Source organism: Ostrinia furnacalis, unplaced genomic scaffold (assembly GCF_004193835.3).
Source record: "Ostrinia furnacalis isolate ACB-3 unplaced genomic scaffold, ASM419383v2 OfSCF1132, whole genome shotgun sequence".
Taxonomy (NCBI): Eukaryota; Metazoa; Arthropoda; class Insecta; order Lepidoptera; family Crambidae; genus Ostrinia; species Ostrinia furnacalis.
This window is the reverse complement of record NW_021131371.1, coordinates 206,093-319,602: the sequence shown is the minus strand read 5'-3', so window position 1 is coordinate 319,602 and position 113,510 is coordinate 206,093. Positions and strand designations below refer to the sequence as shown.

General features: G+C 38.1%; 5 protein-coding genes across 5 annotated transcripts; 1 reads left to right on the top strand and 4 right to left on the bottom strand.

Moving 5' to 3' along the window:
• Positions 1 to 715: 715 nt before the first annotated feature.
• Positions 716 to 18,203, bottom strand: LOC114351364 (uncharacterized). Its single transcript, XM_028302547.1, has 6 exons — positions 18,143 to 18,203; positions 15,699 to 15,893; positions 7,760 to 7,920; positions 4,246 to 4,315; positions 2,913 to 2,939; positions 716 to 891 (listed from the first exon to the last, which is right to left on the bottom strand). The coding sequence occupies exons 1-6, from the start codon at positions 18,201 to 18,203 to the stop codon at positions 716 to 718; spliced, it is 690 nt and encodes a 229-aa protein (XP_028158348.1).
• A 15,625-nt stretch (positions 18,204 to 33,828) lies between these two features.
• LOC114351429 (angiotensin-converting enzyme) lies at positions 33,829 to 61,643 on the bottom strand. The gene is made up of 16 exons (XM_028302643.1): positions 61,271 to 61,643; positions 53,227 to 53,303; positions 52,628 to 52,847; positions 51,893 to 52,256; positions 51,275 to 51,357; positions 50,844 to 50,952; positions 50,068 to 50,182; positions 49,086 to 49,238; positions 47,926 to 48,050; positions 44,156 to 44,240; positions 43,103 to 43,196; positions 42,247 to 42,321; positions 41,320 to 41,394; positions 37,924 to 38,057; positions 37,119 to 37,217; positions 33,829 to 34,020 (listed from the first exon to the last, which is right to left on the bottom strand). Exons 1-16 carry the CDS (start codon positions 61,400 to 61,402, stop codon positions 33,843 to 33,845), a joined length of 2,118 nt encoding a protein of 705 aa, XP_028158444.1. The 5' UTR covers positions 61,403 to 61,643; the 3' UTR covers positions 33,829 to 33,842.
• A 4,624-nt stretch (positions 61,644 to 66,267) lies between these two features.
• On the bottom strand, positions 66,268 to 68,227 carry LOC114351414 (gastrula zinc finger protein XlCGF26.1). Its single transcript, XM_028302626.1, has one exon. The coding sequence runs from the start codon at positions 68,117 to 68,119 to the stop codon at positions 66,542 to 66,544; it is 1,578 nt and encodes a 525-aa protein (XP_028158427.1). The 5' UTR covers positions 68,120 to 68,227; the 3' UTR covers positions 66,268 to 66,541.
• A 5,485-nt stretch (positions 68,228 to 73,712) lies between these two features.
• On the top strand, positions 73,713 to 77,784 carry LOC114351408 (uncharacterized). Its single transcript, XM_028302619.1, has 5 exons — positions 73,713 to 73,806; positions 74,664 to 74,788; positions 75,821 to 75,906; positions 76,557 to 76,704; positions 77,236 to 77,784. Exons 2-5 carry the CDS (start codon positions 74,681 to 74,683, stop codon positions 77,725 to 77,727), a joined length of 834 nt encoding a protein of 277 aa, XP_028158420.1. The 5' UTR covers positions 73,713 to 73,806; positions 74,664 to 74,680; the 3' UTR covers positions 77,728 to 77,784.
• Positions 77,785 to 83,866: 6,082 nt separating this feature from the next.
• LOC114351423 (uncharacterized) lies at positions 83,867 to 101,682 on the bottom strand. Its single transcript, XM_028302636.1, has 6 exons — positions 101,558 to 101,682; positions 93,146 to 93,274; positions 88,945 to 89,047; positions 88,168 to 88,411; positions 85,750 to 85,835; positions 83,867 to 85,118 (listed from the first exon to the last, which is right to left on the bottom strand). The coding sequence occupies exons 2-6, from the start codon at positions 93,197 to 93,199 to the stop codon at positions 85,024 to 85,026; spliced, it is 582 nt and encodes a 193-aa protein (XP_028158437.1). The 5' UTR covers positions 93,200 to 93,274; positions 101,558 to 101,682; the 3' UTR covers positions 83,867 to 85,023.
• Positions 101,683 to 113,510: the final 11,828 nt, after the last annotated feature.

Below are 113,510 nucleotides of genomic sequence, written 5' to 3'. Positions count from 1 at the left end.
ATCTATTTCTAAGTANGCTCTTAACACTGATCTCTAATAAACATTGGATAGGCTGTCTCATACAAATGACAGCTTTGTGTGCCAATTTGAAGCGCCACTACGATTGTCCTTAGAACTAATTTTGACGTAGGTACATTGTATGGATGGAGTAACCATAGGAGTAAGTAAGGCCCAAAACAGACGGTGAAACGCAATTGCACCGAAACTGCAACTGCTAGTTACTTTTGAGTTGCATCTAAGTTTCTGCCATAGCGTCCGTGGAGAGACCACACATGACACGATCAGTTTGAATCTTTAAGTTTCAGTTTCATTCATAAGAATCATCAGAAAGTTGCAGTTGCGTTTCACCGTCTGTTCTGGGCCTAAGCGAAAAAAAAAACAGTAATTTTAGATTCATGGACAATCTTATCTGCCTACAGTGTATAGTTCCAAAATACTGAACTGTCCTATGCATGACATTGACAATGGGGCGCCACACCGTCCATACCGGATCGCTGGTTGCGATTTTTGCCATGTTGGAAACCATAATATACTTAGTTGAACGATGGTAGCGCCCCCCTGTCATTGAGTTTGGTGGGACAGTTCAGTGTGGGTCATCTATAGCCTACAATGCCAAAATGGCGGAACTCAAATAGGCACAAAAATATTATGAAAGCAGCCAATCCAGTGTACAGTCAGTAAGTTTTAGCTTTCGTTTCCCAGATTTCATAGACAATTAATTCTTTCCATAGACCTTTTCGACCTTTTTGCTCTCTGCGTACTCAGTATATGGATCGGCGGCGTGTTTGTATGAAGCTATGGTCTTATGGGGCTCCGATGGTGTCCATTGAGGCGTGTATGAGCTCCAGTCGTCATGGGATGTTGGGTGTTCCACGTAGGTGGGGATGTGTTCTGGAAAAAGAGGTATTTTTAAAAAAGGGATCATGGTTGTTTCCCTGGTTTTGAGCTGATCCCTTTGTATCCCCTTTGATCCCCTCTGATACCAGGTGTGATCCCCTTGGATCCCCGGGGATCGGGTGTCAGGTGGTAAAAAAAATAAGCGACTAAAGATGTTATCCCCTATAAACCCCTGTTTGATCCCCAGGGATCAGGTATCAGGCGGACAAATAAAAATACAACTACATTTCTACGTTCTTAACTACACTCAGCGGCACGGAATTTGGCCCAAGCCTAAACAACCAGATTTGAGACCAAATTGGTGTTGTATACCTAAGTTTTGTGTGACATGTTAAAAAAACATTTGTTTTTGTCAATTTAAGAGGCTAGATTAATAAAAAAAAATGCGTCTGTTTAACTTTTTTGACTCTAAAAACGCATTTCGTTGTTGGAGCGTAAAGAGTACGGGTAAGTTTAAATTCGATATTAAATGTTGTAAGGGTTTGGCGTTTGGTTTTTTGTTTTTAAATTAATCTTAGGGTTATTCTCGTTTCCATAATTTGAGAATAATGCCCATTACTCCAACTCAAGTTGCTTAAATAGTGTTGCTTAGAAGTCAAGGGCGTATGCAGCGGGAGATGGCTGAAACTTTCAATTTATGGCGTACAAACTTAAGATACACGTTAAAAAGGCATGACCAGACCGCCTTTAACACAAGAAGATCAAGAAGTCAGGAATTAAGGTGTAAATCAGCGCGCGATGACCCGATTATCGTGCTTGCAATATCAAGAAATCGGGTTCTCACTACGTTTGAGATACGCCAGCGTTTACAAACAGCAAGCCCAGTGAATATCAGTGAGCACACAATAAGAAGAAGAATGGAGAATCATAACCTGCATACTCGAAGACCAGCTCGAGGACCAGAACTTCTCCGATACCTTCGCGAAGTGCGACTTACGTTTTCTAGAGAACATGCAAATTGGACGTTAGACTAATGGAGTAAACTCTTTATGAAAACTGTCTGTTTGCGTAGTAACTCTTCTCTGCACCTTCTCTATACACGTCCACGGCCGTCTGGAGCTCTTAAGGTGACTCTGCAATCATCGATCCATAGAACTTTACTCCATTAGCCTTGCGTGCGTCCAATTTGCATGTTCTCTAGAAAACGTAAGTCACACTTCGCGAAAGTATCGGAGAATTTCTGGTCCTCGAGCTGGTCTTCGAGTATGCAGGTTATGATCCTCCATCCTTCTTCTTATTGTGTGCTCACTGATATTCACTGGGCTTGCTGTTTGTAAACGCTGGCGTATCTCAAACGTAGTGAGAACCCGATTTCTTGATATTGCAAGCACGATAATCGGGTCATCGCGCGCCGATTTACACCTTAATTCCTGACTTCTTGATCTTCTTGTGTAAAAGGCAGTCTGGTCATGCCTTTTTAAAGTGTATCTTAAGTTTGTACGCCATAAATTGAAAGTTTCAGCCATCTCCCGCTGCATACGCCCTTGACTTCTAAGCAACACTATTTGAGCAACTTGAGCTGGAGTAATGGGCATTATTCTCAAATTATGGAAACGAGAATAACCCTAAGATTAATTTAAAAACAAAAAATCAAACGCCAAACCCTTACAACATTTAATATCGAATTTAAACTTACCCGTACTCTTTACGCTCCAACAACGAAATGCGTTTCTAGAGTCAAAAAAGTTAAACAGACGCATTTTTTTTATTAATCTAGCCTCTTAAATTAACAAAAACAAATGTTTTGTTAACATGTCACATGAAACTTAGGTATACAACACCTATTTGGCCTCATATCTGGGTGTTTAGGCTTGGGCCAAATTCCGTGCCGCTGAGTGTACATTTCTATGTCTGGTCTGTGAGCGATAAGGATGGGTAGCTTGGGGTCATTGGACAAAATTCTACGCGCTCACAGACCGGGCTTTAGAGTAAAACTACTCAATTCTAAACTACTATACTTCTAATGTTTACTAACAAAATCTCATAATAATATTTAATAAAATCTAATTCCTTACCTAAATCACTTAGGCTTCTTTTATGACCTGTAAACAGAAACAGATCGTTATAATTTATCTATTTACATTAAAACAAGATTTTGTTAGCATTTTTTTTTTGTTAAAAAGTCTAGCTACTTAAAAAACATGCGTTTGAGGAAACCTGTACCTTTTGGAGTGCAAAAAAGAAAGAGTAATGAGAAAATTTTTCAGAGAATTTCGACTATACAACGAGTATAAAAAAACAAATATTAAAGCGCTCTAAACGAATAAAAACCACACCATTACATAAAAAAATAGTATCTAATAAAATAACTATCTACTACTAATCAACTACCTACAGTAAAACCAGGAAAAGCAAACTAAAATACATGAAGCTTGATAAAATTGTACAATGTACAGGTACACCAGTTGTGTTGTGGTATTCAGTTCAAATCTCGCTGAAGTTAGTGTAATATTATTTGGTGTCATAGCATAGCAATATAAATTCATTAAAATCATCAAGCACGTGACTTGTTTAATTCAAATTCGTTAAGCCAATCTTAAAATTACCTAATTATAGACAAACAATCCTATAAGGGAAATGGCGGAAATTAAGAAACAAAAAGTCACATTAACACACAAAAGGGCGCGAAATCAGACAAACGACAAGAACTAACTTTTTAAAAACCCTATTAGAAACGCACTTTCGTTTTTTTGGTTGATTGCTAAATACTTTTTGGTTTTCTGACCACAACAATTGCAGTTGTTTATGAAAGGGAAAGGGCAAACCACATAGACACAAAGCCTTCTAAATGTAATCACAAGTTTAGAATAAAAATGTGTTAAAGAAGAGATAGCTAGTGAACGCCAGACCTACGTTATTTTATAAAAGATGAAAGTTTTTTATTTTTGCAAGTATGCTTTTTCACGTCCCAGTATTAACCCTACCTGACTGCTTCGGGACAAGAAATGAAGAACGAACCCTTTTATAAAATAACGTAGGTATGGCGTTCACTAGCTCTTAGTCTATTTTTAAGACTCCCCGCAGACAATTATCGGCCGATATAGCTAGTCAGCTTCTAATTTTTCTGTGGAATCGGCCGATACTAAATAAGTACAATGTGCGAACTTTCATACTTGTTCATACTGATTAACAGTCCGAACAAGCTATCGTAACAAAAAGTCTTTAGTCTAAGGCTGGGTTACACAATATTAATTCTTTAACTTTAACAAACGTCAAAAGTCTGTCAAACCCCATACAAAAAACACCAGTTAAGGTTATACCTACTCACGATTATCAAAGGTAGTGCAACTCTTGTTTGTTTCATGGGTGGTCTTAATAGGCCATGATGCCCAGTTCTGGGCTACGTACCGTGATGCTCATAATGTGGAGTCCACTCGTGGTGATGCTTGGCTTTCAGTAGAGTGAAGAATGATGCGACCTGAAACAAAAAAACATAAATAAATGATTCCGTGGTAGATTCTTGTTTAGAGTCATAATCATCAGGTCATTTAGTCTCCACTGCAGGAGCACGACCCTCTCTAATTTGGAGTCAAATGGAGGATTTGTCCAACACTCCCCACGCTGGCCAGACGGGCTGGGGAGGCCTGATGTTCGCATATTTGATACTTAGTCGCCTTTTATGATATCTAAGTCAAAGTCAAAGTTTTTATTCAGGTACTTAGGCCTTTTCCAGGGCGCTTATACTGTATAAGTTATACACGTCCCATATAGCTTACCCTACCACCACTTCGGGACAACATATGGGCTGGTGCTGAGAAGAAGTGGCGGAAGAAACTCAGTCACCTTTGTCACTCTTTTTCAAAAAACAAAAAACTCATTTATTTATGCAAATAGGTTTTTAAAAAGCACTTTTACACGTCTCAGTATTAACCCTACCACTGCTTCAGGACAATAAATGGGCCAGTGCTGAGAAGAAGCGGCGCAAGAAATCAGTCACTATTCTACTGGTCAAATAAAAAATCCTATGATATGGCGGGTCAACTCGCTTGCCGTCTTTACGTTTAAACTTTTTATTTCGCTTTAGTAAGTACAGGAAGAAACTATTACACAGATCGCTAGAGCCATCAAGCGCTTGATTTTTCAAACATCAGTAAGAGAAAGTAAAAATTTTTTTATGCACTTCAAAATAAGAGGATATGTCAATAGTAATGTGAGAGGTAACGAGACTGGACCAGTGGGCAGTGGTTTTCAGTGAGAGTTCTGTATACAAAAAACATTTTTTTATCCACAACGAGGAAGCTCTTAGCCTGTATCTCACCTGATGGTAAGTGATGATCAGGCCAAAGGTGGAAGCGAGCTTCACCCGGAATCCTCAACCACGGAGGAACTGGCTATCTTACCTCTAACAGCCGGAACACAATAATGCTGTTAACATTGTGTTATGGCGACAGACTTAGGCGGACTTAGAACAAGCCCAACCTCAACCAACCAAACCAAACATACATTTTTAATTATACCACTTGATAAAATCGAACTGCAAGGCGGAATTGAACCCACGATACATAGAAAAAAATACAAGCATACAGTGGACGGACACAGAAAAATAAATAAACGTCTACTCTATACATATACATTAATTGGTCAATTTTAATTTATATTTCTTGAACAAGGTCAAGCCTAAAAAATAAGATTTATTTTTAATGAAATCAATAATAAATAAACATAATGTTGGCAAAGATTGTTTTATGATAATGTTCACTGCCTATTAAGAATGTAGAGACGCACGTTTGTAGAAATCTAGATCTTTATTGATTGAATTATTAAATATTTAATAACATGTTATAATAATTTATAAGCTTTTCTAACGGCATGAATAGGCTAAATGACTGGTTCCTAAAGCTATTAAGGTTATTTAGTGTCTCTAAAAAGCATGCCTAAAAAGTTTATTTTAAAATCTTTTTGTATTTATTACTAAAAACTATAACTGATAATGTAAATGGACTTTTAAAAATGCAGCTTTTTAGGATACTTACCTAATAAAAAGTAATATAATTGTCTCCAAAGTAAAATTAAATTAATTTATCAACAAAAAATCTTGGAAGAAAATTATGTAAACGGGTAGATGATAAATCAGTAAAGAATTCGTCTATTTTTTATTAGTTAGTATAGTTATTTATTTTTTTCAAGAAAATATTTCAATTTAGAAGCTTTTTATATAAAAAATCCCTAATCTGACCAATTTATTATTAACGTTGCTACTTTAAATACTGTAAACTTGAAAAAGAGGCTGACAATAGACTGACTGACTGAGTTTCTTGCGCTGCTTCTCATCACTGGCCCATTTATTGTCCCGAAGCAGTGGTAGGGTTAATACTGGGACGGGTAAAAGTGCTTTTAAAAGCCTACATGCGAAAATAAAACCAGTCATATGACTTTACGGAACTCTAAAAAGATATTCAAAAAAGCTGTCAGATTAACTACCAACCACTTTCAGTTTTGAAGTAGCCGGTCTAGTTTTTATAATAAATGATCGTTAGTGCGAGAAATATTCTTCATATGTAATTACACCAGATTATGTCCAGCCGCAGACAGAGTTAGTTTAGTTTTTTTTACAATTAGTTAATTGCAAGCATTCTAATTTCACTTTTACCTGTCGGTTCTTATAAAGACACTTTTTAATTTTGAATTTATGTATTAAATATGAATAAGTTTCATAACATTGTATCGTGTGTTTTCGAATTTTATGTAAATTTCACAATTGCAAGAATACTAAAACTAGGCACTGTTTTAAACTGAGAATTTAAAGAGTTAGGCATGTCATAGTTCAAAAGAAAAAGCCCGTGACTTCAAGGAGTGCTCAAAAGTGTAGCACTTAGTGACATCACGCGGAACTTTAACGTATCTTAACTTCGATAAAAAAATACGTGTCCAATATTTTTTGATAATAATTATAATAGACTGACTAAAAGTTTTTTTTAGGAAGTAGGTACCATCCTAGACTGCAGTGCGATTGCGGACAAATACCTGCCTTTTTTGCATAAAAAAAACTAGCCTCCTATCAAGTAAACACTTCTTATTAATATGTACTTAGCTGTAATATAAAATATATTATAGATAATACTGGTTGATGAGTTGTCGTCTACTATTCCGACTACCGCTAAAGCTGTAATTCGTGAGTGAGCAGTTACATCTGTAATTATATGGATGGATCATTTAGAATGATGTACTAGTTGTGCCTACAGCCACCTACAGATTTGACCATGAAAAGTTAATTGGCTAGTTGAGCAAAACCTCTTCAACGTCGAGTAGAGAAGTCAAGCTACAGCAGCTTAATTGGTTTCCTTAAAAATGTTTGGCTGCGATCAGTAGATGTCACCACTTATCGCTTTAGTATTAGTACCTACACAAAATCATTATTATCAGCTCATTCCAATGCAGGAGAATCATCGTCTCTAAATCTACTAGAAGAAAAGGATTTGGCCTACAGGCCTGACTATTCCCACCTCTCGTTCCCACCGCTGCAACTCCTGTGGAGCCAGGATCTACAGCTTGACCGCCGACAACCCAACCAGTGAAGGTCAAGTTTGTCCCGGGGGAAAGTTAAACTGTCATTGGACCCGAAACGAAATTAATCAGAAGAACAGGAGTTCGATGTTAAGGTTCGACTTCCCTCCATTGCAAAGCGGATGACTGGATGATCAGCTCATGTACGCCCGTATTCACAAACGATGCTTGCTTAAGTGAAGCAGCAATCAAACTTACAACGTTGTATAGAGCTCTGTGATTGTTCGTGTGTCACCCTGTGCGTCCACGCGCACTGTGAGACCTCATAGTAATCTTTTTGAATACGGGCGTAGTCTCCGCTGCAGCATAGTGTCTATAAGTACCAACAGATGTCGCCACTCGTCACTTTAGCTCTCACCTTTGCTGAGCTGACCGCGATCTTGAAGACGAGCAACGCCAAGCCAATGGCGACGGACTTGGCTGCTAGGAGGGTGGTAATGAGCATCCAAGTTGAGGTGGCTCCCACGTGGAAGATGACTGGTAAGAGTGCCATGGACAGCTTCTTCATGCCTCGTCCCTCTGTAAGTTAATATACATGTTTAATACTACGGGACTATTCCCACCTCTCGTTCCCACCTGCAACTCCTGTGTAGCCAGGATCTACAGCTTGACCGCCATAAAAACCCAACCAATGAAGGTCAAGTTTGTCCCGGGGGAAAGTTAAACTGTCATTGCACCCGCAACGAAATTAATCAGAAGAACAGGAGGAGTTCGAAATTAAGGTTCGACTTCCCTCCATTGCATAGCGGATGACAGGTGACAAACAAAGGTTTAAAACCTTTAAGAAAAGATTTGCACCACGGACAATAAATATCAATTAAGGGGGCCTATCTTATGAGCAATTAGCAACTACCTGCCAGTAATATTTTTCACAAAATCGCTTAAAAGCACGGAAGTGTTTAATACTAGCTGGCCTGGTGAACTTTGAACCGCCCAGTCAATTTATTTGTGACTAGAAGCCGCCCGCGACTTCGTACGCGTGGATCCCGATTTACCCCCGTTGATTTCTTAAGATACATCATAAAATATCTAGTCTAGAGAGCGTACATTTTAAATCAACTCTCTTCAATAACAAAGGACTTTCATGCAAATTTCCAACTCCCCTTTTACCCCCTTAGGCGATTATCACACTGCGCCGCGCTCCGCCGCGGTCCGCGTGATTTCGGTTCTATATTGGCTCACATAAAATTCTAAATCCTATTCTTTGTCTTACTACCGATTTGTGTTCATAATAATCTCTCTTCATAATTTTATTTTTCATACTTTTTTTATTCATACATTTTTATTACTACCATCGGAGCTCATAACAGTTAGTAATCATAATTTTTTTATCAATACTGTTACTACCAAGAACCATTTAAAATACATAATTTTTATTTTCAGATCTTTTTTCTTCATAACATTCATTGATCATATTGTTTTAATTAATAATGTTGTTACTAAGAACATACTTCAACTCATAATGTTGTTGTTCAGAATAATTTACTTTATAACAGACATACTCGTATCTTTAAAAAAATCATATATAATTTAATAGAGTAGATAAGCATGCAGAGCATGCAGCATGAAAGCAAGCATGCAGCATGCATTGGTATCTCCTCGTCTCCGGCGCTGCGGGATGTGCAGCCCTTCCGCCCTTGCGTAACGAGGCTCAGGCACCCACGCTTGCTTCCGCAGCTTCGGCTTTTTGGATCGCCATCGGCGCCTTCGGCGCCTCGGCGACCAGCCTCAGCCGCTCCAGCTCACCCGGGCGCCTGAGCCTCGTTACAGCGGGCGAGGGCTGCCCTCCCTCCGCGCCTCCGGCTTTTAAATTACACTCTAGGGGTAGGGCAGACAAGACTACGTGGAGTCGGTTTTGCAGCGATTCGTTTCTGTCACGTTAGTTTTGTGGCACAAAATATTGCCTGTTTTGGACCATTTCAAATTAATTTAATGTTAAAATACGATTTAATACGAATATAGACATCATGATTTTCAATAATATGGATAAATACACTTATGAGTAATAAATTTATGAAAACAAATATTAGGATACATCACATTTATGAATGTTATAGTTATTTATTCGAATGATTATAAGTTTCGATCATTAGTATAGAAAAATATATGAAAACAAATATTAGTAAAAACTAAGTGTATGATTAGTGATATTATGAATATCAATGATTATGTTTTTAAATATGTAGGTTTTAAATTTTTTATGAAGAATGATCATTATGGTATCAAATTGTATGAGAAATATTTTCGGACCTCCAATGATAGGAATTGAAAATTTATGTAAGAAAATGCGCTACCCGTGATCTATATATATAAAAATGAAACCCGTTTTCCGTTGTCACGACATAACATGAAAACGGCTTGACCGATTCGGCAGATTTTTTTTTTGTAGTTTTCTAATACTCTGTACAAGGTTTTTACGAAAAAAAATATAAAGATAATCTCTACGCTAAGGCGGTACGAAGTTCGCCGGGTCAGCTAGTTTCATATAAAAAAACCCGCGCGCAGACGCGTTGTCAGTGTGTTGTGCCGCGCGTGTTTTCTATACAAACTGAGGTACTTGCATACAATGATTAAATCTGTCGTCTCGCGTACCGCGGCGGAGCGCGGCGCAGTGTGATATTCGCCTTAGGGGGATTGATTTCTTAAGATACATATCTATAGAGCGTACATTTTAAATTTTAAGTCTCTTACTTCAAAGACATAGGACTTTCATATAAACTTCTAAGTTCTCACCCCACTTTTACCCCCTTTAAATTTCTAATGTTATTCATTAGTGTAGATGTATAGTATATTTGTATATTTCTCGTAGTTATACAGGGTGTCACCCTCGTCACTCTCGTAACTATAGGTAAATGGGAGTGATTTGGATAGCCCTAGTGATGCTCTACTTCTGGGCTTCAGCTTGACACTACTTTTTGGGACACCCTGTATAAGTACCAACATATTAAAGTTTTATTATTTTTATAAATCAATAATGCTCTAACAAACAAATTAATATTATTTGACCGTTGACATCTCAATTAACATTAACAAGTAACTTATGATTACTTTATTTGTCAATTAAAAAGCTATTCGAATGTAACAAGATGTTGTTGTTAAAATAATTATTAAGGCATAAAAAGGTAGGCCCATTAGAAACAGAATCCAATATGGTAGTCGTAATTTCACTTTCAATTTGGCGGGTTTTTTTGTTTATTTTTTTATGCGTACACGCATATGGTTGTCTTATTTCGTTACTGTAAAATTGAATGGTGAATGTAGGTGGCCCTACTTCTAAGGTTGCTCTGGTAATTCATTATCTTTTGAACAAGTTATGGCTGATAATTTAAAATTAAAATTAAAAAGGGATTGTGTTTGGCGTGAGAATTAATTCATTTGTGCGCCGGGTATTGTAAAGTTACATTTATTTACTAACTTAGTGGTACTCTAAAATCTCTATTACTTTTATTAATTATTGAAAAAGAGGCTGACAATAGTGACTGTGTTTCTTGCGCTGCTTCTTCTCCGCACTGGCCCCTTTATTGTCCCGAAGCAGTGGTAGGGTGAATACTGGGACGTGTAAAAGTGCTTTTTAAAAGCCTACTTGTAAAAATAAATGAGTTTTATGAGTTTACTTTTTTATCTTAAGTTACAAATAGTGTAATAAACCTGATTTCTCATTCTAAGATGACGTGAAAAGAATGCAATTAAGGAAGTCTTAATTAAACCTTTTTTGATTACGATCTACATTTGTTTATGTTAAACTCCTTTTTAGATAGTGAAAACTAGTTTATAATGTTTGCAAGTGTTGTTGAACAACTTTTACTAAGTGTCAATCAAAATCTTGAAAAGATCTTATGTTATAGTGTAGGTACGTGATTTTAATTCATTGAGTTTAGGGTATTTCTGTTAACCTTTTAGACGAATGTTACGAGTAATTAAAACAACAAATAGGGATGATGACTGGGTAATGAAATCGAATTTTGGACACATATTTTTGAAATTTTTTCATAATTGAATAATTACAGTATTATATTGAGTTGAAATGTCGCGTGACGTCACTTTTGAGTAAAAAAGCGTGACGTAACGCGCCATTTCAACTCGATGTAGCACTGTTATTATTTAATTATGAAAGAAAATAAAAAATGTGAGTCTAATATTTTCTAATTATCTGTCTGACGGACAAATAATTGAAATTTTGTCATCTAGCCTGTTATTCGGCCACATTTATCTACAGTGGTAGATAATACAGAAGTTGCCTTCCAAAGTTTTTAGTTTTCAGGCACTATTTTTCACGCTTTTCATCTCCTTCCGTTTTCTTTCAGAGAGCGTAAAAGTTAATCCCATCAAAAACAATACTTGTCAAAAAAACCAAGTCTCGCAACTCAGTTGTTCTACGGTAAAAAGTTGTGAGATCCATGTAATACCAAGTCCAGGCCAGGAAATCTTTAACGTTTTACATAAATATATTGACTTGGCCATCGCATGAAAACACGTGTAAATTAAATTATTTAGTGCGATGGCCAAGTCAATATATTTATGTAAAACGTTAAAGATTTCCTGGCCTGGACTTGGTATTACATGGATCTCACAACTTTTTACCGTAGAACAACTGAGTTGCGAGACTTGGTTTTTTTGACAAGTATTGTTTTTGATGGGATCTCATTTCTTTTTGTATTTTGTAGACAGCAGTTATGTATCTAGAAAACTGGACCGAAATTGAAAAATTTTACTCGACTTGGCGGTTGCACCACCGTGCCCCCAAATATTTTAGTTTTTCCTTGATTCATACACCAAACACTACTTATATTCCAAATTTAAAGCTTCTAGGTCTGCTAGAAGTGCCTTAGAGTTTTGATGATCGGTGAGTCAGTGAGTGACAAAATTAAGTAACTTTGACCCGTTATAATTCTTAAACTACTGGTTCAAATTGAATGAAATTTTAAATATACCGTGTCTTTACAATGCCTGCATAGCTAATGAAAATTCAGCCTTCTAGTTTTATCCACAACGAAGTTACAGGCAGTCGAAAATGGCCTGAATTGCTTCGATAAAAGTTCTAGAGGCGCTTAGAGCTTAGTAAGTTAATGATGTTGATTTCTTCTTGAAAGTGATGGCAGAATCAATTTGTCCATCAAGGTGCCCTGTATGGCGATGATTATACTCGTACAAAGTATGTAGATCATTTGACTTGTCTTTACCCATTAGCCGGCGAAAGTCGTTCCCTTCACGGTGCAAGTGATAGCTGTCAAAAATATCGGTTTTGTATGACATTGCATTGCCCATTTGTTTCACTTTGGCTGGTCTGTGGTTTAGAGTTACGAGGGGTAGTCACGGTAGTTATTTAGTTAACTGGGTTTTATCGTTTAAAATGTGTTAAATTTGTGTAAACTTGACAGCACAAAAGGGTATCGTTGCGGGTCCAATGACAGTTAACATTCCCCCGGGACGAACTTGACCTTCACTGGTTGGGTTTTTATTGGCGGTCAAGTTGTAGATTCTGGCTACACAGGAGTTGCAGCGGTGGGAACGAGAATAGTCCCGTAACTGCCTCTACCTTATAAAGGGATGCGTTAAGCTTCAAAATCAAAATCATAGTTATCTTTATTCGTATAGACTACCTAATTAAATTAGTACTTACAAATCGTCAAATGCTCTTAAGGAGCCAACAGTATACATGTCTCATTATTTTTTTGCCCTAAGTCATGTAGCACAAAATTGTAGAATCCACTATTCTACAACTTTGACACCGCATGTTCTCCACGTGCTTGACAAAAGCCTTCTATTGTTAGGCCAGTTTTGTGAAGCATAATGTTCAATAGCTCGTGGCATAGCAATGGCATGCCAAAGCGCACGTGTAATTCATAAAAAATAACTCGGGCTTGCCTTCTATTTCAGCTGATTAAGAGTTTTATCCGTTTTAAATCCTTGGGGGAGGCCTTTGTCCAGCAGTAGATATCATTCGGATGAAACGATCGAACGAATAGGGATCATCAGATCGCCAACTCAATGCATTATGGAAGCAATAAACAATGAGGGCTATCGTTTTTATACTTAACAGTTGGCACCCCTGGCGATTGACAGGACCTTACTCTACAGTGGCGTCATCTTGATGAGTGCAAATGCGATAGTCCTCCTACCACTTTAGCGCTCACCAGTTGGTGCCACTGTCTTCGCTACCAGCAAGTGACAGGACCTTACTCTACAGTGGCGCTAACTGGTGAGCGCTAAAACGATAGCCCTCATTGAGTATTGAGTACCTATTGACAATTTATTGATTTCAAAGCTACACTTTTCTTACTAAAAATCGAAAACTAACTTGATTCTCATTGAATATTCGACATTCAGGCTCTCTCTGAATATCTAGAATATTATAAATGCAAAAGTAACTATGTCTGTCTGTCTCTCTTTCACGCCTAAACCACTGAACCGATTTTGATGAAATTTGGCAGGGACACAGTTTGAGTCCCGGGAAAGGACATATGATAGTTTTTATCCCAGTTTTTGAAACAGGGACGCGCGCGATAAAGCTTTTCTGTGACAGACAAAATTCCACGCGGGCGAAGCCGCGGGCGGAAAGCTAGTAAAAAATACGAAGCTGTGCCTTGGAGTTATTAGTGTCAACTACTTGTCCAATTGACAGTCATGTCATCCGATATTATATCAATGTCGGTTTTTAACAAAGAAAGTGTTAAGATAAAGCTTAATCAAAGCTCTTAGGCTGGGTTGCACCATTCTAATTTAACTTTGACAAACGTCAAAAATCTGTCAAACTCCATACAAAAAACGCCAGTTATCGTTATAGTTACGGTTAAAGTTAGATGGTGCAACTAAGCTTAATGTAGCAGGTGGTTAATCTTGAATATCGAATACACTTATTGAAAATAAAAGTGTCAAGTGCGAGCGAGAGTAGAGGGTTCTGTATGTAGTCTTTAATATTTTGTATAACAAAACCTTTCGATTTTGGATATAGCTTCTAGGTAGATTATTTTTTCCATGGTAGAGTTAGTTATAGATTTCAAAATAGTATTATTACTTTATGTAACTATTTGTATGTCTACTCGTTTCACGCTTCTTAAAAAGCTGAACCAATTCTGATAAATTTTATTTAAAACCTCATGAGCTAATGTTGTACCTATGTAGATAAATAAATTGTCTTTTACCTCATGGAAAATTTTTTTTTTTATCCACAACGAAAAAGCTCTTGGCTTGCATCTCACCTTGGATTCATAGCATACTGAATTTTTTACCCGAAAAATTACTAGATATCCCCGTAAATCTAAAAAAAGTCATTAGTTCCATACAACCTACTGAACCCCAAACAGCCTACTAGTGGTAAAATTATAACCACATTGAAAATGTTCACTTTTTTTGTTCGCCGCTGTTTTCTAGCGGACAAAAAAGTCGGCCATTTGCATTTTTTGTACGGACCTACCACACGAGTGTTTTATTATTTATTTCGCTTTATATTTGAAGTTATTGATTTTCACTATCTTTTTATAATATCGTTAACTATTTGGGGCTATTGTAGAATCAATTTGAGAACAAGCGGCCATTTTGGGTTTTTGTATGCAAAACATGGGAAAAGCTTTTCTATGGAGATGTAATTTAAAACAAATCATTTTTTTTCTTTTATGTAAAGTCAATTGATAGGTCTTTGAATACATTTTTTTTTATAAAAAACATAATCATAGTTTTTTTTAACGATAGAGTTGTTATAACCGCCTCTGTGGTCTATTGGTAAGACTACCGAAGTACGGTCTCTGGGTAGGTCCTGGCTTTGATTCTTAGTGGGGGGAAAAATTTCGTTGTTGTAGTGAAACTTGAAAGAGATTAATATTAGTTTGCGTGTGTACTTTTTGGCTTTTATATTTAAATAATTACCACACCTTTGGTTCCTAAATATGTAGTTTCCTAAATTGACCCGATCGGAAATCGTACTTGAAACCGTAGTGACAGTGATTCTGCGTCGTAAAATATAAAGACCGTAGTGTGCCTAGTGGCTTGCGTCTCAGATTACGCCAGAGGTCGCGGGTTCGATTACCGAAAATTAAAAAACTGTTCAAGTACGAAGTACTCGTATAGGTATCCGTTATCTACTCGACTAGATGTCGTTTTGTAAAATGTTATTTATTATTTTTGACATTAGGCCTAGTGGTTCGTAAATCGGACTGTGGTCGCGGATTCAATCCCCGATCTGATAATATTATGATAATTCTGATTGTATTGATTTGGATTTCAATTCAAATTATTTATATCTAAGACTATAGTACCTACTTAAAAACTTAGCTTAAAAATAAAATATAAAAAAAACTTACGCATGCCAGTCTCCTCGATTTTGGGCTTGATCTCGTTGTAGTGCAAGTATCTCCCCAACTCACTGTTCCCCAAATGTTCATCGTTGAATTTCCCCAGCCACCCCGAAAGTACGTTCGCGTATTCCCCCAATTTTGACTCCAATTTGTCTTCTAACGCGGTAAAAAAACCATCCTCTTTTCTACTTTCAATTTTATCTGTGCCAAAGACAGCAGAAATTAAAAACAAAAAAGTCAAAATTACCGCGCGCGAATTCATTTTTCAAAAATTCAAATGCGTTCGAAGTGTTTCGTTTCGGAAATGTGACTGTTTAAATTTGTTGAGTGCCAGCAACGAAAGTACATTTCGCGGGCAATTTTGTGGTGAACGTGGCGAGATTTGGAACTAAACATTTTCATACTACTTTTGTATTCTCGCGTAGATAGTGGCGCCCTCGGTACATGTGATTAACTAGCGACGTAAAAATCCAGTATAAGTTGAGCTCTAAAGTTTGGCATTAGAACATCATTTTCAAACATTTTGTCAAAGTATCAAAGGGTAACCCAGGTCTTTTTTAAATTGGCACATTAAATGCAAAATTTTGATTTTACCTCAGGGAGAGGGGTAATCAAGTTTTGGATATTTTAATTTTTTATGTGCTTTTTTATGTAATGGGTGGTGATTACATAAAGAATTAATTAGAAAATGCCGCCGGATTTTATTAGAATAACTCTTTTTCACAATTATGTGGTGTAGCGAAGGAATTTATAGATTCATCCTAAAAGATCAATCAATGAAGAAAATATTTTTTATTTCTATGATTGCAATATTAAAGAAGAAAGAAAAGATAATTTCTTTTTCTTCTTCTTCATTTCTTCTTTCTATGATTGCAATATTTGATTATTGGTCGCTATTTATTATAAGTCTAAATAAAAATATTATTCATTAATTTACCGGATTCACTATTTATTATAAGTCTAAATAAAAATATTATTCATTAATTTACCGGATTCAAACTTATATCATTGATCATCATTACATCTAACAAGTAAACCGCATTCATAAATTATGCGTTAATTAAAATAGATTATCTCATTAAAATTCGTTTAAAATATTAATTTCGCTTCTTCATTTTACTTTTCAAATAAATTACTTGAATGAAATCAAAAGTAAAAGCAGAAAAACGAAACGCATTAAAAAGTGAAGTGTATAAGCGACCGCAACTCAACCTGCCGGAAATTCTCAAATTCCTTCGATTTTCAGCTTTATTTCATAAGATTAAAGTTCAATATGCAATTAGAGAAAGGTCTTTCTGTGATGAGCTTTGTTGAAAACTGTACATTTATAGGCAATAGTAAAATTAATATTATAAAGAGTGATAATATATTATAGTAATTGTATAAATTGTATGTTTGTTTAAATATTTAACGTTTCCGTGGTCCAGTGGTTAAGTTCCCTTAACTCAGAAGTTCTGGGTTCGATGCTCAGATAGAACACAGTCATTATTAAAATTACTTGCTCAAGTGAAGCTGAAAATCGTACGCACAGCGTTGGATTCTCTGTGATTGGTTCGTGTGTCACCCTGTACGTCCACGCGCACTGTGAGACCTCATAGTAATGTGAATACGAGCGTTAGTACTCTATGTGTAACTTTGCGTTTTCAGTTTCGGAAGAATATGGTTTCCGTGCTTTTCATAGGGTAGGTTAATAATATCTCTATCTGAGACTTGACTTACTTGACTTATGGTCCTATGTCCCCAAGATGGGGCAGAGGGCGTCCACAACAGTCCTCCATCTCGTTCGGTCTTGAGCTTCTCGCTTGATCTCGCTCCAGGTCTTGCCGATCTTCTTCGCCTCGTCCGCTACAGTGCGCCGCCAAGTTTGCCTGGGTCGACCACGTTTGCGTTTTCCTTGGGGATTCCAATCCAGAGCCTGCTTAGGGATGTGATCGGGGTCCCTTCGGAGAGTGTGGCCAATCCAGTTCCACTTGCGGCGCTTGATCTGAGACTTAACGAGCATTATAAAGTCAAGGGTTAGATACATAGAGGTTAGCCAAGAACTTTTATTTCCTAGATAGCGTTAAACGACAGATAAACATCTGAAAGCTACAATCACAGATTTAATCTCTTTAATTCTAAAAAAAAACATTCAAAAGCAAGCATTAGGCGGTAAACGAAACCGCATAAAAAACTAATGCTCCGCTATAAAATAATTATTATGTTAATATTTGTGAACGCATTAAATTATCAGTGTTTTATTTAAATGGCCGCGTTAATGTGAACAGAGGATGTAAGTAGTCTAATGCCCGTTTTCACCATTAATCCCTAATTTTTAAGTGACTCCTATGGTAACATTTTACAGGCATTATATTTTCATAGGGGTCACTTAAAAATTAGGGATTGATGGTGAAAATGGGCATAAGACGCAGATTCGCGTTTCTATTCCCAAGAGTTAAATTACCGTTTACCGAGGTGAAGTAAATGAAGCGATTCTATTGGTTCTTTACAAACACATTCTTCGCTACGCATTCTCGCACATCACTGGTGGAAACGCAGCCTGATTCGAATTTTGACAGCTCCGCTACACATCCTCGTACGACACATTTTCCTCGCACAGCTTAGGTGGAAACGCAGCCTTACGCCCGTATTCACAAACATTACTATAAGGTCTTACAGTGCGCGTGGACGCACAGGGTGACACACGAACCAATCACAGAGCTCTATTCAACGCTGTGCGTTCGATTTGCTGCTTCACTTAAGCAAGCATCGTTTGTGAATACGGGCGTTAGACGCATTTATAACTTTAGTTTTTACCCGACTGTACCAAAAAGAGGGTTATTTGCCAAGCCAAAAAGAGAGCAACTTGTAATCATATTATAATAAATGACACGAAAAGTTTCAGAATGAATGGTTGTTTGTTATTCCTTCAAGCATAGGATTACTGAACAGATTTTGATAGATTATGAATAAAGTTCATTAATGAGATGACTCTATAACATTTTATTACTTAGTAACCTTAGCTCCTAGCCTACATCATATCCTACATTATAAATACGTATTATTGCGTCATCTTAATACATATCTATTCCTTGGCAAATGCTAGCTTTTTTATTCGTTCGTTTCAGCCGAAAGACGTCCACAGCTGGACAAAGGCCTCCCCCAAGGACTTCCACAAAGGCCGGTCCTGCGATTTTTTTATTTAACAAAAAGCTATAAAAGAACATACGATTAGATCTGGATTGGAGTGGAGTGCAAGGTGTTCTGGAGTGGAGGCTACGTACCGGAAAGCGCAGCGTAGGACGTCCACCCACAAGGTAGACCGACGACCTCATAAAGGTAGCAGGAAGGCGCTGGATGCAGGCCGCCACCAATCGGCCATTGTGGAAATCATTGGGGGAGGCCTATGTTCAGCAGTGGACGTCCTATGGCTGAAATAATGATGATAATGACGATTAGATCTTAATTTTCTGTCCATAGCCAATGTGAGGAAAATACAAGTTGTGTTACGAGTGGATTAACTACAATAATACAGCAGCAGGGGTTCGAACCCGCGTTCCTCGGATCTCTAGTCAGTCAGTCCAACACCGACACCACTGGACTATTGTCGCTTTATTCTGAAATCAATTCGCTTCTGTTTTTTTGTACTTCGATCGAAACGATAGCGAAATTTAACATACATCACTCATGTTACTTGTTATAGTTAAGGCTGTACTTTTATATCGACTTACAGATTTACGCCCGTATTTACAAACATTACTATGAGGTCTCACAGTGCGCGTGGACGCACAGGGTGACACACGAACCAATCACAGAGCTCTATTCAACGCTGTGCGTTCGATTTGTTGCTTCACTTAAGCAAGCATCGTTTGTGTGCAATGTCGATGTAAAATCATTGTCTACTAATGTGAAACTATAAAGCACTCAGAATCAATTAATCAGCTACCAGTTTAGAGAGCTTAAGGATGTACACCGATTTCAAGTTTTATCAAGTGTCATTAATCGATAATTAGTAATTAAGAATGCCTAACTGGTTTGATTATTTAGTTCAGGTGTAAGTATAGTCGTATGTGAGAAAAAAATGTTGATCGAATAAATTATGTGGGTGTTCCTGTTCGTGTTGCACAATGCACATTTTTGGGGGAATGTAGCACGTAAAATTTCACAGTGTTTTGCTTGATGTGGTGTGGTGATAAATCCAGGGATGTTATGAATATGAAGTTTCGGTTATGGAGACGGATATGAAATAATTTCGGATTATCCGAAAGTTTCGGATAATTTCGGTTACGAATATTAGAATTTTAAAAATGTAAAATTCAAATAGCAAGATGCTGCGCGAGTACTATGACGGCATCTATGATAAAGCTAAAACAGGCGGGGATATCAGATAGTGCCAGGGAATGCCAGACAAGTAGCAAATTATTAAAAAATATTAAGATTTTTTAAACTCTGCCTATATTCGAAACTATCCGAAACTTTTGAATCGGTTTCGGTTACGGTTACGGATATTTTGGATATCCGACAGTTTCGGTTACGGTTACGGATATCCATAACGATGGAACCGAACCGTAAATTCCCTGGTTAAATTCGAAAATTTTAGGGTGTAGATGTAGAATTTGAAAATTAATAGAAGTCGATTTAACGGTTTATTAAAACTTTACTAAAACCATGCGTTAATGAGTAGAGTCCAGAAAGAAAAGCAACCAAGGGACAAACATGCGATCATCAGGCCTTTTTTTTGCGTCGGGAAATGCTTTGCATGCCCACTGGCTGAAGGGGACAGTCAGTCAGTGGGTTATGTGGGACTCTCCCCGCCGCGGGAGGGCGGGCCTACCCACTAAAACCCGACGGTGTCCTCCGGGGCCATTTGATACGAAGCCGCGAGTTATCATCAGGCCTCCCCAGGCCCTGGCCAGCGTGGGGAGTGTAGGCCAAATCCTCCATTTGCCTCTGGTAAATTAGAGAGGGTCGTGCTACTGCAGTGGATACTAAATGACTTGATGATGATGAATCATTTATACACTCCGCATCAAATAAATCGCACCTCCCGCGACAAGCACTTATCAAACGTATGCATCCCCACTTCCCACCAACATTGGTACCATTTGAAAGCCTAGTTCTAAACTTCATTTCATTAAAGGAAAGGTTTTTACCCCAAAAATGTGTCTTTACAAGGATCCAGAGTCACTTCTGCAAAAAATAGGTAGTTACGCTATAGCCATTTTTTATGACTATATAACTGTTAAGTTGGGATTAATCGCTATCCATCTGTTAAAGAGGACACGTGAGATCTTTATTTGGTTTTATAACCATAAAAATTGGTCTAATTGATCCCAGAGGTGAGCCCAAAGTGAGGTCTATTTTCAAGTCACATTTATGGTATATGTTAATCATTTATTTAGAAATGAAATGTATTTTTCTTTAAGGATATTTATTGGGCTTTCAAATAACACCAATATTGTTGGGGTACCATGATTGTGTCAGAAGAAAATCTTTAAAGTTCGCGTCGCGGAAGGTGCGGTTTATTTGATGTTGAGTGTAGTTTAGACTGTACTCTAATCAGACGCAATCATTAGGCAGTATTATTTGCATACTAGCTGTGCTCGCAACTTTGTACGCGTAAAAATAGTTTGAGTAATATTTCCCGTTTTTTCAACATTTTTCTTGACAGTTCTGTCCCTATTAATTGTAGGGTGATAATAAACAAAAGCCTTCCTCAATAAATGGGCTATCCAACACAAACATTATTTTTAAGTGGTTCTTGAGGTTCAAGTAAAAAACAAAGTTTTCATCTTCTCTAGATTCTTCTTCTTTTCGTGTCGACAACAAAACAAACCTACACAGTGTCAGCCCGAAACTCCCACGAGAGTGGCGTTGTCAGCAGCACTCATCAAATCCTCCTGCGTGCAGTTGCTCGGGCACTCAGGGCACGACATCAGATGCTTCATCAACTGGGGAATAAAACCGCACCTGCACTCCATGTTCAAGCAATCCAAGACCTGACCAGATTGTCCTTACTACGGAAGTCTATTAAAGACTTCCAGGTAAGCCAGGGGAGCTCATGACCAAAATCAAAATCAAAAAATCAAAATCAAAAAGAGAGGGTCATGCTCCTGCATTGGAGATTAAATGATCTGAGGTGCGCACGCGATGCGTGGACGCGTGGAGGCCCACTGTGGTTTAGCCATCCTTTTCTAATTGGTCACTCAAACACCGTGGTTTCGAACAGCATACTAATTACCATAGTGGCAATAAACGCATTATTTAGAAAGGTGGTAACTAATGCCGTAAGTTTAATAAATAAATAAATGCGTAAGCAGTGTGTTGCTAGGTTCATTGTATTACGGGACAAAAAGTAATTAAGTAAGGTTTCAAATCGTGGTTGATTTTTTGGGGAATAACTTTAAAAACGATGAATGATACTACATGATTATCGAAAAGCATCTTTCGATTCAGTTTGTGAGAAATCGGGACATCTAGCTTCCGAAGTTCCGTCCTTAACTAGGTCCCTCCACCAGGCAGTAAAAATAAATATTATTTTTATAAAACTTTGTTTATACAAGTAGGTTTTTTAAAAAGCACTTTTACACGTCCCAGTATTAACCCTACCACTGCTTCGGAACAATAATAGGATCAGTGCTGAGAAGAAGAATTATGAAATAAAGAAAAATAAAAGAAAGATAAAATACATATAAGATTCCGAACTAAACATATTTTATTACGTCGCCACGCATACTTAGTGTGGTGTAGCATTATTTCATATTCCACATTTCAACCATCTCTTATTAATATTAAACTGAAATAAAAACAAAGTACCCTTTTAACACTTCTTTTATGTAAATGAATGGGTGATTTTCGCATCTTTTGCCTAATTAATTATCCATTAAAACTGAATGAGAGTATAACTTGTCTTTCATACAAAAAATATACTGAACTTTTTTAACTCGGGTTAAAATAAAGCAAATGCTGCATAAAATTGTTGAACTACATATTTGAGAGTGTGTGAGCTTCAATAAAGCTTTTGTAACTCTGAAAAACGAACTAAAGTCGCTGACATGGCCCAACGGATTAGCAAGCTGAAGTGGCAATGGGCAGGGTACATAGTACGCAGAACTGACGGCCGATGGGGCAGCAAGGTTCTGAAGTAGAGGCCGCGTATCGGAAATCGCAGCGTGGGATGTCCACCCACAAGGTGGACCGACGACATCGTAAGCAGGAAGGCGCTGGATGCAGGCCGCTACCAACCAGTCATTATGGAAATCATTGAGGGAGGCCTATGTTCAGCAGTGAACGTCCTATGGCTGAAATTATGATGATGATGAAATAAAATCAGATTGAGTACCTAATTTAAGACACTTAAAATATATCTATTAAAAGATAACAGAAAGATATTATTATGTATAATAATTGATTTTATTTTATCGCAAAACATGGTAAGAAACATAATTTTTACAACTTACAATTTTCAAAGCGTTAGCGCATTCTGTAATCTTCAATCTAACAAAAAATACCACACTTAATTTAAACACTACATATTTAACATGTTAAAAGCGATTTTTGATACTAAATGCCATTCACAAGTCAATTCTGAATTAATTTACGATTAGCTTACTTTAAACCTGTTTAAAATAAGTGTTTTATATAACCACTTAAAATTCTGTAGGCGGTGTAGGAACACTATTTTACGATTCACTAGTTATATCGTTTCTAGATAAATTTCATTTTATGGCCTCTCATTATAGGAACAGGGTTGTCAAAATTATTTTTTAATATCACAAATCAAACTTGACCGGGACAAACTTGACCTTCACTGGTTGGGTTATCGGCGGTCAAGCTGTAGATCCTGGCTACACAGGAGTTGCAGCGGTGGGATAGAGAGGTGTGATTTCTTTTCTCTTACAAATAAAATCTAATTTATTTTCAAAGTTTTTATATAAAAACAAAGGCTCATTTTTGTGTAAGTTAATCTTGCTCTATCACAACTTCACAAGAGTTATTCATTATTACTTTATGTTTATACGTAGAGAACAATTTATTCACTATTTAAACCAAAGTATTTCTATGTTAGTCTCTTTAACATCTATTTTCTAGCTGATCAAATATTTTTGAAATCAGACAAAAATCATTCAATGCAAGGCTTTAAAAGTGCACTTTTATATGTCCCAATATATTTTTTGTAAATAACTTGAAAAAATCGAACTGCCTAAGGCGGGAATCGAACCCACGACCTTTTGCTTGCCGGGCGACTGCTATTCCATCCTCTTCCATTTGTATAGGGCTATTTATGCTCGTTTTCACCATAAATGCCTGTTTTATGTGTTACCTACCTTACCATAGGGGTCACATAAAACTTAGGAATTGATAGGACAATTCGTGGGTTCGATTCCTGCCTTAGGCAGTTATTTTGAGAAGCGACTCTACATGCAATTTTTTTGTATTAACCCTATCATAATAATGTAGGCTTGTGCTGAGAAGAAGCAATGTAACTTTCAAGACACAAACAGACAACTCATTTTCTTGCGTATGTTAGTTTGGTGTTTATTGAAGTAGTTAAAATGATAATGAAAACATAAACAATACAAAACACAACGAAACTAAAGTTATGATATAATTATTTGCATCTTTCATTGCTTGCATTATATGCACAGTGAATTTAATATACTTACTTGACTTGAAATTAACGCCCGTATTCACAAACATTAACTATGAGATCTCACTGAGACCTTTAGGTAAGTATTTACTGTATTTCTAAAAAAGAAAAGGACAGAATAATTTGTTAATGCCAATGCTAAAGATATGTGGGAAATAATAATTTTAAGTAGACATTTGCTAAAAAAATTCACATTTCTACATTTAAATACATTTAACGTCTAAAATAACGAACGCGAGTCTATTGTCATTAACGCATTCATAAGCAATTAAGAGGAATATTTTAATTGAATTATGGTTTATGACACTATAATTTATTTTATTGACCTACCCATCCCGTCTGGCCAGCGTGGGGAGTGTAGACCAAATCCTCCATTTGCCTCTGGTAAATTGGATAGCAATTACTTCTGCAGTAGAAGATAATAAATTGCCTGATGATAAGATTATATTTTAGTCTCTATCTTCCTTTTATTTCGTTTTGGTTAGATTTTTGTTCTTATTATAAAACTCAAAGGTGACTGACTGACTGACTGACTGACTGACTGACATAGTAATCTATCAACGCACGGCCCAAACCACTGGACGGATCGGGCTGAAATTTGGCATGCAGGTAGATGTTATGACGTAGGCATCCGCTAAATCCGGATTTTACGAAACTCCACCCCTAAAGGGGTAAAACGTGATCCACGCGTACGAAGTCGCGGGCGGCCGCTAGTGTACCTATAAGCTAGAACTAAAAGACACCTAAACAAAAGTCAATGAGTTTGTGTATTTTATCATAATTGGCTTGTGTCTCACCTGATGGTAAGTGATGATCAGGCCGAAGGTGGAAGCGAGCTTCACCCGGAATCCTCAACCACGGAGGAACTGGCTATCTTACCTCTAACTGTCGGAACACAACAATGCTGTTAACATTGTTGTTATTTAATAAGACATTGAACTTAGCACGCATACCTACTTATTTATAATCAAATTACCAATATGTATCTTCAAACGAGGCTACTGTGTCAACAAAAAGAGTTTATTATACAGGGTGTTAGGTAAATGGGTATATGAACCGACACTAGCCCATGTTAACATGGGCATATAAATGGTATGGTGTTATCAAAAATTTGATATCATCATTTTATTTTTCATACAAAATAAATTTTATAAAATCCGATTTTTATGAAAATTAAAATAATTGAAATGAAGATACCTATCAATTTTCTGACTTCACCATACCATTTATATGCCCATGTTAACATGGGCTAGTGTCGGCTCATATACCCATTTACCTAACACCCTGTATATTTTTATAGTTCACATATTTATTTTACCATAATCGGTTTCTGATTACGCCATTATAGTTCACGAACTTATGAAGTTTTGACGTTTATAAATGCAAACAGTCTTTAGAAAACCATGATTGATTGTCCTAGATGTGACTGGATCCCATGGGAATTAGGCTAAAGGTAAAAATAGTTTTTACCTACATTCTTAGATTAATCTATGCCTATATTTAATGATTTATGTCACATAACAAAGGTTCCTAACGTCCGATGCTTGCATAAGTGAAGCAGCAAATCGAACGCACAGCGTTGAATAGAGCTCTGTGATTGGTTCGTGTGTCACCCTGTCCGTGCGCACTGTGAGACCTCATAGTAATGGTTCGTGAATACGGGCGTAAGTTTCTTCCACCACCAGCACCAGCCGATTTTTACCGAAGTGGTGGTAGAGCAAGCTATATTAGTAGGTAAGTACTCTTTAAAAGGTACATTAGTAGCTGCCCCGGCGAACTTTGTACCGCCTATGTTCATCAGAAATAATGTAGGATTCGAATTATAGATTTTTTCAAATCGGTTCAGTAGTTTCGGAGCACATTCAATACTAACAAACAATCAAATATTTCTTCTTTATAATTAGTATAGACAACCTACAACGTTCTATCTAGTAAAATCCTAGGTCCGCAATGACAGGTATTATTCCCCCGGGACAAACTTGACCTTCACTGGTTGGGTTGTTGGCGGTCAAGCTGTAGATCCTGGCTACACAGGAGTTGCAGCGTTTGGAACGAGAGGTGGGAATAGTCCCGTAACCAAGTAAAATACTGCTGACGAACCGACAATAAACCGACAAAACTTTTCCTCCGAGAATGTCGTATGTTTGCCTTTATTTATTCATAGCAATTTTATGGTACTACATACTTAATGATTAGGCCTTCAAATTACTACTGTTAAACATTCAATTATTTGTGCTATAACTTTTGCCCGTAGCGTTACTTGTCGAATTTTGCTCTGCCTGAGAAAAAATCAAGCGTATGAGCTTTTTAGGGTACCGTAGTCCTGACAAAGAACCCTTATAGTTTCGTTATGTCCGTCTGTCTGTCCGAGGTTTTGCTTGGAAACTATTAGCACTAGAGAGCTGTAATTTTGTGGAGGTATGTACCTATATTAATCACGCCGACATATTTTTATCTACAAAAAGGAAGCTCTTGGCTTGCATCTCACCTGATGGTAAGTGATGATCAGGCCGAAGGTGGAAGCGAATCAACCTAGAATCCTCAATCACAGAGGAACTGGTTGGGTACTTCTCATTTACACTCAAATTTGATGGTCACACAATAATAGTTCATAAACGGTATAAGTTACAACAATAACTTTGAAATCAGATGATAAAATATCTATTTAGCTACATACAAAATAAATTTTATCGTAATAGAAGCAAAAATAATACGAAAAAATCACATGAAACGATAAAAAACGGGGTCATTTTTCGCGTTCTCATCGTGTCACACCTTCGGTTGCAATGAAACATTTGGTTACTGCATTCACAATTTTCATTCAATTTGTGTGTAGCATATACTAAAATCATCGTAATTAAATATACTTTCCACACAATAGTCTCACCCTTAAAACCAATTGCGTAGAATCTTGTAACTTGGTAGGTGACGTAATCGGTAAAATTTTATCTTGTATTTAAGTAGGTACCTATTTATATTATGTTATTGCTATTTATCTATGAAAATAAGACAAAATATATGTTTTATAAACACTTAAGAGTCATTTACAGTAGTAAAGTTTGAAAAAATTATTGCTGTGAAGTACAGAATCACTTTCGTGGCATCAAAAAATTCAAAACACTAAAGCTTCCAAACGAGACTCACTATTTGACTGATTTACTGAGAATACAATCTTCACATCAAGCGCTACAATTTTTGTTTACAAAAAGTTTAAATTAGTTAGAAATAAAATTCGCCATGAAGGTGACGATGAGAACCGTGGCGATGAGAAATAGCCGGTTATCTTACCTCCAACTGCCGGAACACAACAACGCTGTTAACATTGTTGTTATGGTGACAAACTTAGGTAAGATGGTGGTAGCTAGCGGACTTAGAACAAGCCCTACCACCAACCAAATCGAACAGAAAAATCTGCCCCCACTGGAAATCAAATCTGGAAACCCTGGGGCGGCTAATCTATCTCTGTACCAAAAATCTTCAGCTTGGATAGGTCTTTTAAAATGGCTTAGGGGTTTCTAAGATCTGTTTTTCGGTTTAAGGATCCATTTGCAAAATGTTAAAGTTTAAAGTGTCAATTTTTGTTCGAGTAGGGCGTCCTCTAAAAACTAAACTGTTGTCTTGAAAAATCTGGAAAAATTCGTAATGATACTGCTTTTCATGAACTTTCAAAGAAAACTATAGCGGTTAAGATACATCAGTTAGTTTAAGGGTAATAGTAATTTAACTCATATATATCTATATTATACAATTTCTTAACTAGTGAAAATTCGTTAGAAGAAAGTATTAAAAGTGACTTTAGATGAAGTAGGTAATTGCTTGCTTCTGAAATATATTGTGTTAACGACGGACAACTACGGAACCCTACACTGCGCGTGGCACGACACGCACTTGGCTAATTTTTATTTCTTGAAAATATTACAAACAAACAGACAAAGTATACCTAATACATATATTCAATTGATCTACTTTCTCAATCGATAACTACGTTCATTATTTCCACCTAAATGCTGTTAATCTTGTTGCGTTGATCCATTTTAATGGGATTCCAGTTTGTATGGAACCGGTATTTTTTATGGCCATGGTAATTGAATTTAACGGCCTTAGTGTGTATGAAATGAGCGTGTAAAAGTATTATATTGATGATTAAAAAGCAATACATAAAGTATGGACAAGAGCATGTCAAGTTAAACACAGTGTAGTTTGTAATAGGTACCTATGTTATTGCAATAAAAATAAATATAGCTTGAAGTGCTATAATTGTACTTTGAGCTTGCATATCAATATTGATGTATTGACAGTTACATGGGACTATTCCCACCTCTCGTTCCCACCGCTGCAACTCCTGTGTAGCCAGGATCTACAGTGTGACCGCCAACAACCCAACCAGTGAAGGTCAAGTTTGTCCCGGGGGAAAGTTAAACTGTCATTGGACCTGCAACGAAATTAATCAGAAGAACATAGGAGGAGTTTGAAGTTAAGGTCATCGGGCCTCCCCAACCCGTCTGGCCAGCGTGGGGAGTGTAGACCAAATGACGTATGACACAATGAGTGTAAAGCATGACCCTCTAATTTACAAGCAAATGGAGGCATTTGCTTGTAAATTAGAGGGTCATGCTTCCTATTGTGGAGACTAACTCCCGTATTCTATGAGGTCTCACAGTGAGCGTGGATGCACAAGGTGACACACGAACCAATCACAGAGCTCTATTCAACGCTGTGCGTTCGATTTGCTGCTTCACTTACGCAAGCATCGTTTGTGAATACGGGCGTTAACTTGACATGATGATGATAATTTGAATCACTTATCTATTGATGCTAATACGGTTTTTAAACTAAAGATATGAATTATATAATTTCTAGAGTCTAGATTAAAAGATTGTATAATAAATATCTAACAATTAGGTAACTCTGTTTCTAAATATTTTTGAATACACTTGTAGTTTCGAAAGAGAAAGTTAAAAAATGCAATAAAGTTTATTATGCATTTCTAGTCTTAAATTTTGCAAACTGCTCACGTAAAAAGATATAATGGATATTTCGAAGCGTTTATATCGAATTTGAAAGCAATTTGAATAGTTTAAACTATTAAAAATCGCATAAATATAGGGTAAGTACTCAACATCTCTCACGATGTTAATTAAGATGGAAAGTGCTAAAGGTTAATTAATGGGCTTACTAAAAAATGCTTGCTCTGAATTTAGAAATAAACCAGTGTTACTTCGATAGTGAGTGTAGTAGAAGTTAATAAATGAAAAGAGTGGACTGTATAAAATTAATTGTCTATTCTGTATAAATTTACAATAATATCGAGACCGTTTAGTGCAAAGTCGTTGAAGAGAGTGCGTCAGGATCGTCTTCTTAGATGTTCGCTCGCGAACCGAACATTGCTCGTTCGTTCGCCGAACGCTCGCCGCTCCCTCCGGTCACGCCGCCCGCGGGCAATGTCCGTGAGTAGACAACCAGTTTTGTTGTAAAAATACCTACTTTTGCTTTTTTTAGAAAACAGTGGGCTTAGTGTGAGTTTATATCAAACGTCCTCACTAGCACGGTAATGTATGACGAATTGTACAGCGCCTCTAGCGGAAACGTTCAAGAACTAAAATACGCGCTAATTTCAGGAACTACGGGTCCGATTTGAAAGAAACATTTTTATTAGATAGCCCATTTATTGGGGAAGGCATAGGCAATAATATCACGCTACGACCAATAAGAGCGTCAATGAAAAATGTTTCAAAAAACCTTAAAAATATATCCAAACTATTTTCACGCGTACGAAGTTGCGGGCACGATTAGACAATTATCATATACCTAGGTAATATAAAACTTATTGTCTACTTTCTGTTTCGTCCAGTTTGCAAGATGGCTAATTCAACTTCAGAAGTAAAGGCGTAGTCGTACCGCAAATTGCAAAAACACAAATTGGGGACACAATAAAACTAAAAACAGTAGGAATTCTCCGCTAAGACCTTGACAAAATTACATTTGTGATTGTGACAGGTTTTTCGCAATTGTTTTGCAGAGCGAAGTAAGGCTGAGTTGCACCGTCTTGCTTTAACTTTAACAAACGTCAAAAATCTGTCAAGCTCCATACAAACAAAACCGGTTATTATAATAGTTACGGTTACAGTAAGTTGGTTTAAAAAAAAAAAAAAAAAAAAAAAAAAAAAAAAAAAAAAAAAAAACTCAGCCGTAGTTAGGTAATTAATTAAGTCTTGTNATCCTTCAGAAGGAGGCAGCGGAGCGCGAGCGAGAGAACGATCCTCTCGCCCCATCGCTCCGCAGGCGGAGAAGGGGCCGGAGAAGGCAGTTGTACGACCGTTCTACTCTGCCCCCAGGTGGCGGCCAGCAGGCCGGGGGTGCGGGGGCACCCTTGTCACCTTCGTCTGACGGGAACGGCTTGGTGTTTCGGGCATTCCCGTCGGACAAGGGGGGCGTGTAGGGTCCGCCGTGTAGGCGAGCTGTCGCTGTAGCGTGGTGTCGCGGAAGTCTAAGGCTACGGCCGGATACTCGCGACACCCCCACTCGGGCTACGACGAAACGCCGCGGAGGTTTTAGTGGGTATACCCCGTCCTTTTCCCTTTTTAGGGCGCCGGGAGTCCCACACACCACCCTGTCCCCCTGCAGTGGTGATAGTGCGCAAAGCATTTCCTCCGCGACAAAAAAAAGGGGGGCCCAAAACGAGCTGTGCCTAGAGGCCCCGAGATGGTTAATCCGGCCCTGCTTGTCAGGACTACGGAACCCTAAAAAAGCTGGCGTGAAGCTGTAATTGACTTTAACTTCTGTCACCTGTACCTGTTAAAACAAGACTCTAACATAGATTTTACACTTTTTCGCCATCTCATCTAACTCTGTTGATTATTTTAATGATTTTAAAGACAGTTAAATTTGAACTAATTGAGTTTTCAGGGCCTGAATTTAGATTTTTTGAGGTTTTGTACACATACATTTTTGTATAACGGCGTCAAGTACCTACAAAATAGCAAAAAACTATATTGATCAACTGCAGTATAGGTAACAATATTTTAAAGGTACATCACGCATACACATGAACATAACTAAATTGTAATTGATCTGGGGGCACGGCAGTGCCCCCACCAAGTCGAGCAAAAAAGCGGCACGGCCGTACCATCCTTTTCTCGAAGCAATTCAGGCCATTTTCGACCGCCTGTAACTTCGTTGTGGATAAAACTAGAAGGCTGAATTTTCATTAGCTATGCAGGCATTGTAAAGACACGGTATATTTAAAACTAGCTTTCCGCCCGCGGCTTCGCCCGCGTGGAATTTTGTCTGTCACAGAAAAACTTTATCGCGCGCGTCCCTGTTTCAAAAACCGGGATAAAAACTATCCTATGTTCTTTCCCGGGACTCAAACTATCTCTATGCCAAATTTCATCAAAATCGGTTGCGAGGTTTAAGCGGGAAAGCGTAACAGACAGACAGACAGACAGACAGACAGACAGACTTACTTTCGCATTTATAATATTATAGTTGGGATTTCATTCAATTTGAACCAGTAGTTTAAGAATTATAACGGGTCAAAGTTACTTAATTTTGTCACTCACTGACTGACTCACTGACTCACTGACTCACTCACTGACTCACCGATCATCAAAACTCTAAGGCACTTCTAGCAGACCTAGAAGCTTCAAATTTGGAATATAAGTAGTGTTTGGTGTATGAATCAAGGAAAAACTAAAATATTTGGGGGCACGGTAGTGCAACCGCCAAGTCGAGTAAAATTTTTCAATTTCGGTCCAGTTTTCTAGATACATAACTGCTGTCTACAAAATACAAAAAGAAATGAGATTTGGGGGCACGGTAGTGCAACCGCCAAGTCGAGTAAAATTTTTCAATTTCGGTCCAGTTTTCTAGATACATAACTGCTGTCTACAAAATACAAAAAGAAATGAGATCCCATCAAAAACAATACTTGTCAAAAAAACCAAGTCTCGCAACTCAGTTGTTCTACGGTAAAAAGTTGTGAGATCCATGTAATACCAAGTCCAGGCCAGGAAATCTTTAACGTTTTACATAAATATATTGACTTGGCCATCGCATGAAAACACGTGTAAATTAAATTATTTAGTGCGATGGCCAAGTCAATAATTTATGTAAAACGTTAAAGATTTCCTGGCCTGGACTTGGTATTACATGGATCTCACAACTTTTTACCGTAGAACAACTGAGTTGCGAGACTTGGTGACAAGTATTGTTTTTGATGGGATCTAATTTATTTATTTATTTTATTTTATTCAAAACAACAAACAATTACATAATATAATTATAATTATTCTAATTATACAACAGAAAACAGGTTCAAACATTTTTTTCACTTTCTAGCCAAACAGTGCGAACCTACCGTATCATAAACGATGTTATGTTAGGCTTAACCGCATCTGGAGCGTCGGAAGATCAAGCTAGACTCATTAAATAATAATTAGATATAAACCTAACAAGTTCTATTCTAAAAGCAGTCGAAATTAATTTTAATAAAAAAATAAAACCGACTCTAGGCTTTTCAAAAAGCGCTTTTACACGTTCCAGTATTAACCCTACCACTGCTTGGGAGCAATAAATGGACCAGTGCTGAGAAGAAGAAGCGCTAGAAACTGTCACAATTATCAGCCTATTTTTCAATCAATAGAGTTTTGACCTTTGTTATGAACTAAGCACCTTTTCAAAATCAAAGTAACAATTCTTTATTTGTATAGACTATTTAAATAGTAGTTAGTTAGTAATAGTACAAATCGTCAAGGCCATGGGGCCGGCCTGGCTTTGCTCTTAAGGAGCCTCTACATGTCTCATATCTTTTTACAGCGCTTTGAGACAAACATTTGGCAATTTTCGTAAATTATATACCTTTTTGTCTTCTTAGCTCCATAACCGTTCGACATTTTCATCGGTGTACCTACTTTCTATGTATACGATAATCGGCCCCCATCGAGAGCGTACACTGAAAGTACAGCAATAGTATAATGTGACGTACGTACGACACTTTCACCATAACAACTTTTTGAGTTTTGAGAATGAAACACATTTTGCGCCAAACTGGTCTTATTTTTTGGACCAAATGTAACTAACTTTTATTTTAGAGATAAGTATGTAGGCTGGTATGCATTATAATAAATCAAGTTTAATAATACACCTCAATCTGAATTCATTTTATAGTCTTAAAAATGTAGATTTTTCGTTCAGAATTTATTACCATTATTGAGTTTCTTGCCCTGCTTCTTCTCAGCACTGGCCCATTTATTGTCCCGAAGCAGTGGTAGGGTTAATACTGGGACGTGTAAAACCGCTTTTTAAAAGTCTATTAATTAGCAGAACATGTTTATTTTCTGCTAATTAATAGACTTTTAAACACATTTGTGTTTTATGATTTATGTTACATACAAAATCAAGAAGGTAGGCGCTGGATGCGGCCCAATGGAAATCATTGGGGAGGCCTATGTTCAGCAGCGGATGTCCTGTTGCTGAAATGGTGAACAAAATCAATCACAACACATTAAAAACAAACTTTATTAATACAACAAACAGGCCACAAAACAAACAAACACAGTAACAACTGACACAAGTGGGGTCCCGCTGGACCCCCGCTGGGCTGCGAAAAGGGCCACGTCGTGGTAGTTGGAACTCCATCCAATGAGGGGTTCATCCCGGTTCTGGACGCGGAGCCACAGTTCTAGAGGCCTGAAGTATCTGGAAAAGAAAGGGCAGATTGTAGGATATTTTTCACCCGGGCTAGGACGAGACAGGAAGCAAAGTGCACGTTCGAAATAATACAAAAACTAGCGGCCGCCCGCGACTTCGTACGCGTGGATCCCGTTTTACCCCCTTAGGGGTGGAGTTTCGTAAAATCCTTTCTTAGCGGATGCCTACGTCATAACACCTACCTGCATGCCTTTCAGCCCGATCCGTCCAGTGGTTTGGGCTGTGCGTTGATAGATCACTATGTCAGTCAGTCAGTCAGTCACCTTTGAGTTATATTATAAGATAGCACTTAACCTATTATATAAGCATGTATAATATTGTCTAAAATGGTGTATGTCTTGTTGGTGTTAATAAATAAATAAATATTATTTAGATTGCCATCACCAACCCGCCTGTCTAGCGTATCACGTAAAGGACGAAGCACACTTATCAATCCGAAAACGGACGGTCAGTATTATTTGTATGAAACTCTATACTGCACACTTAAATCAGCACCGCAACATAACCTCGCCTCGCGGTTGACAGCGCGGTATAAGGACTATATTTCACCGGGACACCATGGCGGCGCAACCAGTCGCCGCTACCAACAAAATGTACACAGCTCTAACATTGTTGGTAGCGGCGACTGGTTGCGCCGCCATGGTGTCCCGGTGAAATATAGCCCTAAGGCGATACAGTGTTGATCCCTTTACGAGTTGATAAGTGTACTTTGACCTTGTAAAACCCTCTCTTGGGATATATATCTTGGCTGAACGTATCCGGGCTTGGATTCGCGCCACGATAAAATCTTATCGTGGTATTACGAGTAAATCGATTTTAGGCAACAGGTGTATGGGCTTACTGTCTAAAACTGATAAAATGACTCGATAAGAATATTATCGTGACGTGAATCTCAGGCCTGCAGGTGTGACTGACTATGTACAGTCAGAATCAAATATGTAGTTCGTGAAACCCAAAGTGGTCAAAAAGTTGACGACAAATATTCCAATTGTAATAAAGACGCCCACGCTACGTCTTCCAGCCCGTGGTCGCCACTCGAGAACTTTTCTGCCCCTTGATTTTAGCAATTCTGCGAGCTATGTCGGTCACTTTGGTTCTCCTGCGGATCTCCTCATTTCTGATTCGATCACGCAGGGAAACTCCGAGCATAGCCCGCTCCATCGCCCTTTGGGTGACCTTGAGCCTTCTTATGAGGCCCATAGTAAGAGACCACGTTTCAGATCTGGAAGACGTAGCGTGGGCGGGCCTCCTACTAGGTGGACCGACGATCTGGTAAAGGTCGCGGGAAGAGCCTGGATGCGGGCAGCGCAGGACCGTGCATTGTGGAAAACCTTGGAGGAGGCCTTAGTCCAGCAGTGGACGTCATTTGGCTGAAACGAACGAACGAACGAACGAATAAAGACGCGTTGCAAACTTTTTGGCTACTTTGGTTGTCACGAACTATTTGTCGCTGACTGTACAATAAACCGGCTTGATTTAAATTATTTTCACACATAAGTACCTACTCGTATATGGCTGTAATGTTCACAGGAGTGTGCACATATAATAATGAATCTATACTAATATTATAAATGCGAAAGGAACTCTGTCTGTCTGTCACGCTTTCACGCCTAAACCACTGAAAGGATTTTGATGAAATTTGGCATAGAGATAGTTTGAGTCCCGAGAAAGGACATAGAATAGTTTTTATCCCGGTTTTTGAAACAGGGACGCGCGCGATAAGGTTTTTCTGTGACAGACAAAATTCCACGCGTGCGAAGCCACGGGCGGAAAGCTAAATAAATTATAATACAATATCCATATTAGTCAGTATGTATCAAAGAGTCAATCAATATTATTCACATCATGAGTTCATGACTGACAGTTTATAAATCATATATAAGTAAATAATCGTAAAGATAATAAATGATGCTCTACTCGTATAATCGAGCACTTTCAGTTAAAATAAATTAAGGAATACCTCTACTTCAGACCATGACCCATGCTGAGCGGTGACTAATTTTGGTTCTAACTACTTGTACTTACTATTATTATGTGTTATATTTTTTTAAGTTGGAACCAAAATAAATGTTTTTCTTTCTTTCTTTCTAGCTTTGCCCGTGTGTATGCTTAAGGTCATAGCAGACTTATCAACTCGGAAAGGGATCAACATCGTATAGGCTTTCGCGAGCTGTCAACTACCGTGAGTTTTACGTTACGGTGCGGATAAGTGTGCGTTGCAGTATGGAGTTTCATACAAAGAATACTGACCGCCTCGAGTTGATACGGTTACCCTTTATTTATTTATTTATTTATTTATTTATTATCAGAAAATGTATGTTTACAGACAGGTCCAAAACACATACATATAATATAATTAATTTACATTTAGTTGCATGTCATAAATTAGGATTACCATGTCAAATCAAATACAAAAATAAAATACATTATCATTAATATGGTCATTAAATACAAGTCATAGCTCCAGAGACAGGCGTCCAAGGAAGAACATAATGTAAAACAGTCAAGTCGACACAAATCATTGCAGTCAGAAATAAACATTAAAACAAGTCACACAATGTTAATTAAGTACAAATGTCATTAATAAACGAAAAGGCTTTGCAACACAACTGCCCAAGACTGTCAGCAAATAGGTCGGTATCATAATCGTGAGCGAGCATATCCCCAATTAGGCGCTTAGGCTTTCCGGGTTGATAAATGTGCGATGTCCTTAAGTTAGGAGAGGGTACACTAAAATGGTGCAGCGGTTGACGGGCATTAATCTAGTATCCTTTCAAATGGTTAGTTTGTTGAAACCGGGTAAAGCCTGGTCCGTGAGCACGTAGTATTTTGTCCAATGACCCCAAGCTACCCATCCTTATCGCTCGCGCGTAATTATGTTGCTGTCGCACTCGCACACTCACTGCGGGCGCCCGTCACACAGTCTTACTCACTTGTCCACGCACAAGGTGGACAGACGACCTCATAAAGGTAGCAGCAAGGCGCTGCTGGATGCAGGCCGCTACCAACCGGCCGGTAGAAATCATTGGGGGAGGCCTGTGTTCAGCAGTGGACGTCCTGTGGCTGAAATGATGATGATGACTCACTTGACAAGAGATTCAGGGGAGATCCGGTTAGTCTTTCCCTTGGTCATAGTCCTGATGATTTCTGATGCTGGTTTTGAGGACCCTGGCTGCATAATCTCACTGTGGACAGAAGGTTGAAGACAACGTCATTTTTGAAAGAAGGAAAAATGCAATTTTAGATTATTTTTTGTAACTAGCTCCAGTCTACTAAAGCCCGGTCTGTGAGCACGTAGAATTTTGTCCAATGACCCCAAGCTACCCATCCTTATCGCTCGCGCGTAATTAATTATATTGCTGTTACGCTCGCACACTTACTGCGGGCGCCCGTCGCACAGTCGCGACAGCAATATAATTACGCGCGAGCGATAAGGATGGGTAGCTTGGGGTCATTGGACAAAATTCTACGTGCTCGGAGACCAGACTATAGTCGTAGTGTTAGGGCTTGTAGAGTTGTTGAGCTTGACTCTACATGAGACTTGAATTCTTTTTTACAGTGCGAGCCACAAATTGTCTTGTTTTGGCCACACTTTAGGGCTCGTTTCAATGGCATGGGATCCCGAAAAACTGGACAGCTGTGTGAACACGTAGTTATATTACTAATCGGAATTTTGCAAAATATAGTTCCTGTAAAAAACGGGATGTCTCTGTAGGAACAACCCCTTATTTTTGGTGGGTTAATTATGCCTGTTTTCACCATCAATCCCTAATTTTTAAGTGACCCCTATGGCCCATTATCAATTACAGGAATTTTGTTTACATAGGGAGTCACTTAAAATTAGGGATTGATGGTGAAAACGGGCATTAGTCTTCTAGAAGAGTTACCTACCTCAAGACTCGTCCAGCCTCGCGGCTTCTGTAGAAGTCACACTCGTGCAGGTGTCCCGTATGACCTGATGCTATGCACAGCTGCTCGAATATCTGGAACTCCAGGATCGTGGCCAGGAAGTATTTTATGTACTCCTGGAAACATAAGGTAGATTGAGGGCTAGTTATAGTGATGTTTTAGCAAGCTTAAACTGATTAAATAACTTGAAGCAAATAGGGATGTTTCCTGGGTAAAAAAGCAAGAGTTTTAATTAGTCCGTCAGTTAGCTTATCAAAAACTACTCGACACGTATTTTTCACTTTTTAAAACTAATGAAAATGTAAAGAGATAAACCGTGCCAAAGTTCTAAAGAAAAGGCCCGTGACGTCAGTTAGTGCGTAAAATGCAGCACTTTGTGACGTCGCGCGAAACTTTAACTACGCACTATAACTTTGTAATTATTTGTTTGATTGACAATTAAAAATATACGTGTCCAATATTTTTTTATATTAATTGACGGTCTTAAATAAATTTTTTTAGGAAACTAGCCTATTGCCAAGAAATAATTCATTCATCCTTTGTAAGTTCTGGTTCTGGATCACTCAAAAGGGTTATTTAATCTCTCTTATGTGTTGGAATCTCTCTTGGGTATTGGGATATCTCTTGGATCTTACGCCTAGGGTTGCCAACATTTCATCAGCGAAATATAGTATTTTCCAAAATAAGGTGTAAAAATATAGTACATTTAAAAAAAATATAGTATTTTATGAGAAAAACCTAACAATAGACAAATATACATTTTTTAATTATTTACTTTTATAAAAACTATATTTTTTTGCAGTTCTTGAGCTGTGTAACAGTTTTATGTTTAAAATAAACGTGTCATATGCTTTGTCACATTCAATTTTTAAATTAATATAAATCAAAAGCTCATTTTTTATTAATGATACACTACTTCTGTTTCTTTCTTCTCGCCACTTCGAATTCATAACCGAAAATATCCTTTCTGTAAATGCCGAAGTGGCGGGAATAGAGAGCAGGAATGAAATTACTTCAAATAATTTGGTAAGTCATTTTCAGTATTTTTTAAAATATGCTGCCATTTTTGGCCTGTAGTTTTGTCAGTAAAGTCACTACAGTCTTTTAATTTAGCAAAGATTTCATTCAATATCGTTATTTCAGTGTATAGATCGTCCATTTTGATACTCAATTTTTCTTGTAAATTTAGAACTTCTAATATTGTCTCACAGTCATTAAATGAAACCTCCTTTTTAAAATTTAATCTATTAAGATTTATCTATTATTAAGATAGTCTACACATTTATCAAGAAATAGCAAAAAAATCTTTTGAATTCCATAACTTTCTGTGGGGGGGATTTTGCTTTTAATGATTGCAACATTTTTTTTGTTTTGTAACCAAAAAAAATATCTTTTTGACGTTGTTCTAGCGCCGATTTTAAAATTGACATAATATGTTGTGATAAGGATAGAGACATGCAATTTTTAGTTTTACAAAAGTAATACGATAGTGAATAATACAAAGCAATAAAAACCACCTGTTATAGGGGCAATTTTTGGAGAAATTGATCAAATAAAAAAAAAACACGAATTTAAATGCAGATTTTTTTTCAAAACGTATATTTTTTTATTATTTGTTGGCATTTTCTGGGTATTTTATTAGTATCGCCTGTTATTTAGCATTATTATTGATTTTATTTAACCCATTAACGCCCATAGTGAAACCACGATATATTTTCATAATATTTTTTATTATTGCTACTGAATGCATTACAAGTAATCTATAAACACAAAAAAATATTGAAAAAAAATTAAAAACCTTGAAAAAAAACCCTGTACACAGGTGTGTACAATGGGCGGATCAGGTGACAAATTTCCCGAAGCAAGGTCGCTCTACGCAAAGCGTTTTCAGGCATTTAGAGCAACACCAACGCCCCTACTATGGCAAATAACACACCTAAGAGGGTTCCCCCCCATACGGTTATGCCCTCCNAGTTTAAAAAAGTGTACACACGTGTGTACAGAGGGCGTTAATGGGTTAATCAGGATATACCTCTTAGTTTAAAAGTTATTACGTTTTCTTTACGAGAAGTAATTGGAAGAAAAAAAATTCTATAATTTTTTTAAAAAAAATCTCAAAAAATTTTTGACCTCTTTTTTCTCGAAAAAAATAGGTCTAGTTTCACATTAACAACATCTAGTTGAAAACGATTCTGCCGATAAATAAAGCAGACCAAAATATCGTTTGACGACGATACATTTTACGTTGTCAATTTGACATTGACCAGTTCGTTACGTGCGATGGGGCGGAAAGGTTCTGGAATGGAGGCCGTGTACCGGAAAACGCAGCGTGTGACGTCCACCTACAAGGTGGACCGACGACATCGTAAAGGTAGCAGGGAAGGCGCTGGACGCAGGCCGCTACCAATCGATAAACATGGAAAGCATTGGGGGAGGCCTATGTTCAGCAGTGGACGTCCTATGGCTGAAATGATGAAGTTCGTTACGCAAGCGTTCGGATACACGCTATCGCCAATCGGGTATGTTCACGGACCTTATCAAAGGAAATGGTACGTGCGCAATTTAGCCATCTTAACAGTTAAAAGTTACTTTAAAGGCGCGTTCTTATTTTTTTAAATGAAGGATTTGTTTGTTAGATTTGTCGGTGTTGAAAATATAGTATTTTTGCGTACTATATATTTTTTCAACAGTATATAGTACGCAGACCCGAAATATAGTACAATACTATATATTATAGTACGGTTGGCAACCCTACTTACGCCCGTATTCACAAACATTACTATGAGGTCTCACAGTGCACGTCGACGCACAGGGTCACACACGAACCAATCACAGAGCTCAATTTAACGCTGTGCGTTCGATTTGCTGCTTCACTTAAGCAAGCATTGTTTGTAATGGCGTTAGGATGTCTTTTGTGTGATTTCTTATGTGTTGGGATTTATCATATTATGTTAGAATCTCTCCTGCATTTTTGGATTTTTCTAATGCAACGTGCTCTTTTTGATTTCCTGGAACTCTAGGGTATTAATAAGACCACTTCAAAGAATGGAATGGCATTACATTTTTTGTTAAATTCAACAAATTTCACTGAAATAATTCATAATTTACATACACTTATCAATAAAAAGTCTGCACAAAAAGACTAGGTGACAATTTTGAAATCCACAATATCTTAAAAAATATGCTTTTAGAAACACATACCTATTCCTAAGACTCTAACTAGTTTTTATTTATAGAATATACCCCTAAAATTTCCGGAAAACAAAAGGAGCACGTTGTATATTGCGATCTCCCTTGCTCACTTCTAATGTGTTGGAATCTAGTTTGTGTTGGGATCTCTCTTGGGATTGGGATGTTGTGTGTTGGAATCTTTCTTACCTGATCAGAAACGACGTGGTATTTGGAGCCGGGGTCAAAGTCATTCTCAGTCCTTGGCATTGGTGGTATCACACCCTGAGGGAAATAGGAAAGATAAAAATTTAAATAATCTATACTAATATTATAAAGCTGAAGAGTTTGTTTGTTTGTTTGGTTGAACGCGCTAATCTCAGGAACTACTGGACCGATTTGAATAATTCTTTTTGTGTTGGATAGCCCGTTAGTTCCTGAAGGCTTTAGGCTTTTACTGTTTGTATTATTATTATAAAGAGCTGTGGTTTTCTGAATAAAGAAAAATAAAATAAAATAAAATAAAATAATACTGCGGTACGTGTAGTTTTCGATTTCGTTGTAAAAAAATAATACCACCGAGTAACTTTCACCGGATCAAAGGCCGAGCTGCATATTCATAAAATATAAGAAAAAAATATTTTCATGTTTATTTAACCTGATTTTTATATTTTAAAAGTATTCAGACATTTAGATAATAACGTTAAAACATTTAAAAATAATCGTATGAGAACGTTTTCGACTTCTCCACGGACGAAGTCGCGGGCAAAAGCTATTTGTAAAATAATTAGACTAAATTATTAAAAGTGCCTACCCAAAGTCATTATTCCACGCTGACGAAGTCGCGGGCACAGCTAGTAACTAATATGTCAAAAGGCATGGTCCCTTTTTACTTCTCGCTCCCTATCAAGTAAGCAAGTCCTTGCAGGCAAAGACTGCCGCTAGATGTTTTGATTCATGATTCATAAGTGAGCGATTCATAAATTCACAAAAGACAGAAGAAGAGTTAAAAATACTACAAAAAGTCAGTATAAATAAACCAATCCCAATTAGTCATAGGGGAAGGTTTAACTGTCATAGAATCCACATTAAAATTAAACTGTGTATCAAACACAAACGAACGGTGACTGGTGGTACCTGGTATCGCAGTTTCATCTGCCACCATCGGCTGTTCATGTTGTGTACTCCATCTTCGAATACTGACCAGCGCCACTGAAAAAAACAAATTGCAATACAGGTATACTCGTAAAAGTCGTACATACCTACTAGCTTTATTTCGTGTCCTAATCCAATAAATATTAAACCCAATAAATTAGTCAGGTCTGATAGTAAATAATATAAAATGCCTAAGTAGGTATTCTTCTTCAGTAAGATATTGACTTTTCATCATCATTATATTGTGGGATATGATGCTCAACCACAATAAGGAAGCTAAGGTGTTAGTGCTTCCTTCCGAGCGGGTGTTGTGCTCGGGGACCAAGGTCCAATTTACACCATCTCGGTTTGTCTATATGTACTTGGTAGGATATAAAACTCCGTCACCGCGATGCAGGTTTGTATGAGCGGCGGAGTGTGCCATAGTGAAGTAGTAACAGCGCCATCTGTTGGTAACTAGTTTGTAGTGGCGTCGCCACAATTTAAAGAAAACAAATGATGATTCTGGTTCTGATCATCAGATCATTTCGCTTCACTCTAATTTCGTTCGTTCGTTTCCTCCACAAAGGCCTCCCCCAAAGATTTCCACAAAGACCGGTTCTCCCGCGACCTTCACCAGATCGTCGGTCCATCTTGTGGGAGGCCTGCCCACGCTACCTCTTCCTGCTCGTGGTCGCCACTCAAGAACTTTCCTGCCCCAGCGGCCATCAGCTAAACGACCCACTATAATTTACCAGTGGCAAATGGAGGATTTGGCACACACACTTACACACACATACTTACACACCCATACTCCCCACGCTGGCCAGACAGGTTGGCTGCCTATTATTATTCTTACCTGGTCCACCATGAAAGCAAATGGCAGATAAGCCACTTTTTCCAAAGCCATTGTCATGAGGAAGTTCATGCTCACTTCGTACGGGTCGTGGGTCCTGAAAACAGTACTTGATTGATTACTTCTATTCAAGCAAAGTTCTGCATGAAATGACAATGTTTTTACCCGGCTGCGCCAGAAGGAGGTTTATGTTTTTCGAGTGTATGTATGTATGTATGTATATTTCTTTGGCACGGCCTACAGCCTAAACGGCTTGACCGATTTTAGCGCGAGAGGTGTCCTTAGGTTCGTCTTAATAGTGAGAATGACACTGGCTATATTAAAATTGTAAAAATTCAAAATGGCGGATTTTAGACGCCATAATGTCTTAAAAATAATATTGTCTATATTATTAATAATGTCTTGTTTTTATCTTTTTAGTTCATTTTATTTTTTTCAATAATAATTGAACTTGTCTAGAGCATAAAAATAAGTCAGTGCCTGAGGTATGTGAGCGGCACGGGAGGGTGTTTTGAGACGTCAAATCTCAGCGAGACTTCAGAACTTCAGAGCCCCGATTACGGTAACTTTTATAACGTCTACAATCCAGACGCGTTTCTGATTCTGCGATACGATTGGTCAAAACAGCTGACGTACGCTGTTGAACGACCAATCGAAACGCAGAATCGAGAAGCGTGTCTGGATTGTTGACGTTAATAATTACCGTAATCGGGGCTCTGATTTATGTTCTGTGACGTTTATATGATACTAGCGGCCGCCCGCGACTTCGTACGCGTGGATCCCGTATTACCCCCTTAGGGGTAGAGTTTCGTAAAATCCTTTCTTAGCGGATGCCTACGTCATAACATCTACCTGCATGCCAAATTTCAGCCCGATCCGTCCAGTGGTTTGGGCTGTGCGTTGATAGATCTCTATGTCAGTCAGTCAGTCAGACAGTCACCTTTTTAATTAGATGTAAATGTCACTCCTCCCGTGTCGCTCCCTTACCTCAGGCATTGACTCAGTTAAGCGCTAGGCAAAATAAAAAACATGATCATTTCATAACAATATTCTTACTTGTTTTGGTAAAGTCCCACTCTTTGCAAATGAGGCAAGTTGTATACTGAAAGAGAGGCTGCATTGGCAACTGCTTCATGGAACGCTGCAACAACAAACAAGAATTTTGGATATAGTTAGTTACAAAATACTGAACTGTCCTATCCATGACATTGACAGTGGGGCGCCACCGTCACTACCGGATCGCTGGTTCCGATTTTTGCCATGTTGGAAACCATATAGTTGAACGATGGTAGCGCCCCCCTGTCATTGAGTTTGGTGGGACAGTTCAGCGTGGGTCATCTATAACAGATAGTTTCAGTAGCATAGTCATAGAGATAGAGATATGCCAACTAATGCACTGAGTTCGAAACTCAGTGTCGCATTAGAAATTCACACACAAAGTAATCAAAATATGTGCTCATTATCCACTGCGGTATCAGTACTCAACGTTCGAATAATCTTTAGTACTACGCAAGCAATGTAAACTGTTTACATTATGACGTCGCTGCTGTCATCATTGCTGTCGCGAGCAATGCGTTCTGTTTTTGGGCATATTGCTGCGACACCGGCCCCGCCCCCTTGTCTCATCTCCCTTCAGTTTCTGTGATCTGTGAATGTAGTAAAGTGAGCAAGTTTCCCACTATGTGAACCGACGATTTGGTGAAGGTCGCGGGAAGCACCTGGATGCGGTCGTTGTAGAAATCTTTGGGGAAGGCCTTTGTCTATAGGAATGGACGTCATAAGGACGATTCTTATTATTTTGCCTCCCGAACTATTAACTTGATTGCATTGTATTTATATTAGACTAAGAGCTAGTGAACGCCAGACCTACGTCATTTTATAAAAGCTGAAAGTTTGTCAGCGTATGCTCTAAATATATAATATAATGTTGGTAAATTATGGAGTTTGGGTCGTGGTGGCTTTGGGAGCTATCCTAAAAAAACTGTCTGGCAAGAAGTTGGAACTGTCAAAACTGTCTGGCTTTTGGGGAAAATACTTGTAGTAATTGCCCGAGTATTATACATAAAAATCAGATTTTATAGTGTAACATAAATCTAACTTTTACGGTGGCTTTTTCTGTATATTCAATAGACTGTAATTCTACCAATGTTATACCATTAAATCTGATTTTTATGTATAATATTTGGGCAATAATTATAAGTATTTTCCCCAACAGCCAGACAGTTTTGACAGTTCCAACTCCTTGCCAGATAGTTTTTTTAGGGTAACTCTCAAAGCCACCACGACCCAAACTTCATAATTCACCAACATTATATCCTATATTGGAAGCATACGCTGACAAACTTTCAGCTTTTATAAAATGACGTAAGTCTGGCGTTCACTAGCTCTTAGTCTATATTCAAAACTTGGTAAATCTATGTATAAACCTAATATTCTAAAATCAAATCTTTTATTGTTCGTCTAAATTCCCTGAACACGCGGCGCGCTTCGGAGCGTGTCGGAGCGCACTTACTGGCCGTAAAGAAAATAGTCAAAGGCCGTAAAGAAAGTAGTGGAAGTTATTGGGGGAGGCCTATGTTCAGCAGTGGACGTCCTGTGGCTGAAATGATGATGATGATGATGAAAGAAAATAGTATTTTATTAACAGTTCTTAAGAGTCGTAGTTGCTTACGTAAATTGCAATTCAATTCGCGCAAAAAAACTAGTTTTATAAGTCTAGTAATAGTACTCAGTCAGTACCCGATTTATGGAAGCAGCACGGGAGGGCGATTTTGTGACGAAACGTCATTCAGCGAGACTTCAGATTTGTATGCCCTGTCACGAGTATGTCAATGTCACCCGTGCCCGCTTCCATACAGGCACTGGCCGTCGGCCGTTTGGTGTAGTGGTTCAGAGCGGACTACTATGCCGAGAGGTCCCGGGTTCGATTCCCGGCCGGGCAGAAATTGAAATGATGAATTTTAATTTCTGTGACGGGTCTGGGTGTGACTATGTATAATAATTATGTATTTAAAAAAAAAGTATATAAGTAGTATATCCGTTAAGCTAGCACCCATATCACAAGCATTAAGTTGCTTACTTTGGGGCTAGCTAGCGCTGTGTGAAATTGTCCAAAGATTTATTATTATTATTATTACTGACTGAGTTACACACGGATCTACATTCGTACGGAGAAATCAAGCTTAATGCGACTACTGATTAATAGCTTAGGTATCTACTGTCCCAAAAGCTACTCCAAAAAAAGCACTTCAACTTTCGTATTTAATCACTCTATAAAAACTCATCCGGTTCTTTAGTAGATAGGTGTTAGCATTGCGTTCGAGATTTCGAAATCTTCGTCAAGTGGATTTTTTGCTTCAAATGTGTTTAGAAAAATATACAATGTAGAGACATCATTAAGCGTTTTTTCTACTTACAATAACATCCTATTTAAGTGATGATGACACTAAAGCAATAATTTCAAAACAAATCTTCTTTACCTACCCTTGAAATCGAGTTAGTTTATAATTTGCTATATAAATCAACTAGCGGCCGCCCGCGACTTTGTGCGCGTGGATCCCGTTTTACCCCCTTAGGGGTGGAGTTTCGTAAAATCTTTTCTTAGCGGATGCCTACGTCATCATAACATCTATCTGCATGTCGAATTTTGACAGCCTGATCCGTCCAGTGGTTTGGGCTGTGCGTTGATATATCACTATGTCAGTCAGTCAGTCAGTCACCTTTGAATTATGTATTTAGATGATGACACTAAATAATTTCAAAACAAAACTTCTTTAAAACACTAGAACCCCTCGGGTTAGTTTATAATTTGCTATACGAGTATCATCATCATCATTTCAGCCACAGGACGTCCACTTCTGAACAAAGGCCTCCCCTAATGCTTTCCACGTTGATCGATTGGTAGCAGCCTGCATCCAGCGCTTCCCTTCTACCTTTACGATGTCGTCAGTCCACCTTGTAGGTGGACGTCCCACGCTGCGTTTTCCGGTACGCGGCCTCCATTCCAGAACCTTGCTGCCCCATCGGCACCAAATTGATTTAGGTATAAGAGTATACCTAAATCAATTTTCAGTAGATTGAAAACCAATAATTGTTCAATTGATATCGAAAACTTGACGGGCGACGTGTAGTCATGGGTTCCTTTAAACTTATTGCACTCAAACAATGTATAGTGGCAGACTTAATGCCGAGTGGCATTCTCTGTCAACAGTCACCAGTCAACCACAGGTGAAGCAGAGACGATAAGGCAGTGCAAAATAGTGCAGCCGAAACGTCAAGCCGTGAGTAGGCATAATGTAACTCATTAATAAACGTCACGTTAAGACCCGTGTCTTACTATTTTCAACCGACTTCAAAAAAGGAGGAGGTTCTCAATTCGACCCGTATTTTTTTTTCTATGTTTGTTACACGATAACTCCGCCAATTATGAACCGATTTGAACAAATCTTTTTTCGGCGTATAGGTAACACCTCAAGGGTGGTCCCATTTAAATTTAATAATAGAAAAAACAACCCCCAAGGGTGGAAAATTGGGGATGTACTTTTTTATACGCAATATCTCCGCCGATTATAAATCAATTTGAACGATTATTTTTTTGTTTAATAGGTATTATCAAAAGGGTGGTTTCATGCGAATTTGAAGAAAATATTTCACCCCCAAGGGTGGAAAATTGGGGATGAACTTTTTTATACGCAATATTTTTAATTTTTAGTTTTTTTTGTGTTCACGCATTTGAAGTCGGTTTTATTTTTTATTGAAATGGAATGCGAAAGTTTAAAATCTTGTAGTGCAAAAATACGTTATTATGTAAAGTATAATGTCCTCACCCGGGTTCGCTCCGTCCCTAAACAGCTGCGGTTGCTCCGCGTACTGTAGGTAGTACTGGATGTGCGCCATCTCGTGGTGGGTGGAGATTAAATCTTGCATCGTCACCTCTGTGCACTGCTTTATTCTGGAACAAAGTTAACAATATATTAAATTGATGCCTTAGCACTCTACAATCTAACCTGATATGATCCGTGTGTAAACTACATACGGGACTATTCCCACCTCTCGTTCCCACCGCTGCAACTCCTGTGTAGCCAGGATCTACAGCTTGACCGCCAATAAAAACCCAACCAGTGAAGGTCAAGTTTGTCCCGGGCCGGGGGAAAGTTAAACTGTCATTGTCAAAGATTATTCAGCTAGATTTTTAATTAATGTAATTATTTCATGTTTGCATTTAATATACTTTATTACATGTATTCAGAAATCTGTAGCAATACCTACCACGTTAAGTTAAAAAAATGTGTCTTAACAAAGTCGTTATAAAAACAGCAAATTATGCTTTGCGGGAATTGTTGCTTAGTAAACTTTAAAAGGAGTTTTATTTTTTTTATTTCAGAGCTAAGCAGAATAAATTATATCAACTCTACTCTCTGCAGTGGAGACTAAGTGGCTGATGATGAATAGAATCGAAGAGAATCAAATGTAGCACAGGTGGAATTGATAGGTAATCGCCAACTGTCACTTGATTTTAGCAATTCTGCGGGCTATATCGGTCATTTTGGTTTTCCTGCGGATTGCCTAATTTCTGATTCAATCATGCAAGGTAACTCCGAGTAGGTACTCCTATCACGGGCCGGAAAAAGTAGTGCGGGCAGGCCTCCCGCTAGGTGGACCAACGATCTGGTGAAGGTCGCTGGACTGGTCGTTATGGAAATCCTTGGGGGAGGTCTTTGTCCAGCAGTGGGCGTCATTTGGAGTCAACAAACCTGTAATCGATCCTATTGCAGAAGTTCCACGCGCTAGCCGTGCACTACGAGCTATCTTAGAATCAAATGGCATCGATTAAAATTCAATGGAAAACCTAAAATCGATAGGAGTTGCAGTGGTGGAAAGAGGTGGGATTAGCCTCGATTTCCTAAAGTGAACCGATTAGAATCGAATGCAATACCTATACTCGATACACTATTGACTTGGTATCGATTAAAACCAAAACGATTACCTATAATCGATCCTATTACAGAAGTCCCACGCGCTAGCCGTGCATTGCACGCTGCGCTGCGGCGGGCGCGCCAGCATCGAGGATCGCCAGAACTCAGGCGGCGCGGGCTTGAGTCCCAGGGAGGTGTAGAAGTCCTCAGCCATTTGGAACATCCTGTAGGATAGAAAGAGAGAGAGATGTTAATTAATACAGAATACTTTGAGATGAATACAAAAAAAAACGGCTTATTCCACTATTTCCCGTTGACAATCCCCGTCAACGGGAATAAGTGAACTTTTTGTTCCTTATTCCCCGTTAACGTTAAATTGGAATTTATAAAAAATCCTAATATAACGGGGATTAATGAACTTTTTAGTTCGTTATTCCCCATTATAAGCTCCCATTGGCGTTAACGGGGATTAGTGAACAAAAAGTTCACTTTTCCCATAGGAATAAGTCCAAAAAACGATGACCAGTAGTCGAGCGGCGGGGTTCGAACACGAGTTCCTTGGATCTCAAGTCGGTCTATCCGACCCCTTCACTGTTATCGTGGCTTAACTAGAACAATTTTATTAATATACGGACTAACTATTTTAACATGTCTCTCTAATGTTGTACGGCAACTATGACGTCATTATTAGGTTATTTATTATAATACACGCGGGCGGACTGCGAATCCAGTGCGAAGGCTAATACTCGTAGTTCTAAATTATAGTGGTACCTTCGTTTGTTCGTTTCAGCCTTCTTCTTTTCGTGTCGACAACAAACCTACACAGTGTCAGCCCAAAACTCCGCCACAAGAGTGGCGTTGTCAGCAGCATTCATTAAATCCTCCTGAGTGCAGTTGCTTGGGCACTCAGGGCACGACATCAGGTGCTTCATCGACTGGGGAACAAAACCGCACCTGCACTCCTGGTCCTGTTCTGCCCGCATCCAGACTCTTCCCGCGACCTTCACCAGATCGTCGGTCCACCTAGTGAGAGGCCTGCCCATAGGTACATACCTAAGAGGTGTGAATCCCTGTCGCAGCATCTCGGCTGTGACGTCAACGTTGGGCGATTGAGGGAACGGCATCACCAGATCCATGATGGACTTCCAGTTTTGGGCCCACATGTTCCCTGGAAGGAAACAAATTTATTTGTAGATTTTATGCCTTTTTGTGGACGGACTCTCCACGCAAAAAACATTCAACATAGGAATCTTTGCTTCTGGTTTTGAGAGAGTTGTTCTTATGATGGGAATCAGAGTCATATCGTAGGTATTGTCGTTTTGCCATTGATACCGAGGAAATTAACGTCTTTTCAATGTCCACAATGATTCAATGTTTTCAAATCAAATCAAATCAAATCAAATCATTTATTTACTTTCAGAAGATAAAAAAAAAATAGATCAACATGTGTCGCCATGAAATGGCATGTAAAATGAATAAGTTACTGCAGCAAGTATTTTCTTGTTTGTTTTCTTTTCCTTGTTTTGATTGTGGTGATGTCCACAATTATTAAAATTAAATGTTTTCTTCCTTTTTGTAAGAACTTATCCAACAAATAGCCGCCCATTAGCCCTTTAGAGCGTACTGCGGTACCACCATATTTACCATAAATAACGTCATATTTTTCTATATTTTTTCTTTTTTTTTCGTGGAAGTATCTATCTTATCTTTTTTGTAATGTCCGAAATAATAGTGCTGTTTTTACGTGTGAGTACTTAGGTACCTATATTTTTTTTGTGATGTCCAAAATAAAATTGCTGTATTCTCTCTCTTTCGATGTAAGAACTTACCCAACAAATGCGCGGGTATAGGCCCATCACTCCGCACTGTGGTCTCTCCATAGCGCTGCACCAGGCGCCTGCGCACGTAAGTAAATAGCTGCTTGTACAGAGGCGCCACCTGATGGATAGATCAAATTAGAAAGAAAGAAAGATACATTTATTACAATGGACATCACACAAATACAGGCAATTACATTGACATGACAGTGGCACATAATAATAGAAGAAAATAAAAACAAGAGTAAACTGAGCAGTGCCACCCATTCACCAACAAGATGCCCACTGCAACGGGACCCCACTCAGCATCACATTGACACAATAAGCAAGAAAAAAAGTGAAACAAACAAAATTAGTGGAAAGAAAGTAGTGACTAGAAAAATAACCTGCGCTAAAGTGCAAAAAGCAATAAGTTAAGTACAAACACTGTTCTAAATAGAGACCTGGTTATACATCTCTTCTGTGCTTGCCCTGAATGATGTGTCTTCGTATGCTGCTCGCATTTGGTCGCCGGCGTCCCTGAAACCTAGAAAGATTCTAACATAGGGTGTTGAAAGAAAATGAAACAAAATGAAACAAAATGCTGTGTGTGAAATGGGGTGAACTCTCTCGACTCGGAAGTTCCGGGTTGATGAAACACACAGTGTTACTTACACCTTTTCTTTTGTTCCTAGTGTGGTAAAGACAGGATTGAATCAACCTTATCATTGGTAAAGGCAATATGATTTCGTGTTTCGGAGGACTTTAAGAATAAGAAAAACTTTATTTGACACAAAAGGAAAATAAAAAACAGAACAAAAGAACTTAAAACTATTCATGCATATTTTTGTGCCGAAAAGACTTTCGTTACACTACCTATTTTCATAAAGTGTATAGTGTATGTAGCCCTTAACGATACTTCAGTTTCGTTGATTAAAATAAATAAAACAGACGACCTTCTGGGGACAAAACCTGAAGTCAAAATCGTATCCAAGATTTCAACACAACTTTCACTGGCACAGCATAGAGGAAATAATTTTGGCTACTTCTATTCCAGTAAAATAAATTATTATCCAACTTACCAGTTTCCACAGCAGCTTGGTTAGCAAGCTGGACGTATCTCATGAACCTATTCTTCAGTTTAGGCCCAGTTTGGTCTCTAAAACTCTTCCACACATACAGCAGTTCGCTCTCTATCCTAGAATGTGCTAGGATCCTTGATATCTCAGGATCCAGCTGCATATCACAGTAGTTGGGGTACTCCTGGCCGTCTGTACCCTGGTAGTGTTGATAGGGCTGGAAGGGCTGGTTCGCAGGGTACTGGTTGGTAGAGAAATCTTGGTTGTAAGTGACCCTGGATGCGTGAGGGTCATAAGGCTTCTGGCCGTATGGACATATTTTCGCTGAGTTGTAGATCTCTTTCATTTCTGTTATTAGCTGTTGGATCTGAAATCAAGGTATGATAATCATCAGGTCATTTAGTCTACATTGCAAGAGCACAATCTCCCCAAATTAACCACAGGGGAATGGAGGATTTGGCTTGCACTCGCCACGCTGGCTGGTTGAGGAGATCAGATGTACATATATTTAATTTTGTTCTTAGTCCCTTTTTACGACATCCACGGGAAGAGTGGGTATTTATCATCATAATTAAGGTATGTTTCTGAAATTACAATATTTAGTTTGGTAATGGTTTGGAGAAGAGTTGCGCTAAATATCTTTAGAATTTGATTTTTCTGTTGCGATGGTCAGATCATGAGTGCTAACTGTACCTATTGTATTGTTTATTTTGTACTATTTCTTTCTTTGTTACATACCTCAGAAAACTTATCATCAGGCAGCGCCGCTCGGCTGGCCTGCACCAATCTGGTCAGCTGCCTCCTGCTCTGAGAGTCAGGGAGTCTGGAGGCGTCATACGCCGCTGCCTTCCTCCAGGAGAGCCTCTCGAACTTGGAGCTGAGGGTCAGCTCCTCTAACATTCGACGGCGGTTGTATTCCGTGATGTTGGTCACGAAGCGCCACTGGGATATTGTTACCCTGGAAGTTATTTAAAGTACAAAGTTATTCAATGGGTAGAAATTTTTGGTGTCAATATTATGTAAGGCGGCGATCCATATGTCATTACTTAACTGGTACACTTGCATACCAGTTCCTTAGACCCCGTTTCCATCAAGGCGGAGCAAAGCGGAGAAGTGTTTTGTGTCAGATTTTATTATTATTATTTACGGGCCTTACTCGTACCACCATTTTTTTTATCCAAAACTAGTTCACCTGATGATAGGGTGATGATCAGCTATGCTGTATCAAGCGAGTAGATAGCACACTTCATTAATTTTTTTTTGTTGGAAGTACGGGTACGTTTGGACGCAAATTATGCAAGTGTATACCTACATAAATGTACATGTATATCTAATACCTGTAGCACATTCCAGATGCTTCTCTATCATACTCCCGAAGGAACTGCATGGCTTCTGCTGAGTTTGTGTTGACTCCCTGGAACAAATAGAAACAGTTTATACAGGGTGGAAACGATAAGTGTTCTCACTCCATTATTTCTAAACTATACAAGATATCGAAAAACTGGTTAATGATCATAGAAGGCCTTTACATTTTTGAAATCTGTAATTTTGTTAAAACAAATGCTCGTTTATTTTATAGGGCTGGTGATATATATCCTCGGAATAAAAGGAACCCTGATAGACTTGTTTTAAAATCTGTTCCTAGAACCGCACTGTATGTAAAAAGTTGCTTAAATATGTGTATAAAGATATATAACAAGATACCTGCAAATATAAAAGAATTGCCATTGAAATTATTTAAAAAGAAGTTGTATGCGTGGCTTCTAGATAACAATTTTTATGACATTAAAGAAATAATTGTGTAAAAATAAATGTTTAAATTAACTATATTGGACTGTAATATTACCTACTTTGTTTAACTACTCTATTATTATGTGTGACTTATATTATTATGACTGGATTAATTGTTACACGCCATAATTTGGCGAGACATGTTGAACTGTATCATCAATTTTGTGTTCCATCCTATGTACCGTGTTTCATGTAATAAACAATTTGAATTTGAATTTGAATTTGAAGTTAAGATTAACAGGTTACGGAATAAACTGGAACCATCTGAAAATTCTATGTTTCCAGTAACCTTTTAATGATTGATAGAGCTCGTGAAGCACTTTCAGTATAGTCCCGTTCCCTCGACCAAACATTGGTGGCGCGCGTCTTCGTGAATGAAACGATCTATATTCGTAAGATAATTCCTGTATTTTTTATGAAAACAAAAAAGAACGTTCAATGAATAAGCACTAGTTATTGAAAAAATAAATAATTGGTAAAAAATGTGTTTAAAAGTTACGTAAGGCAATAAAGATTTCTCCTTCGAACATGCAACGACTTATTTTCACGAAAACGATGTTTACGATACAGTTGACGAATCATACTAATATTATAAAGCTGAAGAGTTTGTTTGTTTGTCTGTTTACTTGAACGCACTAATCTTAGGAACTATCGGTTCGATTTGAAAAATTATTTCAGTGTCAGATAGTCCATTTATCGAGGAAGGCTATAGGCTATATACCATCACGCTACGAGTAATAAGTGCAGAGCAAAAATGAAAAATGTTGCGAAAACGGGTTTTCACGCGTACGAAGTCGCGGGCACAGCTAGTTCTGTATAAAAATACAAACAGTGACTGATATTTTACGAGCATTCGAATTTCTAATCACAAAAGAATTACGACTCAGTCCAGTCAATGAATGCGTTAACGACGGTGTAGAGAGAAATCCCTGGAACACAATTTCTGACCTCGGGACTTTATTAAGACTAGTTAGGAGGTGAACATAGTAAAAGTCCCCGCCCTTAGCCCTTCAGCCGGCGGGGAGAGGGGGGGTTAAGGTTCGGCCAAACCAACGCGATCAACCGGCGTGCAGCGATGGCGATCAATGCATTAAGGTCTGGTCGCCATCGCTGCACGCCGGCTGATCGCGGTGTGATCGCGTTGGTTTGTCCGAACCCTTAAAGGTGCCACTTTTCGGTTTTTCGCTTAATCCTCGGAAACTATGCGTCCTAGTAACATGGCTACTATGAACCAAAAAAAGCTTATTTAATTTGCTACAGGTGAGACAGTCAAGTTTTTCTATATCTTGTATAGTTTTCGCGGCATCTGCTATAGAAGGTCTGTAATATTGGAAATTTTAATTTTGTCTTACATGTTCGCATCAGAAGAAAATCGACTAAATAAACAATATGCAAACATTATAGACATGCGGGAGCATGTTAAGCCTAGTTCCAGGGAGGGGACTGCATCGTGCGTATATTTAGACGAACTAATTGGAGCCACTTTTGACTCCTCATCACTCAAAAAGCACTATGCATTAACACTTCAAATTAGGCTCATGTGTTGAGACTTGCAAGATAAACATCAGCTTCAAATTTCATAAATATACCTGAAGCGGTTATTTAGGTATTGACGTTCAAAAATCGACATTTAGGGCACTAAAATCTATATATCACCTGTGAAATATTAAAATTTACTGGTTTTTTATTTGTTCCTTTGTATTTATATAACTACCTATCTGGATGCCAAATTTGAACCTTAAAGGTCATCTGGAAGTGGTTGGAATTTGGTGTTATAGGTCAGCCATGTAGATTTTTAGACGTCAATACCTAAAGAACCGTTTGAGGTATATTTATGAAATTTGAAGCTGATGTTTATCTTGCAAGTTTTAACACATGAGCCAAATTTTAAGTGTTAATGCACAGTACTTTTTGAGTGATGAGGAGTCAAAAGTGGCTCCAATTGGTTCGTCTAAATATACTTACGGTGCAGTCCCCTCACTGGAACTAGGCTTAACATGCTCCCGCATGTCTAGAATATTAGCTCAATGTTGATTTAGTCGATTTTCTCCTGATGGAAACATGTAAGACAAAAATAAAATTTCCAATATTACAGACCTTCTAGAGCAGATGCCGCGAAAACTATACAAGATATAGAAAAACTTGACTATCTCACCTGTAACAAATTGAATAAGCTTTTTTTGGTTCATTATAGTCATGCCACTAGGACGCATAGTTTCCGAGGATTAAGCGAAAAACCGAAAATTGGTACCTTTAAACCCCCCTCGCCCCGCCGGCTCAAGGGCTAAGGACGGGGACTTTTGCTATGTTCACCTCCTAACTAGTCTAAATAAAGTCCCGAAGTCAAAAATTGTGTTCCACGGATTTCCATCTATAATGCTTTATTTACTGGACTATCTAGGAAGTGTACAAATCGTTTATCATTTTTTACAAACAAAATTCTAGGAAACTTTCCAGTAAGAAATTTTTAGTGTTTGAAAATCAATTACATTCATTTAGACTGGCATTTCATTTCTGAAAATACTTAGTCCAAGCACCCAAAGAACTAAAATTTAAAGTACATAGGTATTTCACTTTTTTGGGCTATGAATGAAGAATGTATGGAAGTGCCTATTACTACTTATAGTACTTTGTACCTATGATAATGACGAATAAATTTCATTTTCATTTTCATTTTCATTTTGCGTACGTTACACCGATTTGGGATTCTTTATAGTACAAATTAGATGCCCACCAAACTATCGGTCGACTGAAAGTCTGGCGGGGTGTCTTAGACCCAGGGTATCTTTAGTAAGTACCTACCTAACATCTGGGGGAGTTAAAGGTAAGTACCTAAAACCCGGCACCACCACCCGCACCAAAGACAGGGTTACCACAAGGTGGACCGACGACCTCATAAAGGCAGCGGAAAGGCGCTGGATGCAGGCCGCCACCAACCGGCCATTGTGGAAATCATTAGGGGAGGCTTATGTTCAGCAGTGGACGTCCTATGGCCGAAGTGATGATGATGAAAGGCAAGTACTTAAGGCATCTTTACCAAACCTTGTCGTACAATTCAGCCATGCAAGCAGTACCGTATCGTATGACAAGTCCCTCTAGCGTCACATTTGGTAATTTGTGTGACGATGTAGGTCGTATTTGTTTTCTAAATCTGGCTCGTTACGAACAATTACTTCTGGTAAGCGAAGGGCTTTAGCCGCTACCTTAATGACAAAAGTCAACAGTTTGACCGAGTTTTGAGGGCTAGACAAGTTTTGGGAACTGAGGGCTTAGTGTGAGTTTACATTAAACGTCATCACTAGTGAGCGTGTAAAACAATGAGGGTTTTCACAATTGAAAAATCCGCCAGATGGCGGGACGTGGATGTAGGGTCTGACTGCTGCGTGATTGGTGGATTTTGACATATCTGTCAATGTCATGTCAAAAATAACCAATCATGCAGCATTTGGACCTCGCGTCTACGTATTGACATCTGGCGGATTTTTTAATCGCGAAAACCCTCATTACTTTCAATGTATGACGGATTGTACAACGCCCCTAGCGGAAACTTTCAAGAATACGGGACCAATTTTTCCAGTCACTGCAACTCCTGTATAGCCAGAATCTACTGTGTCTCCAATGAAACCAAACCAGTGAAGGTTGAATAGTTCCTGAGATAGCTTTCTGTATTGGAAGTATTGGAACTCGCAACGAATATAGGAGTTCGAACGAAATACATAAGGAGTAACTAGCTAGGTGGACCTGGTGAAGGTCGCGGAAGGTGCCAGGATGCGGGCGGCGCAGGACCGGTCTTTGTGGAAATCTTTGGGGGAGGCCTTTGTCCAGCAGTGGACGTCATTCGGCTGAAACGAACGAAGGAGTAGCTACAAATTAACGATCCACAAATCTTCCGTATCCTGAAGGAAAAGTTACTAGATTTTAAAGGTTTTGTTCTTGGTAGATTGTCAGCAAAGAAAAAGGTTTTTTTCTCTCCAAAGATGTCCACGCTAGTGTTTCTACAACAACCGGACAGGCGCTGTGCATCCTGGTGCTTGCCCTTGAAAGGTACATACCTACTCGTACCTACAACATACATACCTACCTAGCATTGCACTGTCAACGGCTGAAATGATGATCCGTTATGTAAACGTATTATCTTTGCTTATTTTGGGCTAGGTAATTAATAAGATACCTAGAACTAATTAATTGACATAAATTAATCTACCTTACTTCATTTCACCGAAGTTGCATGGAACCGACAACCGACAACGAAAGTTTAGAATAGCTATTGTCTTTAAATATTAGGTAACAGGTAGAGAACAATGCGTTACAAATACAAAAGGCGCCAGTTCGAATCCTACCTAGGTCAGAAATCAAGTTAGGTATGCCTGACATCAACCTAAAATGACACACAAAGAGGACCGACGACATCATAAAGGTAGCAGGAAAGCGCTGGACGCAGGCCGCTACCAAACGGTCAACAAGGAAAATCATTGGGGGCCTATTTTCAGCGTCCTATGGCTGAAATGATGATGATGATGATCCATTATGTTATATCAATAGCTCGTGATGTCTGACTAGATAACCAGTTTTATTTTATTTTATTTTATTTGTTTAACAATGTTTCTCTGTGATGGTTCCGTCCGGTGATACCACCTGCTTCACATCCAAGGGTACAAATCTGTTCCGTCCGAAATGGAATGCAGGGCCTCGTACTCGCCGTCGAACACGGTGAAACGAGCTACTATGTTGTGGAGTAGTTGCGTCCTGTCTGTGTTCAGAAATTCGGTAATAGGATCGTCTATAGGACACGCCTAGGTCATCGGTAGAGCGTATCATTCTCGCTTAGGTAATGTCAAAACAGTAGAGCACCATTGTCCTTACTTTTTGCCAAGAAGTCGTGACTGTGCCTAATTACTGTACGCCAATTACGAATATTTATATCGAAACAACAGGAAGCCGAGATTATCCGAGTCACAACCGTCACACGTTCGTGACGACTTCGCCTCATGTCACAGGTGACCTTCGTGCAAGATGGCTTCTTATTATGTAGTTATATGAATCAGAACATGCTCAAGGATGAGGAGCATCCTGTATTTTGTGACCTTAGGGTCTATTTTTAAGATTACCTATGTGCTTAGTTTTTGCCGTTGTTTCGCTTGCCTGGTTTTATCCTATCTTGCATTTTTTCACAATTATGATGATAAACTAGTTTCTGGTGGGTTTTACTTGCGTGGATTTCATTCTATCCGTTCGTCATAACACGATTCAACATTGTCAACAGGATTGTATTTTATTCTAAAATAAAAGGAGTCTGATCTGGTGATGGTGGCGGGAGGTGTCTGGATGCGGGCGGTGCAGGACCGGTCGTTGTAGAAATCCTTGGGGGAGGCCTTTGTCCAGCAGTGGACGTCATTTGGCTGAATCGAAGAAGAACGAAGAAAAGTTGTCTATAAGCTCTCAGCAAACGTCCTGATAATACGGTCCAGCTGGTTTCGAGATAAGAAGGAATAAACAAACATAGAGACATAGTTTATCGCATAGATCCGTTGTTTCATCGTAATAAACATACGGCTAGCGCCCAGTGGTACTGGCAGGGGAATGAGACTTTTGACTTGGAAGTCCTGGGTTCGATTACCAGGCGTACCTATGAGACCGTGACGGTAAGATTTCACCTTAATTGTCAAAACCTACATGACAGGGGATCAATTATTTAAGAGAATATAACCGGATATTATACTACATAAGTAGAACTAATTTGCAAACCCAGCATCCACTGAAATTGTAACATAATCGCTCGACACGGGCTCTGAATCCGCTCCGTTGAAGCCACCAAAGTGTGACTGTTTCACCAAACTATGACAGTTTTGCGTCACCTTCGCGGTTTCCGTCAGATCTCTTTTGAGTTGAGGTCATTTTGATCTTCTTCTTTTAGACTAGGCGCAGACCACCGACTTTTAGTTGGCCGATAGTTGTGCCCGATTTTAATTTCTATGAAGAATCGGCCGATACAAAATCGGTGTAATGTGCGCACTTTCATACAACTCCATACTGATCAATAGCCCGACCCAACTATCGACCAACTAATTCGGTGGTCTGCGCCTAGGCTTACAAAGTATTCTAAACTATAAGGGCTACCTTTTCTTTTTTATTTTTTACTACATTTTCACGTTCATAAGTGCCACTTGTGGTCTAAACTGAATAAATATTTTTGATTTGTTTTGATAGATAGGTACTAACCTATGTCCGCGGCTTTATCCGCGCGAAACCTTCAGCTTTTTATCTGCAGAGGAGCACAACCGGGATGAAGGATGATTTTAAGTCGGAATTCAAGCTAACTTAACCGCCTCTGTGGTCTAGTAAGACCGCCTGCTTCAGACCCAGTGGTAACAGATTCGATTCCCAATGGGAGAAAAATTTTCTGCTCGCTAGCTATTGCTTTTATAAGTTATGCGAGTAGGACTGTAAGATTTATAAGTTATGCGAATAGGACTGTAAGACTGATGTAAAAATTGTTAAATGTTACCAAACGCGAACATCATCAATCATCTAGCACTGTGAAAAAATATCACATCTCATGAAGAGCCAAGCTTCTAACTCTACACGTCCTAACTAATCAAATCAAACTTACACTTTACAGATTTGTGATTCTTATAAACTGGGCCTTAGTCAAAATATGTGTTTTTTTCAATGATCGCCTCAAATGGGAATTGAACCTCTGGGTCTATCGCTTTTTGACTTTTCTACAAGATCGCATGCATCGGTTACCAAAAGCGAGGGACGTCCACCTACAAGGTGGGTAGGTGGACCGATGACATCGTAATGGTAGCAGGGAAGCGCTGGACGCAGGCCGCTACCAATCGATCAACATGGAAAACATTGGGGGAGGCCTATGTTCAGCAGTGGACGTCCTATGGCTGAAATGATGATGATGATGATGGTTACCAAAATGTAGTAGTAGTCACCAAAAATGTTTTCCCCAATAGAGGCACAATAAAAAACTCATAAAACTAGATAATGTTTCTTCTTATTATCTTCTACCTTTCGTTGTTTTTTCATCAACATTCTGCGACAGGAGTTGAACGCATGATATTTCAGTAGCTGTAAATGCTCGAACAATGATCTACCATGCTCTAGATCAGTGGTTCCTAACCTTTAAGTCATGAGGGACCATTTTACCAAACTGTCTTGTCAGGGACCACCTCAATCGGTCAAAACCAGTTTGACTGCAAAAATCAGTTAAAATTGGTTTTGACCAAGGTGTGCAAATGCACTTCGTGGACCACTTGGAATGCCTCCAGGGACCACCAGTGGTCCGCGGACCACCGGTTAAGAACCACTGCTCTAGATATAGTATGTCATGTAAATAATCCAATATCCCGTTAGGTATGTTAAACTAGGTTTGTTACGGACCATTAGACTTGTTATGATTGTTAAATTAAATGTACCTATGTCTCCAACTATCGACAGTGGTAACACGGTAGAACTTCAAAACGGCCGCTAACAACCTAATATTTTCACAAAATGTCTGATCAAAGATCTGTTACTTCTAAAACATGTAGTAATTAGCACAGATAAAGTCTCGTAGTTGCTAATTGATAGAAAACTTACCATTCGAAAATAATCTTGAGTGCTCACATGCCGTGTGAAGAAAGCAAGGAGTAATATTCTTAACGCCATAGCACATCTCCCGACATCCATTTTGAAAAAAACAACTGTCAATATATCAAACACGACACTCATTATTCATTTAATTATTCAAGCCGACTTTCCACTCACTGTAACATCTGCAATATCATTATTTCAATTACTTATGCAACTATTTTAATGCGTGCATTTTAATTTGGAATAAATTTTTGTGTTGCGTAATAAAGTAGTGTGATTGACTAATTTTTGGCGGGAATTTTTGACAGCGTGGTTTTTTAATTTTTCCGCGCCTAAATTTGGGTCACGGTGGTTTGAGTTTTCGCACTTTTTGGTGGAAATATGTTTTAGTGTCCCAATCTGTGTGGTTTGCTTTCTTGTGGACGACTGAGCTACGTTTCCTTCGCCTTTGTTTTGTGCATGGTTTGATGAGCACGAATGCCTGAGTCACAAGAGAGCGGCACGCGCCAGAATAAATGTGTCTTGAGATATATCTTGTGGTTTTCCTTTTATTATTATAGTTTATAGCTTGATAAATAAAAATAATGTTGAATTTTACTTCGACATTATTTTTATTTATCAAGCTATTAGCGACTTCACAAAAGGTATATTTTTCACAAGAGGTTACCATGAGCTTGTACACAATTTGTGGTATAATTTAGATTAGAAACCCATTGTAACACTCGTAATATCATAGCCATTGATCGTAGCTGTTGAGGCAGAAAAAAAGTTCTCGAGTGGCGAACACAGGCAGAGAGAACACAGGCATAATGTGACTAGGTATCCCACTTGGTGGACCGACGATTTGGTTGTAGGAAGCACCTGGAAGCGGGCAGCACAGGACCGGTCGTTGTGGAATCTTAGAGCGAGGTCTTTGTCCAGTAGTGGACGTCATTTGGATGAAACGAAATACTTTTTACCCATCTTCAAAAAGGAGGTACAATTCGGTTGTATTTTTTAAAATCTTTATTTAAGGAGCTTGATCAACATTAGGCGAACATATCGCTCCGTATAGCCACATTTTAGTTTTAAATGACTGAGTTTGAGCAGAGTTACCTCCGCTTCAAATCCACTCTGACCAATTTGTATAGTGCTCTGGCTTCCCCAAAATTTCACAAGAGAACTGTAAATATTACTTTTCTATCTCTTGTGTATCGGTTGGTCTCGCGCTACGATCGCGTGTGACAATATTACCGTAGATCAAACAAAATGCAAAAGCGACACGCTATAGAGTTACATGGATGTGAATTAGATTGTGCCTAGTTGAAAGATATCGTTTCTCTATGATAAATATTTTCTAAAGGGCATAATGAGGCGATGCTGTACCTCATACCATTGCCCTACATTTACAACTGCTATCGACTACTTTACTACTTTTCATTAAAGGTAATACGGTAGTAATTTCTACATACAGAGTTTGATAGGAATAAAAATAAGGCGATTATCACACTGCACCGCGCTGCAGTGTGATAATCGCATAACACTATTAGCGTAGCTGCTATCTAAACAACTTCAAAATATCCAAGGAATCATAATAACCCTACTAATGCTTTTGTATAAAATTATACTAACTAAAAGTCTTGTGTTAAGGTAGGTACTGCGAATGTTACCAAATTACACATTAAAAGTTTTTGTATTTTGGGGCCACTTAAATTTTTTCAAACTTAGGCACAAAACTTTCGTTAACTAGAATATTTTATGTAGTGCACCTTCTGCGACTGAATGTTATTCCTTCTTTAATCTATGCCCAATCTTGCTTTGCTCGTAATGATCACATTTTCTATTTGCGATATATGACTCGTAGCATTTCCAATTCCAAGTAACGTCTATCTCATCAAAAGTACAAAATCATAGCCAGAATAATTAATTAATTACATGTAATTTATTTTATTAATTTAATTTGAATTCGTACAGCGATTCGCGGACATTAAAGTAATTTAATGAATAAATAATACAATTATCTAATGAATTACATACAATTTCTATCAATAATTTGTACCGCCTAATATTCTCAGTTTGGCCCTAAGGTTGACTGGAGGAGAATGCCGAATGGCATTAAGTTCACCTAATGTACCGTGGTTTATGCGCATAAAAATTTTAAAGTTCAACTCGTAAAAAAGTTTGTAAGGGCTTGTTCCCGTTTAATAGTCTATGGCTGGGTTGCACCATCTTACTTTAACGTTAACAAACTCCAATCAAAAACACCGGTTATTGTTATAGTCATGGTTAAAGTAAGATGGTGCATCTCAACCAGTGGCGTAGCTAGGTAGTTAATCAAGGGCCCTGGGGCAAACAATAAAATGGGGCTCCACTGCTACAACCCATAGAAAGAATTTAGGTGAATTCCCTAGTTATAACTTTCGAATTTCTCTCTATTCATTTTGAAAATGGGAGAAATTTTCCAAGTTCAGTACAATTGAGATTTTCTGGTAAGGATTCGGGGGCCCCTTGAGCTTGGGGGCCCCGGGGCACCGCCCTAGCCCCTTAGTAGCTACGCCCCTGATCTCAACCTACGTCTTTTAATATAACGTTCATAGGAATATCCCGTTTGCAGTGTCCCGTAAAATGACCCCAGTTTAAGTAATACAGGATATCCCGCAAAACTGGACTGTCATTAAATATAATATCAGGACTCATGCCCTAAACTAACTATAAATAACTCAAAGGTGACTGACTGACTGACATCGTGATCTATCAAAGTACAGCCCAAACCAATGGATGGATCGGACTGAAAGGCATGCAGGTAGATGTTATGACGTAGGCATCCGCTAAGAAAGGATTTTACGAAACTCCACCCCTAAGGGGGGTAAAACGGGATCCACGAGTATGAAGTCGCGGGCGGCAGCTAGTAAAATATAATATCAGGAGTCAGGCAGGACCAAACCTTTTCAATAGTCCAGGACAACGTGACCACCAGACCAGCGAGCCTATGTAAATTAACGCCATTTTCTTTAGGGCACCGCCTAGTACAATGTGTAACCGAAGACGCGACACGCTCTGAAAACCCCATTGTTGGGGAGGGAAGGAGACGGATGTATGCGCGGGAGTGGGATAGTTAGTTAGGGTGGGGTACAGTGGGTGCAGTGATATAGCTAAGCTATGGTCTAATATTTAGTGCTAAGTACGAACAGTATCTACAGCAGCAAACACTTTATCTCGTACAATCGATAGCAAATCAAATTACGGCCATTTTGTTGCAAAATTTTTTTTATCCACAACGAGGAAGCTCTTGGCCTGTATTTCACCTGATGGTAAGTGATGATCAGGCCGAAGATGGAAGCGAGCTTCATCCGGAATCCTCAACCACAGACAAACTGGCTATCTTACCTCTAACTGCCGGAACACAACAATGCTGTTAACATTGTTGTTATGGCGACATACTTACGAGTAGGTAAGAAGGTGGTAGCTAGCCAGGCGGACTTGGAACAAGCCGAACACACTAACCAAACCGAACAGAAAATTCTGCCCCCACTGGGAATCGAACCCGGGACCCATTACAGAATGAAGGTCAAAACTTATTTCAATTTTTCACAAGAAATTACTAAATTAAAATTCTTTAAAAACTTAGATAATTGTTCCTTTCAGCCAAAAATGAGGTCCACTGCTGGACAAATACTTCCCCCAAGGATTTCCACGACCAGTCTTGCGCTGCTCGCATCCTGGTACTTCCGCGCCCTATATTAGATCATCGGTCCACCTTGTGGGAGGCCTGTCATTAGAGTGACGACGAAGGACTGGAAGACTGTCATTACCTAAGTATCTAACACCCGTATTCACAAACATTACTATATGAGGTCTCACAGTGCGCGTGGACACACAGGATGACACACGAACCAATCACAGAGCTTTATTTAACGCTGTGCGTTCGATTTTCTGCTTCACGGTGTAAGTATAGCAATAGCATAGCATTTAAGTGTGAACTAACCTTAGTGTTTTACTGGATGCTCCTACACGACTATGGTAGCCTGGTACCTACTTTTATGAGTCAGAATGAAATCAAATACTCATAGATTATTTTGATGTGTGTTTTATAATTTATGCATACCTATTGTTCATTAATGATCTCTCAAAGGCGCTAGAAATTAAAGCCCGTATTCACAAACGATGCTTGCTTAAATTAAGCAGAAAATCGAACGCACAGCGTTGAATGGAGCTCTGTGATTGGTTCGTGTGTCACCCTGTGCGTCCACGCGCACTGTGAGACCTCATAGTAATGTTTGTGAATACGGGCGTAAGTTACTGACATTACATACATCCAAATAGAGTAAAAATTGTTAAACCAACTGGAAATCGAACCCGAGACGAGTCTTAGACAGGTTGTGTTACCACTAGATCACGGAGGCGATTCGTGACAGACAAGATTCGTTTTGGAATAAGTAAAAAACAACAAATTAATGTTACTTTGTCTAGAAGTCCTTACTTTTAAGTTTGTTTTTGTTCGTTTTGTATTTAAATAAAAAGATGATTAGTAACAAAAATAGAAGTTGTTTAAAACTTTAAAGTACAGTTTTACTAATAATAAAAATAGCAGTTACTTCATAAAAATATAGGCATTTATTTGTGATATTAGGTAATTACAAATCTAATCAAATCACCTATTTACACTAAATAAAAATTAAACTGTATCCTTTACTAATTATAAATAAAATATACAAATATTATGGTAAGGGGAAGGCATGAAAATGTATCAGTCTAATTTATACAATGCCAGCATTAATAATCCATTGCATTATACAGGTGTCCTAAAATTAACACGTCACACTGACACTGGAGGTAGGGCGTGACACTGGGCCTAAGAGTTAAGACGCATTGAACAAGCCTATTCTATGTCCATAGAAAAGTTTTATAAGTTGAACATTAACCAATTTAACTAAAATTAAAATTTTGATGAGTTTTGAAATATGACTGATATTAGTTATTTTTAAAAATGGACTTAGGCGATTATCACACTGCGCCGCGCTCCGCCGCGGTACGCGGGACGACAGATTTAATCATTGTATGCAAGTACCTCAGTTTGTATAGAAAACACGCGCGGCACAACACACTGACAACGAGTCTGTGCGCCGAGCCAACGGGATTTTTTATATGAAATCACGCGGACCGCGGCGCAGTGTGATAATCGCCATAATGTTCAATGCGTCTTCGGTTCATCTACCTCTGGTGTGAGTGACATGCAAAATTTGGGACACCCTGTATAAATAATTTTACATTAATCTATTTTGTATTAAAATCAATATTTCATGATTGTGTGCTGATGTCAATTGCACCTTCTAAGGGTTGCTCTATTACAGTGTTAAATTTCTTTTTAGTCGTATCAATATTGTGTCTACGTTTCATATGTTTTTTGAAGTTCGAACCGTTGGTGAATTCTCTCCGACAGTATATACAGTGGTACGGTTTAGCCCCAGTGTGCTGTCTCAAATGTAAGTTGAGTCGGGTTTTGAAACGGAATGTCTTATGACAGTATTCGCAGACGTATGGCATCAAGTCTGTATGGACTATCGAGTGCGATTTCAAATGGCGTTTCACTCTGAAGCTTTTTCCACACTGCTCACAGACAAATGGTTTCGCTCCAGAGTGCAGACTGACGTGGGATTGGAGATTGCCTCGTGCCCGAAATGCCATTGGGCAGAATTCACATTTGAAAGGCTTGGTGTCATCGTGTGTTGCCATATGAGTGCTTAGTGTACCTTTTGTGAAGAACATTTTGCCGCAAATGTGACACGAGAAGTCTCTGCTACGATTCGAATGCACTAACATGTGCTGCTGCAAATTGCTTCTCGATTTAAACTCTTTATTGCAACTAGAGCATTTTAAATCAGACTCAATATTCTCCGTTTTCACTTTGCGTTTCTTGATTCCCTTAGAATACAATAGGATGTGGTCTTTTAAAAGCTCGTGTGTTTCAAAGCCCGTACCGCAGTTTCCACACATAAGTAAAAAGGCATCTCGGTGGACCATATTGCAATGTTTCTTCATATGAGACGATCTGGTGAACCGTTTATTGCAAAACTCGCAGCAATATCTGAGCAGTTTGTTGTGAATTCTTACGTGGTTTATGAATGTCCTAAAGTTGGCGATGACTTTGTTACAGTCCGAGCATTTGAACGAACAGCAGCAAGAATGTATTTGTAGCGAGTGCAGACGTAGTGATGCGATATTCTTGCACTGGGCATCGCAGTGAGCACACCTGCACATGTAATCATCCCATGTTAACGGTCGTACATCTAAGCCATTCATTTCTATTTCTACAACCGAACGCCTCTTCTTTTTTGACTTTTTCTTTTTAACGGCTAACCTCAGAGGCAGGTCGCTGTCTGAGGAGTCGATAGGTTCATCATTTGCTCCCATATCACTTTCGTTTTCAGTTTTTATCAACGAAAAGTCTACGTCTAGCAAAGAGTTAGGATCTACAGTGATAATTTGCAAGTCGTCTATAGGAAGTTCGTCTTTCACCTCCTGTTTCGTGTCTTTAAACTCTTCCCAATCAGTATTAACCGGTTTTCCGGCCTCTACAGGGCTCCCAGGCTTCACATCGTTGGAATCGTCCGACTCAGTTTTCTTCAAGAATATATTGTTTAATTTCTCTTGAGCAGTCCTTACGTTGTGTAAAAACGACCACGTACGCTCTAATAAGTCGAAGCATGAGAAGCAGATTGTCGTCGGTAGTGCATTTGAAGAAATATCGACGTTAATCCATTGCATTTTCGCTGATATTTTGGAGTTGAGACCGACATCTTCATCGGGCGATAACAGCTGTGCTACCGGCGTAGGCTCGGCGCACAGACGGCAGTACCCATCTTCTTGTTCAGACATTGCTATTTACATACTCACTTTCCAAGCATTTGAGCGAATTATATTAATAAATTGGTTTGTAATTTGTAAAAAAGTGAAAGATGCAATCAATGATAAACAAATTTTGACGTTTCCCTGACGCAATGATGTAATTATGTTGCCAGTAAAAAGGAAAACTACCATCGTTTAAAATAACGTTATACCGTTATTTACCGATAACGTTTTTTTTTAATCAGTATTCTTCACAATGTTTATTCAAAGTATTAGATATTTATCGAATCTCTATTATCATATAGGTACACATCAGCTTGTATAAATGATAAAAAAATATATACATACTGTACTATTTACTCTTTATAGACAGGTTTTTAAGTCAGCGATTTGGAGTGAACTCTCCTGTGGGTCTAGACAAAGTGTAAATTATAATCGCAAACCAGTCGAAAAGTGGTCGAAAAGCCCCTTTTTTGTATGGAGTTTTGACGGATTCGATTTTCGATTCAATCAAAAAGTGCGTTTTGTCTAGGGGGGCTGATGAAAATTTAAAGCATAAAGTAGTCCACATCGACTATTAAACATGCAGGCCAGGAACTAAAGCAAATTGGTAACATAGCAGCAATTACAAATAAGTACTTATACTGGATTATCTATCTAGAATTAAAATTAAAATTATTTATTGCATATCACTTGGGTGGGTAAGGGTTGGTAGGTAGAACATCTTAGAAAACTATTAGTCGACTGAAATGAAGCTGAAAAAGGTCACGATCATGAGTTTCTTCTGCCACTTCTTCTTGCAAGGTATCAAATATTATATTTCTTGAAAAGAAAAATCCACAATCACTCTGTATTCACAAAGAATATTCAGGAACTAGGAGGAGTGGATATAATTGGCGATGACTAACAAAGAACAAAAGGCCACCGAACCATTTCTTTGCAATAAATTTGCTTCACGTTCGCACATAATTCCTATGGCGATGCTAATAAATTTCCTAGTATCAGTGTATTTTTGAAATGCCTGAGTCCAGATGTTTTTCTAAAGCTCACACAGTTCGTGACTAGATTTTAAATAATTTCCATTGTCCAATCAGTTTCCATTGTGTTGGTGTCATTTTGGTAATTTTAATTCGTAAAACTTATCACGGTATTCTGGTTAGTGGTCTTCGAGATAAACATCTTTGATGTTATCTACGTGAGGGAAACATAAATAATATATTAAACGATTTGTTTTATTATTTTGATTTAATTGTTATTTATTTAACGAGTTTTGTATGGATTGAAAGAATTTTTTTTTACCGTACCTAATATCTTATTTAAACAGTTTAGATTCTGATGTAAAATAAATATAACAAATCACAATCTTGTTTGTACATAATGTTTGTGAAAGTAGTAATTAAAATTGCTTGTTATTGTAAACAAAATTTTTTCCTTATGTTTTTGTCACAAAACCCTAAGGAAAAAAAGCTTGTGCTCTTCGTTACGAAAATTTTGAGTTGTTCGTGTTGCCATATCCAAAAAAGTTTATGAATGGGTAGAAATTAATAAAAAGCTGCACATAACGTGAAAAAGCAGCAATAATGGAAACAGTGCTACAAAACTACAACTTTATGTAAAATCTCGTTTTGCCTAGGTCATTGGCATCGTAGTGCCACATTCAGGTATTCTAGCCGCGTCCTAGTTAGTAATTCCTACGTGAAAGCTCAGAATCTAAATATATTATTTGATACTATGTCTGAAGAAGCTGTAGGAATAGTTATTTTTTATTAATTTCTACAAATGAAACTTTAATGATAACAAAAACTACTGCCTAGGTACTTAAATCTTGCTAATTAATTAGGTCGTCTTGTTATCGAATAAAATACTGTTTAGCCCAAAGGTTGACTGGAAGATAGTGCCATATTTCTTAAAAACATAAGACCATACCATTATTTGTATTGTATTGCTGTTGGTTTTCCGAATAAAATAAAATAAAATAAAAATAAAATAGCCCATAGCATTAATGGCATTAAGTTCATAAGTAGGTAACTGATGTAAAATGAATTAAAGTATGATACCATTTTAGGCCAGAAATGAACTCACAGCGCAAACTGGTGACTGAGTTTGATGCGGCGCGTTTTCTTAGCACTTTTTTGGTCTCAAAAAATATTCAAACTAATTTCACGCGTACAAAGTCGCGGGCACAGCTTGTCTTATTGATAAATTCGACAGCTTTAGCCAAGTGATCTATGTCACATAGTTGATTGCACTCGTGCGAAAGAACTCGGCGACTTTGGGACGTGTGGAGAATAAAATTTGGCAAAATATTCGGAATATTTGGCGACACGCCTTAGAACTATCGAAAATAAGGTCGTATAAGGCGTTTAGTATGGCATAATTATTTAGCGAGGACTTCTGCTGAATGCTTATTAAAATTATAGCGAAGCGATGAATCAACAAGGACAGTGTCGAATCTCGGTCAGTATAAAAACCAAAACCGCTAGTGCAAGTGGGAAAACCACAATTTTTTTTTATTAACCACACCGGGGAATCTCTTGCTGATGGAAAGAGATGATCAGGCCGAATGCGGAAGCGAGCTTTACCCGGAATCCTCAACCACAGAGTTTACAAAAAAAACGCAAAGTACGAGTCGGAAAAAGCAATTTCTTGTATTTTTATTCGTCTCGGAGCCAGAGGTCCCAGGTTCTATTCCCAGCTGGGAAAACATTTTCTACTCAGTTTGATTTTTGATAGGGCTTGTCTAATAAAATTCTGTCTGGCTATCTACCACCAGCTTACATAAGTCTGTCACCATAACAATAATGTTAACAGCATTGTTGTGTTCCGGCAGTAGCAGGTAAGATAGCCAGTTCCTCTGTAGTTGAGGATTCAGGTAGCTCGCTACCACCTTCAGCCTGATCATCACTTTCCATCAGGTGACTACAGCCCAAGAGCTTCCGTTCATCACGTTTATTAAAATTAAGTTTAGTGGTACACTAATGACCACTGCTGGACAAAGGCCTCCCCCAATGCTTTCCACAACGACCGGTCCAGCGCCGCCCGCATCCGTGGTCACCATTCGAGAACTTTTCTGCCCCAGCGGCCATCAGCTCTACGAGCTATGTGCCCCGCCCACTGCCACTTGATTTTAGCAATTCCGCGGACTAATGTCAGTCACTCTGGTTCTCCTGCGGATCTCCTCATTCCTGATTCGATCACGCAGGGAAACTCCGAGCATAGCCCGCTCCATCGCCCTTTGGGTGACCTTGAGCCTTCATAGGAGGCCCATGTAAGCGACCACTGATGACCACAATGACTTTTTTCGCCAAAAACGGTTACTTAATCCCATTTGTTTTAAACATAAATCACTATAACAGTACAATGTCGGTAACTGTACCGACCGTGACCCCGAAATTGGGCGCGACTTTACTCGCGGTGAATATTTAAAATAATTTGGCGGTGTTTTTTGCAAAGCTTACTGAGTGTACATATAAATTTTGGGAGGATATTTATTGAGTAAGGTAGATGGAAGAGTGATAAAATACAAAATGCATATTCTGGCAAATAAATGCTTCTTATCTTATCTTATCTTATCTAATGATCTGTCTGTCTTCCTAAAATTATAGCAAAACCGAATCGATTAAGAAATGGTTCGATAAGTAGTGGGACTGTATTTTGACGAAGGCGTCTAAAGGCTGATTACTTCCCCCTTAAAATTAACTGCTTAATTAATCCCCGAGCTTTCAAGTTTAAACTACTAATCCGATTTAGTTGATGCTATAGATATATGTAGTTTGAGGTAGTACTTATTATTATTCTGTGGTTTGAGACCCAAAAAAACATAGGATAGTTTTTATCCCGGTTTTTGGAAGACTTTCTTTCGGCAGGCTGAAATTCATGAGGGACAAATCGTAGGCAAAAGCTCCTACTAGGGAGTCCTTAGTAAAAATTAATAGCAAAACTTCAGCTCAACGTCACTTATTATTCAGCTATTGTCTTGTAATGTTGTAATGCTTATTGCGATCATAAAGTTTTTCTATTCTATTCTATGTTCACCCACAAGATGGACCGACGACCTCAAAAAGGTAGCGTGAAGGCACTGGATGCAGGCCGCTACCAACCGGCCATTGTGAAAATCATTGGGGGAGGCCTATGTTCAGCAGTGGACGTCCTATGGCTGAAATGATGATTCTATTCTATTCTATTCATTTTTCTTATCAATAAAAAATAATAAAAAATAATAATTTAAAACATAAGAGTTGTCCTTCTAAGTAATAAGCCTAGTTTTGACCACATAATATAATACATTAACTGGGTTTGACTGTTTGAAAGGATACCTAAGTATAAAACTAAAATAAAGTAAAAGTTTTTCTACTATAGTGTTTTTTTGTGAAAATTCAGGTCAAAAATATTCGCAATTTCAAAGATAAAGCCAAGATAACTGGGTAGGTAATTTAAAAAACCACAGGTAGAGATGTGTTAAAGATACGTTACTTGTTGATTATCAAGATGTGATAGAATTTCAAGCTCATTGGTTTTCGAGTCACATCCCGGGCCGGCCAAAGCGCCAAAGCTTTGTAGCGTCAGCAAAAAAATGGATAAAGTTCTCCAAAATAAAAATTAAAATAATGTAATTTGTCTTTACATTAGTTATCCGAATCTTTGGTTCAAAATGAAAGCCATTTTTCTATGTGTAATTTTGGCTTCAGACTTTAAATCTTGAGTAAGTACGTAGGTCAATAATCACTTTTTAGGTACTTCACATAGGTAGTTCTGTTATAATATTTTGGTGTAATTTCAATGAAATAATAGTCTAAGGATGTTTGGACTAAATAAAAATATTTTTCTTTCTTTCTTTCAAATAAGGTCATTAATAAAATTGTTTAGGCCCGTATTACAGAGCAAATAATTCAATTTCAAGTGTAGATTGATGTTCTGTCTGATTGGTTGAACTTAAATATTTCGAATCTATAATAACTGAGGTTGAATCGAATTTAGAGCGTAGTTTTTACAATCATGATCATCAGGTCATTATTTTAGTGTCCACTACAGGAGCACGACCCTCTTCAATTACCAAAGGCAATTTTGTTAATAAATAAATCATTATTGAGCATTCACACATGTTTAAATAGGCTAGTTGCCTAAAAAAATTTTTTTAGTCCGTAATGTTTAATATCATAAAATATTGGACACATATAATTTTATTTGTCAATCTAACAAATAATTACATAGTTATGGTGCGTTGAAGTTGCGCACGACGTCACAACGTGCGGCATTTTTAAGCAAGCGGTGACGTCACGGGCCTCTTCTTATGAACTTTGGGGCGCTATATCTCTTTAAATTTTTATTAGTTTGAAAAAGTGAAAAATACGTGTAAAGTATTTTTTGATAAGTTAACTGACGGACTAATTAAAACTCTTGCTTTTTGACCCAGGCAACATCCCCATTACTTGGATACGGGCAGCGCTGGACCGGTCATTGTAGAAATCCTTGGGGAGGCCTTTGTATAAAACACCAGAGGGCAGGGTGAAAACAAAAAAAATATTTTTTTTGCCTTTTTTGCTGACGCTACCTAATCCTGCATTGGCGATTCAGCAAACTTTACCCGCGTTTATAAAAGGGAGTATGCTGCGCGGCCCGGCATTCCCGTGGATTTGCCAAAACTACGAGTACTGTGTTGTGTGATTACTTTTTTGCTGACTGTGCGTGATTTGGATTTAGTTTTTTAAATATTTTTGGTAAGTTGCAAACATATTTTTATAACAATTAAGAAATATATTTTAATTATTGATGTTAATCTAACTTAAGTTTAAAGTCTTTTTTTTACTTTTTGGTAACTTTAAGATAGCAATTTTAGACGATTTATACAAATTAAGTCGATTGGATCTATAAACTTTTGATTTGATTTAAAAGATATCGATTTGCCATCGCTTTTAAAGCATTTTTGATATAACATCACAGAATAACATGTAGCTATATTTGATAAGCCACACCATTGAATGCAGGACCAATCGAAGTAACAAGTTCATAAAATCTGAAACTTTAAATCAAATCAAATCATATAGGCCAGGGTCAACTATTCTAAGTTATCAGTTTTGTTTTCAGAGGAGATCAATATTTTTATATTACATTTAATAAGCACTCATTTTACTGGTGACTTTTCCAAAATTAAAAAAAAATGTGATAATGGTCATAGTTTGACCAAAAACTTCAGATGTTTTCGGCTTCGAATCATGAACCATTTACACCCTGTATTTAAAAATTTCCATAAAATAATTATACAAGTTTTGATATGACTCTTTATTATGCTACTAGCTTTTGCCCGCGGCTTCACCCGCGTGAAATTTAGTTTGTCACAGATCGTCATAAATTATAGCCTATGTTATCGGTTATAAAGAATAATAATGTGAAGTTTCATCAAAATCCGTTCAGTAGTTTTTGCGTGAAAGAGTAACAAACATCCATCCAGACATCCAGACATGAAAACTTTGGCATTTATAATATTAGTAGGATAGCAACTCGAACTGTATAAAATGCACGTCCATAATTTTCTCATAAATATTGTGTCTCTATCTAGAATGTTATTTCTTTACAGGTCAGTCAGACATCAAAATGAGGCTCTCTCCAGAACACCTGCTTCTAATATTCTGCCTGTCATTTGTGGCAGCTGATGAAATTGACATCGAGGTTTCCAGTGGGACTATCTTGAAGTTTTTGAGGGTAAGTAATAGTTTAAAGGTCATAGCAGACTTATCAAGTCGGAAAGGGATCTCGCGAGCTGTCAACCGCGAGGTGAGGCGCGTAGGCGTATAGTTCCAAAATACTGAACTGTCCTATCCATGACATTGACAGCGGGGCGCCACCGTCAATACCGGATCGCTGGTTCCGATTTTTGCCATGTTGGAAACCATATAGTTGAACGATGGTAGCGCCCCCCTGTCATTGAGTTTGGTGGGACAGTTCAGCGTGGGTCATCTATACTTACACGATACGGTGTGAACAAGTGTGCTTTGCAGTACGAAGTTTTGTACAAAGAATACTGACCGCTTAGAAATTATACGGTTACGATCCTTTTTCGGGTTGATAAGTGTGCTACGTCCTTTATGCTTAGCTAGTATACCTACTCGTAGTAGTAGCTTCGTTTCAGTTTCAATCCAAGCAAGAAATCTCTTTAAAGTTAAAATCACCAGTGCTTTCTACATTTTTTAACTTTATCCCTAAATATATACCTATGTATTTAATTGTGGTTCAAAATAAGTAATTATTCTGAGACCAACTCTACCTTCATCAGTTGTGTTTTGTGTTCATCTATTGCCCGTCTAGTTGTGTAGTTCCTAGCTACACAAGAGTTACAGCAGTGGGAACGAAAGATTTCAATTAATAGTCTCGTAAACCTTGTGATACCGTGTCACGTATTTTAATCTTTAGAATCAGTATAAAAAAATTAAAATGATACCTTAAAATCTCACGAAGTTCCAAAATTTATTTGTTGTCCCATTATCCGCACGCGAGTGTAGACATCGTACAGCGCATGGCACTTTCGTTGTTGACAACGCAATGTTTGTTAAGCTTTGACAACATTTTTTAGTAAGGTGTCCGTAAATTATGGATTTGTAAATATTATTTAGTCAAAATGTAACATGATATAAAAAATATTGCGATGGATTCTATTACTGATTCTGAACAAATAGTTTTAAGGTTTCGTATATACTAAAAATAACCTTGTATACATAGCTCTTCTTCTACTTTTAGGAAATGTCAAATCAAACCAAAGGAGACACATTGAACCTGCCCGCCAACGCGACGTCCATCAGAGAGAACATCACTGACACGTTTAGGTAAACTCATCTTGTATTAACGACAATTAAAAGGCGTACAGCGCCATCTTGTAGTATAGAGGCTGTAAGAATTGAGTTCTGTTGTGAACTGATACCTGAATATTCTTAATTGTACTTATTATTACCGTATTCACAAACGATGCTTGCTTAAGTGAAGCAGAAAATCGAACGCACAGCGTTAATTAAAGCTCTGTGATTGGTTCGTGTTACCCTGTGCGTCCACGCGCACTGTGAGACCTCATAGTAATGTTTGTGAATACGGGCGTTAGTATCGCGATGAGCCTAAAAATCTGCTCAATTATTTATCGGTACGAAAGTATCTATCACTTTCAAAGGCTTTTCTTGTTGGGAAAATTTCTGTGATTGACTTGAACTCACCTTATTTTTATTCCTCCTTGACAGAAATGGTACTGGCTATTTTTACAATTGCTGAATTATGTACAACTGCTACAAAACTAAATCTAGCCAATATTTTTGCCCCCATTAGTGATTAGTGCCCCGATTGCGCTAAATATTTTCATCTGTAATGCGACTGAACGACAAACAAACTTCAGCCGTTTTGACAAATCCGTATGGAGACATTACAAATTAGCGCAATCGGGGCCAAGGAGTGGCATTCTCCATCCATCTAACAGCTGAATCTCTTCCAGCTGCGAGAACCGCACATACGGCTACTATGCCGACGTGGACAACGAGTGCCAGCTGTTCCACGTATGCTTGCCCTCGCAGACGCCCAGTGGACGCAACGTGACTTACAAGTGGAGCTTCATATGCCCTGCCGAGACTGTGTTCAACCAGGTACGATTTGCAGTAGCAATTGGTTCACTTTTAAGATAATATCCTATCATACTTCATATCCTTTTTTAATCGTCTGGAAAATTCATAAAATTATTTTACTCATTCGATGTAGAGATCATTGGGGGAGGCCTATGTCCAGCAGTGGACGTCCTGTGGCTGAAATGATGATGATGATATTTCCCATTAGCCGGTGGGAGCAGCCCAGAGAGAAGGGCAGGGTCTGACGGTGCCCTTAGAAAGCATTGCCTACATTCACCACCTATCTTTCTTATCCTAGTATTTACAAATGTCAAAGTTGCTAAGGATAGATGGATGCATGTTTGAAAACAAAACCTATAAGTGAAACCAAACCAGGGGATTTCCATAATAAACTTAAATAACATTCAACTTATTTCATAACTTCAGGATATATTTCTGTTGTGAAATAGCATTTATTATAACTGATTAAAACGCTCTAGTGTTTACGTTGATGTGCCGCGCATGCTATCTGAATCGGTATCTAAATTCTAAACATATTATGTTCTATTCCAGGAAGTCCTAGTCTGCACCAGACCACGCGACGCCATCCCCTGCGAAGACTCCCCAATGTACTACGATATCAACATGGAGTTTGGTCGAGTCATTGACGACAAAAACGAAGAAGACCCTAAGAAAGAAACCACCAACATCCAACCTGTAAAAGTTAACAATAACAAGAAAACTCAAATAAAGAAACATCCGAACAGAAAACAGAACATTATCGTTGAAACTTTACTAAATGACGTCATAAATGAAAAGGTAGATAAGGAGTTAAATGAAATGGGTTACAAAGATGAAGATGAAATGGCGCCTGAAGAGATATTCCCCATTGTGGTCGATCCAGTCGATTCTGAACCTAAAATCGAAGAAGTTGGGGATGGAATTGAAATGAACACTGATGAGGAAAGCATTGCTGATGAAGGAAGACTAGCAGAAGAAAGAAGTATGATCTGGAGGGGGAGGAAGTTAGAACGAGGATTGTTTAGGTTTAAAGCTGATGTGTAAATAAGGTCTAGATTTTAAGTAAGTTCTGTAAATATGAGGTTAAGATGCAATAAATGATATGGCTTTTATGTAGTTTTTTTTATTTCTCTTCTCAAGTTAAACCAATTTTGCATTTTTTTTAAAATAAGCAGTATTATTAAGATGTAGGCAAGTCTGAGTATAAAACGTACTAGCTTGTGTCCTGCTAGATTCGAATCTGCAAGCATAACTTGTAGTCAGCTACACAAACCACCATGCTATTATTACAAGATGTATTATTATTATTATATTCCAAAATATAATAGGTTTTAAGGCTTTCTACCTTAAACAGATTTTTTGTGACGACAAATCAATAAAACCCTCAAAAGACAATACGTGACGTAATATTCTGAACATAAATTGAAATCAATTCGAGGAGCGAATTACATTTTGCCTTATCTCAGTAATTAATTTTACGCATTTTTGCATAATCAAATACTAAAATTGACTTTATTTTTTATTAGTTTGCGTACTGGAGAGACATGTTTATGAAAACATGACTTAATTTTGTTAAAATGTATTTATTTTTTTTGATATTTTTTACTTGTGGCAACATTGTTAATGCTGAAGACAGCAGTAGTGATGAAGGGAAATTCATAGATTTGTTGCCAGAAGAAGAAAAAGAGGCGTTTCTAGAGACAGTTGCTAGAAGGTTGATTACTGGAGTCAAAACTAAGGATTCAAGGTATAAATCTAGCGAAGAAGTTTCTGACGAAGAATTAAATCAACACAGCGAGTACGTTCGTAAGGTTCTAAAAGAGGAATCTGGTAATTTAAGACGACATACTAAAGATAAGACACCTGACGACTCATTAAAAGTACAGGGTATCGATAAAAAAAATAAACCGATCGTGGTTGAAGATGATGAGGACAAAAATCACATTGATTTAACTTTGAGACAGGGTATTAGAAGAAAGAGGAATGAAAAGGAAGAGTTTATACCTGTTCAAACTGTATACGATGATCCTGACAAATCTGATTTAAATACAACAAGTAATAGAGATGATTATACCAAATCAAAGGAACGCAAAGATGAAAATTCGGCTGCTGAAGATATACAAGTTCGAGGACATAGGCCCCATTCGAGGGGATCAAGGCAAGCTATAACTGAAGATCCTAATATAGAATATTCTGACAAAAGAACTGAAATCGTTGATTTTGAACCTTCAAACGAATACGTCATCACACCCAGTGATAGCGACGAAAAAGTGACTACTGATGACATTGACACTAAAGAACCAGAAACAACTACAGTTGAAGGTGTGGTTATTAGTTCTGAAACCACGGATGACGTAAGATCAGGTCATGATGGCTTTACTCAATCAATTTACGAGTCAATAGAGGCAGCGAATGATAGAGAAACAAATTCATCAAACGAATCAGTTGAGTCTGTTACTAATAGCACTAGCACCGAACCAATAGTAGAAATAACAACAACTGAAGAATCACTTGTAGAGAATGTAACAATGACCACTGAAAATATTGTTATAGAATCATCGACTATAAAAGATATACCGCAAAATACATCCGAGGTGAAAAAATATTTACGAGTCAATAATGATAATGGTGACCAAGAAGACGTATTGTCACTAAATGAAACAGAAAAAAATGATAACAGTAGTGTGATTGAAAATACACAATATGAATCAACAACACTTACAGACGAAGAAGTGAAAGACACTACAATGAAGGAACAAGATTCAGATAATGTAAATAATGAAGAAAAACTTTCAATTGAGAATAAAAGCAATGAAACAGATCAAACAAAAGTGATTAATACTGCAAGTAATGAAGATGATTTTCGTAAAGTAAATAGCAGTGCTGAAAATGATGAAACTAGGGATGATTCGTCTACAACGCCTGTTTCTATAAAAGTAGACATTGAAGGCTATTCAATGAAAGGTCATAGTGCAAATAAAGATAAAGAAACACATTCACTACAAAGACAAAGTAACAATGACAAAAAAGAAATACTTCGTGAAAATAACAAAACAGAACTGTTAATTGACAATAAGCCCGTTACAAAAAAATTAAATAGCTCCTTCAATTCAAGCAACTATTCAATCTTGAGAAGTCATGTAGAAAATAAAGAATATGAAAACCATTTAACTAGTCCAAAACCTACACATTTTGATAAACAAATAAAAATCGATTTATACCAAAACAGACATGAAAATGCATCCAAAACTAACTTAGAAAATAATAACCGAAATAGTGTTTTGACAACTACAGAGAAAAGTTACGAAAACAACGTTGCAACGCCAAATTATAAAGCATATTATGCACAAGGTAGTGGAAATTACTTATCAAGAAGTAGCAATAAACAGAATGATAAAAAAACTAATAAATTGGCTGCTAGAAGTAGCAACGGTGATAATGAAAACGATGTAAAGTTAGAGTATGAAACTCAAGATGCTAATTTGGCAAGAATAGCAAAAAGTTTAAGACAAGGCTTAGCAAATACTGATGGTGAAGATCTAGAAGAAAGGAAGCCAAAACTGTTAAATCCGAATGCAAAAACTAAGGAGTACCTAGTATATGAAATACGTAAGTATTTGATTATGTTTAGCACTGGGCACTTTGCTATGTGGTACCAATAGGATAGGACTACTGTCACTCGTCCCAAGATGTCTTAAGAGGTGACTTTAGGGACAAATGTGTGATGCCCGTTTTCACCATGAATCCCTAATTTTTGAGTGAACCCTATGAAAATAAAATTCCTGTTATGTGTTACCATAGGGGGTCACCTAAAATTAGGGATTAATGGAGAAAACCGGCTTGAGCACCAGGCCTCGTGATTTACGCACGTATTCACAAAAGATGCTTAAGTGAAGCAGCAAATCGAACGCACACAATTGGTTCGTGTGTCACCCTGTGCGTCCACGCGCACTGTAAGACCTCATAGTAATGTTTGGGTAAGAGACAAATTCCCATCAGAACGGTATAGGCCAAATCATCCATTTGCATCTAGTAAACTGGTAAAGGAAAGGTCGTGCTCCTGCAGTAGACTCAATGGCCTAATGATGATGATTTTTTCTAATTATTTTGATTGACAGCTAATAAGATACTAAGATATTTCAATAAATAAGTTATCAAGATAAGGCACCAATTTATAATTGAGACAATTTCTTTTCAGCTGCTGATGCTGATGATCCATTTGTGCAAACTGGCCCAGAACCCAAAGAACAACCTTACTATGTCCCAGTATACAATTATTCACCCAACAACGCTTACTATAACGCTTACAATCGCTTGGGACCCAACGAAGATGATAACGATGAAGCAGAAATACTAGAAAACGTTGATGAGAGTGACGATAGTAGTGTTGATAGAAATGAAGACGATTTTAGAGAACCAGATGGCCATAGAAAGTTCAAATTTAACAACAAGAAGAACCAGATTAGAGCAATACCAAAAGCAAACAACTACAAGTTACCATTAGTATTCAAGAGGCCTCAATTCACAGAAATATTCTTCAATCCAGATGAATATTTGGACATGGATTATTATTTTGGCAGATCGAATATAGATCCCGAATTCCGTTCGAGGGGAAAGCGAAAGAAGCATAAAAAAGAGATGACAAAATCTGAAGAAGAATTAAATCCTTATCATACTATGCTAAAAGGTGCTAAAACTCATTTAGATGCTGTTAGGAAGATATTGTATAAAAATAAACTTTTTGGATTCGTTCCCGATGTAACCTCACCGAAACCTAAAAAATCAAAAAAGGGTACCACTACTCCAAAAGATGGTAATCACAATCATAATCATAACCATGATCATGATAACAATGATGATTATGATAACAATGACGATCACAATCATGATGATAGGTACGGGAACGATCACAGTCATGATGTGAGGACTTTCCGAGCTGATAATACGTCTGACTACATAATACTTTATCCATCCACACGCCTAAGGAACGACCATCCGGATCAACAGGACATTTCTGTAGACTACTATTTTGGACTCTATAATACTGGTGATTCTTCTGGCAGCAAAACATACAGAGATATTTTAAGAGAAAGTAAAAACACAGAAGAATCAATAGAAAGCGCAGAAGCAGAAAAAACAAGAGAAAGAGTGCGAGCTTTTAAAGAAGTAAATAAACAAAACAATACTGCGCTTTCGGACTTGATAGGCGAAATCAAACGGCGAGGCTGGAAGCAGGCTTTCAGAATGACTAGCAAGAAGAAAAGACAGAAAGAATTAGAGGAAAAAAAGAAGAAATGGAAGAAAAACGCTGGAACCATCAAAGAAATATTAAACATGGGAGATATTAATGAAGCCTTCCCAAATTTGGATAAATTGAGAAAACTGAATCTGACGTTGATGAGAAGGAAAGAAAATAAAGAAGAAGTAGACGTGTATGTTAATGTGTTGAGAGATATGATAAGAATGGGCAATAAGGCTTTGGAAAAATACGACTGGTTAGGCTCCACAGTGGATATACTTGGTGCATTGAATAAATTGAAGTATCTTACGTAAGTAGCACTTCGGTTTATGAAACTAATTTCATAGCTTAAAAAATATTGACGCTGGTGGGAATAGAATCCACTACTTTACTTGCCACGCTACTGCTTTAATCTCTGAGCTAAGGAGACATATGGTAAACAATAGTAGATTTTACAAGTTTTAATTTTGTTTGAGATAAGTTTAACATCTTAATAATGGATTTATCTTACCCAACTGCCCGAGGTGTATTTATACATAATGAATTTAGTTACCACCTCTGTGGTCTAGTGGTAGGGCCACCTGCTTCAGACCCACAAAGAACTCGGGTTCAATTCCCAGTGGGGGCAAAATTTTCTGCTCAGTTTGGTTGATGATAGGGCTTGTTCTATATTAGGCCGCCACTAATCATATCTGGTAGTTTTTTGTAGCATCAGATTAAAGTTTATTTAACTACACCCTACCCTTATGTTTTAGAGAATCACAGGAAAATCGGGAATACATTCACGCAGCGGACAAAGAACTCTTAAATTACGTCCAGTATCTGTATAAAATTTCCAAATCTACTTTAGAAGAAGCTGCACTACGAATTCTTACTTCTAACGACTCCAGTAACTACACACAGAAGAATAAAGAGAAAAAACTTCTGCTTCCAAGAAATAAGAAGAGAAAGAAAGAGTATTTGTCCAAAATGTTGTTGAATAGAGTTTGGTTGTACAGAGATAGGAATATAACGCAGAGTGAAAAGAAAGTCAAAGAGTTGGACTTCTTAACGTTTTTAGACGATGTGAATAATAATTTGTATGATGTAAGTAATTTTAAATAACTAATACATGTTTATCAGAGTTTTTCAACGACTAGTGCGGTAAAAGTGAAAGAAACAAGAGTCAAAGAGGCTCCTCAAAATGTAGAAACTTAGTTGTACACAACTCAGACTCCCTACTCAGACTTTGTGTATCCACTTGCTTCTATTTGGCACCATACATTAACTCAAATTCAACTTGTCAAAGTTCTTTTAATTGTTCGAAGCGTCCAATTTTGTTTTTGAAGCTCGTACGTACTCGTAGGTAGCTCTATTGGGCCCTACTTGGGGACCATTCTTTCCCAACGATAATATCTGTACTTTGAAATAATCCAGAAATTAACCAAAATACTGCCACATCTTATTTTTTTCAGCTCCACAAAGCACTGAAGTACACAGCCATGGTTACAAACTACAAATACCAAATGTGGTTTTCCAATTTAAAGTCACTTTACTTGAAGAAACTAACTCAAAAAGAACTGCTAGAATTACTTCTGCACATCTTTACATCTAGACTTCTAGCACTGATAGAAGAAAGCGCTGTAGATGGTTTAGAAGATGGATACTTGCATTACGTAGAAAAGAAAGAGAAAGAAGTTGAAAGATCTAAAGAAGCATTCGTTTTTGTATTGAATTTGCTGAAAGAAATAAAAGATTCTAAAAATTGAAACAAAGACACACTTTCAACAAACTTTAATAAAATAGATTTACAATTTGCTGTTAACAATAAATTACGAAAAGTAGATAGAAATAAAGATAATGTTTGTTTTGGTTTCATGTATCGTTAAATTTAGTAATGTGATGAATAGTCATTCTATCAAAAATACACAATGGACAATGGGGTATCCATTTTTAGCGCTTATTACATCGTTGGCGCCATTTTTAATGTTTATAGCACACTAATTAATTTCTTATCCATATTATGTTTGATTTCAACTACATTATTATAAGTAAAAGCCTCGAAAATAATCGCAAAGACAATTTTTGCGAGAATAAAGTTCAAAATAATCTTACACATCAAGTGTACTGTGTACTTTTTCAACATTTATTATTCTACAACCTTGCTTTGAAAAACAACCGAAATAATATACATTTTGGAACGCCATTACATGAGTAGAGTTAAGTATTTGATTTAATTAAATCTTTGTATTTTAGGCCCAACAGAAGAACTTCTACATGACAGTTTTTTTGAATTTAATACCTAACAATCAAATTAAAACAAACCGTCTTGAAAGTTTTACAAAATAAAAGTTATATTAGAAAAATCTCTCTATCCTCCATTTTGTTTCTTGTAAACGTGTGTATAAAATGGCGTCACAGATTTCAAAAACAAACTAAATTTTATAAAGTAACGGAATGTGCAGTTTATTTTATAACTAATATATTTTATGTACATTATTACTTAAACTATTGAAGCTTTGGCTACAAAAATACAACTAGTAACACATTTATTATAATAATTATTGGTTTTTTATTTCTTTTGTGTAATACTTAAAATGACTAACATAATTATGGGTTGAAATGTCAAACTCAAGTATATTCTATCCGGTGAGAGTAATTCATGAAATACATTTTGAAAAATCCTTCCAAGGATGTCTTAATTAAGGGACTAAGGGACATTTTTTTTATCCACAACGAGGAAGCTCTTGGCCTGTATCTCACCTGATGGTAAGTGACGATCAGGCCGAAGGTGGAAGCGAGCTTCGCCCGGAATCCTCAACCACGGAGGAACTGGCTATCTCACCTCTAAGTGCCGGAACACAACAATGCTGTTAACATTGTTTTAAGGCGACAGACTTAGGTAAGGACAAATATGCGACCATCAGGCCTCCCCAACCCGTCTGGCCAGCGTGGGGAGTGTAGGCCAAATACTCCATTTGCCTCTGGTAAATTATAAAGGATCTTGCAATAGCAAGAGCAGTGGAGACTAATAATTAACCTACATAATGTTGATGCTGATACTAAAGACCTGGTACGTTGATGTTTGACATTTCATCCCAGCTCTGGTGATCACTGGTGCTTCATGCTTCCGTTTCCAAGTCTGCTTCAATTTCTTCCGGCGTTCTGAGGTCAATCGCGAAGCGCTTCTTTAAGTTGGGCGGCCTCTCATCTAGTTCTGGAAAATAAGGAGAATTTTCGTCAGTTCAACACTTCTTTATTATCATAATAATAAGTTGGATACTACAGTCTGCCGATGGTTCGTTCGTTCGTTCGTTCGTTTTAGCCGAAAGACGTCCACTGCTGGACAAAGGCCTCCCCCAAGGACTTCCACAAAGACCGGTCCTGCGCCGCTCGCATCCAGGCACCTCCCGCAACCTTCACCAGATCGTCGGTCCACCTAGTGGGAGGCCTGCCCACGCTACGTCTTCCGGCTCGTGGTCGCCACTCAAGAACTTTCCTGCCCCAGCGGCCATCAGCTCTTCTAGCTATGTGCCCCGCCCACTGCCGGTGGAAGCGTGAATTTATTTAACCGAGCAATCTGAAGCAGTAGACGTCCTGTGGCTGAAATACTTATGACGATATCAAATTGATTTGAATCCACAATAGCCGAACGGTGAAGGGGTCGGACTGGCCGACTCGAGATCCGAGGAACGTGGGTTCGAATCCCACCACCGCTCGACTATTGTAGTGAGCCCACTCGTAACACGAGCTTATTTAGCTTATCACGAGGGGCTAACGGGATTTGTGCATACAAATTACTAGTACCTAATCTTAAAAAAAACAGTACAATAGGAAGCTATGCTTACCTGGCGTAGTTTGTGCCTCTTTAACTCTCCTTGAATAATCTTGGAAGGCTGCTGCCAAGGAGTATGTGAGCCTTCTCGCTGCATTTCTGAAAATGAAAAAAATCTTTATTATTAAAGAAACAAAGATTTTTTTAAATTGTAGTAGAATCTAGCAGGTGATTTAGAAGTCAAAACTAAATGACACTCAAGACCTGAGACTTGGAGATAGAGAAAAATGGTAGAGATAGGGGACCCTAAAGAGGGTATGGTTTAGGAAGAAAAAATACTTCGATGTGTGAATATCATGCACATATCAGGTCTCTCCAACCCATCAGGCCAGTTGTAGAAATTGTGGATGAAGCTCTAGTAGATTAGAGTAGGGATGTTATAGAAATGTAGTTTCGGTTATGGATACGGTTACGGATATAGGAATAATATTATATCGGTTTCGGTTACGGTTACGGGTATTTTTTTATTTCGGATATCCGAAAGTTTCGGTAACGGTTACGGATATCTGTGCATTAGAATGCAATTTGCAATAGTTGTCCGACGCGGTTCATTCATGGCCGCACACTTTACATCGAATAAAAAAATGAAAATTGATTCTAGATGGCATTATAAAGGTAAATCAGGCTGTTATTCCTTTACATATAATGCTATAAAAACAATTTAAACTGCCTACATCCGAAACTATCAGAAACTTTTGAATCGGTTACGGTTACGGTTTCGGATATTTTTTTATTTCGGATATCCGAAAGTTTCGGTTACGGATATCCATAACATCCCTGAATTAGAGATAGTCATGCTCTTACAGTGGAGATTAAATAACCCGATGATGAATAGCATATTCGTATTTGGATTCTGAAGTTAGTAGTTTAGATCTATTTATCTCAGAACTTTGCTCGTCTTCATTCGTTTCAACCAAATTATTTCTACTGCTAGACAAAGGCCTCCCCAAGGATTTTCAGGACTGTTTCTTCGCTGCCCTTATCCAAATGCTTCCCAAGACATAGTTAGGTGATAGTTATCATTATATCAAGCTTATCCACCTAAAAGCAGTTCAAGTGTTCAACACACATGACTACAATGGCCAACGTGTTGAACATACTCTAAATTTATCGTCGATAAGCTATGGGCGTAATCCAAAGGTTTGATAACAAGTGGGAAAGAAGCATAGAAGAATACTGATGATGTTTGGTTTCTGTTTTTTTACCAGCTATCCAAGAGACTGTAGTCCATTCCAATCAGTTTTCTAAAACTACTAGTCTAGCTCGCAGCAATGAAGGAAGATATTAAGAATAATAACAATGATTTATATGTTTTTTAATAAAGAAGATAATAAGAATGATTTATATGTTTTTTAATAAAACTAGTTCCATTTCACTATGCATTTTAAAGCCTTAATTTTGCTCGATGTAACCCTACGTAATATAACATTTTAACCTCTGGCTGGACCTAATGATTTAGTTTTGTGGAGTAATTTTAAAAACATTTTATCATTACTGTTCCTTTGAGCCGAATTAACCCTTTAACTGGCTGGCTTGGGTTTGAAATTTATCTTAATTCACTAAAGCTAAAGTTCAAAACTTGGTGGCATCAATTCTGCCACTACTAAGTAAAGGCTTAAAATAGTAAGAACTTGAAAAGCGGAACTACTTTGATATAGGTACCACTAATAATAATATTTTCATTGCAACAATACAATTTATTATTAAGCTGCTTCTATGCTATTTCCGTATCTATATCGTATCAATCTCCAAGATCTCAATTTCAAAACTCCGTTTACATGACCTGAAACCTTATCTATGTGGTGCGTGAGAAACTTTAAATTCTTACGAATTATATGAAAACAACTACTAACAATAGATAGTTAAGATTACGTTACAATTTAGTGAATCTACACTATTGTGTGGTATTTGTATAGCATAATAAACACGTAAGTTGACAATGTTAGTTCATAGCGATAATTTTTATCGTGGTTACGTCTGTGTGTTTAAATTCTCTATTAATATGTAGAATTTTTCAGGGCTCATACAAAAGTATAAATAACAAAATTTTTTTCCCGGTACGTCCACCCACAAGGTGGACCGACGACATCGTAAAGGGTAGCAAGGAAGCGCTGGACGCAGGCCGCTACGACCCGGTCATTATAGAAATCATTTAGAGAGGCCTATGTTCAGCAGTGGACGCTCTACGGCTGAAATGATATTGATACAATCTATATATATAAAAGAAAGTCGTGTTAGTTACTTCGCTTATAACTCAAGAACGGCTGAACCGATTTAGCTGAAAATTGTCAGGGAGGTAGTTTAGAGCCAGGAGAAGGACATAGGATACTTTTTATCCCGTTCGAAATTAAAAAAAAAGTCTGCTTATTTATTGCCATTAAGGCGGAACAAAGTTCGCCGGGTCAGCTAGTAAATAAATAAAACTACCCACCTCGACTCACAAACGAAGGCATGACACTCAAAAGGATTCAAGCCTTTAGCGTCCACATTGTCTTTCACTATGATCATTGAGAAGACCCTTGTATACACCAGGTCCTGGACCCCATAGGATATGGACTCGATGTTGAAGAATACGGACATGTGGTCGAACTCGTCTTTCTTCGTGGTGTGGTTGATGGTCTCTAGATGGACGCCGTCGACTGTGATGGTCAGCTTTACGATGGGGAGGATTTGACCTGGAAAATAAGAGGTATAAGTTAATGGCCGTTGGGGCAGTAAAGTTATTGAGTGGCGACCACGGCCCGGAAGACTTAGGTGGACCGACGATCTGGTGAAGGTCGCGGGAAGAGCCTGGATGCGGGCAATGCAAGACCGGTGGTTATGGAAATCCTTGGAGGAGGCTTTTGTCCAGCAGTGGATGTCATTTGGCTGAAACGAACGCTTGGTGGTTGGAAAAGTAGAATTAGATCACTCCTACTCTCTCCGTGTATGTCGTAACTTATAGGCGACTAATGTCTAAGGGACAATAACATCAGGCCTCCCCAAACCCTGGGGAGTGTAGGCCAATTCCTCCGTTTGCCTCTGGTAAATAAGAAAGATTCGTGCATCTGCTGTGGAGTCCAAATGATTATGATAAAACCTATTAACTACAAAAGACATGAGTTTACTATCAAATCCCACTTATCTTACAGTAGTGGCGTCAAAAACAACGACACGATAGAAGAAGACAATATTTAAAGGTTTTCAAGAGAAGGATAATGGTTGTTACCTGGAGGTAGAGCCTTCGCAGCTGCCACCATAAGGTCGACTGGTTTCCTCGTGTGTTTGATGCCCCATAGCCCTCGAGCGTCGCTCTGCCCCAAATACTTGACCTGGAAGACCAAGAAAAATGAATTTATTATAGCTAGAATACACTTTATTTGTACACCACACAAGACGAGAAAAGAAAAAAGAAAGAATTCAAAAGATACACAAAAAAATTCTAAAACTCATTTATTTTTGCAAATGGGCTTTTAAAAAGCACTTTTATACGTCCCAGTATTAACCCTACCACTGCTTCTTGACAATAAATGGGCCAGTGCTGAAAAGAAGCAGCGCAAGACATTCAGTCACTATTGGTAGCATCCTTTTCAAGGGTTTGCAGTCTTTAAAAATACACAGCACAATTTAGGCGTTAAAGTGACCTTTTCCAGACATCCTACACTGTAGAGGACAGTTGTACTTTAGTTGTACTATTAGGTTATGTGTAGTTTCTGTAGAGAGAATAGGATTATTCCTTATTCTTCTCGTGGATGTCGTAAGAAGTGTTCGTTTAATTCAGCCAAATGACGTCCACTGCTGGACAAAGGCCTCCCCCAAGGATTTCCACAATGACCTTACTTTATAGCCTGCGCCGCCCGCATCCAGGTACTTAGTTTCCAACTCACTAGGTACCTGGATGCATAAGAAGTGACTAAGGGACAAATATGGCAACATCAGGCCTCCCCAACCCGTCTGGCCAGCATGGGGAGTGTAGGACAAATCCTCCATTTGCTTGTAAATTATAACCAAAAACATCCATTTGCTTGTAAATTAGAGAGGGTCGTACTCCTGCAGTGGAGACTAAATGACCTGATGATGATGAAGTATTCTATGCTAATTCATCAAAAAATATATCTATAGTATAGAAAGTAGCGTAGCTTCGTTCGTTCGTTTCAGCCAAATGATGCTGCTGGACCAAGGCCTACCCCAAGGTTTTTCACAGTGAACGGTCCTGCGCTGCCCGCATCCAGGCTCTTCCCGCGACCTTTACCAGATCGTCGGTCCACCTAGTAGGAGGCCTGCCCATGTTACGTCTTCCAGCCCGTGGTCGCCACTCGACTTAGTGTAAGTACCTAATACCTATTACAAAACAGTATGGTGTGTTATGTGGTAATGACTCATCATTATGATTAATTATCAATCATGCCACTTTCTTCGCCATATCTTTGGCGCAGTTTTAGCGTGACTATGTTTTGCGATGTGTTTGGATAACAGAGCACGTGTTGGTTTATGGTGTAATGAGTGTGAATATTATTAACTAGGTTACCATACTTTGCCTGCTGCCTTAGCTATATCGTTTCATCCACGAAGACGCGCCCCACCATTCTTCCGCTAATGTTTGAGTGTTATCGGTACACGCTAAATTATCCATGAGTGCACACGCACACAATAATGACGCTCGGATTGCTCGGATCAAACGCCGCACTTCGCGCTTCGCTCGTAAAAATTGGTGTGGCGCGTCTTCGTGGATGAAACTATCTACATTATCTGGCATTTCTCACCCTGTCTGGCTTGTATTCCCAAAATAAAAAAATAAATTTCTTGCTTTAGAGCTTTGTAAATATACCTACCTACATAAGGAAATAATTGTTCAGGGACATGGCACAGCCTTTGTTCAAGAAAAGGTCTCTACAACGCTGATTTTCAGTCATGCCCAATTCTCTTGAGGTGCTAAACGAGAATGACCATATCCTCCTCCTCTATAATCGATAAAAATCCTCCATTTGCCTCTGGTAAATCGTCGTGCTCCTATTCACTACTATATTTGATGGACACTAAACTATGGTTGCTATGTAATATTCAGAATAATCAAGATAAAACCTTAGAAATAGATCCTAATCACTCAGTTCTGACACCACAATGCGTCGCGTCACTTCCGCTCCAATGCGGCCTCGGTACACTTTTATTGTGCGCGGGCGCATCGCAAATTGCCATGAATTTAAATCAGTAACAGAACTATATGTAGTTTTGAAAATGAGGTACATTGTTGAGGTCGTTCCCACGGCAATCCAGCTCCGGTATCCAGCAACGCAGGGGATCCTGCAAAACTGGGGGCGTAGTGTGAGTTTACGATACAAAAGCATTCGATAGATAATTCTAGTTCTTGAAAGTTTCCGCTAGGGGCACTGTACAATCCATCATACATTTAATGTCACATTTTTACGCAGTCGATATCGAATGATTTTGAAGTAAACTCACACTACGCCTCCTGTGTGCTTACCATGAGTTTACGTTAGGTGTGCTCGCTAGCGAATACGTCAAAAAAAAAACTATGAAGATTTTATTTCTTGAAAGTAGCCGCTAGGGGCTCTGCACAATATGTCATACATTTAAAGTCATTTTTTTACGCAGTCTCTAGCGAGCACACCTAACATAAACTCATGGTAAGCATACTGAACTGTCGAGAGAAAACACGTGTGTTTGAGATTCGATTTACAAATTCGAATGGATCAGTTTATTGCGGGACTCTGCTACCGTTCGTGTAAACGTTAAGCACGTATACCACTAAACGGAACCCTGTTAAACAATGTTTTTACAGGATCAGGTTCGAAACAGCGTCGTTCGCGAATGGATCATTCAAGTCCATAAGCTTTCGAAGCTATGAGGCAGTGGAAAAAACATTCGCAACAGCGTTCGTCGCTGCAACGACTTTTGAATGTTTTCGAACCTACGTAGGGGACCTCCGAAAACATTGGCCTATTGACGTTTCTAAAATTGTGCTACATTGATACAGGTAACGGGACTATTCTCAACGTTCCCACCGCTGCAACTCCTGTGTAGCCAGGATTTACCGCTTGACCGCCAATAAAACCTAACCAGTGAGTGTGAGTGATGTGGCGACACTGATACAGATCTCTCACAGAGGATGAGCTGTTGCAACACAATCTGATACGTGCGTGAGCGCAGGACGCGTTTCTAATCGTGCATTCGGCAATTAGCGTAATCTGCGCCAATAAAAACTGGCAGTTTTCTACCAAATATGCTGAATAACATTGACAGAGATAACTAGCTGTTCTTGGTAACTAATTGGTAGAATGCATCAACCATTTTACATAGGTCAAATAAATTGACATTGTACGAGTGAGTCATTTGGTTAGAAAATATAACAAACTAGCTGACCCGGCGAACTTTGTTCCGCCTTAATGGCAATAAATAACGGGATAAAAAGTCCTATGTCCTTCTCCTGGCTCTAAACTACCTCCCTGACAATTTTCAGCTAAATCGGTTCAGCCGCTTGAAGATGTCAGCTGATTGAACCCTCTTAGATGATGGATTGATGGAATAAAATATAACTTTCAGACTATTAAACTAATACTATTCATTTTAAAGTACTTTAATTAAAAAAGGTTTTGTGGGGCTGGGGCCTTTAAAATTGTTAAGAAAAAGGTATTAATCTAGGTATATTGAATAATCACGAAATCTCAGAAACTGTAACACCTACAAACTTGACATTTTTCAGGTAGGTTTCTTATACATAGAGTGTAAATATCTGCTAAGAACGGATTTTACGAAACCTAAGGGGGTAAAACGGGGTCCACGCGTACGAAGTCGCGGGCGGCCGCTAGTAATTTTATACGAGTACAGGACTGATTTTCCTGAATTTAAGTACCTAACATTAATTTTCCCATTCACGCTGTGATTGGGTAGTATGAATGACTCACTACAATGTGGATGACTTTCCAAACAATAAAATGACATACAATAGCGAATCGAAAGTGACCGTGAGTCCCATACAAATAATACAAAGGATGGACATTGGGGATTATTATTTGGGCTTTCCAAATAATTTTCAGAAATAATTTAGACGACAAATGTGTCGGTGTCGGACTGCTACTTCGAGGGTCGGTAGTTCGACCAAAAATTCAAATCAAATCAAAATATTTATTTAGCAATTAGGCACTTGTACACGTCCCAAATATAGCTTGCCCTACCACCTTTGTAAAAGTGCTTTTTTAAAGCCTACTTACAGAAATAAATGAGTTTTTTTACTGAGTTTTACCACTTCGGGACAACATATGGGCTGGTGCTGAGAAGAAGTGGCGGAAGAAACTCAGTCACCTTTATCCGACCGACTCCTAACATAAGCAATATTATAGTCCAAGTTTATGCTAAAATATTGTAAAGTTTCTTCAGAATCAGCTTAGTTTTAGTATGAACGAGTTACTCACCTGGAAGGCTATAGGCAGATCATCAACCGTGACAGGTCCTTCGTTTTCAGCCATTTTCTTCAGTAAATATGTCACATAACTTATTTAATACGTGCGAAGTCTCATCTGGCAGCGTTTTGAGTTCATATTCTGGAAATAACAGAAAAATACTGTAAATAAATGAATATAAACTGATAAGTTAATCATGTGGGACACAAACAGAAATATGATGACGTCCACTGCTGGACAAAGGCCTCTCCCAAGGATTTCCTTAACGACCGGTCCTGTGCTGCCCACATCCAGGCTCTTCCCGCGTTCTTTACCAGATCATCGGTCCACCTAGTGGTGGGCCATACTACGTCTTCCGGCCCGTGGTCGCCACTCGAGAACTTTTCTGCTCCAACGGCCATCAGCTCTACGAGCTAATATGTGCCCTAGTCTGGGAGTGTATCTCTTGGCCTGTATCTCACCTGATGGTAAGTGACGATCAGGCCGAAGGTGGAAGCGAGCTTCACCCGGAATCCTCAACCACGGAGGAACTGGCTATCTTACCTCTAACTGCCGGAACACAACAATGCTGTTAACATTGTTGTTATGGCGACAGACTTAGGTAAGGACCAATATGCGACCATCAGGCCTCCCCAACCCGTCTGGCCAGCGTGGGGAGTGTAGGCCAAATCCTCCAGTTGCCTCTGGTAAATTAGAGAGGGTCGTTCTCCTGCAGTGGAGACTAAATGACCTGATGATGATAAGATCTGGCTTGCGATGAAAAGATATGACCTAGTTATTTAAAGTTTTGTTAACTCAACCCAAGCGGGGAGAGGAAATACTGGACCGCAAAAAAAGTGTTGTAAAATTGACCTAGCTTTATGAACAAAACTAGCGGCCGCCCGCGACTTCGTACGGGATCCCGTTTTATCCCCATAGGAGTGGAGTTTCGTAAAATCCTTTCTTAGCGGATGCCTACGTCATAACATCTACCTGCATGTCTTTCAGCCCGAACCGTCCAGTGGTTTGGGCTGTGCGTTGATAGATCAATATGTCAGTCAGTCACCTTTGAGATATATTTAGATACGCTGAAAAAGCGTAGTTTTCACATTATGTAGGTTGAGTTTCCTTCTCAATTTTAGTACTTTTTAACTGTTTCAAACAAGGACAAACCACAAGAAATACATTTAATTAGCAACTATCATTCAAGGTGATACAACTAATGTAAATTAATTACCTAACTATCTACATGTACACATCAAGTACAAATACATTGCAAAAACGCTCTTAACACCTGCGTCATAAGGGCCATGACAAATTGTTATACTACATGACGTGTTGTAGTATGTTCAGACTACAGGTAAGTAAATTCAAATTGTTTCACGAGACCGTGAATCACTGATAAGAAGTGATAAGGACACCTTGACTCAACGTTAGAGATGTGGGCTTATGTTTGAGACTAGTATGAAAGTCGATTCATTCTGAGATCACGGGACTATTCCCACCTCTCGTTCCCACCGCTGCAACTCCTGTGTAGCCAGGATCTACAGCTTGACCGCCAATAACCCAACCAGTGAAGGTCAAGTTTGTCCCGGGAGAAAGTTAAACTGTCATTGGACCCGCAACGAAATTAATCAGAAGAACGTAGGAGTTAGAAGTTAAGGTTCGACTTCTCTCCAGTACAAAGCGGATGACAGGAGATAAAACAAAGGCATTTGGCTGAAACGAACGAAATGATAAAAATACAGTACCTAATAAATTGCAACAAAAAGCTTTATTAAAGCTTATTGAATAAAAGCTTTGTAATATTGTTCGAAGCATCGGAGCGTGACGCCACCCTACTAAATGTCAACTTATAGGGGTGTATAAATGACTTACTTCAAAGTTCATAAGCTTCGCACGGTGTCAGTGAACCGTAGAGCTTTTTTAATATTATACTAATTACGTTATATTGAGTCTATTAAAAAGTGTAATTGGTGATGTTAATTCGAGTGATTCTCGCATTTTGAAATGAAATTATTCAGTTAGTTGTTAATTGTTTAGATTGTAAAATATGTATTGTATAAATTACAGCGATATGTGCTGATCTGACAATAAAAATAGTGATGAATTTACTTATTGATTGATAGTAAAATACTAGCTTTTTGCTCATGGTTTTGTATGTTACATACATTTCGGTCTGTCACAGAAAGCCTAGGCGCAGATCGCCGACTATTAGTTGGCCGATAGTTGGGTCGGGCTGTTAATCAGTATGGAGATATGAAAGTGCGCACATTACAAAGATTTGGTATCGGCCGATTCTTCATACAAATTAGAATCGGGCCCAACTATCGGCCAACTAAAAGTCTGTGGTCTGCGCCTAGACAAAGATAAAGCATATTGTTATGTCAGTCAAGAAAAATATAGTTTTGTACTGGTAAAAGAATTTTCAAAATTATTTTAGTAATTCCTGAGACCGCTTCTTACTCGTACAATCAAATTCTAGCAACCGCCTCTGTGGTCTAGTGGTAAGACCACCTGCTTCAGACGCAGAAGTCCCGGGTTCGATTCCCAGTGGGGGCAGATTTTTCTGTTCGGTTTGGTTGGTGGTAGGGCTTGTTCTAAGTCCGCCTGGCTAGCTACCACCATCTTATCTAAGTCTGTCGCCATAACAACAATGTTAACAGCATTGTTGTGTTCCGGCAGTTAGAGGTAAGATAGCCAGTTCCTCCGTGGTTGAGGATTCCGGGTGAAGCTCGCTTCCACCTTCGGCCTGATCGTCACTTACCATCAGGTGAGATACAGGCCAAGAGCTTCCTCGTTGTGGATAAAAAAAAATAGTATAGATTTTACTGACTGAAGGTACCTACCTGAAAAAGTGTATTAAAGTTACTATCTATTGAAAGATTTTTTTTCTTAGTAGGTAGTACAGTTCTAATTATTACTGTAGTAGTACTACTTACTTTGGCTTCAAAATCGTTACAAATTAAGTCACCATCAAATGTAAAGCAGGTGTGTAAGGAAGTGGGGGGTGTCATGTGCTCTGACCGTTGAAATTTCGTGGCAGGTGCGTACACGCACAAAAACTGATTGTGCGCGTCCTTAGACAGATAGTGTTACCGTTTGGAATAAAACAACCCCATTTAGAAATTACTTTTACTCGTTCCAGTAAGCAGTGGTAGGGTTAATACTGGGACATGTAAAAGTGCTTTTTAAAAGCCTATTTGCAAAAATAAATGAGTTTTTTTTAAATGACTTCTATTTTGTTTCTGATAAATTAGAAAAGGGATCTTGCAGTGGAAACTGACGCCCGTATTCACAAACATTACTATGAGGTCTCATAGTGCGCGTGGACGCACAGGGTGACACACGAACCAATCACAGAGCTCTATTCAAAGCTGTGCGTTTGATTTGCTGCTTCACTTAGGCAAGCATCGTTTGTGAATACGGGCGTTAGTTGTACTAGGAATGTCTAATACCTGGAAAATCAAAAATGAGAATGATAATGATTACACCGGTCAACAAAAAACAATTTTTTTTTGCGCATGGATTTTACTTATTATATTCTGATTATATAAGCAAATTTATATAAAAAAGTGCGATTACAAATCGAAAATATTTGCTTTTTAAGAAGTTATAGCGATTTGAATTTTCCATCTTCATAGTAGAATGTCTCTAAAGATGCACGGCCCATTCTCATTGGGATATATTTATAAATAATTATGGGGGCTTATTCGCAAGAACAAGGGTCACGCTTTCATCAAAATATAGTGAGATTTGAGAGACGACGTTACTAAGGCCAGTATACTAAAAGCATGACAGGGTTAGATTTTTATGCGAAAAATCTTCTATGGAACATGACAGGAAATTAGAACTTTTCATTTTTAATAAATATTTGGACTCTATTTTAAATTTTCTCTTGTGAGAATTAATCTTAAATGGATGTTTGGAATGTTTTAATAATTAGAAAGAATGAAAGAAAGAAAGAAAAAAATATATTTGGCAACCAATTGAATCATCTCTATGTTCACGTTTCATACATTCATTGATATGATTTTTTCATTTTTTTACACACTAGCTGACCCGGCGAACTTTGTTCCGCCTTAATGGCAATAAATAAGCAGACGTTTTTTTTTCGAACGGGATAAAAAGTACTATGTCCTTCTCCTGGCTCTAAACTACCTCCCTGACAATTTTCAGCTAAATCGGTTCAGCCGTTCTTGAGTTATAAGTGGAGTAACTAACACGACTTTCTTTTATTATATAGATAAAAGCAAATTCAGAACAATTTTTTGTTGTTATTCTTATTTCTAGGTCATAAAGCAATAAAAATAAGCTATGCATAACCCGTGCGCAAAAATGCTGTAGACAGTTGTTATTTATATGTAATGTCCGGTGTCCCTTCTTTGCTCACCCCTTTTGAGAGATATCGAACTCGAGTCCATGTCTCTCCGAAGGGATGCGCGAAGCCACAACAAGGGCTCTCGCGGAAGACCAGTTTCTTGACATGCCCTTACGAGCATGTCAGGATAAATGCTGAGCGGGAGCCTATTGACACAGTGGCCCACTATTTTACTATATTCGTTTTGTGTTGTTATCTATATATATAAAAGAAAAGTCGTGTTAGTTACTTCGCTTATAATTTAAGAAGGGCTGAACCGATTTAGCTGAAAATTGTCAGGGAGGTAGTTTAGAGCCAGGAGAAGGACATAGGATACTTTTTATCCCGTTCGAAATTAAAAAAAAGTCTGCTTATTTATTGCCATTAAGGCGGAACAAAGTTCGCCGGGTCAGCTAGTTGTTTATAAGTTTTGGTTACTGTGTTCAATAAAGTCTATTTCTTCTTCTATTTATTCGTCATTATCATAGACAGAAATATTTGGAAATCGATTTAAGAACGAGACTCGTCTCCATAAAATCTATATCCAAACCGTTTTACAAAGAATGTCACGATTTTAAACCATTACTAACGTGAAGGCATTGTGATGGTACTATCACGACGTTACCAGGAATTTTCTGTCGATTTAAGATTAAAAGGCCCGTGTTATGGTAGGATATCAAGTCTGAGTCCGCTCTTAAGATAGTTTACAGTCGGAGGTATGTCAAAATGAAACTCGATTCATTTTTGAGCGTAGATTGAGGGTTTTCGTTGGTTTCAATTAGAGTCTAATTATTAGACCATATCAGGACCGAATCTATGACTGAATTAAAATCAGTTTAGAGTTTGTTTAACGGTTAAATAGTGAGTAACTAAATAAGTATTTATTTTCCCAACAAAGTAAGTACATATATCGGTTAAACCTACGGCTGTTTTTGTAACGTTTTGATTTTCAAATAAATTCGAAGCTAACAATATGATTTTCAGTGTAAATAGAGATTCTTTAGGCCTTAGAAATGAACTTCATATTCTACTTTATGTCGCAAAAATGCATCATAAAATGGATGAAATAGGATAAATAATTTTACAGCGAACTTATACAATTCCTAATGCATTTTTAAATAAAACTAACTCATCTCACGTTCCCTGAAGAAGTTGTAAGGTGAAAACCAAATAAGAAGCGTCTTTCTTCGATCATTTTTACAGACTGTATTTTTCACAAATTCACGCATTTATTTGTACGTAGATCTTGAATATGATGTTATGCTATGCTCTTGGTCACAATAATGACTCGCGTGATTAATGTAGATGCCACTTGTGCAAATACGTACATAAGTAAACGTATTAATAAGTACATCGCCTAGCAAAAACTGAAAACGATAAATCATTAAGATTCGTGTTAGCGAATGTTAAAATCACTAATCTGGTGATATTAATTTTTTTCTTTATAATTAGCGAATAGATGCTCATAATAAAAATAAAAATCTCATAAATCTCTTTTATTTTTGTACTTAAGTAGGGTTTTAAAAAGCGCTTTTACATGTCCCAATATTAACCCTACCACTGCTTCGGGACAATAAATGGGCCAGTGCTGAGAAGAAGCAGCGCAAGAAACTCGGTCATTATTGTCAGTACTTAAAATGTAGATATACAGTGATTTGTTTAATACTAACAAAGTTATTTTTGCTATAACCTTGCTGCTGAGATCTGTTATCCTTATCACTCATTAACAGATAAACAAAGATAGCTGTATCGTAAGTAAGGCGGGAGCTGTAGAGTATGGTTTGGAAAATTATGATAAAAGTTATGGCATTTTATACGTAGACAATAGGTTGACTTTGTTTTGTCACCTGTCATCCGCTTTGCACTGGAGGGAAGTCGAAGCTTAACTTCGAACTCCTATGTTCTTCTGATTAATTTCGTTGCGGGTCCAATGACAGTTTAACTTTCCCCCGGGACAAACTTGACCTTCACTGGTTGGGTTGATGGCAGTCAAGCTGTAGATCCTGGCTACACAGGAGTTGCAGTGGTGGGAACGAGAGGTGGGAATAGTACCGTAAGAGGTTGACAAGGTAGAATGAACTTCTTCCACTATTTTCAGTACCAGCTGATATATTGTCCCGAGGTGGGTAAGCAACTTATATGTATGTGGGACGTCCTGAAATGGACCTATGCACTATTAAATAATTTGATTTTAGGCCAGTTACTTGGGACTTAGTAAGTGACCCGGAAAGGGCCTATGTGGGAGAATATAACATAAATTTTACTTAAAAAACTTGTCATCAGAAACAACTGGTATTCCATACAAATTTCCTTGCTGAAAGTCTAATATTATCTACTACAAAATTCATCAAAGCTTCAGTGGTTTCATATTTTTTACAAAATTTTAATTAGTAACTAGATAGGTGTTACTTTTTCCTTAGTAATTAGTACTATTGAGTTTTGTTTTAATGTAACAATGCCCTAAGTGTAATGGGAAGACTCAAAAACTAATTTACGTGTCCCGTATGGGAATGGAACCCTGATACTCCATTCGAGAGTTCATCTTTAACCATTAAACCATAAAATCATCTATTTGTATTACCAATACCTAGCTAATAAAACTATAAAAATGGGTGGACATAGACAATCCTTCATTAATAAAAATAATACCTTATCAACTTATCACGACATTATCTTAACTGATATTTTTTATCGGATAATGTTTTGCACTTGTACGAATAATTTACTGAAATGTAGTCATTGGTTTTTAAAGAAATAATCCTACTAATATTATAAATGCGAAAGTTTGTGTGGATGCCTGGATGTCTGGATGTTTGTTACTCTTTCACGCAAAAAGTACGAACTTATTTTGTTGAAACTTTACAGTATTATTTACAGTTTATAACCCAGATTAACATATCCCAACTAATATTATAAATGCGAAAGTAACTCTGTCTGTCTGTCTGTCTGTCTGTCTGTCTGTCTGTCTGTTACGCTTTCCCGCTTAAACCTCGCAACCGATTTTGATGAAATTTGGCATAGAGATAGTTTGAGTCCCGGGAAAGAACATAGGATAGTTTTTATCCCGGTTTTTGAAACAGGGACGCGCGCGATAAAGTTTTTCTGTGACAGACAAAATTCCACGCGGGCGAAGCCGCGGGCGGAAAGCTAGTAGGCTATAATTTATGACGTTCGTAAAATATTTTTTTATGCGGGGTAGCCGTTGAACGCCATCTATCAACATCATTAGTAATTAAACGAGGTCCACGCGTACGAAGTCGCGGGCGGCCGCTAGTATTCTAATATTTTACAGCCGAAGAATTTGTTTGTTTAAATTCTTTGGCCTTAGAATCTTAGAAACTACTAGTCTGATTGAAAAAAACATCTTTGTGTTAGATAGCCCATTTATCGACGAAGGATTTAGGCTGTATAACATCACCCTACAGCCAATAGGGGCGGAGCAGTAAAGAAAAATGTTGCAAAAGCGGGAAATATTATTAAAACTATTTTCACGCGTACGAAGTCGCGGGCACAGCTGTGTGTTTTTCAAGTTAATTACATAAAGAAAAACAATTAAAAGAAGTAGTTACAACTATCTAATTAAACCATGATTAAAAAGATTCATTCGATCCATTTCCAAGAAGATCATTAATATAGAAATGGCTGTAAGAAAACTCTTCTAAGAGATAAGCTCGCCTGTTGTCTCTTATTCTTAATTTAGTCCAATTTTGTTGACATTTAAAGATAAGGGATTAAAAACCAAATCTTTTTTGGAGTTACCAGTCATGTTAAAATAGACTTCAATTTATGTTACATTGAAAAATAACATTGATTTAGTACACATAAATTACGAAAACTCATGAAACTCTACTATTTCAAATCATTAAAATATTTCTTTAGAAATTGAAGAAAACATGCATGTTGTTAAAAACAAAACAGTGCCTTCAAAAATTAACATAATTTAACGTCGCATTAAATTGTTTTATTGGGTTGGTGACGACACTTAAATTGTTCAAAATAGGCGCTACATTTTTGCATTTTTTCAGGTAACGACCACGTCATAAGTTCACAAAGTCTTAAAATAAATAACAATAAAAAGTACTCACACACAAAATAAAATAAGAAAATCCACACAATATTTCACAGTTCCAAAACAAATCACATAAAACGGAACGTTTTTAAAAAGTTTTTATACAAAATGGCGGACGCGTCTGGCGCGTACCGGCGCGCGATCGTGAATACGAAATTCAGTTTTTAAAATTGGAACGCAAATTGGCCAGTTATGGTAGGCCTGTGTGATCTCATACTTTTACTTGACGCTCACCCTTTTTTCTATAGAATAAGAGGGGAGGGGGAGTTCTAAGCTGAGTGGACATTGAAGAGTCCTTACCAAGGCTTTCTTTGAACCGGTTTAGGTAAAATGAACTCTGTTGAAAGAGTGTTAGAGCTATTTGGACTGAAACAATAAGGTTGTGGATTAGTCGCAGTGTTACGTGGAGAAGTGATAAGAAATACAGTGTGTTCACTTTCAGAATGAATCTACATATTCATTCTGAAAGTGAACACTCGCAACGCACAAGCGCTGGTAGGGTAAAAAGATTATGAGACATGTAGAGGCTCCTTAAGAGCAAAATGACTGAATTTGTAAGAACTATTTATTAGTCTAAACAAATAAAGAAATTTTGACTTTGACTTTATTTAGTAGAGTACTACGGCAACTGAAGGAAAAATCAAATTAAGATAACTAGTTTCTTTAAAATTGTAGAGTTTGGATCTTGATTAGGTCAAATTAAAATAGAGTTTTTAAACATTTTTTTAGTATTCTTACCAAAAACTGGATAGGTATTTTGAAATAATACTAGTTACTTACTCTACAGCCGTCTTAACTGGCCTCTAATACGTTATTTTCGTTCTGCAGATTTAGTCAGTGTAGTAAATGATATTTCAAGCAGATTTTCACACTCAATAGTTAAAAATGATGATTGATGCATGTTACTCGTACATTCGTTCGTTCGTTTCAACCAAATGACGTCCACTGCTGGACAAAGGCCTCCCCCAAGGTTTTCCACAATGAACTCGTACATTATGATAGCTCATTTACTTAAATTCTGTGAAGGTTTATCACTTTATAAACCTCAAGTGGTCATTTTGAGAGGAAAACAAGCAAAACCTCGGACAGACAGACATACGCACAGACATATCGAAACTATAAGGGTTCCTTGTCAGGACTACGGAACCCTAAAAAAGCATGAATGCAAAAACGTCAGCCTGGATTTTACTTTGCTTTAGTTCCTTTTTTTAAAATTCAAATTTCGAATTACGTTTGCTTCTTTTTTCAAAAATCAAAAAACATCAGCCTGTACACACCATGTGCATGTGTGCACCGCACCTGTTGCGTTGTGTGCGTGATCTCTTCACATTGTGTGACGGAGCTCGTGTGGAACATGGGGGAAGGTACTCTGCTTAGCCGACTGTTTTGAGAGGGGTTATGTTTTTGCTCTGAGGCGATTCTTGGGAGGCTTAAAGTACCTATAAAAATGGACGGCCATAGGCTGATGGTTTTTTCTATTATCGCTAATAACAATCCGCCGCTCCACTAATGTGGTGAGCCCACTCGTAACACAAGCTTATTTAGCTTAACACGAGGGACTAATGGGACTATTAGTAATTTGGGCAATACAAATTGCAAATAATCTTTTTTTTTTAATCTTAATTGTTTTGTAGGAGATACGAATTTAGGCGTACGAATTCTGAATAGTACTAAAAAAGCTGTCTGTAGGTGCCTTCACCTACAGAGTTTTCTAGTCCTATTCAAGACCGGCAAGTAAAAAAATACCCTTGCTTAAAAAAAGATTTTTATTAACTACTTAGGATTTACATTTACAACTATCCAGGGTTAGTTTAGAATCATTCAGTATTTTTACATGTTTTATTTTTAAGTGCATGGAATGATTTTTTAAATAGTACCAAAATGCCTACCTCGAAATGAAGCTAGCGCCCACTGTAATGATTACGTTTTCATACAAGAATAATAAATTAATTTAGTAGAGCACTATTCTCTGCGTACTTTCGCACCGGTAGAGTCTCCACGCATGGCGAGGTAACACATCACCCCTTTAACCGCCATGGTTCACGGGCTCTATGGTTCACTGGTTCATGCCCGGTGCGGGCTTGACGCATCTTCATGTATAACGTCACTTTGACGCTATGGTCAAACGATTGTGACAAGTGACAAAAATCGGAATTAATAACCCAGCCCCCCTAGACAAAACGCACTTTTTGATCAAATCGAAAATCGAATCCGTCAAAACTCCATACAAAAAAGGGGCTCTTCGACCACTTTTCGACTGGTTTGCGATTATAATTTGCACTTTGTCTAGACCCACAGTACTGACAGTAACGCCCTCCTGTAAATGTCATAATTAGAAGGTTGGACAACGTGGCAAAAATTGGAATTAAAATCTAGGATTAATAGCAGCGCCCTCCTATCAACGTCATAGCTGGGACGGTCATTCGATTCCAGGCTGTGCCATCGTTGTCACGGGCTCTATGGTTCTCTGGTTGGTGCCCGGTGCGGGCTTGACGCATCTTCATGTAGGTATAACGTTTATGGTCCAGGATTCGGTTCCTGGCTGTGTCGACTTTGTGACTTTCGGAAAGATATTTTTTTGATTTGCCTGGCCTGAGATAAACTTTTTTCGATTTTGTACAATAAGCCCATGCATTTGTAGTTTAAAATCCTATCCTATCCTACTTCCTACAATAATATTATAAATGCGAAAGTTTGGATGTCTGGATGTCTAGATGTTTGTTACTCTTTCACGCAAAAACGACTAAACGGATTTTAATGAAACTTTACAGTATTATTGTTTGTAACCCAGATTAACATAAATAGGCTATAATGTATGCCGATCTGTGACACTAAATTTCATGCGGGTGAAGCCGCGGGCAACAGCTAGTCATCCATAAAGTTTTAGCATGGCACGCATCCTGTCCAAGTATATGAAACTTATAGGATTCGTATGACTTAAGTCTACCTATGAAGTATGAAATCATTATTGGTTCATGGCCTTAAAAAAAACTGATTATGGTCAAGTTTTTTATCCATGCCATGTATAAGCCATTTTGACATTTTAACAAATCTACTCTCGTAATAAATTGAAACAGACTTCTAAACCTTCTTTTCGTTCTTTGTGGCTATGAATATTTAAACGCCTACAAGTACTTTTAAAGCCAAACCATGGTAATGTATATTTGCTCAAAACTTTTAGTAGGCGCTTACGCGTTCCGGAATCTTTAGTTATTTATAAAAAAAATAGAGCAACTGTGCAGGACTGTTTATTTATCCGGTTAAAAAACTGTACGGAACTGTCGGAGGCCAGATAACTGATGACTGGAGTGAATGAGCGGAGTGGGCTGTCGAATGCGGTGAACGGAGAGCGGTGGACTGTAGACTGTAGATGCTCCGCTGACGGTGTCTCCAATCGCTGCACTACTATACTATAATCGGTGGTGGATCGTTGCCACGTCTTCGTACCTCGTGGCTTCTATACTATGTGCGGTGTGACGCTATAAACGGTGAACACGGTGCGGTCGATGTCACACGCTGTAGGAGTCCGGTCTATACGGTATCCGAAGTCGCTATGCTATAACGGTGTCCGAGGTCTATGCTGTAGTCGTTGTACTATTCACTATGCGCTCTTGAGACTCTTGAGTAGACTTCGCTGTACTATCGGAGACTATTCTCTTCGGTTGCTTGTAGAAGACTATTCACTTCGATTGATTAGAGAAGACTATACTTGGTTCGGCCCTGCAGCCTGTTTTTATATCGCTAAATCCCGCCTATTTTCTAGAATAATACGCGGTCCGCCCGTATTCGGGAATACGCAAGTACTTACTCGAACTCGCAGGAGTCGTAAACAAACTATAAGGCGTCCGGATATGAGCCTTATTTCGTAGATAGTAAGGGCGGTTATCGCGGGCGCGCGTGCTATCGCTGTCCTTTGCGCGCTCGCGCTGTCTCTGTCTTTTTAGGTACTTGCCGGGCGCCGATGATTTATTACATCGCACGTTCATAATCAAACTGTCACTATACAAAAAAGTCGATTTTTCAGGAAAAGCATTTGAAGTACTCAAATTTTAAAACCTTTGCAAAATGAGCAAAATGTTCTTAAATGTTTTGTTTTTTGTTAAATACCAGTAGTGGCTTGTTTGCCTTTTACGGGAATATAAATATCTTTCAAAATATCATAATGGTTTATTTAATATTTATTTTTTTCCCTAAAAATAGTGTCACTTTTCCACTAAAATTGAGACAGTGACAGTTTTCAGTTAAAAACATGTTAATGTTGTATTATTAATTCCGGTAGAAATGTCACTATTTTCATATAAATTTGACGATGAAAGATTAAAAATGATTATTATTAAATACAACTAACATAGAAAAATCAGTAATTTTAATGAACTTAAAACTTAATAATTTGGATTAAGTGGTACCAATGGTAACAGTAATAAATGTAAATTCTCGATCAGAAAAAAATACGTTACACACATGAAATTACTATAAAATTACATCACATAAATCAACTTCTTAGAAAATAAGGTACTCTCTTGTTCAGGCAGCCTTTAAACAACAAGAACTTGATGACCTCGATGAACTTGACGAACTAGATAGTGATTTTTTATGGGAAAAAGGCTCAGAGAAGTAGGTTTAAATTCTGGATCATTATCCAGCGGCCATTACCTTTGCGAGCTATGTGCCCCGCCCACTGCCACTTGATTTTAGCAATTTTGCGGACTATGTCGGTCACTTTGGTTCTCCTGTGGATCTCCTCATATCTGAAACTAACTAAGCATCGCACGCTCCATCACCTTTTGGGTGACCTCATAAAATATCACTGGCAACACACACTGATCAAAGACTTTTGTCTTGAGGCACTGCGGTATTTCGGACGTGAGAATATCACGAAGCTTCCCGAACGCTGCCCAGCCGAGTTGGATTGACGATTGACCTCTTTCTCGAAGTTGGACCTACGTAACTGGACTGTTTGTCCCAGGTATACATAAATTGTCAACAAACTTTCGAGTGTACAGTCTCCAGATGAGTGGATACTACATGGACATTTGACATGTTTTTTGTCTTGTCCATATTCATTTTCAGGCCCACTTGTTGAGAGGCTCTACTTAGGCCATCGAGCATTATGCCTAGATCTTCCACAGTCTAAGCCATGATTACGACATCGTCCGCAAATCGAAGGTGGATGATGTACCCGTTGATATTTATGTTGAATCCGCTCCAATCTAGAAGCTTGAAAACATCTTCCAGGACGGTGTTGAACAGTATCGGAGATATGACGTCTCCCTGTCTCACCCCTTGCTGCAACTGGATGAGTTTCGAGTCCTGATTCTGGAGACGAACCGACATTATGGCGTTTTCGTACAAGCCTTTCGATGTATCTATAGTCAATTTGGCACCGTTGGAGAGACTGTAGCACTGCACAGACCTCGATCGAATCCAAGGCTTTTTCATAGTCCACAAACGCTAGACAAAGTAGTAATTACCGTGACAATTTCTTTGATTTACTAGTGTTTGGATTGACTGGTGGCATTTTTGTTAGATGTTAAAAAAAATTACAACTACTTAATCATTTAAAAATATTTCTTGTTATTTTAATATTACACAATTTGGATACTGTATCTCATGTTGATAGCCCAGTAAAATAAATAAATATACACAATATTCTACGAAGTGATGGAACAATCTTCTTAAAAAATTGTTTTAAGGCGATTTTCGTATTACTTTATTGTGACTTATCTTATGGTTTGGAGTAAAAGCGTCTTTATGCTTAAAATGACGTTTTTCATCACAGAGTCCACATAACTATCAAGGCGTGCCCATCCAGTTCCCGTCACTACTAAAAACGTGTCACTGTTACTCACAACAAATGCCGGTTTCCCCATTAAACTCCATAACGACACTACTGATATCTGCCGAACTATTTGAGTTTTAAGCGTGGGATTTTTACAGCATGCACTTTTCGCGGAGTGCTGATAGATGGTGTTGTTAACTCAATTTCTCCCAATTTCGTATAGTGACGGTTTGATTATGAACGTGCGCATATCTATAGCTATAGTTGCGTATACGTATTTACTGCGGTTTCTTTTATCTTTTTAGGGTTCCGCTCGGCCGATTAGTAGTCGTCCTGCACATACTCCCGCCGTGCAGCGACGGACTCGTTGATGCAGAAAAACAGCTAGCAGGACGACTGCTGTTTCTGCTCGGTGAAACGGTGGCGGAGGTGACTATCACGGTGACGGTATTGCTGCCGGTCTCTGTAAAAGCTGTCCTGCACAGCAACGCTATAAGATGTGTGATAAGATGCAATTTATTTACTGGTTTACGAAGTTATTAAAAATAATTATTTATACCCTGTATATTTATTTTTTGGTTTGAATGGGGACTGAACTCGTGACCAAGGTAAACAGTAGTCCGGTACGCCAACCACTACGCTAATTGGTAGTTAAAAAGTGTTTCCGACTGAGCCATGTATCATACATATTTCATACAAGATCGTTAATTAAACCATCATAGCATTAAATCATCTCATTTCTAATTTTAGACCTGTTGTTTACTCAGTTCTCTGAATTTTAATTTCATTAACTTTTTTGCTGTCATTTTAAATTACAAATAAACAAAAGAAAAACTAGTAAACCTTTCAGATACAATCTAATAAAAGTTGATTGCAGTACAGAGCCGTAGCTAGGTAGCAAAAGGTCCCGGTGCGAAATTGGGGCCCGCCCGAAAATGTTTAGGTCTTTTAAGTAAAAAAAATATAAGTAACTTTTGCTTTTGGCTTCCCCGTGTGAATTTAGGCCTGTTTTACAAAGACTATTATTTCGTTACATAATCAAATTAAAAAATTAAAAATTGATTATTGACAAAAAGTTTTAGGTATACATATATTTGTGCGGAGGCTTCCCAGTAAGTAATCGGAGATACTTGTGTTGGGAATGCCTCGCATCTTTCCAAACGGTAAACAAAATTAAATAGCTTTATGCAAAATACAATTTGCATCTCCCTTTAAAAACCGGGATAAAGCTATCGTATGTTTTCGCTAGATCAAAAATCTCTAAGATACATAATTACACCAATATACCTATTTAAAAGAGTAAAACTAACAAGCATCCATGCATCCATTTATTCTCACATATTTTTACTTTTTTGGATTATGGATTTTCACATAAATCATTAGAATATATTAACAATAGCTGATTTTTTTTGGGAATTCTGCTTTATTTCTTCATTTGAGTTGCCATGATTAAAGCCTGATGTTACTAATGCTACTGACTAAATTACAACCGAAAACGAACATTCGAAATGTAGGAGAATTTTGTTTAAGTATTTGCTGGTCAGAGTCCGAGGGCCCCCCGAGTTGGGGGCCACCTGAGTTTAGGGGGCCCCGGTGCACCACCATCTAGTCGATAGTACGCCCCTGAGCGCTCCAAGAACAAGAAAGAAACATGATTTCAATCAGTCGTGGGCACGTGAATCGAACAATAGTATAAAATGGCTATTCGATTCACGCAACACCATGGGATATTTCGTAGATAGATCTTACGGAATTGTTTAAATACTTAGTCACACCCTATTAAAGGGCTATTTTAAGTAGTTGACATTTTCAGCAGCTTAAGAATTGCTTTCTCAGCCCGTTTTGCCAGGGTGGGGAATGCAGGCCAAATCTTTTGCCCCTGTGAATTATAGAGGCTCTTGCTCCCGTAGCAGAAATTAAAATATAATTTTATGTAAATTGCTTTTTTAATTGATTCTAAAACTTCATAGTGGGTTCAGCACGACTGCTATAGGCTGGTGATGATGATGATAAAATATTGTATCTTTTTAAGAGTATTTTTTTATTTAGACTAGAATTTAGGGGTTTCTTCGTCAAAAATTATACAAGAATGTCACGAGAAGAAGTAGGTACAGTCAGAGTCAAATACATAGTTCGTGACACCCAAAGTAGCCAAAAAGTTCGCGACACGTCTTTGTTACAATGAGGGTTTTCGCGATTGAAAAATCCGCCAGATGGCAATACGAAGACGCGAGGTCCAAATGCTGCATGATTGGTTATTTTTGACATGACATTGACAGATATGTCAAAATCCACCAATCACGCAGCATTTGGACCTCCCGTCTACGTATTGCCATCTGGCGGATTTTTCAATCGCGAAAACCCTCAATGGAATAAGGTTGTGTTGTCGACTTTTTTTGGCCACTTTGGGTGTCACGAACTATAATAAAAATAGACTATCCTATCCCACAAGATCAAGAAGATGGCTCGGAAACGTGGCCTCTCACTATAGGCCTTATACAGAAGCTCAAAGTTGCACAGCGTGCTATGGAGAGGGCTTGCTCGGTGTTTCTTTACGAAATCGAATCAGAAATGAGGAGATCCGTAAACGAACTAAAGTCGCTGACATAGCCCGACGGATTAGCCCTTATTCAAATGCGAGCTGGTATGCATTTTTTTTTACAGAGTTGAAGTGGATTTTGGGTAATTATGGGTCACTTATTTCATATTTTTGATCAAAATTTATAAAAAAATAGGGGAAGGGGTAGTTTTTTGGGTGGTAAATAATTTACCATTATCCATTCATGACTACCAATTATTAAATATTGGTGGTAAAATAGTTACCATTGTCCGTCTTGGTTTGTTTTTGGTTCTTGACTAGTGACTTCCTCTTGGTTCTACCTATATTTTATTAAATATTTTGCGAATTAAATGAATTTATTGTTTTTATAAAAACAATATTTATTAATATTAGTTATTATGCTTACAATGGGGATGTTGCCTGGGTCAAAAAGCAAGAGTTTTAATTAGTCCGTCAGTTAACTTATCAAAAAATACTCTACTCGTATTTTTCACTTTTTCAAACTAATGAAAATTTAAAGAGATAAAGCGCCCCAAAGTTCATAAGAAGAGGCCCGTGACGTCAACGCTTGCTTAAAAATGCCGCACGTTGTGACGTCGTGCGCAACTTCAACGCACCATAACTATGTAATTATTTGTTAGATTGACAAATAAAATTATACGTGTCCAATATTTTTTGATATTAAACATTACGGACTAAAAAAATTTTTTTAGGCAACTAGCCTATTATTATGCTTACTGTGCCGGTATGCACAATACTAAATCTCTTCATATCTTATCTTAATCACGTTCACAGTGTCAGCACATTTATCACGTATAGTGCTGATGCTGTGACGTCATTTACCTTTAATCTATATCGTATAAATAGTCACGCAGTTCGTGTTAATAAAGAGATTAATATCAGAGACTAACTACAACTGTTGTATCATTCATACGGTCCCCCAACATGGCACAAATTGGTGACCCCGACGAAGAAGACGAACCGGACAAAGAGGGCACAAATTGGTGACCCCGACGAAGAAGATGATCCCGAAGAAGTTGCCACAAATTGGTGACCCCGACGAACCTGACGATCCCGATGAAGATGATCCCGACGAAGTTGCCACAAATTGGTGACCCCGACGAAGAAGACGAAGCCGACGGAGCCGACGATGAACCCTACGACGAAGAAGACGATCCCGACGAAGATGACACAAATTGCAATGACCCCGACGAAGTCGAAGAAGCAGACGAAGCCGACAAATTTGTGACGACGAAGATAAACGTACCAAGCCAACGTGATGTGAGACGTAACCTCCATCACCCACCACCATCTTCAGCATCAGCCTCCGCCAGCTTTCATCTGACATGGAATCAAATTGGCTACCCCGATTGAGCAGAGCAAATCCGTGACGTCACTTCAACATCAATCATCGTCATCATGTCAACTCCGTGCAAGTCGTGCAACACAACACCACGAGAAGTCGCTGCCAGTACCCCTGTCACATCCGTATTCCCGATTTCTGGAAGGACCAACCTCGTCTGTGTAGCTGGAATCAGACTTGAAACTTCAAAAGAATCAAATCGCTAATATTAGAGAATGCGAAAATAATGAAGTCTCAGCAGTCAACGACAACATCAGCAAAAATTCAAGACCAAACAACTTACCTTGAGTCTGAAACTAATAATTCACTAATTACGTATCGTCAAAACGTTACGTAAATAGTTATAAAAAAAAACTTAAAATTTTTCCAAATATTTATTTAGTTTTATTTGTGCACATACAAAAAACAACAGTTTTTTTTATATATCCTCAAACTTTTGTCAAGACGGGATCGGACAGTGGTAAACTATTTACCACTTCTTTAAAATGTCTAAATTATATGAATAAATCAATTGCAAACGCTGCCTATAAGTGAGATTATACAATAAATGTTATAGTTTAAGAATTTAATTCGAAAAAACACTTTTCAGAATTTTCGTTGAACAAAGTTTCAAAAATACCAAAAAAGCGCGCTAAAAACTTGATATTTTTCACACCAAAACCGTTTGGTTGACTTTGACATAACCTGACAGTGACAAATGACGTTGAATAGTTGTAAGATGGCATAGATAAGTAAAAAAATATGTTTAAAAATATAAATGAGTGACCACGATATCTTTAAGTATTACCATATCGAATATTAGGATCCTTTTTTAAAAGTAAACGAAGTGGTAATATATCTACCTTTGTTTGAATAAGGGTTAGCAAGCTGAAGTGGCAGTGGGCAGGGCACATAGTACGCAGAACTGGCGGCCGATGGGGTAGCAAGGTTCTGGAATGGAGGCCGCGTATCGGAAAACGCAGCGTGGGACGTCCACCCACAAGGTGGACCGACGACCTGATAAAGGTAGCAGGAAGGCGCTGGATGCAGGCCGCTACCAACCGTGCGATGTGGAAGTCATTGGGGGAGGCCTATGTTCAGCAGTGGACGTCCTGTGGCTGAAATGATGATGATGATCCCAGAAGATCACGTACAGTAGCCATGTTCTTCAGAGAAACCTTTCATTAAATGATTATCGATAGAAAAAAGATCATCATGATATAAATCATTTTGTTTCATCACGTGCAAGACAAATGAATGAATAAGATAGATCCGGTCAAGAGAGAACGGTCTTTAAAGATGGTTCCGTATAAAAATGTTTTTTTAAAGAATGTACGAATAAGTATAAATAGTAATACTAATAAGTCCCGTTTACCCCTCGTGGTAAGCTAAATGCTTGTTTTATGTTTATCCCCTTAGGGGTAGAATTTTGCAAAATCCCGTCTTAGTGAGCACTTACGTTCTAAAAGGAACCCCTATGCAAAATATGAGACTCCTAGCACTTGTAGTTTCTGAAATTTCGTGACTGAGTCAGTAAGTCAGTCAGTCAGTGACCTTTTGCTTTTATAAATGTAGATTTTTGGGATTTCGATTCGCCCAGTCCGACTAATTGTAAAATGCAACTGTAATAATTATCGTCTCTTGCTAAGTTACATAATAAACTAACTTGTTAAGATTCTGACGATGCAAAAATATCACTTTTTCCACTCCACTCTGCTTTCGGTCAGTGTGGAGCGGGTAGGCCAAACGCTCCATTTCACCTAGTAAATTAGAGCGGGTAAATAACCTCATTACGATAATGAAGAAGAACCAATTGTGGTTTCCTAATTATCCTACGGATCCCTAAACTCGTTTAATCAATACAATCGTTTGATTACAGTAATTAAAGTCATAGATCATCGATAATTCAGTCCGTTGTTCGTGGGAAATGTAACAATAGTGCAAAAACAATAATGGCTAATCCGATGGATAATATTAATTCTAATCTTACTATTAATTACCTCAACAAAGATTTGTAATTCATTTATAGAATTCGTACGCGTGGATCCCATTTTACACCCTTAGGGGTTGAAGTTTGCAAAATCCGGTCATAGTGGGCACCTACGTTCTAAAAGGAACCCCCATGCAAAATTTGAGACTCCTAGCACTTTTAATTTCTGAGATTTCGTGATGAGTGAGTGAGTCAGTCAATCAGTGACCGTTCGCTTTTATAGATATAGAATATATTATCGCAAAGTATTGTAGAGTTGTCCAGTGTCCATTGATAAGTTAAAAGCACATATTAAAAA

What these genes read in the sequence shown, in the direction of transcription:
- LOC114351364 (XM_028302547.1), bottom strand. Translation starts at nt 18,203, where the DNA reads ATGCGTAGCGAAGAATGTGTTTGTAAAGAACCAATAGAATCGCTTCAT. An exon ending in AATCGAGGAGACTGGCATGC is followed by an intron (nt 7,921 to 15,698) that starts GTAAGTTTTTTT and finishes ATTAACTTACAG; the next exon opens with AGGGACGAGGCATGAAGAAG. An exon ending in AAGAAGCCTAAGTGATTTAG is followed by an intron (nt 892 to 2,912) that starts GTAAGGAATTAG and finishes CTCTTTTTCCAG; the next exon opens with AACACATCCCCACCTACGTG.
- LOC114351429 (XM_028302643.1), bottom strand. Translation starts at nt 61,402, where the DNA reads ATGAGTGTCGTGTTTGATATATTGACAGTTGTTTTTTTCAAAATGGAT. An exon ending in CCAAGCTGCTGTGGAAACTG is followed by an intron (nt 51,358 to 51,892) that starts GTAAGTTGGATA and finishes GAATCTTTCTAG; the next exon opens with GTTTCAGGGACGCCGGCGAC. An exon ending in AGATGAAACTGCGATACCAG is followed by an intron (nt 41,395 to 42,246) that starts GTACCACCAGTC and finishes TATTTCCCTCAG; the next exon opens with GGTGTGATACCACCAATGCC.
- LOC114351414 (XM_028302626.1), bottom strand. Translation starts at nt 68,119, where the DNA reads ATGTCTGAACAAGAAGATGGGTACTGCCGTCTGTGCGCCGAGCCTACG.
- LOC114351408 (XM_028302619.1), top strand. Translation starts at nt 74,681, where the DNA reads ATGAGGCTCTCTCCAGAACACCTGCTTCTAATATTCTGCCTGTCATTT. An exon ending in CTATCTTGAAGTTTTTGAGG is followed by an intron (nt 74,789 to 75,820) that starts GTAAGTAATAGT and finishes TTCTACTTTTAG; the next exon opens with GAAATGTCAAATCAAACCAA. An exon ending in CCGAGACTGTGTTCAACCAG is followed by an intron (nt 76,705 to 77,235) that starts GTACGATTTGCA and finishes GTTCTATTCCAG; the next exon opens with GAAGTCCTAGTCTGCACCAG.
- LOC114351423 (XM_028302636.1), bottom strand. Translation starts at nt 93,199, where the DNA reads ATGGCTGAAAACGAAGGACCTGTCACGGTTGATGATCTGCCTATAGCC. An exon ending in ATCTGCCTATAGCCTTCCAG is followed by an intron (nt 89,048 to 93,145) that starts GTGAGTAACTCG and finishes TTGGTCTTCCAG; the next exon opens with GTCAAGTATTTGGGGCAGAG. An exon ending in AGAGGCACAAACTACGCCAG is followed by an intron (nt 85,119 to 85,749) that starts GTAAGCATAGCT and finishes CTTATTTTCCAG; the next exon opens with AACTAGATGAGAGGCCGCCC.